Source organism: Brienomyrus brachyistius, chromosome 13 (genome assembly GCF_023856365.1).
Source record: "Brienomyrus brachyistius isolate T26 chromosome 13, BBRACH_0.4, whole genome shotgun sequence".
In the NCBI taxonomy this organism is placed as follows: Eukaryota; Metazoa; Chordata; class Actinopteri; order Osteoglossiformes; family Mormyridae; genus Brienomyrus; species Brienomyrus brachyistius.
Window position 1 is genome coordinate 18,921,329 of NC_064545.1, and position 144,179 is coordinate 19,065,507.

At 44.0% G+C, this 144,179-nt stretch overlaps 1 protein-coding gene across 2 annotated transcripts; it reads left to right on the forward strand.

Annotated features, from left to right (window-relative positions):
* The first annotated feature begins 1,765 nt into the window (after window positions 1-1,765).
* On the forward strand, window positions 1,766-108,416 carry LOC125706336 (leucine-rich repeat and immunoglobulin-like domain-containing nogo receptor-interacting protein 1). 2 transcript variants are annotated; one of them, XM_048972997.1, is made up of 3 exons: window positions 1,766-1,893; window positions 51,340-51,479; window positions 104,250-108,416. In XM_048972997.1, the coding sequence occupies exon 3, from the start codon at window positions 104,262-104,264 to the stop codon at window positions 106,107-106,109; it is 1,848 nt and encodes a 615-aa protein (XP_048828954.1). In that variant the 5' UTR covers window positions 1,766-1,893; window positions 51,340-51,479; window positions 104,250-104,261; the 3' UTR covers window positions 106,110-108,416. The 2 variants fall into 2 exon arrangements, with proteins under 2 accessions (XP_048828954.1, XP_048828955.1); XM_048972998.1 differs by lacking the exons at window positions 1,766-1,893; window positions 51,340-51,479 and adding an exon at window positions 78,714-79,086.
* Window positions 108,417-144,179: the final 35,763 nt, after the last annotated feature.

Below are 144,179 nucleotides of genomic sequence, written 5' to 3' on the forward strand. Positions count from 1 at the left end.
CTCTGAATGCTGCTGTTATTAAGACAAATAATAACTATCAGGAATCCAGGTATATAGCGCGCTTAGACGCTCAGACGCCACTCAGGCTTTCATACTGGATGGAACTATGTTTTCTTGCATTATCAGCTTGACTAATGAGACTGGGATGTGTTTATGGTTCCAGCCAGGGCCTAAAAACATCCACTGATCCTTGAGACACATTTTGTTTGTGTGATCCCAGTCCTCCCACCCATGTTCCATACTTGCTTCTCTTCTGTCCTGAAAAGCATCATTGTTTCTTTGTGTCTGCGTCTCATCAGTTACACGTTAGTATTAACCCCCTTTGAATTCTGCAAGACTACTTTGATCAAGCGATAAAAAAAGAATGAAACCGTAACCCTGAATAATGGCCTAACTTTTCCTGAGGGTTTCAGTTAGAAAATTTAAAAAATAGCCCGAGGTTAAAGAGTTCCACTGAGTGAGGTTGAACGTTAAGTATGAGAGTGATCAGGGCAGATTGTCACCCAACCCAACTCCAGCTTGGCCTTGCCATAAAGTAGGGCGTATGTCCATTCACGCTTCCTGTCACCATGGCAACCCATCTCTCCAGATGATGCATCTCTGGGGATGACAGCGGGGGTTGCCAGGTTTACCTGCTGAGCTGTGAGTCATCCCCATGTGATGTTACTACTCAGCCCCATGGAAAGTCCCTTTGCGGTCGGATCACCGATCACAACATGATATCGGGTCATCTTCTCCAGTCATACCTTACTCTGCCCACATCTGCGCTAAGTCATCCCACATCGGAGTCTGGCATGCTCTTGGCCCACCGAGCCATGCTGTCAGGGGTGTCTGTCATTTCCGAATTGCCTCCCCAGGGCTGCGGTGTCGCTCCCAGATCGCAGGCCTCCATCCCATGTCCACTTTAGAGCTTCTGACATTTGTTTACCCAGTAGGAACATCCCTGGATAGCTGCTGGTTTTTCTTTTTGTGACTCCTCTCCCTCCCTGAGGCGCTCGCTAAAGCGCTGATTCAGCAGGGGCCCGGCGAAGCCACAGGGAGGGGAAGCCAGCCAGCGTTGGCCCATCTGCCAACCTGGGTCCCTATAATGCCGCAAAATCTTTAGGCTCACGTGATCCTAAGCAGGTCGCCCTCCATCCTGAAAATGCCCCCCTGTCCCGTGAAAGGTGTCATGTTACGGGGAGGGGGGGCTTGGGGGGGGAGGGGGGACTGTGAAATGAGCAGACGAATACATTTAATTTCTTCCCTGGCTTTTCTTGGATGTAACCATTGGGTAATTTTCCTCCACAACACCACGCCCCCCCCCCAGCACTGACCAAACATGCTCACATGCACACACACGCATGCCACCAGTCTCTCTCCGGGGCTGTGATGAAACGTGGGAATTGAATTTCATTAGTTGCGCCCGTTCTATTTGTGCTGCTCCTCCAGCAGCTCTCTCTCCCTCTCCCACTCCTGCTCTCTCTCTCTCTCTCCCTCTCCCTCTTCCACTGCGGCTCCTCCCACCTCGCTGTGTCCTATCCCCCCTCCTCTCGCCTCTGCCAGTGCTCCTTTCCTTGCCTGCTCTCTTTTTCACTCTCTCTCCCTTCCTCTCTCTCTTTCCGCCTCTCAGCGTGGTGCAGCCTGTGCTTCTGCTCCCTCCAGCTCGCAGACTCATACCTGGAGAAAAACCCCTCAAAGTGAGCGAGACCCGGATATCTCCAAATCCGCTCGTCCGCCCACTGCGGCCCGCCCCTGTGCGGCTTTCGCGAACTCGTGCCCCCCCCCCCCCGCCCCATCCGTATCTCCTCAATGGCATCTTCAGTCTCTCAGCAGCAATCAGAGGCATTTGGGATTTAATGTCTAACCCGGCAGAATGAAATAGACCATTCTGGAATTCTCTCTACAATTCAGGTAAGGATTCGTTCTCTTTCTGGACTTTTCCTAAGTGTTTCTGGGTCTGTGGGGGGGGTGACACATATAAGTAGGGGCGGGATTGTGCATGTTCGCCGAGTGAGAGGCCGACGCTTTAGCCCCCGTTTCCGAGAGTCAGACCCAGATTGGCAGGACTTGGGGAAGAGGCGACCTGCCAGGCAGCCACCTGATACTACCGCTCACACCCAGCCCCCTGAATGCCATCATTGCCTTTTGTATCATGGGGAGGGGTGAGAGGGGAGCAGGAAGAATATGTGATGGAGACTTTTTAAAGATTTTCCTCTGATTGTATGGAGGTTTGTCAGGGGATAAGCATATGGCTTAGCTTGTCCGTGTGTGTATGTGTGTGTGTGTGTGTGTGTGTGTGTGTGTGTGTGTGTGTATGTGTACTGAAGACAGGCTGGGCGGGAACAGTATCAGAGAAGCACTGCTACTAATTTACCCTCATTGACAGTCATCTCATTAGAGCCTCTTAATCCTTATAAGGGTAACCTGCTAAGGCTGAGGCAGCACAAACCCCAGCTCTCCGTACGCACGTCTGGTCTAGCGAGAAGCCGAACTGGACCCCAGCTAACACTGGCTGGGGTCACTGGGTCACCCAAGGGCACCCAGGTCCCTTTGCTGGGCCATCACGAGGACTGTATGGTGACCCTGAAGCATCCACGGGGCTTGAGACGTTCCCATAAGACTTTGGGCATCCTTCCTATGCCGGCCAACCGTTTCCCTTGCACGCTATTCCTCCTCCGTCTGTCTTCTGCTCACTTTCCGAATTGACTCTGTGTACACCGGGGGGCAGCCAGGTGTGCCACTGCCCCCCCCCCCCCCCCCCCGCACTGCTACCTCCTATCGTCAGAGGCACGGGCTGTGAAAATGGGGTCTTGCGGGGGGGTTCACTTCTAACGGGAATGCGAGCATGCAGCATGCAGGACCTGCTCTGCTGAGCAGCCGGGAAGGGGCCCCGAGCGGAGCAATCCCGGCTCCGCGGCCCATAAAGGAACATCAATATTTATTACATTTCCCATTTCAGAAGAGCAGGCGCAATAACACAACTGTAGGCTGGCGAAATAATAAAGAATGAATCAAATTACGGTGCCGAAGGCAGCTCTCCCGTCTGTCTTTCATTCATCATCGCTTGGACTTTGCCAGACCGGGACCGGGACGCGCCGGGAATTCCGATCTCATGCCGACGACATGGCTGGTTTCTCCCGCGGTTGGGATGCATGAGCCAGAGACACAGAGAAGCTCCAGGTGGAACTGATTAGTGGTTCTTTTTTTCCCCAGAGCATCGATGTTCATAGTGCAGACCTCGGGTGAGACTGACGTGATTTAGGGCTGTGGATGTGATTGGTGGAGTGTCACAGTGTGTAAGAATGTGATCTCCTTCTCTTTGATGTTCCGTTTCCACCTGGGATGGGAGCAGATGTTGAAGTATTTTCTTTTTACTGACAGCGGTCTGATGATTGACGTCCTGAAGCTGTCCGGATGCGAGGGACAGGCACAAACTGTTTTTGAAGGGGGGGGGGGGGCACGGGCCACCTTTCTGTGTGGGGCTTATGTAACAGGATGCATGAATTTGGAGGATCGACGGCTCAAACAAACAAAGGGCTTTGTCATGGTTGAAATACAGTCTGCTTCAGCGTCAGTGATAGAAAAAACGGCAGCTTTGTTATCCCAGTCTAAAATTATTTTGCTCGTTTTATCCCAAGTGGAAAAATAAGTGCTTTTCTCGTCCCGTGTTTCCAACGTGTCACATGACAAAATCCTATTATGATTATTCACGAATCGACGCAGGTTTTTTCCTCACATGACCTCTCTAAGAGGCCTGCAGTTCTAGTACCTGTGGAGCAGCGTACTTGGCGTTGATGGAAGTCATTAGGCCTCCTGGGAAACCAGAAGAGCCACTGGCCCAGTGCACTCTGTCCTCCTAGCCGTCCTAAAAGACGTTGATTGAAAGTTCGTCACGGCACAGTAATTAGCTTAGCAGTCAGCTCCTGTTGGCCGCTTTCGTTTAGCGGACCTCGGTTTCCTCTGCTGACACCAGTCGCACTTCCACTTGCCTGATTTCCATGCGGGTCAAAGGTGTGCAGTCAATTTCCATCCCAGGGCTGGAAGGATGTGGGGAGAGAAGGCAGGAAAATCTAGAGCAGGGTGCTGATATCAGATTAACTAATCAGAGCTAATGAATCCAAATAAATCTACATTTGAAGGGGCCTCAGATTTAATTAACTGAGCTCAGCGAGAGAAATCTAAGGCCTTTCCTCGTCGCTTGTCATAAGCGAGTATTCTTTCCCTTGCTGAAATTAAACTTTACAGCCACTACGTGACCCTGTTGCGAATGGATGCGCGTGCTGTGCTCGCCATCATCCCAAGACAGGTAAACGGAGCTCCTGCAAAGCCCCTGCACCTCCCCAGAGAGTCCAGCGTTGTGGAACGCTCTGGACACGCTCTGCTTAGCCAGCAACCAGGCCGCTCAGCTTTCACGAATCCTCTGGGGGTTACAAGCCTAAGATGGGCATCAGTAATATGGCTATCAGTCTATCGTGGGGACTTACCATTTAAGGAGAGGGCTACCCCCACAGAGAGCTTTTACGGAAGCTTCTTCGTTCATTTGTTCTTTCAATGTTTCCAGGTAGAGCAATCAGATTTATGTTTATATTTAAGGGTTTCTGGCCCAAAAATGAATACTGATTTTCATCAGTACAGCTTTATACATGACATAATTAAGGCATTATTTAAAAGGAAAATCACAGGACAAATTGGAATAAGGACAGAAGCAGGAAGAAATAAAAATTCAGGGTACCCCTCCCACGATTATTTTGACAGCTGTCTGGGCAGAGTTGGGTGTCTGATTTCTCCAGGAACATTTTGGATTATCTTCCCACAAAGATAATTAGGAGACTCATACTTACTGAGCTGGCAAACTTAAAGATAAATACTCCCTACATGTCTTAATTACCTGATAACATGTTAGTGAAAACAATGCCTAAGGAACCGCAAAAATAAAGACAATAATATATATTATTAGACCTTTTCCTCTGGCTAGCGATTCGCTATCGTTATGAGCTGAAACAAAGGACACACACTGATATTTGCTATCAGATTGGTAAATCAGTGCTTAAATGCATTTATCGCAGCATCTCCAAAGCTTGTCCCTTGACTACATCCCTGATCTCGTAGGTGGAGATCTCTCTGAGCTGATCTGGCACCCTGAGGAATTAGGTGCACCTGTTATTTAATGCCCTGTTATTTAATGTGGCACAACTTGCTAACCCATGAAATGAATGTATGATTTTTTTTGTTTTTTTTTTTTCTGAGAAGCCCCACCCACTAGGATCTGGCTGTCTTGTTTCTTTGACCTGTTATTCTGGCAGTGAGCATTCACAGCTGGAGGACGGTGGGGACGTGCAGCCTTCCCTGATGGGGAGAGCCTAAAACAGCCTCCATTTGAGAGAAGATGAGAATGAGCATGTAGGTCCGTCAAATTCGGTTTGTAGACTCTGGCGGCCATTCTGGTTCGTACTGAATCGTTCCGCTTGTTCCTGTCGTTCCTGTTTGTTGACAGATTTTGCTTCTACACGAATCCCAAAGCAGGGTTTGTGCCATCAGCTGCAGTACTCAAGGCAGCTGAGCTTTTTTCTCTCTCTTTCCCTTTCCTGCCAAAACAACACTTTTTAAAAGATTGTCTTGTTCTCTCTCCCTTCCTGCCCTGTAGTTCTTCTCATTGAGCGGTAAGGTCCAGTACTATGTGAGAATACGGTCTTGTTCTACTGAAGGAGCTTGGACCTTTGTCCTTAGCTTTGACCAGCCATTGTGGTTCCTCGCCAAGCAAAGACGCAACAGGCAGAACCCACCCGCCTGGGGGCTCGCGGTGGACCGACATGGAAACATGATGCAGAACCCTGGCCCATGTAGGTCTGACTCACGCAGTAGAACAATGCTATCAGAACCACACCATCCCTGTTATGCTGCATTACTAAACCATTTTCCTAGACTTAAACAAAGCCAATCTTACTTATTTATACAGCCTGTAATATTCTCACCTTCCCTCCATGCAAATTTATCTGAAATTTTGCTGCTTCACCACTTTGAAGAAACTCAGCAGACTCTTGGTACCGTGTGGCTAATTATAGGGATGAATTAGAAATCAGAGTGATTTCTGGATTTCCAAAAAAACAGTAATCATTCTCTGAATATATGTCTAATCAATTTTGCTAAGCAATTATCATATTTTATTCTAGCACCAAAAAAAAGTAAATATCTAATTTGTTGACTGACATGGGTTAATTTGATTATAACGAAAAAATTGACTGTAAACTGCAAAATATTTTTATCTGTGTGGTACCAGTTTGGTACTAGAAGCGGATTTTGCCCTTTGTCCTATTAATAGTGATTAGATGTGGCGAGTGAACGAGTGAAATGGCAACCAGCACTTACTGGGCAGAAACGAAACCAGAGCTTGAAACAGAACCTTCCCTCAGATGTGCAGTGCTGAAGAGAGGTGCGCGAATCTGGGATCTCAGTGCCCAGCAGACAGGCTTAAATCCCATTTGCTGGATGGGAATTTGTTGCCCAGAGAAAATGTAGTCGGATATAAACTCAGTTTAAAGAAAAGGCAGCTGAATATTCGCAGCTGGCCAATAACTCAGAAAACGGTAATGAAATCTGCACTGAGCAATGATTTTACATTACCCATCAAACATGAGAAGATGCAGAGAAAGTTGGTTGAATGTCAGCTGGACTTTTAAAATTGGAATAAATACGTGTTTCTGACATAAATTGGCAGATACAGTGGCAACTGATTTGAATGTTCACAGGAACTATTCAATACAGTCTTGTGTGCGTCTGTGTCTATGTATGTGTGTGTTTTTAAACATGTCTATATGATATAGTTAATGCATTCTGCATTTGCACACATGCATATTTAATGCAGTACTGTTTAGTACTCTGTTGTTAGGTAACTATTTGCATGGTTAACTTATGAAATACGCATTATGTTTCCATGCAAGCTTAACTATGACTTGGAGGGGGGAGTGGATCCCTGTCTTCCTAGGGTTATGCAGAGGTGGTTATCTATTATAATGTGTTCTTGATATTATTATTAATAGCAGTAGTAGTAGTAGTATTGTTGTTGTTGTTTTGCTGTTATTCAAATTCAAAAAACTTTATTTGTCCCCGAGGGGCAATGAAAAAGGGACAGAGGAGCAGCGCACACACATAACAGTTGTAACATTTGACACAACAGATGACACACAATAGACACACAATGAACTATGAACAATAATAAATGACTTTAACTACAGAGGCAATAAGGTGCATGATCTTGAATGAGAAGTGACAGAGACTGAAGAGGTCTGGATTGGAGGGGGAGGTGTGAGAGGTGATAATGGTGGGTTTGGGGGCATGTCAGGAGTTCAAAAGAAGGACAGCTTTAGGAACAAAGGTGGCCGTCCTCCTCTGTGTCCTGCAACCGGGACATCGGAGCCGGCGTTTGGAGGCTCAGCCAATCAAAGGCAGAGTTTAGCGGGTTTAGGGATCTATAATGATTCCATCCATCCATTTTCCAAACCGCTTATCCGTCAGGGTCGCGGGGGGTCCGGAGCCTATCCCGGAAGCTACTGGCACAAGGCAGGGAACAACCCAGGATGGGGGGCCAGCCCGTTTCTTTAATGATTTATATTACTAATAACATACATACACACACACACACACATATACCACTCCGACTAAGCTGCTACCTCATTTAAAAATCCCTGTAAGAGTGAAAGGATCTCTGCGTACCGCAATCTGACAGTAGTGGTGAATTTGCAGATGAACACGCACACATCTCTAATTTTAGAACCATTTTGAAAAGAATGAAGACGGTAAGTCTACTGAAGGTACCGGTAACTTCCAGCTAATTTAATTTGTCACATTTGTCACAGGTTTGGAAGGTTTTACGCAGAATTCCTGGGCTACCATTTCAGGATAATCAGGCGAAGCTGTAATTACGAGAGGTGTTATGCAGATGTCACTTAACGGTTAAAGACTGTACTGGAAGAGAATTTCAATGTTTGGTGGGGGGGGGGGGGGGGGGGGGGGGTGTCAGACGGGACAGAGAAACAAAATGTTCCCATCATCTGCACGTCAGTGTGTTTCTGTGCCCGAGTGTGCAAAGGCATATCTGAAAAAGTGAGTGGGTATCTCAGGGGTATGAGGACCGCACATATATCAAAAGACCCACAGAAGACTGACAGAAGAATGAATCAAGGAAGAGCATGTATTAAATGTGTCACCCTTCCGCCACGTGGACTGCAGGAAGCAGTGCGCTCCCTGATTTCTATGCATCTCATCAATGATTGATCTCTTTAATCGGCTGCGTGACTCAGCCCAGTGGCATTATGAGGAACAGGCACGTCGCATTTACTCAGCGTGCGTAGTGGGCCAGAAAGAAACCCGCATGGCAATGAGAGGGAACATTTTCCTAACCTGGAAGTGGTGCAATAAAACCCAGACTGGGCAAAAAAGAAGACAGTGTGCGTAGCGGAAGGTTATGACAGGAAGTTCGGCTGCTGCGGCCTCGCAAGCGGTGTTGGCACAGCAAGCTGTCCTGGATCGAAGCCAAACTGGAATGCTACTCCATGAGGCCAAGCCAAGAGCATCTTTCAGTGGCTGCGGTCAGGCTTCTCCAGGGCATGAGAGAGAAATATTAGGAGGGCCACAGGACATTAGATTAGAGGGGACCGTGAATTGATACAGACAAACATATATATTTGGTATATATTACATTAGCTGCACCTTCATAATGCATAAGTAGAATATGCAGAAGCAGTATGTAAAAATACATTAACATCCTAAGACACATTCAGAGCTTTAATATACTTCATTAACAAACATTATAATCATATAATGTTCGTTATTAATTTATATGGAAGCTGTTGAAGTATGTGAGGATGATACTTACAAGCCGCTTATGAATGTTCTATGAAGGCATTATGAAGGCATTATGAATGCATTATGATGGTACACTGAATGTTCTATGAATGAATAATGAATAAATTTTGATGGCACAGTTAATGTTTTTTTAAGGCAAAGTGAAAATATCACAGTAAAGTGTGAGATTCCCGAGTAGGCAGAAGATCCATAGAACAGGGAACGATACCAAGGAGAGTCAGAGTTTTACTGAGAAGCTGCATCGCTCTGGCTGGCGGCTGCCTGCGGATGCATCTTCGCCTTGAGAGTGGCGCTCCCAGCTGCTATGTTATTGTGTCTCACACAACAACGCGCTGTGTCTTCATGTCGACCAGCTGAATATATCTCCGCTTACCTGAGGAATCCGTGCTTATCTTGTCTGCCTTGCTGTTGACGTTATCCGAACACCCGTGCGATTTCTGCCACGCGCTCACATTTTAACATGATGTAGAAATGCCAGGAAACGCAGGGCGGTGTCGGGAACGGTCCCGGGCGGCTACGCGGACCACGAGGTACGGAATGTGCATCTGTATGCCCCCGGACGGCCACCTGCTTAGCTTTCCGACGCAAGAGCTGATACTTCATTTGCAAATGAAATGAGGACACCTTTGTCTGAAGTAGGTCATCCTGCTAGGCGAGACCGCCGCGTTCTACCCACCATTTACACCTCCTCCTCAGCCTCCTCTGCTTTCCCTTCCCTTCCCTGAATCTAGCTAAGCAGCATCCTGTCAGTGAACAAGGTAGGAAATCACGGTACATGGTTTTTCTGGGAAGTTTCTTTCTGCCACACGCTCTAAACCACCAAATAGCAGCAGACATGATAAATCGCTTTTTGGCTTAATTATCTATTGTCCTTTAACGTTATGCTTTTAGGATAGCCCAGATGCTATTCATTACGAAGACGTCTCCCAGGTAATAGCTAACACTGCTTACAGAATGTTTCACGTTACATTTTTTCTGCTGCGTCATGGGTGGCTCAGTGGGTAGTACTGCTGTTTCACACCACAGTCTTGTGCCCTGTGATGGACTGACATTCCATCCATAGAGGATCCCTCCCTTGTGCTTCTAGGTTCACCGTGTCCCTGTAGATGCGTTGGGAAGATGGATGAATTTTGTGTCTTCTTCACAGCTGTAACCTTAATGCTATTAAAGTGGGAAATGAACAGATTCCACTCGTTTCAGATGCTCGCATAAAACTCTGGAAACAATCTGTAGCTAAAGAAAGCTAAAGATTCTCGTTACACAACAAAATCAAGGATTTATTGTTTTTCCCCTCTTAAGCTTACGAAACTGCTATTGTAGTACTGAACACGGCCAATTACATGCATGGTGAAATTTAGTTTTCTTGCGGTAACAAAAGTTTCAGATGAATGTTGGTAACGCAGAGGATTATTTTGTGAAAGAGTTGTCAAGCATTGTCTCAGCAAAATGGATGTACATCAACCACGCTTAATGGCAGGCATTGTTAGACTTATTCTACAGAGGAACCCAACCACGTAAGAGATGAGAACTCGCAGCACGGAATGAGCAAGGATATGTTTGCATTCACATTCAGCGCTGGAGGAATTTAAATAAGACACTTTGAATACCAAAGAAAAGTCCGTCTGCTCTGTAAAAAGCTATTGATCATTATGTCACGTACCGGCACATTCCGACGTGTCACGTCACGCTGTCATTGTAGTAAATATGTGAGAAGAAGTTACTGTCTGCCTGGGTGATGTACTTCCAACGGCTGGTGAGGAGCGAGGCAGATGCCACAGGCTGACACCTCTCAGCTGCCACTCCGCGGTCGCTTTGCTGTGACATGTCTACGCGTAGGACCTGGGGCTCCCAAAGCCCAGATTACTAATCAAGCCCAACGCTTCTCACTGTATGTACCATATGTGACTTTCCAAACTACTGATCCCTTCCTGTGAATGATCTGCGTTTGGTTAATCGTGACTCTAATTATGTGTACATTTTGGGGATAAGACTGAGCTATATCACGATATAAACGGATTATTCAATCCACCCATCTTCTGACAACCGCTCGTCTTGTAAAATCCACATGTCATAAAGTGGGGCGCTTGATATTTTGGGCCCTCGTCCATAAATCGGTTTCTGTGCAAGAACCGTGCAGAGACATTGGGTTTAAACATCGGCGATGGAGGCGTATCTGAACTTATACCTTTGAATAACCCAGCATATCGCTCATGCGGAGCAGAGCACATCAGCAGACCATGTCAATGCTGATGGAGTCCCTGCTAAGAGAGGCCACACAACAGAGCTGTAGGACTTCAGGGTAATAGGTCACTTTGTAAGGGGCAAGTCTCCTCCCTTCATGAATAGAGGCCCTCTACTAATGTTCACTCCGTTGTTCTCATCCTTTGTGTCCCAGAGCATAATACAGTGTAATTTGCAAACACGCTGTGTTGGTCATAGCCATCGTTCATTATTTGGCTTGCTATGGATAGAATTTAAATCAAGTAAAAGCCTTTCTATACAAATTTATGGGAGTAATTGAGAAATATGCCTTTAAATGTGCTAAATTATATGCAATATAAGATTACAAACCATCTCCAGTGAAGCAGGCGACATGCAGATACACTCTATCATCAGACATCTATCAGAGGTGTATGTGACAACACTGATGAATACTGTATGCGTGCAAGTTTATGATGCACAGGCATCGTCAATGGAAGAGCCTTTTACCGTGTCAAACATGGTACAGACTGCTGAATTTAAAATAATGGCTAAATGAGTTTCTTTTCAACGCATGCCTCCTTGACATAATTATCAGCGCAATTCCCCAAAGGTGTAATAAGTCATATCTTCATTTAAGCGGGAAATTAATAAGCATTTCGAATTTCGAAATCCCAACGGTAACTTGAGACTCGGCACCCTGGACAATCCCCTTGGGCATTGCCATTAGACCTTTGTATTCGACTTCCCCATTAAGTCTCCTCATTCCAAAGGTTGGAATATGAATACAGCTGTGATTTATCGCGTGGGCCGAGACGCGGCGCCCCCCTCTTCTGTCATTGTCTGATTCGACTGAGTGAAGCATCTGTTTTGACATGACATTTCGTGGTTATTGACCTGGAGTGTTAGCACCCGCTGGTAGGTACGCGTGATAGCAGTCGATGGGGACCACGCAAATGCACAGAATCAGCCACCACACTACCACCACCGATCTTTATCGCCTTCAGTGCCTCATCATGATGGGCATTTAGGTTCTGCATCTAAATCCTGACGATTGCTTGTCCTGGGATATTTTGTCTGAAGATCAAAGTACCGTGAGAACGATTCATGTCTGCTTTCTACAGCCCTGGTCTGCATCACACCGTTTTTTTTTGGTTAAAACAAAGACCGAAATAAGAAGATAAAAATAAGGAGATTTGTAATTGCGGAAGTGTAACTGGCAGGAGAGCTTACATAACATCAGGGATCAACTGCGGAAGTGTAACTGGCAGGAGAGCTTACATAACATCAGGGATCAACGTCTCTGTGATTCCCCTTCCTCCTTCAGTTAGTGCTGCTCGATCAGCTCACACTAGCTTTACCTTCAGACATAAAGAACGCAAGCGCCCACCCCCCGCATATTCTTATGTGTTGTTTGCAGGGCTTTGCTTTGCTGCAGTGGCTTTTGACTGGCAGTCTGAGTTATTTAAGGAAGCAGTCAGCCAGCGAACACAGGAGGATAGAGGCCCTCGTTTCGCTGCACACGCGTGTTTCCTACTCTGCCTCCGTAATCACTTACAATCTCACTGGCTGCTGCGTGATTTGTTTTGCACACGGCCCAGATATTTTTCGAGTTTATTGGTATTATTTACCTCGTATTACCTGGGTGCCTGTATTTTGTCTTCCCTGATAGGAGCTTACAGCAGATGGCAGAACGGTGCCCCTTTAATGCGATATCTTCTAGTTACCCGTCCTATGCTATTGTGTCACAAAAACCATCCCAGATAGTCCTCTGAAGTCCAGTCCATGTTCCTGCTGGCAGCCAGAGATACTGTATAATTACAGTTACTTTATGAATCAGCCTCCTCAAAAACACCCAGCTTTCTTTTCTGAGTGACATCAGCGGGATGCTAAAAGGGTGCCCACCCCTCTGCCCATGGCCACGCCCACCATGACCACACCTCCACTTGTGACCACGCCCCCCACTCATAGCCACACCCCCACACCACTCAAAAGGAGCATGCAGTGTATGTCTCTTATCGCGTTACGCATCCGTCCCTGTCCCCCCACCCATGTGGCGCTCTCACAGCAGATGACGCGTGGGCTGTAGCCCCCACTCCCATGTTACTGGCAGACATATCACAGGCAACTCCATCCCTGCCAGGGAAGCCCGCAATATGACAATGCCATTCTGCCATTTTGGGATGATGCACATCTCATTACCCCTTTGTCTATGATCCTGCATAATATGAAAGGATGATATTAGCAAAGTAAAATTCATATTTACACGGTTTTTATGGGTGGGAGGACTGCTTATACAAGGCCAAAAGTTAAGAAAAAAAATCTGGAAGATCATTTTAAAAGTGTTCTTCTGGTGAGATGGCCAGCTATGACTGTACCTCTGACTTTGGATCCAGGTCTCGGTCACACGGGGGGGGGTTCTGCTTAAGGCATCTGCCCCAGGGGAGCAAACCTCCGTTCTCGTCAGTGTGCCAGCGCTCATAAATTAAAGCAGTGGCTTTACTTTCTGACCCTAACATATTGATCCGCAGTGTTGTCTGGCATGGTGCACGTTTCCATGGAGCCGTGATCTGCTTGGAGGGACTTACACGGCTTTCATGTGACTTACCCTCTGAAGCTCTCTCTGCTACTGATACTGTACTTATCTGCACACCTCATCATGTGGTCATCGCTTGCAAGCTCTAAAGGGCTCCCACCATTCAGCAGAGGATACCCATCCATCCCTTTTCCTGTTTAATAATTTAACAGCTGGTCCCAGGATGAGTCTCTGAGCAAAATCTCAAGCCATCAGAGGACACAAATTTAAAGACAGCGGTCAAGTTAAACGGCATTTATTTTGGCTGAGGGAGGAAAGTACTCGCTGAGCCAGAGCATGGATCATACCTGGGAGGCTTGAGGGCACGGTGTTCCCCCCTGGGCCACCATGAAGCCGGTAGTGTCCTTGTATTCACTGCGTTTTTTTTGGGTCACACCGTGGTGTTTAATTTTGCACTGGGTCTCTCTGGTCAGTAGTGACAGGAAGTGTGGATCTCCATAGAAAATGCAGGGCAAATTAAACACAAAATAACCCTTAGGGTAGCTGCACAGAAGATTTCCTTGCACTGTATTCTTCATGAGTTCAAAAAAAAAGGATCCATCAACTACCTTTAGACCAGGGGCCCCAAATTCCAGTCTTGGAGGGTCAGACCCTGCACATTTTTGGGTTTCCCCTGATTTAACTCCCCTGATTAAACTCCTTGCACCTCCTTGTGCTAATTACCACACAGCTCTTGAGATGAATCATAGATGATGGAACAGGGACAGAACTAAGCTACACTGGGCTCCGGGCCCCCAGGACTGGTGCTGCTAGTTTGATAAAGTCATTGATGAGTTGACCATTTCACACAATGCAGGTTAATCCAATGAAGCACCAGTACTCTGCAGGCATAAATGTTTTGTTTTTATATATTTCATAATGACACGGCTGGTAAGGTGATGCGAGAAAACCAAGAATGTTGTTTTGGCTTCTGTGTAAAAGAAAATGTCTACAAATGTTGAAATCATACAATTATTGTAGCTCAAAGAAGTAGAACATTTTCTCAGCGCTCCACGTTGAGTCATGGAGTTGAGTGTGGTCTGCACGTGCTCACTCCGAACTGGAACCGGCTGGCTGTGACTCTCAATTAGACTCAGCAGTGAGCTTAGCTCAGGACTCAGTCTCCACCATGCTGCCCATTGAGCACTTGGTTAGGGCTGGAGTCTAGCGTCTGGGTTTAATCTGTTGTTGTTTCATTTACAGGTTTGTTATTTCTATACCTGGAGTGCCGAAAAACCGGAATCTCTTTGTTGTTGTATTTCGGACACATATCTTGGCCCTGCTTTCTGCTACTACCTGCAGCCACCCACCCACTCAGTAGCCCGAAGTCCCATTGGTTACCATGAGCCACCCACACAATCAGTAGCCCGAAGTCCCATTGGTTATCTGAAGCCACCCATCTAATAAATAACCCTAAGTCCCATTGGTTACCATGAGCCACCCACACAATCAGTAGCCCTAAGTCCCATTGGTTATCTGAAGCCACCCATCTAATCAATAACCTTAAGTCCCATTGGTTACCAGGAGTCTTCCACCCACTCAGTAGCCCGAAATCCCATTGGTTATCTGAAGCCACCCATCTAATCAATAACCCTAAGTCCCATTGGTTACCAGGAGCCACCCCCCACAATCAGTAGCTCTAAGTTACATTGATTACCGGGAGCCACCCACCCAATCAGAAGCCCGAAGTGTTTTCTAACGGGAGCCCTTATGTGTTTCCTGTGGATAGAAGGTTGCCCCATTTTGGACTCCTTTGAGCTCTGAGTCTTGGTTGTAACAGCTGTGTGGTGGGTTTGTCATCAATTTCACGTCTAATTGAGAACACAGAAAATGCACCATATCTCTGATGAGTAGAAGAAAGAACCAGCCTTCAAAAATCAGATGGGACTCAACTCATGAATGAACCAAGTTTTGCTTCCTACACTTCTCCTCCTTTAAGGAAATCTGTTTTTTTTTTTCCTGAGAGTGCAGTTACAGTGCCGTAAATAAGTTAATATGTTGTCAAATTTTAATTAAATTTTTCTATTAAATTAGTTTTCTCCTGTACTGGACAGTGCACCCAAGGGAGTGTTGAAAAAATGCATCTTTTGTTCTTTTTTTATGACTCTGCCTCACATGTGACGTTTGGCTGCCTTCGTTCTTAGACGCTTTGGTACTTAGTTACACGTCGGATCAGTAGAACCCAATAAGAACCCGCCTGGTGCTCTTCCCAGACGCTGGAGGGTTGATCTTCTCATCGCAATTGTGTCCCACCCCCATTATGCAGGGCAAGTCCATTTTACTTCACTGCTCCAGCTGCCCAAGCAGCGAGAAACAGGAAATATCCGAGGCCCTGTTTTGTGAGCCTCTTTGCCATAGTGGCATAGAGACGGGGCTACAGGGCCAGTCAGTCACACTTTGTTCTACATGCAAACTATAGTTCAGCTGACACAGTTACAGTGAGAAAGAACTTTTGGTAACACTTTACTTAAAGCACTCATCTATAATGCATTATAGATACCTTCATAGTGCATTATAATACATTGACAGAGTATTATAGAGACGGCTATAACTATTTATAAAACTTCATAACATTATAGCCAATGCGGTTCCCAATCTGTAGTCAATTTAAAACCAAGATGTTTTACAACAATCAGAGCATAAACCCTTTCAAATATCGAATCCTCTAATGGGACTGGCACGGTGGTGTAGTGATTAGCAATGCTTCTTCACCCTTCTGGGACCAGCGTTTGAGGCTCCACCATGGCATGTCCTTCCCATGTTGTCATGGGGTTTCCTCTGGGTACTTTGGTTTCCCCCCCACAGTCCAAAAACATGCTGAGACTAATTTGAGTTACCAAATTGCCCATAGGCATGAATGTTGTGTGAGTGAATGGTGTGTGAGTGAATGTTGTGTGAGTGAATGTTGTGTGAGTGTGCCCTGCGACAGGTTGGCACCCCATCCTGGGTTGTTCCCTGCCTTGCACCTGTAGCCTCTAGGATAGACTACAGACCTCCTGTGACCCTGAAAAATAGCTTCAGAAAATGGATGGATTTCTCCTGGGGACCTCCTGCTGACTTAATTCCCCTTGTCCGGAAATAGGAAGTAATTCTCTTCCACATGAAAATGGCAGCCGAGTCCATAAAGCGCTTAATGACAGCCAAAGATGTCAACTAAATTTCTACCTAGACAAAAATACTGTAGGCACCACATTACTGCATTTGGGATCTGTCCAAAAATTCTATCTTAAACTCTGTCTACTTTTCAGCCAAATGTACCCCATAACCTTCAGTGGAAATCAGCTTCAGTTTCTCCCCAATGGTCAGGGAGTTGACCCCCCCCCAAGCCACCTCCCTTCTCTCACTGTGTCAAAAAATTCCTCTCTGTGGTCCATCAGCAAGCCCGCCCTGAGACAGATGTCCAGTACATCCGAGGTACAGCTGTAATCTAAGGAGAAACGCAGCCCATCCTCATCATTCCACAGGATATAGAGCTCAGCATCATGGGGGGAGCGGGGGGGGGGGGGGGGCAGAAATGGCCAAATACAATCCACGGGCAAATAAAAAAATTTCACACTTGAGTGTAGAACTTCGAAAGGACACCTTCGGAAATGATTCCACCGTAGAAAAAGATAAAATACTAAATGAAGCTTCTCTGAGCACCACTCCATGTAGCTGATTGTTGACACTAAATTAATGTCACATTGGACTTGAACCAGACCAGCTGATCAGCAGCTACTGAGATTTAGGTCATTGAGTTGCTTTGCGTGCCCCTGCGAGGTGGGAAGCAAGTTGACCTTGGAGCTCCAGAGACTTTTCCATCCTTAAATTCCAACCTAAAGGGTTTTGTTCCTCTTCTCTGTGGTCGCCTGACTTTATCCAGCTGGTGCAATGCACTGCCTGTGTTTGTACATGTATATGGGAGGCTGTGTGAGGCTGCTCTGCTGGAAAGGGCATTTTGTAAAAGGAAACCGAAAGTTAAATTGAGATTTGTTGGGGATCACACTGTGTGGAGGCCGCACGGGAGGTATGACACAAGGCATGAGAGCGTCTCAGTGAAGAATTAGCAGCTGCTATTCCACAAGCAAAAAAAAAAAAAACAGAGCAATTCCAGTAGATTGAAGCCACGACATGAGAGCGGCAGGAGTATCACATAGCTTTCGGGGAGGGGTGTCTGTGACTCTTTGATTGGTAGATAAAAGTGGTTTATGGATGAAGAATTGGATCCTGAGTGTCATAAAACCAGCCTGTGTAATGCCTGAGCAAAATTCCTTTTTAGCAACATCTCCCTATTAAAAAAAAAAAAACCTAAAAATCTGCCTCCGCTTAAGTCTATTTAGTCAGACCCATGCATCATCTTTTAATGTTACTAAAGGATTCAGTAGTGGTTGAAGAAAAAGAGATATATTTTGGTGCTGAGGGATGTATATTTTTCCCTAAACAATACAATACGCACTGTACTGTTTCTTCATAGAACGTATCTACAGGGTGAGCAAGTACTAAAGTGCTACGATGGAATTGCATAAGTACCGTTCTACAATCTAGGCATGATTTATAGTATAAGAGAGGTTGGGAATGGGTGCTTTTATATACTCATCCTGCACGTCTGCGGTTCAGGAGTAGCACAGTGGGCTGTGGAAACAACTGAGCGTGTAGCATCCGGGAGCGCTGTATATTCATACTATTACATACAATTACACTAGCGTTTATAGCAGAAAAATAGATTTTAATTACTGTTTGGTAATGCTTTACATTAAGCTGTTACATATTAACAGCTTTCATGGCAAAATGTATATTTTATTTATATAACAAACATTATCATATAATTTTAATTTTTAATGTATATTAAAGCTGTTATGGTATGTTAGGATGCTAAGGTGTACTTACATGCTGCTTATGAATGTTCCATGAATGCATTATGAAGGCGTTATGAAGGTGCGGTTAATGTAAAGCATAACCTATTGTTTCCTTTATTTGTTTCTGTCTGGGGCACTTTTATGTTATTATCAACAGTGTGTAATTGGATTAGATCCCAAATTATTTTCACCTGCACTTCCTTGTTGATTTTTCTGATATTCCAAAGACCAAAGAGGATTATGGTATCTGGTGCCTGTTAATCAAAGACCAACGCGGTGTGAAACAGCACGCCTTCAATTATTGACCTATAAGGGTACAAGCAGCACCCTCCACTGCAGATGAATAGATGTCTGGTGATCCTGCTTTGGGTCCGGGTGAAGTGACCTCGTGCCCAAGCTGAGTGCGCCTATCACACATGAATGGATAAATCCTGCTTGTCACACCGCAGGAGGTAGCCGGGGAGACAGACACTGCCTTCAATATACGGCGATTTCAATAGACGGACAAAGGGGTTCATTGGCATTCAGCGTGAGTTTATGTGAGATACTACCGCAAACTCCTTTCATTGACTTAAAACAGCACTGTTGACTTTAAGTGTAATTGTGTGGGATGTAAATAACGTGCAGGCAATTTAATAGTATTGTGCAGGCTTAGCAATTGTCTTCAAAAGACAGGTCTAGTTTTATCAAACCATTAGTGCACATTTCCCTGCACCCTCACCAGGACTAGCAGCTTGACGAGCGGGATGGATGGATGAATTAGTCGTCAGTGGTCGTGGGGGGCAGACTTTTTCTTTTTGGTCTCCCAGCGTTTTTTGGTCTTGTTTCGTGAAATCCTGAGTGATCGGAATGACATATATGCTGAGTAATTACACTACACAGTTGCAATGTCCCAGCAGATATATAGTTTACCATATGGCTGGTACTAGGTAGGGACTGCAGTTGAGCTGTTAGAGGCTCATCCATCCATTGCCTGGCAGTGTGGCTCAAAGCTCCTCTGGGGGTGGCGATGCTTTTTATGGAAGGGAGAAGCTCCAGAGAAACTTATTTACTTGGCCGGCCCCCAAGCTGACGGTATTCTCGCCATCTCCACGACATGAGCTGCGAGAGCCCGTCGGAGACCAGCAGGATCCAGCAAACACCCCGGGTTCTCCTTGCAGCACCAGTCATTATGTCTGTAGATCTGAGGGCTCGCTCTCCATTTGAGAATGACGGGTCGGATCGCTCGATGAGGCTCAAATCCAGCCACAGAGAGAGAAAGCAGGTCCGACTCGGGTCAATATCAGAAATGTAAACGAGGTTACAAAGCAGGCGGCATGGCAGCTGCCTGTGAAGGCAGGCCTCCCCCAGCGGCAGAAGCACATGGGATCATGTGGATCATGCCATCCCTCCTTAAACATGTACTGTAGTCCTCGCAAAGCACTGTGGGCCTTTTCTGTTTGTCTTCGCCTCCAAGCTCTTGCCCCTGGTCACGGGCCACAATACGCTCAGATATTCTCCTTCGTCATGTGTTCTCGGCTGAGCCACTTTGGAATACTGAGCTGCGGGGTTGGGGAGTCAGGTGTGCCCCTGAGTCAGCATAGCCAGGCTGGCCCTCTACTGTTCTCCTCCAGAGGTGCTGTAACATCTCCAGGCCTCTCCTCCAGGCCCACCCGACACTGATGTATCCCTCGCGGCACTTTTCCCCATGACTCCCTCATTAAACTGAGCCCCAGAAGCTTCCGGAAGGCTTCGTCTGGTGGATCTACAGCGAGGGTTTTCCATTCTCCAACTTCTCATCCCTGACCTTGATTTGCACCCAGCTAGTGTGGGTCATTTATGTTGGTAAGAAGACAGAGGCTTTTCTCAGAAGTATTTACTGGGCTTTTACTGTCATTTACACTTTCACTTAAATAAGATGAATAGGTTGTTCATGGAGTTTATTGCCTTTTATCTTATTTCCTTTGTGCTGTCTTGGACTAGTGGTTGTGAGTTTAAACTACACACAAGGAGTAATTCCTGCATCTTTGAGCAAAATGGGTTATATGAAACAACACATCTGGGAGACCGAAGAATGTGTACAACCAATTTGGAGTCAGAAGAGCAGCCTGTGCCCATCGACACGGGGCACAGTTCTGGTGATTATATGCAGCCACACAATCGAGGCAATTTAGAGAAACAAATTTACCTAAAAACTCCCCTTTCAACCTTGGTAGTAAAGAAGAGGATCCAGAAAGAAAATCATGTAACGCTAAGAGAACATGCAAGCACCACACATATAGGAGGAGTGACCTTTGACCCCCGACCCCCAAAGGTGTGACGTAGCTACTACTCACTGTCCCAAGCTGCACAGGAGACAAGGCTGGGGTACATCCTGGGCAGGATGCTGGTCCATCACAGCTCATATACACACACACACTCATGCACTATGGGTAATTGTAGAAGCACCAAATATCCTAACCAACGTCTGTGTGAAAATGTCCACAGAACACGGATAGAACATGCAAACTATACACACGCAGAGCAGTGCTAGGACTCAAAGCCTCAAACCTGGGGGGTGGTAGGCAACAGCGCCAACTACTGAGCCACCATGACACCCTACTTACAAGATATTAATACATTTAAAAAAAATGTGTGAATACCATTTTATTTCTTCCACATTTGTTCCTTTTTTAATATGTTAGGTCTGAGTTATATATATAGATGTATAATACTTGGAATTCTTATTGGCCATTATTATTAAACTTGTTCTGAATGGTGCAGAATATCACCTGGCCATTAGTTCCGTCGTGACACTTTAGTGCTCACCCTGTTTTCATTTTCAGCTGCTGACTCGAGTGTCTGGCCTCCGTGTGCCACTGGAAAATTTAAATGCACTTCTCGCCTGTTCCTGCCTCCTCGTTGCCATGGCAACCGGCCGAGACAAGGGACAGGGCGGCAGACTCTGAAGGCCCCGCGCGGCACCGGCGAAAACCTCTAAGTAGCTAAAAAACCCCTCCCCCAGGTGCCGGCGGACCGACGGCAGGCTCGCAAAGCCGCTCGGTGGAAAACAAAAGGCCACCATGCTCACGTGTGAACGGGGTTCACGATGTCCTGGTTCTCCTCGTCCCCTCCTTGCTGCTATATTTATATCTGCCTGTTCAGAGGTGTTCCCACAGCATTCTGCTCATTGTAAGAAGATAAGGAATTTACAAACGAAAGGAGGCCATTTGGCCCTTCAAGCTTGTTTGGGGAGAATTCAAATAATAGCTTAAAGTTGTTAAAATCTTGTCTAGTTCTGATTTAAAGGAACCCATGGTTTTAGCTTGCATTACACTAACAGGAAGGCTATTCCATAGTCTAAGTGCAAGTCCAGTTTAAAATGTTCTCCTGCTAATTTGCACCTATGGCCACAAGTTCTTGTATGATGCCCCAGAGTATTTTACTTCTCTGTTATCTACAGTTTGCTCTGTTGCAGCCCAGTTTCCCAGCCAACGGGTTGACCCAAAATAAGAGACTTTGGCGTTTGGTCATTTGCAGTGAGTTTAGGTCTAAACAGACATGCTTCAGTTCGCACCCAAGTCTTCTCATTTCTACCGAATCCGCCCAAAGTTCCTCCCAAGACCACTGCAGCTTAACTCACAGACAGTGCGGCATTTGCACCTCAGCTTGTCCTGACTTGGCAACAATCGCAAGCTCAAAGAAACACAGCATCCCAGCACCGCCAGACGCTCCCAGAGGGGACATAGCAGAACCATGTGACATGAAGTCGGGGAGAAGGAATAGAGCTTCTATTTTTGGTACAAGCAGGAAGAGGATGCACTTTAACGGAAGCCTCAGCAGCAGCACTAGAGTAACACCAGGACAACAAAACCACCATCATGTAGAGGAGAAGCCTACAGTGGTGTGCAGGATCAAGCATGTGTTCTAGGGTCTGAGAGAGAAAGCCAGTACGCAGTCATTAGTGAGGTAAAAGGGCAGACGGAGAAATGGATGATTGTGTTCATCATCTGACTCCACCCAATACAACTGTCTCACGCAACTACGTATCAAAATAAACATGCCCTGGATTACCTTATATGGAAATAAAGCGAAACTCTCTGGAGACTGCTGGTAATGAACTGGCCAATGGGCTGTCAGGAGCGATCCATAGTAATTACATGTTAGTGCATGGGAGTGCATTTGTATGTTTAAAATACACTGACAAGGGCAAATGAAAATGAAGCGTGACACAATGCAGAATGGCATGCGTTCCCACTGGTCCCAGCTGATATCCTCGTAAATGGGTTTACCTTCTGTCGCGAACAGCACAATCCGAATCACAGCCCCTACCTTAACACAAGAGCAGGCGGTGCGCTGTGCCATACGGAGCCTGCTGTTCTAGGGTTAAGAAGGATTGCAGTACTGAACACTGTCATAATGCAGTCCCGAAAATGGACAAGCTCATCAGTCCCTTCATAGCAGGACACAGATATGGTGGGATCATGTAAACATGTGCGCACAGAGCCGGGGAGGGCATCGAACCTAAATCCCGAAATGTGACTAGAATTCCAAGAACTACCACCTTATGTAAACTAAGGGAGATGAAAATATACCTGCTGCATCTCTGAAGTTTATAGTGCTTGCAGCAAATGAATTCTTAAAAAGTTTCCAAGTTGACTTTTGAATTTTAAATGTTGTTTGCTGGCAGATCCTTCCATTAAAGAAGCTGATGTATCGATTTCTTATAGCAGGTAGAGAGGAGGGGAAAATATCTCAGACATCAAAGGAAGCCAATTATGTGTCCCTTACCCACAATGCAATTAGGGGCTACAAATCATGTATCAAATCAGCCATCTGTGTAGATCAAAATAAGGAAGGTCAATGAGGTCTGTGTGTCTGTGTGTGTGTGCGTGTGTGCATGTGTACTTCTCAGATGAAAAACTTTCTGCTAATAGCAACAAAAACCAAAAATGGACAGCCAATCAGAGATCATGTGCAGGTATACCAGTGGGCTATGTCAACTGCTTCATTATTAGAAGGCCGTTAGCCTTCTCCCAAGAGAGAACAGAGCGGTGACAAGGAGATGGGAGGAAGGAACAGGGATTTTATTTGGGTATGAGTTTCAATGGGGGCATTGCAACAAAAAAACACAATACAAAGGAAACAGGATGGAAAAAGTAAACGTTGGGTCTTGGAAAGGCTATGATGTAGTGCTGGTTTGGACAACAGGACCTGGGTGTGAGTTCTGGGAGAACAGGACCGAGTTTTATAAGACCAAAAATAAGTCACCTGACCGCAGCCCAAGATGTCCATATCTCCCACCTCCCATCTAAGAACAGGCACCTTTCACCTTTCAAATCTTTCATCTCTAAAAGTTTCCAAACACCTTCCTTAGACCGGTCTTCATTTTGCGGGATCATGTTGCTGGATGCTGTGCCAGCAGTGGCAGGATAATTTGCCTGAGCCTTTGAGAGTTTAGCCGTTGTTCCTCACACCTCAGAGCTCGATGGCACAGATGCTCGAAATATAGCAGGAGCGACGGTCTCTGGCCAAGACACAGTCTGCTAAACTGTCAAGAGGAAGCCGCTTCCCCCACACGCCCCCAGAAGCACTTCAAAAGCGACTTACTTCCCAGCAGCTTCAGTGTCATCGCAGGGCTTTTTAAAGATATTGCAATGATCACGTGGTTTTAAAAGTTCCATAGGAGAATACCGTAAACTATCTAATAGCACAACCTGTTTCCCCAACACGCACATATGAAAACATTAACTTTGATTTTATGTTTGGTACGTTCAACAATGTTTTTATGAAGCACCTACTTTGATTTTCAGCATTTATGCATGCTTTCCTAATTTAATTTCTACAAAGCCTCAAATCTGATACGTCTTCAATTTGTTTGACATGCAGGATTGTCAAACATGAAATCTTCCGGTTTGTAGTTATTTTGTGCATAATTACCTCAATACAAATACTGACAAATTATATTAAGTGTTTGAATACTTTGGTAAACAGTCAAACCTAATTTCAGACAGACCTGCCCAATGCAAATAAAAATTCAGTTCCTTAGAGTGATGTCGTCCACAAACAAGTTACAGAACTACATTATTTGTGGAACAAAAAGAAATTCATGACGATTTCTGGAAAACACTAGCTGTTTAACCAAGGAAGGGTAAAGAAGCAACCTGGGGGCCATGAGACAAACAGGTACTTAAATGCAAAGATTAACGAGGGACAACGAGCAACAGGTGGAATTTATTAAGGAGGAGACAGGAGGGTTAGGCGGACTAGGAGATAGAGTCAGTTATTTACTGACCTTATTCTTACTTTACCTCCAGCTCCTTGTAGCATATCTTGTTTGTATTTATATTAAGTTGCATTTTTCTTTGGGGGGGGGGCAGGTTGAGTTGTATGTTTTGAGTAATTGCTTCCATCTGAACAGTTTTTGTACTTGGAGATTAAATTATTCTGATTTCAGTTCACTATAAGGGGTCAGTTCTTTTGTCAATTGAGTGTTAAAAACAGGTAAACACAGGCATCAGATATTTTTCAATGTACTATCCAGAGTAGAATGGTAGTCCGAGTACTATATGTGTGAAGGGCTTATGGCAGAACCCGGGGACAGCAAAGCATCATGGCCTGTGCTGGGTGTATCCTACAGACAATCCCAAATGGCATTAATAATGACACTTTGGATGGAGCCCTGCTCTGCCTCACAGACGCAACCTCATAATCGTGCAAGAAACTCAAAATGAAGCTGATGAGAAAGTTAGTTTCCCTCATAACTTTGAGCTGGCAACAGTTCTTAAACTTCTTTGTGAGCAGGCATCTGTATGAAAGACTAAGAGCTTAACTAAGTAGCTAACATAGTTAAATGGTCATACATTAGGTATGTTACATAGACACACCCTCCCGGGAACTATTTTCCATTGACAGAAGCTTGGCTTTGAGACTTCCTGAGAATGGACATAGGGAATGACAGCAATCCTGACTTCAACAAATCCAGTGTCTACTGGTCACGACTTGAGGGACAAAGGACTCAAGGGCAGGTGTTGTGACAAAACAAAAGGGGTTTATTGAACTAAATGAGCAAAGTCTGGAAACAAACAGGATCATGAGGGATCCAAAATGGGAGGACTGGAAACAGGGAAGGACACAAGCAATAGGACGTTTTTACATTAATGACCGGACTGGGGAACACAGGACAGGGAAGCACGTATAGGTGGGACGAACAAGGGAACTAACGAGAGGCAGCTGGGATTGAGGCAGGGAGGGTTAGTAATGAGACAAGAGTGGTAAACGAGTAACAGGCGAGGCTTGTTAGGGCCATGACAGGGTGGAGAAGGGCAGCGATAAGACATTACTGCATGTAACCAAGAGGACACCTTCTTCTAAAAAGCCTATGTTCAGTTACAAAGCATTAAGCCGGCCAAGACAAGAGTCTCAATTAGAAGATACATTTCTTCCATTATGGCTGACAGATGATAAAATGTTCAGCTGTCAGCTAATGCCCATAAAATAGTGAAAGCGCCGCATGTGAAATCTGGCTTGTTTAACACCCAAAATGGGCCGGACCTTAAGGGTTTCTTTGCATTTTCCCGCTTCTTTGCTAATTTTCTGATCCAAGATGGGGCGAAAGGGACTCTCAATATGAATAGAAGAAAAATGTGTAATTATCAGCTTAGGCTGGCAGCTAGCAGTGAATTTCCAGTAAGAGAAAAAAAAGTTCTTTAATTAGGAAGCACTCTGCATGGAATTATGATCCGGCATTGTTGAGGCGTGCTGGGTATTTGGATCCACGCGTAAACGTGCCAATTAAGATGGGAGTCGGATTCATGCGGAAGCTTTGCCAATTAAGACGGAATTGCACTCAGCAGCGGGTCCTTATTCCACGGAATAACAAAGCTAGGGTTAGGAGGGTCTGTCTGAGGGCACTGTGAGGTTCTGAAGGGTGATTCTCCAGGGAAAGATATGTATGGCGGCACATTTATCAGGAGGATCCAGGACAGGGACACGAAACAAAACCATAGAACTAAAGTATTTAATTTCAGTGTAGAAACGTTTGTAGTCATGTGGCGCCTGGTTGAAGAATTTTCAGAATATCCACTTCTGAATTGTTTGGCTTCCTGAGAGAAAAATAGAAAAATAAAGGCTGGGACATAATAAGCCTTCGTATTTCGGGGGGCGAGTCCTGGCGGCTACAGTTGATTAACTGTTTTCCCTGATTTCTGACATAAGCTGTATCGCCTTGTATGAAACGATTATCAGTATCTAATAGGAATCTCTAATAGGAACCTCTTGTAAATGGCAGATGATGCTTCTGTATATGAAGAGATCCAGGCAGTTACTTTGGTCTGAAACCAGAGGGACCGGATGTTTAGTGGGTCTCTCATTCGTTTTCATTATCATATCACTGCCCTTAAGACATGCTGCTTTTCCACTTTTCTCAGCTCTCCTTGGGATTGTGGTTCCCTGAGTTACACCCTGTCATGTGACATGTGCTTTGTGTTGTACAGCCCTGCCTTCAGCGCACGCCTACCCTGCTCAACACAGGGGTCCTGTCACCAAACATGTTGTGATTGACATATTTACCATTCGCCATCTACAGTTTCAATTGGTCCAATTGTGTCATAGAAACAGGACTCTGCAAAGTTTTTCTCTATCAAAGCATCACCATCTGTTTATCTGCATCTGTCTGTTAACATCTGGTCATAATCTATTATTAAGTGTTTATTTTACACTTAAATACTGCAGCAATTTCTATCTCAGTAAAACCGTGTCTCTGCTAAGGGCTGCATCTCACTCTACACACTCAACTAGCATTTTTTTTTGCCTTTATTTTTGACATTCTTTGCTTAAGACAGTGGTTTTTTTTACACCATTTATCAAAGCAACTGAGCTTAACCAGTCCTGCCCAGGTTAATGCTCAGGTTCCTTAACTACTGCTCCCCCTTCAAGAATCTTAAAGAAGCAGCAGCAGTAGTTGAGATTGAGACGCTTCGCGTCATGAGATGAAGCCCTGGGGAACAGCACTGCGAAGTGACTTAGGCAGGCAGATCGGGGATTTTACAGGGCATGACAGATGGCTTCCTCTGTACTGGCAGCCATACTGTTACGGCCAGTTTGTAGCTCTTCAGTGCTTATTGGGTCACACCTATCCACCCTCCACATTCCTTCCTTCCTTCCCCGGGTCATGTGACTCTGTTTATCGTCCCGCTATTAAATTATACGCCGGTTCTTGGCAGAGACTATTTACCTCTGAATATCTGACCTAATAATACAGAAAAGAATAACTCCAGTCTAGCTATTTAAGTGGGAAAACACAACAGAAAATACCTTGCTAGGACTCGTTAGTTGCTTTGCTGTTCGCTGTGCTGTTTGTGCCTCCGCGGGTACTGTTCCCCTTCCACCTGTGAATCGCATCGCTGACAATGAAATGCCACGCAGATCAGGGGAAGGAACTATGTTTTTCCCAGTATTCCTTAAATGCAGGAAATGTAGTTTCTTTATATGTATATGGTGTATGAAGTACATGTGACAGCGAGGGCAGGATTGGGTTTGTGCGTAGAGCATACAGGCTGGATGTGATGATGAGGAGAATGGAGGAGGTGTGGAATGGGCGACGGATTCAGATTCTCCGTCGTTCCTCTCTCCCTCTCTCTCACGTACACACACCAACGCGCACACTCCTCCCTGCCTCACTGTCGCAGTGGCCTTCCGCTTACCGGGGCCTGGCAACACTGCTGGCACGGAATGCCCTGGGAAATGCGTTGCGCGGCACAGCGGAGTTAGCGGTTGAAAGCGCACTGCGACGTCGCGACTCTCGGGAGTGACGCCGCGCTGAAGCCACACGACGCGGGCATGACTAATGGCCAGACGGGGTGCCGCGAATGTGCAGGTGATGAGCTTCGTGACTAATGCAGACCTCCAATGCTGGCGATGGCGCTGAAGTGCGGCAGGGACTGTTAGCAGCACAGGGGGAAAGTCAGCCTGTAAACATGCGTCCGTCTCTCCATCGTCACACATCTATCCTCATTATTTACTTATGACATTGAACGGTTGCCGGCACAAGGGCGCACTGGGCAGTAGAGTAACCACTCACTCCTGTGGCTGTCGGTGTGTTCAGGTTTCTGCTGAGTACTGCAGTTTTGTCCCACAGTCCTGAAACGTGTAGTGAGGTGAGCTCATGTTTCTAAAGGCCCCATCGTGCGTCTGAATGCGCGCCCTACAATAGACTGGCATACCTTTCTGGAATGATTCCTGCTGAGATTCCAGGCACTGCCTCCAGCTTTGAGCTAAAACCCAGAATTTCCACACACCGGAGAGCAAAAGTCTCTCGAAAGTCTCCGCCACTTCGTCAGCCGCACATTTGCATAAAAGTTTTAACACATCTTTATTTGTTATTGGCTAAATATAGAGCAGCTATTTACAGGATTCCACGGAGCAATATGCAAATAAAATCTCTTTAAAAAGTCTTAATATTTTTTGAATTTTGCTGACACGACTTTCAACATGTCGCGTGTCAGGGGAAAAGAGAGGTTTGAGTCGACAGTTGATCCTGGAAGGTTCATAAATCAGAAAAAAATGTGGAATAAGGCTTCAAATTAAATGATACATGCAAAAATACTCTATTAAATAAATTCTCCGCTGTTTCCGTCTTTAGAAATGGATCAACACTGATAAATCATATTCCAGTCTCGTTCTGTCTCGATAAACACAATTTTCACAGATGTCGTGCTAAGCCTTTCCCATGTATTTAGAATGTCAAAATGAGATGTGAAAAAAAGAGAAAAACTGAGCATAAACGTGTCAATCACAATACAAATCCTCTGAAAGGTTATAAAGTGTTAGCCTGGCCTCTGTGGAGGTGATACAATGCTGTTCTGGGAGACACTCAGTAGGCTGACTTTGCTGAACGTCTTGTTTTGTTCAACAACAATGCCACTCTTTGCTGCCGGGCAGCCAGAGTTCTCTCTGAAATAGATTATTGTGATGTTCCAAAATGTGGTCAAAATACATATTGAGTTTCTCAATCTCCTGCATTTCTACTGGATGGGCTTTGGTATCAAGTAATGCAGTATATTATTGGGTTAATGAAATGAGAGAATGAAAATGTGAGAAGTCTTTAAAGCAGAGCTTTAGCTCAGAGAACCAAGTGTAACGTTCGGAAACTGATTATCCGGAGATAACATCACTGTTAGCACAAAGGCACACAGGCTCCTGTGAGGTATGATATACTGACCCGTACGTACTGTTACTGTTTTTTCACTTGAATCGCAGCTTTTAAACATATTGCTACTATTCAACTAGCTGAGGAAATAGCGGAGTTCAATGCCAAAATTATCATCATAAAATGGTAGATGTTCATTTCCCACTATTTTTAAATTTGCTTTTATCCATGAAATTTCCATACATAATGCACAGCATATCAATACTCCTGCTGAGGGGTGGGCTGGCGCCCCCTCTAGTGCATCCCCTGCGTTGCGCGCTCTGCTTCACGAGATGCTCCAGGCTCAGTGAGATTGTATGTATTGTATAACTCAGTGATTCCTCGGGGACCTGCCGAGACTCCGCATTTTTCCTCCCTTCCAGCTCCCAGAACTGTGTATGGCAGGGAGCTGGGAGGGAGCAAAAACATGAACCGCCTGGCAGGGAGTTGGGAGGGAGCAAAAACATGAACTGTCTGGCAGGGAGCTGGGAGGGAGCAAAAATATGAACTGCCTGGCAGGGAGCTGGGAGGGAGCAAAAATATGAACTGTCTGGCAGGGAGCTGTGAGGGAGCAAAAATGAGCCGCCTGGCAGGGAGCTCAGAGAGTGAAAATGTGGATTGTCTGGGGGTGCCTGAGGACTGGGTTGGGAAATATTGATATAAATGGTTATGGAAGATAGATGCAAACAAACATAACACTCCGTGGATTCCTTATTGGATACACCTGCTCATTAACACAGGCATCCTGCTCCTCTCCCTTAACTGTAAATACATATAGCATGCGGACAGGGTCAGAGGGTGGGTTACCGTGGTTACAATGCGTTACCCACATTGTCATAAAAGTGGACTGATAGTGGGTGTCAGTTCTGGTACATCCAGCCTCTCAGACACAGCTGCCCTCCTGGGATTTTCACATACCAAGAATGATGCGATTAACAAAAAACATCCAATCAGTTGCAGTTCTGGTGCCAAAAACACCTTGTTAATGAGAAGGGGTCGCAGGATAATGGCCAAACTCATTACAGCTAACAGGAAGGACACAAGCGAAAAAAAATAACAGTGGTGTGCAGGAAGGCATATCCAGATACACAACTTGTGAACTTGAAACGGTTGTGCAGACAAAAGGGTATCTAAGTACCACATAGGGGGACCTAAAAAAGTATCTACTGAATGTGTATGGTGTTACTGTAAAACAGTATCTCTGATGGAAAAGATCATTGCTGAATGCAAAAGGGCTGAATCTGTTATCTAACAGAATTGGCAAGAAAACCAGCAGCAACTGTTAGGAGATTTCAGCGCCTCTGGAATCGTAATACCATCGCAAACCTTTTCTGATGACTTTGGCTGTGTCCTTAACCCCCCCAGACAGAATGCTGAGACCCCCCCCCACTGTGTGCAGCATAGCAGGTGAGTGGGTAGCATTACATACCACATACCTTGAGTTTTGTGGGTTTGAATCCCCACCTCAAGGCTTCCATTGTGTGACATGTCCCTTCCTGCCGTGCAAAACCACGTGGTTAACAGAACGCTGCTAGAAAATGCCAGTGATGTGTGAGCATGCGCTCTGCCATGCATCCCCTCTGTATAAACATAAGCAACCAAATCAATTTTGCAAACAGACAAAACCTTTAGCAATGCTTATTTATTACTGATATTGTCAGTGACACTTTGATCCTACTAATAAATGAAAACTTTGCCCCTATCGCTTCTAATAAATAGCATTCCATGAGCTCTTCATGGATAAACAATGACAGTTTGAAATTTATTCAAAATTCACCTATAATACTAATAAAAATGATAATAATAATAAGTTTTCCAAACAAGGTGAATGATTTTGTGAATACCCAGGGAAAAGGTATTTACATTACCTTTGGTAACCCTAAGCATGTCGCTCGCTGATTACGAGTTCAAGACCAATCAATATACAACCCAGAGTCCTGGTTTACATGATTAGGGTTATAAATACGCTGCTGTTATGAAACGTATACTTGGGAAAAACTGAGACACTCAGCTGAATACACAGGAAAGATGGAGCACTCGCAGCTGGGGGTATTCTCCAGCTTACGGTGAAAAATCCGCGTTACGAACCTGGCGAATAAGTGGCTTTGAAGGAGCAGAAATCGCACTTCCTAGGTTTCCCTCACCTCTCCTGGATGATGTATACTGGGCAAACATGCTGCCCTCCCGGCGTGTCATAGGTTCATGTACCGCTAGTCAGTATTGAGTAGCTGCTATGTATTATTACTCAATCTTTATGGACTGGTCATAACTACACCTTGCAAGGTTCTCAACGGTCGAGCCCAAGGTTTGCACCTGCGTCCCACCTCAGACCTGACATCATCACCTCTCGGGTCCAACGCGGCTCTGCATCATATGTTGCCTTTCATGGGGCAGGAGGTCTCATCCTGGGCTCCCCTGCCATTCCTGGCTCTGTCGGCTGCCACACAAGTAACTGGCAGTTACAGGGGGTTAGTTAGGGGGAATTAAAAAAAAAAAAAAACAGGAAATTGGATTTGCCACCAGAAAGGTAGTGAGGCAGATATGACTCCTTTCCTCCACACTACTTATCCAGAAAGGGAAAGTGGAGGACGAGGAAATGGGTCATGCAGCCCTTCGTCACATTACTCATTTATATCAGAGTCTTTGAGGTTCAGACCACCGAACCGAAACTAGCAAGCTGGGAGTGGAGGAGAAGCTTTGGAACTGGACTGCCATTGGGACAAAGTGCCGGGAGGGGCAGACCCCCCTCCCAAGCTATAGACGTCTGCTTTCGTATCATCGGCTGGGCTGCCTCAGTCAGCTGGAGACGTGCTGGGTGGGAGGCGGGTGTTTGTCCTTTAAGGACCCAGCAAAATCAGGTGCAGTTTCAGTTGGCCGCCGGCTCGATCCGTTTTCAGCACAAATGTAAAGAACTCACTCACAGCTGGTTTCTGGGTTATTTTAGGGCCTTTGAGCCAAATTGGAAACATGTAACTAAAAAGCAGTAGGTAGGTGATGGGATTAGAGGATGGAGGAGTGGGGAAAGCTTTGCAGAACTGGAATGATCAAGACCCAGAGGAGGAATCGGAGTTTCCGCATTCGTGGGTGGAGTTTCTTCGTGGTTCTTGAACAATAATCAGTGACGATGGAACTTTATAAATATAGAATGTCACGGAAGACCTGCACTTCCCAGTGGGGGAAACGAGCGACGTCTGGGCCTGGAAGGAACTGGGTCGCTAGCTTGCTATTGCCACAGTGATGAAACATGACACTGGAGTCTGAGTGAGGTGGTCCTTGACATTTTTGTCACGCCATGATAAATACAGTAACATGCACAAAAAAATGTCTGCAGGCATCGAGCAAATAGACTCCTTGTCAAGAGCAAGCTGCAATTTAGACACGGCAATAATCACAAGTCCATAATTAGCACAATTCTATGTAATTTTGTTCTTTTTTTTTACTTCAGCTCAGTATCTATCAATATTTAAAAATTCTAATAGGCACGAATAAACAGAGAATCAACAGTGATTGAAGAAAATTCCTTCCCTATGAGGGAATTAATTTAGGCAATTTTGGAACGTCTAGCTAAATGTCTTCTTGAAAGTATTTTGTGCATTTAAATATCGATTTTAAGTTCCATGTTAATCTCCACTGTGCAAAACTTAATTAAGATAAAATTACTTTGAAATTATCTGGATATTAAAAGCTGGAAAATATAAAACAACAGTATCATTATGATTTCATTAGTGCCATTAGATCACATTTCATGTTCATACATTTCAGTGTCTTATTTCTCTGTAGCTGTTTAAATATGTCCATCGGATTTGCAAAACAAATATTTATTTTTTAAAAGTCCTGTCAATCATTCACCTCTACTCCATAGGCCTTCCTGTAACAAGCTAAGATAGAAATTCATCTTTACTATGTTAACTGCACATACACCACTGTTAATATGTTATATTTTCTTTGCACATTATTCTGTTTGTGTATTGTCTTTGAACTTTGTTTTTTGCCCTATATGCATCTCTGTTCAATTTATGTAACTCGCTCCTGTATGTAAATAAGATATATTTCATCTCTGGGGGGAATTTATCTGAATCTTTTTGGTTCATGTGTAAAACTATTAGTCCAGTTTAAGCATATTATAGTTACTGCCAGACTCTAGCCTCTTGTACTAGGGAGTGCAAGTTGAGGAATACCAGTCTGTCATTTATCCAGATATTATACACACACACACAAACACACACACACAGACACACACAACCAGTCGAACGTTTTTGTACGCCACAAGTTCTTGCCATTGTTCCATTTATTTCATGCATTTTTTTATTCCTATTATGCATTGGTAAGTGCAGTGAACAATGAAAATGTAAGTGAAATGAAACAAGTTTCCTTTATAACATGGAAAGGGTATGTAACAGTGCATGTCTGACATCCTATTAACTGGCTGTGTGGTGATGGGCAGAGTCAAATTCTAGGCTGTCCTTTAATTTTAAATGCACTAGTTACCTGTTTCATCCCATGTCTATGTGCACATTTAATATAATTTGTTTATATGTTTTCCTGGCACAGGAAACACTGTGAGGTGCTAGCAGTGAAGCTAGCGCCACCTTGAGGCTAATCCCGTAGCGGACCAGTCCCAATCCGACAATCAGTCATTCAAATTTAACTGAATATAGCATATTTTCATAGGCTAGTTGTTGAAATTCTCTTTACGTTACAACTTTCAGAAAAAAGCCCATTTGCCAGCGTACCCTCAGGTCTTTGTGTAATGACATGGCGTGTTCTTCAGCAATAAAACAAAAGCAAGCATCAGCACTCTGATTTTAGCTGTAGGTGCCCGTTTGTGCTTTCAGAGCAAACCTGTGCCAGAAAATAACTAGCATTTACTGAAAGTGCTGCAATGAGTATCTGTGCATTTTACCTAAAGCTTGACTGCCTGTGACAGGAAAACAATCTGGATATCTTAAGTACAAGAGTAGGGGTGTCGTTAAAGTGGGGGGGGGGGGCGAGTAAGATAGTTGTATGGGCCCCTGAGTGACAGGGGCCCTAAAGATTTTGGAACATAAGTGGATTGGTTTGGGCTGGAGCCCCAATTTGATATGATTTTATAGTGTCCAGAAGCTCTTGTGGCGAAAGGAAGGAACACCGAATAAGGATAGTGCACCTTCTTATGCATCTGTTGTGTGTGTGTGTGTGTCCGTCACGTGGACTTGCTGGTGAGCGAGGGGTGTAGGGTTAGGGAGAGGGCTAGGTGTGGGCTTAGCCTGAGGGGCTAACAGCACTTTAGCTATAAATTCCTCCCAACCTCTTGATTTGGACCGGTTCCTGGCCAGAGGCAGAAGCGCAGGATAGACGGCTGCTCCGTGGAGGTCTGCCCGCATGACTGCAAGTGTTCCAAGCACAGGGCTCCATGACGACCCCGGACCGCAAACATGGCTCGCTGCGTCAGTCTTTAACAGTCAGGGAAAGGGCTTTGCCCCTATGTCTTTACAGAATCTCCCCGCTGGACACATGCCAGATCAAATCACTCACTGGTACTCCAGTAACGTCAGGGCAAGTAAACTGGCTACTGAAGTTCACTGGAAGGTCTGAAATAGTATTAGAGCAGTGCTCCTGTCTCAGACAGTTTCCTCTTTATCTCCAGTGTGGGATCATTTTCTCCCAGCCGCTTCAAACGCTCCGTCTCTATAGATATTTAGTATTGCAATAAAGACAGACAATTTAATTAAATGTGTAGTCTAACTGTACAACAGTGCGGTTAAACTGTTATGATGGGAATGTCTGTGAACATGCCTGAAAATAACTATAAACCTGTATGTGTGTGTGTGTGTGTTGGGGGGGGGGGGGGTCATGCATATATTACATTATGGGGACCAAATGTTCCCACAATATGATAAAAACCTGTACTTCTTTACCTTGTGGGGACATTTCGTCGGTCCTCACAAGTATAACCCCAGTTTTATTAAAAAAATCTGTGAATGCAATCAAAAAACGAGAAATCCCAAATGTCTCAAAGTCTCGTGTTTTTGTTTGGTTACTTATGCTTAAGGTTAGGGCTGGGTGGGGGTTAAGGTTGGCATTCTTGGGACTAGGGCTATGATGCCCATAGAAATGAATGGGCAGTCCGCATAAAGTCATGAATACTAATTTGTGTGTGTGAGTGTGTGTGTGTGTCTGTGTTTGGTGACCTTAGAAAGCACTCACCGCACCAAATTCTGTTGTATTACCGCATGATTTCATATTGCATTGAAATTGATTTAATTTTCCATCAAATAACAGCAAATACCTGACATATATATTTGCCTTTGGAATATGTAAATGCCTAAAGTGGTTTGCAGAGCACGGCCCTGTCTGCTACACTACATCCACCTCGCTGCTGCTGTCTGAGGGGCTGAGGGAGACACGCCAAGTACCAGAGAGGCGTCTTAACGCCTCTTTCGTGATACAGCGCCCTGGCTTTCGAGCGTGGGGGTCGGCGGGGGGGTCTGCAGCTCAAGGCGCCGCCTTTACTTAAGTGGCAAAAAGAGATTAAATTAAAGCATCAGCCAAGCAGCAGAATAATAACAATTATCTAAATTGCACAGCAAAAACAATTAGGCAGAATGGTAATTTTCTCTGCTCTGGCGAAGGGGCTACCTTTCAGTCGTGCAACAATGCGCATCTTTCTCGGTCTCTTTACGCATTTCTGCAAAACATGCGATAAAACACCTACTTCAGACGTCTTTTATAGCAGGAAGCTGACATGATGTCAGTTTCTGCGGGCGATGCAAACCTCGTCTTGGCTGTCCCGTCGCAGGTGGCCAGCGGCTGCCTTGCAGGAGGGGGCGATAATTTGCAGGGGGAATTGCGAAACTGGCTAAAAATACAGTGTTTTTTCTTCATTCCCCGAAAGTCATCCCTCCCTGGGGGATAGAAAGCAAGACAGAGGGGGAGGCACAAAATGTAGATTTGGATTTAGTGGAGGTGTTGACGATGGTAACGATGGTAACGATGATGATGATGATGGGGAAGATGAAGATCATGATGCTCATCCTCTATGGCAGGGCCAGGCTGGACACATCAGTGAAATTAAAAGGGAGAAAATTAAGTAAATAAAGAGACAGACAGACAGACAGACAGACAGGGTATGGCAGTTGTTCGGGTAACGACAGTTAAAATTCTTAGGGCTTATTTTCATATTTACGCTTCTCTTTTAAAATAAGACAATTAAGACACTTGTGATAGTACAGATTTTTCTGTTTTTTCTGTTTTCAGTTATTAGTAAAAAATCTGATTTTTTTAATTACAAGTGTAGAATGGCTTGTTGGAAAATCTGACGAAGAACGCAGTTTAATTAGTAGCAAACTGGCACTATCACACCCCCCCCCCCCCTCCAAAAAAAAGGGAAAAAAACTACAGCTATTTTTAAACTGACTGTCTTCCTGTCATCAGCAGCCTGATTAACCCAAGGAGCACTTAAATGATTTTGTATTTTAACCAACCCCTGACCTTTCAGTTGAGAACATGACATCACACAGAATAATGAAAGGGTTCACAGCAGGTCGAGGGCAGCTTCTGCTCCTTTCTGCGTTTTGTCAGATGAAACCTGCTTCTCCTCAGAGCTAATTGAGGTGTGTCTAGCCCGCTGTCATATCAAATAGCCGCACAGTTTTCAATAACTCTGCCGTTTCACAGGAACGCCTGCATGGATGTGTGACACTGGGCAAACCTAGTGGTAGGGAGCAGGACTGCAGTCTTCCTTTCAAAGAACGTATTTCCAGAATCTTTTGTACCATCCTTCGGGTCAACAGGATCTTCCAGTGTTCGTGCTACCGAGCGGCGCTGCTGGTCGATGTGACAGCAAGGTGGAAACAGATGTGTGGGCTTTTCGAGAAACGTGGGGAAGCGTCAGGTCACTGGCATCAGCGAACGCGAGAAGAACGGGGGAACAATGGAACAAAAACATCTGATGAACGTCTGACCGAATGGTCCCACGGCTCCCAAGAAAAATCTCTCTGCACGGCCGAGTGATTCATCAGTCCCAACACGACCGTTTTGCTCAGCTTAAAAGTTAACAAAGGTAAAAGAAAACAAAAAAAAAACTTTTAAAAATATTGTTTTTTTCCCCTTGAACTCCCCCTTGTACAGATCATACTTATTCTTACTCACTATGTGCCTTTGCCATATCTCTTGTGTGGGGTAGGGATCACAAATAACACAAACCATGCCTCATGAAATGCTTTTATAATGTGTTGTGCTGGCCCCTCATTGCGCTGGGTCACGCGGTTAACATAAGGAAGCAAAACAACACCGTCAGCCTCTTCAGGTTTCCCAAGGACGGAATTTATTCCTCAGTGCTTCTGTGATTTTGACTTTCAAGAACAAGAGAATGGAAAATTCCCCCCCCCCCCAGTGAACTACCCGAACTTCAATTTATTTCTTATTTCACCTTCTGTTTTCTCTTGGGACTCTATGTCTTCTAAATGATTTTTAAATACTTTACTGTCTGGCCATCCGTACAGAATTAACTCCGACTTCACAAGCACTGGTGCAGTTATTACAACACTGGCCGGTATTTCCTCCCTTATTGAGTCATGCTTTGTTCCAGTTGTGGAATGGTATGCTTAATTAAAGCTGTAACACAGACCCATCAATAAATTTCATACTGCATCATTCACTGATCCTTTCAGGCGTCGGCGATGTTCCCTGCGTCTCTGCAGTAGAATCACACACATGTATTACACTTCTGGAATAGTGTAAAAACGATACACTGCAATTTCATGCACAAAGCACACAAAACAGCACAGGGAACACAAAGCTCTCCAATGTTCTAAACCTGCCTGAGTGACAACAGGTGACACCATAAAATGATTAATGCAATAATACTTCAGAAAGTTGCTCGTGAGCCTTAAGAGCCAAAGAAGTGTTTTTGACAAACTGGAGCACAATGAGGATGCCTGGTCTTGGTCAACTGTGTGCTCACTCTGATTAAATAGTTTTAGTTGATATGATTGGGTCGTCCATGGGTCACTTTTAACACCCTGCACAGCACCTTGGTGCTTACCACTGTGATGCTTCTAGTGCTGCAGGTTGGACTCCTGGCTGCATGGCATGTGGGGTTTGTGTTCTCAGCAGGTTTGTGCAGGTTTTCCCGCCTTGTGTGTTATCAGCATCTGTGAACCGCTTGTACTGTGCACTAGTGCCTGTCCTGTGCCTCATTGGGCTGAGTTCTCACTGTAACCCTACATTTAATAATGGCAGACTGAGAGATGGATGGAAATAGTCAGGGGAAATGTAAGGAAGTGAACAGCATGACCATGCCATTACCAGCAATCCCTTCTGTTAGAGTAAAAAGGTCTTGGATCCAACAATGGCACTGCTGGATAGCTGAATGGTCCTGATAGTTGAATGTTACTCTCATTTATAACAGATTCCTTCCACTTACTCTACTCTAATTCTTTAATGCTCACATATTATTGATTATTTTGCTGTTACTTTAAGTCAGAAACTAAATACAACACACGTGAGGTGTACAATGGTGGAACAGGCAGATTACTAAGGCGAGCAGCTCCCTAAACATGCCCAGGAACTGACAAATGTATCGCATGGTCCTTTTCTTTATTATTTTTAGTTACTTAAGTATATATTTTTTTAATTAATGGTGTTATTACTTTTAGTTATGAATTTTTAAATTTTAAATTGTTAATTTTGAAATGTGCTGGTTACTACTTAATAGTTCATAGTCTCCAACATCTGTTCCCACTAATGTGTCGTCCTTTGCCTTAGTGCACTATGACCTACTGTACACCTCCGCTGAAAATCAGCCCATGTCATCCTGTTAGATGGACCGTTCTGGCCAAAATTCTACAGCACTTCTCCCTGCAGTCAGCTAGTTTTGATGGCAATGACTATGTATCCAGCACCCCCAGTGTAGGTTTGGCCATTCAGGCAAAAAAAATGCAACATCAATTGGCATATAATACTGATACTTTACTAATACCTGTGGGGAAACTGGGTAATTCTCACATATCCAATCTTGCTCTCTGTAAGACACATAAACATGCAGTATAAACTGGGGAGAGAAAGTTTTGAGGTTAGTATGCATGATCAGCCAATATCTAACACTCCTAGAGGTAGGTCTAAGTAACTACAGGAGGCGAGACCAACGAATGAGATGTCTTGGTCCCGCCTCCTCTAGTTGCTTGGACCTCCTCTACAATCGGATTGGTTAACTCTGGAGTCCCAACCTAGAGACATACCCCACCCCCATAGGGCATTGAGAAAAGGACTCTTGCCCTACACCAACATTGAGTGAGACGCTGAAGACTTCTGGGCCCTAAAAGAGAGACCATGGAGCTTTTTTCAGAGGGAAGTCAGAATCAGTCTGCAGAGGAGGGGGCTTCCTCCGCTGTGGCTATTTACTACGAAATGAAGCGAAATCACCTCTGGTCTTGCATGTTCTTCTTCAGTGAACAGAGTAGCTAAGTTCAGGTGGCAGACTGAGCAGTTTCAGGGCAGCAGATGGAGAGTCTGGCCATTCGCGCCCATCGCTAAGTGCCTCCTATCTCTGCCATTTCATCTGCTTCCCCCATGTCCATAAACGTGCCTTCCAGTTGTCTTCTCGTGCTGAACACCCGCAGAGACGGATCAAGCCTGTCAGCCGTTATCTTGCTGAAGTTTTTTTTTTTCCCCCTTATCTAACCGAGACGAGGTGCTGCTTTTAATCTTGATGTATTTTGCAAACTTTGGGATTAGCCATGCTGCCTGCACACCCCTTCCGGGTTTACTGATCCCGAAGGCCACCTCGTTTTATAAGTGGGGAATTGGATGATGTTGCCGCATTGTGTTGGCATTCAGTTGGGGCAGCATGTTCATAGTCGAAGCAGTTCTTGAAAATGCTGACTGCACTCCAATTAAAATCAGAGCAGTACCCAGATGTGAATTGCTTCTCAGACGCAAGTTTCTGCTTAACTATATCCGTGCATTTTAAAGAAATTCACTGTGGGGGGAGGGGAGGTGCTTCTTCTCAGTGTAAAACTGGTGGTTTGAGACAAAGACATGGTCATTGAAGTATCTCTCAGATTACAGCACTCTGTTGGTAGACAGATATTCTCTTCTGGATAAACTGAGTGTTAGTGTGACAGTCATTCACCACTAGTACTCTGCTGTTAATTTGGTAACTTCAGTGTTAGTTTTATTTACATACTATTTACATATTTTGAGACACTGAATACAGTTCAGAATTACATTCAAAACCAGTCTGAACACATATTTACATAAATATTTGACTTTGCAACACTGATTGGCTGTCAAATCCAAATGTCAGTTTTATTCCCTCTCAGTGGCTGACCCTCATTGAAGTATACCTTGCTTCAGCATTAGCTCTACAAAGAATGATCTCATATTTTTGTTGACATAATCCAAACAGTGAATTGTCAGATAATCTAATAATGTCAGCTTTGTCTACATAGGGAATTTTGCTGGGTTTTCTTTTTAAATCTTTACATTGAAATCTTTATGTTTAAATCTGATTTTATGTGTTTTATAATAACACTTTGATTTGTGCCAATGGTGCTGGTAGGTGATCGACTGAGTTTAGAAGCCAGGGTTAGTTCAGTAAAAAACACAAATCAGGTTGTTGCCGCACGTTTTGATGATTTTGGGATGGAATGTGGTTCCAACTCTGTCTACATGGACTTTGTGTGTTGAGATCTTCCCCGGGTTTCTCCCACTCTGAGGTCTTCAGGTGAGCCAGTTGGCTTGTTTCTATCTGTTAAACAAGAGGTCCATCGCAGGACACAGATTCTTCGTAGCCATACTGTATTGAGAGGTGATTGAAATTGAATGGCTGTCCTTCAACTTTGGAAAGAGGCGCACTCTCTTCAGCGGGGAGCTCTGTGGTCTCACTTATGGTCGGCTTGATTCCAGCCCCTGGGTCAGAGTGTATAATTTTCACGCTCTTCTCTTGTTCAAGCGGGTTTCCTCTGGGTTCCCTGCATTCCTCCCATACTTCAAAAACATGCCGTTATTTGAATTTGGGATTCAAAATCATCCTTGGAGTGTAATTGTGCGCCCTGTGATGGACATGCACTGCTTCCAGGTTTCCACCTACCAGAATGAGCGGCGCATGCCGTCTCTGTGAGGCAATCGGGCTAAACGGCATTGGACCCATTTTTCCAGAAGCACACGGAATCGCACTTATGACACTTATAGCGGATCAAAGTGGCAAATGACATGAAGATTACCTTCCCTGGGCTTTGGGGACAGTCTTTCTGGCCATTACCAATAAAAATGAACTTATTATGTGAAATTTTCCAGAGAATTGTGGAACATCTGCTACACGTGAAACTGCCGCGATTTCCACCAGCTCAACATATTACTCGCGCACTAAGCGCAATAACTCACGTGGCGCCATGACTACATCCTTCATTAATCTTAGGGCCCGAAAAAATCCTTTGCGTCGCATATTCTCTCATTTATGCTTATGAATCAAGCTGGACTTCTTTTTTCCCCTCGGTTTTTTCCTCTTCTTCTTAGCAATGCAGCAAATCTCATTTCAGACCATCTGTCTCCTTTTGAGATCTTTTGGAAAGCTTTCTTGGACCGCAACCTACTAAGCATGTGTGCTGCGAATCGCCGGGAATAATTCTGACGAGCTGTAATGCCTCCGGTTCCTCACGTAGGACGCGGCGTCGGTAACCACTGCCCGCATCAATCATTCTCCGAGGTGGGGAAGCGGGGAAGTTAAAATAAGTGCACTGGGCCATTCCATCCCAGTGCAATTCCTTGCAATAACAGAGGGACATAAATTGTTTGCTGCGGTTGTGCTATCCGTCAGCTAGGCAAGTTTACCGCCATCTTGCCCTTTGAGAGGCTGGTCGCTACACTGCTCCAAAAAGCCCATGTAGCATTTGGCAAGAGGACGGGACTCTCCCGTGGCCCCTCGCAGCCCCACATTTCAGCGACCGTGTGACCTGGCATTTCATTACAAGATAAAATGGACGCCCTGGACCAGGAGGAGGGAATAAGGACGGAGAAACAGGAAAAAGGAAATGAGATGAAGGAGATGGTGTAGTTGGCATCTGGTGGGTCTTGCAGCTCAGAGGCGTGATGCTGGAACACATGCTGCCAGCCGCGGGAAGTAACTACAGAAACAAGCAGGCGGGCACTTCCAGGAAGGGTATCCTTGTAGTTCCTGGCATGATTTTTTTGTAGTTTATTTGTTTATTTATTTATTTATTTTTACACCAAGGATCAGATTAATGGTTTGTTAAATTTACTGATTCAGGAACCATTACAGAGAATAAGCTGATGTAGCAACATTACCTAGGATGGGACACGTCCCATACAGGGTGCTGTCTGGGGCTGGTGTCCGTGCTGAGCATGCTTGGCTATGCAGCCTCATCCTCGAGGAAGCGTGAGACATGCATCCCTGCATCGTTCGGGGATTAAACATCCCTCACCAATCAGCAGCTGGCATCTGGACACATTGCCTATCATTAGGAGATGTTTGAGTAGCGGAATGCCTGCCGGACTTCTCAGGGAGGAAATAAACAGAGGTAATCATGGCTCTAAATAGCCGAAACCTTTAAAGGAGTCGCTCTTAGTTAGCGTGCTATGCTCGCAATAAGCCTTATAGCACTGGTGCAGGATAAAGTACAGCTTAGATACTAAAATAAATTGATATAATTATAACGGCCAGGGAATGTAATGAGTAAGCTAACGCTTTCCTGGAATGAGGCTATATTGTCACTGAAGCAATTGTGTATCTGCTGTAGACTGTAATGTTTTATTAAAGTTTAATGTGATTTTACATGATACCACACATTACAGGCATGGCAATAGACATTTGTCACTTGCTGCTATTGAATGTGTATTTATCCAGCATTATAACATACAGGAATCTGACACATGCAGACGTTCCATCTTTCATGACTGCTTATCTAGTACATCCTCTTTCTGAAGAAAACACAATGTAAGAGGCGGGGGGAGGGGCACTCCGCGTAAAAAGGGAGCCCATCACAGGGCACACACAGCAGCTACTGTATGTTGGGACAGCATAAGGAAAGTGTAGTAGGCAGCAACAAAGCATTTTAGGGTGGAGACATTGTGGAAACCCCACCCAGAGCTGGGAGGGAGAGGGATTCAAACCCACAACCCTGGATGTGTGTCACTACAGTGTTGCTCTTTATCTGAAGCAAAAAAATTTACTTTGCTAATACCAAGTCTGTTCCATAATTCTACCATGCTATCAGAAGAAGAGTAAGCAAGCAATCACATAAACAAACAGGTTAATGAATGGATGGATGTATGGATGGATGGAGATTTAATTCTGCACACTTTGATTATCCCGGGAGCTACTATGGGGTAATTGATTAATTGTGGCTCTTTTAATTAAACGGGATCTATGTGGCTCTTATGTACCTGTTGCAAATGGCTGATACTAATTAGAAATGTAAGTAATTTAGTTCTTGGTCTCTAGAGGTAAGAAAATCAGGTGTGTAAATGCCCCTTGTCAAACAACTTGCCTCTGATTTGTTGAATTAATTTAGAAAGTACCCCAAGCTGACATATTATAAGAAATAAAAATATCCCCCCCCCCATGCAAATTAGATGGCATAACATTTGAAGTGAGGGTACCAAAAGAGTTCAGGCACCCACTTTGTAGGAAAGGAATTCCAGCTGACCTCCAAAGAATGGGGCCTCTTGTATTCAATCTGCTGGCTATTTCATATTCCATTTATTCAGCAAACACTGTTATCCATGAAAGAGAAAGCGGGCTTCGACAGTCCTTGGAGGATTTGAGGCTAAGGGTTCTTCCTCAAGGGCCCAAGGTTAAATCACACTGACGACCCGAGGATTTGGGGCAGTGACTTTCTGATCACAGGCATAGCAATATAGCGCAGAGAGCCACGCATATCACAGACCATGACCTCCCCCCCCCCCCCCCCTCTTCGGTAGGGGGCTTGGAGGATGCAAAAATGTGGGCGATCTGGGGGTTCCTGGAGACTGGCTTGAGAAACACTGGCTTAGGAGAATTGATTGCTGCACTCAGATAATGTGGACCGGACTCTAAAGAAAATAGTTATCTGATGGACGTTCAAGATGCAAAATTTATTTTACCCAACAGTAGCTTAAAGGGTAAACAAAATATGCCAAATAAGGCAACAACCCACAGACGTGATAAAAACCCATAGCTTCAGTCTTCTGAAGATTTGTACAGGTAGGTCATGGTGATTTGGAGAGAAGAAAGGAAGGACATTTAAAGAAATTGAAAACTCACAAACAATTTGCCATTAATTCCACAATCAGTGATTCATTTTACATTTAGCGAGACTCTTGACATTTGAACTCCTTCCGACGGATCTGAGCACTCAGCCCACCACTCAAGTGGAGAGGGTGAATCTTTCCAAAGGCAGGTGAATCCATGCAAGTGTAGCAATATCACTTAAGTCAGAAACTTCGTCATAAGAAGTCCAGAGATTAAACACAAAAAACCAAAACAAAAAATATGATTTTGGAACGTATCCTTTAAAGTCCCCAATTTAGCAAGTCTAAAGAATAATTGTTGGAGACAGATTTGGAGGAAGTGGTCGTGTAATATGTAATTTAATGATAAACTTCATTCTATCTCCCTGAACAATTACAAGCTAAAACTGATGCTTACAGTGCTGGAGTGTAAAATGGGCACTGCCATGATAAAGGGTGTTTCTGAGGGTACATTCAGTGGCTAACCCATCCAGGCAGAAGCTACTCTACTTAAACAACAGGAAATGGGCATTACTCTGAGAGACTGAGTGGAGGAACGGCCTTCCCTGGTGATGATAGCAAGCAGATTTTAACACTGTTACCCTACTCTACACAAATAGAAATCAGAACAGCGACACACAGATAAAAAACATGTATATGAATGATTCTGCAGAAAGCCTAGCTTGCATATTACACACGCATGGATAGGTGAGTGTGGGTGTGAGTTTAAAAGTAAAATAAGTGACATTTCGTTGATCCCCCCCTTTTTCCTGCCCCATCTTGCTCTCCGTAACATACATGTAGGTGAGAGAGAGCTTGGCAGTGAAGGGCAGCCACCTGCAGTGGCCCCCATGGAGCCGGGTTAAGGGCCATGCAAAAGAGCCCACGTTCTTGCAACTATTTCGCTGAAGCCCAGTTCAAACCGGCAACCTGACGTCACCCGCTAAGCCACATGCAGACTAAAGCGTGCTTTGTGGTGGCCCCAGGGCTGCGGGTGGCAGTGATATCACTGGAAGAGACTTTAAACAGCCAACATGGCACCCCGGGAAGCCCAAAGGGGCACATGGTGTGGGCACTCCCACTCGTACAGGTCACAGTGATGGGGGGGTGTTCAAGCTCAGAGAATGCGAGAATGTGGCAAAGCCACAGTAGCAGCCCAGTGGGACCAGTCAGCCAAGTGCACACACAGATAGTCTAATCTTGTTGCAAAAAACTGCAAACTCATAGCCTCGGGGAGCAAAGGCGATACTCAGGGACACAAATATATAAATGAGTAGAACTACTCGGGCAGCCGACATACAAGCACATATCATGCTCCTTAGCTGTTTAATCATTCATTAGTTCCTTATGGCGACCTTGAGACGGCCCTTGGAGCAAGACAGCGCAGTGCATGAGCTTCTCTGTTTTATGGCAAGACCATCTATCACTACAAAGCCATCTCAGCTTCTTTTTCTCAGACTTGAAGATGAATTGCCCCCCCGCCACTTGTCCCCGGTCCCCACAAAACCAGTATTTTTCACAACCTCCCCCACCCCGGCAATACGCAGTTTCTGCATGCTGTGCCTGCCTCACCTGGAAGCAGAAGTACCAGATTCTCGAAGTAGGAACTCCTCATGAACATGAAGCAGGATGAAGATCCATCCACTCTTCTAAAAACAAGCACCCACACAGTGCCTGAGCGCAGCTGCAATTAGCCACTCCACCTTTGTCCGACGTTGCTTCAATAATCCCCATCTTAGCGGTGTCTTCCAAAGTGTTGAGGATTAATCTCATTTACACAAGCCATCAGGACTGGTGGGGGAGTGGGGGGGAGGGGGGTGGGCACCAGCCTCAGCGAACACCAACGTGATGGAGTTGTCTCCGAAATAATTACCCCATGACTGATTGGTGGGTATGGCAATTCTAGGATCGCGTTGCTTCCCACATGCCATGTGCTAGCAGTCATTCGCAGGGATGATGGGAAATAATTTCGCTTCCAAGGCTTCACTGTGCCACTATTGCAGATGAAATGCTACATTTTGCTGTTGAATGTCAACATCACAGCCCCCATTGCAATCGTTACAATAACAGTTTTTTTGTGAGTTACTTTTACCTGACTTCATTGATTTCTTTTTTTTGATTTCTAGAAGACAATATTTTATTTCAAAGAGGTTTTAGATGTCTAGAATTATTGCTGCATTGTTCAAGATATGGTCAGTCAACATTTGGATGAGTGGTTTGATAACATGTCCCACGGAGGCAAAGATAAGTAGAGCCATTCATAGACAACTAAAGTCGTCATCAATCTTTCTGGTAACAAACATCTCAGACCCAAAGGCTCCCTGCTTTATCTATTGACATCGTCGGGGCAAAGAAGCCAGTCTGAAAGCCCAGTTCTTCAACATCATCTTTGATTATACGATCAGTGGCTGTCAAACAAGCAATTCCAACAAAGGAGGGTGAATTTTTTTTAGCAGGCTGAATGACGTTGAAGTCGGAAAACTTTTTCGCTGATCGGTTCTTGGACAGAAATGATCCCAGGATCAATCAATAATCAGTTTCAACTCTCCTTTTCCTTATTTAAAAGCAAAAAGAACTTTGAAAATGATGCAATCGTCTAGAAGTCATTGTATGCAGCCTGCCAGATATAGAATTAAATAAAACAACACAAAGTATCAAATGGATGCTGGATACTATTTATGTGACAGAAACGAGATATAGAAAGTGATGAGAAACAGAGGAAGGAGAGAGAATGTTGGTTTTCAACTCAATGTTCCATGAAACCTGTTCAGTCATTTTAGATTGTAATAGCTGGAAATAAACTGTGCAAAAGTACAGGAAGGGACAAATGACTCAACATTCGTCAGGCTCCACACTCTGCCTCAAGCCCATTTTCCTTTTTGTTCCATTTTTCTTGGGGATTGACAGCTACAAATGTCTCAGCCACGGCAGACAAGGTCTCTCACTCATTTGCCAGGGCTTTGGCGAGTCACTAAAACAACAGATGTTAGCACTTTAATCTGGAACCCAATGAAAGAACCAGAGTCTGAAAGCAGGTGTTAGACTTTTCATTAGCTTTGCAATTAATTGGAAAGTGATTCCATTATAGACTCTCATGACTGATATGGCTCATTTTGGATTTTTTTTTGGTCATTCTGCTTCAGCCTGAGGATGTTGTTTATAAGTTTCAAACCGCACACCAGGTGACTGCAGGCTGTAAGCCAGTGAGTACCCACACTGGGTTAAGATGTTTTTAAGCAAATACATTTTTCTCATTACTAATAATGTGTAGGTACATGATACAATATCTTTCATGGTAAAATGTATAACAGTAGCTTATGTTTTTGCAGGGTGTAAAAAGCATGATTTTCATTGCTCCGTCATCCATTGACATTTTTTTCATTGCTATATCATCTCTTGAGAATTAGGCTAAAACATCAGAATCCCTTGCATTTGAGAAAATACGGTACTGTGCAGTACTTTTTATTAATGTACAAAGTACTTTAGTACTGTATTACTGTATTTAATGTCAGTACTGTATTGTTGTGCATAATTTATCAATTAAATAACCATATGTATGTACATCAAAATCACATTATATATGTATGCTATTTGCAATAGGTCTTGGAACATACCACCTGCAGATACGGGGGGCACCCCTGCAGATTTTTGGGGCTTTGGTAGCACCATCTTCAGTCATGAGGTTTGCTCGCCCTTTTAGTGTGTCTTGAGGCATAGCAGTTTAAGAAGAGGTATTCAAACCTTTTTGACAAGGCCCCCCTAGAGCTGATATATTTGTCCTGACTCCACCCCCTACCCATCCTTCCTGACCCCAAATAGCCTTTACCTTGCAACCCAATGGGAAAAATGTGCCTGTTTTATTACACATAGCTTAGTCAAATCTAGAGAGACTTTGGACACTGCAAGTCTCTCTATTTTAAATATTTCTAAAAGTTGCAATTTCGAAATAGGTGTACCCCACCTGAAACCCCAACACAGTTCTCTGTTAAACAAACAAACACATAAATAAATACATTTAATTGTTTTCCTCACCTGTATCCCTCCCTGCAATTCCTTCATTATCCACCAGGGGGATGCAGTTTGAATGCACCCCACAGTTCGAATACCTTTGTGATTCTGTGACGCTCGCACTGATGACTGAGGGAATAACATCAAGTGGAAGTCAACTGTGAATATGAGCACATACTCCTCAGTCGTGCATTGATACAAACCTTGAGGCAAAACAAATAGGAAACAAACGTATGACTGCAAGCAATTCTACCAAGTGCAGAACATCGGGAACCAATCACAGTGGAGACGTCATGGTTGGGTTATACTACCCAAACCTCAGATTATGCTTAAAAATGCACTTTAGTGAGTGGGAGGGAGGGTGCAAAGAACACAAAGGGGGGGTCTACTGTGCGATGGAAAAAAAAGTCATATGGTCAGATGAGTCATCCTGTCCTTCGTTCTCCACGAGCAGACGTGCACACGCGTGACTCCTGCCAAATGGAGGGTGCGGGCTCAAGCACCCGTTCCGGAGGCTCAGTTACAGTGCGGGGGGGCTGCACACTGTGGGACAAAGCCCTGTGAAATATAGCATGCTGCAGTTTCTTCTGTCCTAGTGCACACATGCACCTGCAGCTCAGCTATTGTAAGACGTTTTTGCATTTATTTGTTTACTGAAAATGCCATTTTCTTTTTTATACTAATGTATTTACAGATCTCCAAATATAGGGTCCACACTTAACATTGTTGTTGTGTGTGTAGCAGCATATGTTTCTAGTATTTTTCGGGCCGTTGATTTATTTATTCTTTTCTTTTAAGGTATTTAGCCTATTTGTAAAATAGACCATTTTGATATATGTTTATGAGAAAGTTTTTCCTGCTAAAATACAAATGTATTTATTTTCCTCATCTAATTTGTGTTTGAATGTCAAGGTGAAACCTTCAGTGAGTATTAATTAGTTCTCCAGAATGTTAATAAGCTTAGATCTGGGATTTTTTTAAAACATGAAGAAAGAAAGTATAAATAACCAAGGGAGCGACAGAGACCACTGTCGGTCTACGTCATGGTCCCAGGCCACAGACCGCTGTTCGTCTCAGGCCCGATGAGGAAGCCCATTCTTCATTAAAGCATCCCTTCATAACTCATTCAACTCATTATTTCCATCCTTCTTGTGTGTGACCAATCAAAGAATACTGGAGGGGAGTTTGGGGAGCTGAAGTAACTTCTAGGGCATTTTGTTTTCGATCCAGCCAGTGGAACTTTCCAGCTGGTTTTAAAATGTTCCAGGGCCAATTGACCCAGGCGTGCCCCGATACTTCAACCAATTCAGCCTGAAAGCCCTGAATCCACCAGGCTATTTGCAGAGGCAAATAACTCCTCGGTCCTAACTGCCGGTAGGCTGAGGTTGGTGTTCCAGGCGGGGAAGAAATACAGCTGGGGCTGGGGGGAAGGCTGGGAGACATATATGGAGTCTGGAGGCAGCTATGGAGAACAAGAAGGAAGTGTAGTGCTTTAGAATATTCCCTCTCCAGATGCAGAAGCTGTGGGGTGGGGGGGGTTGAACATGATTCCATAAATAAAATTAACATTTCGGTATAAATTCTTCGGGGTGGGAGCGGTTCCTATGTCTGCTGAAGTGTCTTGTCATAGATATATACTCTACTCTGACCATTGCGGCGAGTCTCTGAATCGGAACGTATGAAGCGAGCTGATGTGTACAAAATTCCTATGCATATGTATGATTCGCATTGAGCGGGACTACAAAGACCCCATGCGGCAGAACCACGTTACGCCGGCACGGGATGAAAGAATCGGAACGTTATTCTGTTCTGGGGAAGGGACTGGTAAGGAGTCTGACAGGATGGTGGGGCGGGGGGGGGGAGGGGGGGGGGGGACAAAGGACAGATGTTACTGCATCAGCACCAGACTGCAGGATCTGGAATCGGACTTACCCACATGTCCCAGGCCTGAGGAAAAAAAATAGCCAAAGTTATGTGACTGGCTATGAGGCCAAGGTGAAGTGAATGAATGGGCCCAGTGTCTGACTTTGTCCTGCCCCCACACGCCAAATCCCTCCCCCTAGCTCCAATCTTGACCCCATTCTTACAGTTTCTTAGAAGAAAAAAAAACAAACAAAAAAAAACAATTTAATTGTAATAGATTTTGATTCCCATCTTATATCAATAGCTGTGTGGGACCTTCTTTAGTGTAAGAGAGTCTTTCTGTTTGCACAAATAGCCAGATTAATAGTGACATCTGCAATAGGCTGCCAGCCTTTATTTCAATGGATATTGACAAGTTGCTGTGAATATGGCAACCTCATTTGTATGGTAAGTGTGACCTCGGCGCGTTCGCGTCCAAACGACATCTCCTGGACATGTTGGCTGTCGCCCAGCAAAGGCCGGGGGAATGACCCACTTCAGATCTGAGGAGGCTTTCTTATTGCTACGGCATGGGGCATCTCCAGGATTTGTGAGACAGAACGTTTTGAGTCAGCTGGGGGGGTTCTTCTAAGGAGACTGTGTGTTGGGTTTCTTTGCAGGACAAAGGAAGTGTGGAGCAGACAAGGGATGTGGACGGGGTAATGTGGACTCCAGAGAGACTGAGCCCACCTAAATCCATCCTTCTCACCAGGCGGCTGTGAGGTCGTCTTTCCCTGTGACTAACAGCCCAGCTTTCGCTGTAAGTAGACCCGCTGCTCATGACAGCGTTTGTTCCTCTTCAGGTTTTTTCTTTCCCTACTAATTAGCCACCTTGGCATGATGGGTTTCCAGATGCTTTTTGTTCATTTAATCAAGAAAATATATATTCCTGTTCCACATATTCCTTCCCGCAGAGGGTCGCCCATTAGCACCTTTGTGGGTTGCATCCCACCTTCTCTCTGTAGGTGTGGAGTTCTCATGTTCTCCTCACGCCACGTAAGTTTTATCCCGCAGTATAAAGACCTGCGGTTGGGCTAATTAGCGTATGACTGTGTATGTCTGCCCAGCAACGGACTGCCTGGGAAAGGCCCCAAGTTTGTATTGAAAGTCACAAGTGATTTTGGTGTTTAGTCACATTTTTTAGAAAATGTGAACTCAAAACCAACAGCACCCCATAGAATTGTGCTTGAACTAACTAAGCTACAGCCATTGAGAGGCGACGGATTCCGGAACAGCTTGACGCCTTGTGTCTGTCTGCAATGGTGTGATTGATGACATTGCCAGACAAAGGTTCCCTGCTGTCACGGGAACAGCGATTACTGGTCAGGCTGATCCTACGCCAGTAGCAACCTATGAATAGATATGGCGAACTCTATAATTGACAAAAATAGATTTTGAATCCTTACCTTACTAATGTAATACCACTTCACGCTATAATCACTTTGCAGGTCTTCATTGTTTTGTCTAAATATATATTTAGTTAATACTCATTGCTAATTAAAATAGAGCAATTATACCCTTCTACAGTGAAAATATTATTCACTACCACCCCAGGGTTAGCAATAATGATACATGTACATTGAAATGGAACTTATTTCAATAATATCTTTATGAAGACTGAAATGAGAGAGAGGTGAAAAACTCCCATAGAATGGGCAGATATTATTGAAGAATGTCAAGCAAAGTTGCACAAACAATGATCTCCTTGCTGGTACGGGGATCCTTATGTGTTTTTTCCTTTATAAATATTGCCAACATGTGCCAGTACACGGTGCTTGTATGCACTTCTATCACAGTGTGGATCAAGCTGACTGATTCACCGGTAGTTACTGGCAGCTAAAACATGTCAAATTCAATTAAACTTTTACTTTTCCATCCATAAGTAAAACTCCCACAATTAAACACTAGTTGGGCTCATACAGATTCAAAAGGATGGTGCAGATTCCAGGGGATGTGATTATTGGATTTTCACCTTTCATTTGGCCAATAAAGAAATATGTTCTCGAAAATATGACCCTTGGAGATATAATAAAAAGTTAGAAAACTGCAGCATACTACCAAAGTTTGAATGATGGTACCTGTCACGAGTCGTGGGCAACGATCGCGAGCAGAGAGCGGCGATCGTGCGGAAGGAGCAGGCAGGCAACAGTATATGGGAAAACGGGGGTTTATTCTGGCTACGGGGAGCCGGGAACACTGGACGCAGACTGACATCAACTGACATTAATGACAGACAAAGCAAACTGGGGAGACCAGGACTTAAATACACGGAACCAGACAGCAGGAAACAAGACACGACTGGGCAGGATCAGGAAATCACACGTGGGTAATTAGGGGGCGTGGCACACAGGAGGAGCGGACGAGCCGGGCATGACAGAACCCCCCCCCAAAGGCGCGCTACACCGGGCGCGCCAAGGAAGGGGGCGACGGACGGGACGAGGCAGGACAGGACCTGGAAAACAAGAACAGAATTAACGCAGGACAGGGAACAGGACCGAGGTACAAAACAGAGCGAGGGACAAGACAAAAGACAAAACCTGACAGAGGGTCGGGAAGGCAGACAGGCAAACCAGGAAGGGAGACACAGAAGGAACGGGCGGAACAAAGGGGCCAGGAGTGCAAGGCGGGTACACCGGGGCACAAGGAACAGAGACGGGAGGAACAAAGGAACGAGGAACGGAGAAAGGAGGAAAGACAGGAGGAGGAGCAAACAAAGGAGGGACCAGGGCAGGAGAGAAGGGAGAGAAGGCGGGGGAACAAAGGGGAGCCCGTGGGAGCCCCAGCGGGCGACGGGAGGCAGCCGGAGGGACCGCAGGCGGCCGGGAGGCCGGAGCCGGAGGGGACCGAGAAGGGGCAGAGGAGACAGGGCGAGGGACCCGCGGAGGGGCCAGGGAGGGAGCAGGAGGGAGCACCAGGGAAGGGGACGAGGGAGCTGGAAGGGGCCAGGGCGAAGGCACGGAGGAGGGGGGAGCCGCAGCAGGCGGCGATGTCCGGGGGAGGGCCGGAGGTAGGGGCCCCGCAGGCGACCGAGGAGCCGCCGTCGGGGAACCCCCAGGCGACCGACCAGGACCCGGAGAGGGGAGCGAGGCAGGGCGACGAGGCACCGGAGGGGGACCCGCAGGCGACAGCCGACCCGGAGGGCCAGGACCCGCAGGCGCCAACCGAGCCCCAGCGCAGGCGAGGCAGGGCGAGCCAGGGGGCAGGGCGGGCGGGACCCCAGCCCTGCGTCTGTGTCCCCTCCCTTTACGGGACACAGACATGACCCCAGGTTGGGGTCGAGTTCGCCGGGGCGAGGGAGAAACTGTCACAGGGGGCGCCTCGGGAGCTGCTGCAGCGCGGTCAGGAACTGGAGCGCTGACAGGAGCTGCAGGTGACTGCAGTGGGGGCGCCTGCCCGGGAGCTGCAGCAGGTGGCTGCAGTGGGAGCGCCTCTGCAGGGACAGGAGCGCGGTCAGGAACAGGAGCGCGGTCAGGAACAGGAGCGCGGTCAGGAACAGGAGGTGGCTGCAGTGGGGGCGCCTGCCCGGGAGCTGCAGCAGGTGGCTGCAGAGGGGGTGCCTCTGCAGGAGCTGGAGCGCGGTCAGGAACTGGAACACGGTCAGGAACAGGAGCTGGCTGCAGAGGGGGCGCCTGCCCGGGAGCTGCAGCAGGCGGCTGCAGAGGGGGCGCCTGCCCGGGAGCTGCAGCAGGCGGCTGCAGAGGGGGCGCCTCTGCAGGAACTGGAGCGCGGTCAGGAACGGGAGCTGGCTGCAGAGGGGGCGCCTCTGCAGGAACTGGAGCGCGGTCAGGAACGGGAGCTGGCTGCAGTGGGGGCGCCTGCCCGGGAGCTGCAGCAGGCGGCTGCAGTGGGGGCGCCTGCCCGGGAGCTGCAGCAGGCGGCTGCAGTGGGGGCGCCTGCCCGGGAGCTGCAGCGCGGTCAGGAACAGGAGGTGGTTGCCGTGGGGGCGCCGGCCCGGGAGCTGCAGCGCGGTCAGGAACTGGAACGCGGTCAGGGACAGGAGCGCGGTCAGGGACAGGAGCTGCAGGTTGCTGCAGTGGGGGCGCCTGCCCGGGAGCTGCAGGTTGCTGCAGTGGGGGCGCCTGCCCGGGAGCTGCTGCAGCAGGGAGAGGGGGCGCCTCAGGAGCTGCTGCAGCTGGGGGCTGCGCTGGCTGCACGGGTGGCTGCGCATGCGGTGGCGGCTGCGCAGACAGCAGCGCAGAGGGCGGCCCGGGCTCAAGGGCCGTAGTTGCCAGCGGAGGCGGCTGCGCAGGCGTCGGTCGTTGCGCCTGCTCGGGAGCCGGGTCCGCGGATAGAGGAAGTGCCTGCTTCTCAGTAGCAGGCTGCAGAGAAGGGGGTTGTACGGATGGCGGAAGCGGCGGCGTCGGCAAGGGGTCAGGAGCTCGTCTAAGACGAAGTAGCTCCTGCAGGTCCTCCGCGAGGTGCTCGAGCTCGTCCGGTCCCGACCTGGGGGTGAACGACTCGAATCCTTTCTGGAGCCTTGCGGTGAGGAGCGTTGCTGCGGGACCCTCGGGAATGGCTGGGTCCCCGATCACCCTCCAAAATAAGCCCTGGAGGGCGAAGAACTTATGCGCCAACCGTTCCTGAGGCGAGGGTGGTACCTCGACAGGAGGGACTGGCCCGTCGGGCAGCGGAGGCACGGTCGCTGTCCTCCTTGGGAAGCGAGGTACTCGCGGGATCGCCTCTCCACCTGCGCGGATACCGCCCCGATTACTCAGTCCCTTGGGGCAGTACTGGTGCAGTGCGAGGGGTGGCAGCTCATCCTCCGTAGGCGGATTAACGCCCGGAATTAGGACGAGCTCCTCCTCTTCATCGTCGCTATTATCCCAGAGCCGGGACAGGAAACAAGCTCCGGACTGGAGCGGCTTGACCTCTGGGGCTAGGACCGGCTCTCGCTCTCTACCCTTGTTAGGGAGCCCAGGGCTTGAGAGCGAGCAGGCACCTAAAGCGATCGATTCCTCCGGTACTTTTCTTCGTCTCTGCTTCCTCTTCTTCGGTTGGTCTGTCATTCTGTCACGAGTCGTGGGCAACGATCGCGAGCAGAGAGCGGCGATCGTGCGGAAGGAGCAGGCAGGCAACAGTATATGGGAAAACGGGGGTTTATTCTGGCTACGGGGAGCCGGGAACACTGGACGCAGACTGACATCAACTGACATTAATGACAGACAAAGCAAACTGGGGAGACCAGGACTTAAATACACGGAACCAGACAGCAGGAAACAAGACACGACTGGGCAGGATCAGGAAATCACACGTGGGTAATTAGGGGGCGTGGCACACAGGAGGAGCGGACGAGCCGGGCATGACAGTACCAATACAGGTGCACAGTTGAATTACATTTTGGCTGTAACATTATAGCAAATAAAATTGCATGGATTTTGGAGTTAAACAAAATGCTTCCTATTATTTGAAGAACCACAGAATGTAGCATTTTCTCACAACAAAAGAACCTCAATTCATCAAATTCTGGTAACATTGTTGGGTAAAAATGGATTTTTTTAGGAATAAACTGAATTCATGCATAAATACAATGTGCAGAAAAGGTCACTGTAGTCAATACTCCTTATAGCAAGATAACAGATGTTGCTACTTCCCACCACAAATGGCTTCTGCATGGAGGAAACTTACTGTGAATGACCTTACAAGAAGAAGAATGAAATATTAAGTAGCTTCTCATTCTACCTTGCTGACCGTGTATAACATCAATCTCATCACTGTATATCTCTTAAATCATTGTTTATTATATAGTGGTATAAATTGCACATTAAGTGAATGCACTTTCATATAAGCCTGTGATGGGTTGCCGTGAGCAACCCCCTACTGGGTAAGCAGTTATGGAAGATGGATGGATGAGTGTATGAGTTGATGGATGGATGGATGGATGGATTCTGTGAGATAATATGAAAATTCATCATTGATCAGTGAAATACTATGAGAGTATTTCATAGGTAAAAGGTACCAGTTGAATAAAATGATGAGAAACAGAGACATTCTAATGAATTTCCAAATTTACAGATTTTTCTTTCCTTTCAGACTATTTGTACATTTACAAACAGCAGGCGAGGGAGGAGCAGGTCCTTGATCTGAAATGAGACAGATTTCCATAAGCTCAAATTAACCCTGTTCCTCATCGACACGGCACCCGGCAGAAAGTGGATTGAGGTTAGGGGAGCACACAGCCACTACAGTTTCTCATCTGCGTAGCGTTTTTGGATCACCTTTCCTGCACTGTACAAATTGACACACTTTAAACATAATATAAAGAGGTTTCCCGAATTGCCTAAATCCAGACCTATCTTCTTCAATGCCAAATCATTGCTCAAAAAATAAATTAATAAAGTACACATTCCGTGTTACTCATGGTGCATGATGTGTACATTTCTATAAGCCTGGACTACATTGAAACTACTTCTGCATCAAGACATAGGACCTCCAGTAATGGTGCACCTTTATGGAGAACTTCGTGGTGCCACATGGTGTCGTGTCACTGTCATTGCGATGTTGTGTAGGTCAGTAGGTTAGGAGCCTGAGTCAATGTCGGTAAGCTTGTGGGTTCAAATTTATAGACCAAAAGAGTAATCATTTCAACGTTTGGCCCCAGAAGACGACCCTTAACCCCAGCTGTCCCGGAGCTGTTGGCTGTACCCTTTCTCACTGTAGTCTTTCCTTACTTGTATGTTGCTTTGGACAAAATGTCTAACAAAAAAACAAAGAAATAAAGACATAGAGGATCTTCCATCACATCAGGGTGGACAAGGCTCTGAAAGGTAAAGCATCTTCCTACAGTCTCAGGAAAGATGTCTCCCATATCTAGGCTGTGAAATTTCGCAAATCGCACCATTAGCTGTGCCAGTGAAACCATATCTTTTGAATGAATTCAATCTCGTTGTTGCTTTCGCTTGCAGAAAACCAGCCCCCGATTATTTAGTCGCAGTCAGAGAGGACCCAAGTTTTAGCGTCATCAAAATCAAAGATGTCACAACAACAGGGCAGAGTTACAGAAAAATCAAACTTTATTACCCAGCTGCCGAACACTATATACAGTCCAAGATAGAATGGCACATCCCAGGCTATCATGTCAGGCCTTCTGCCTGTCAATCCTCTCCTCTTCAGCTGGCCTGCCTCTGGACTTTCAGTGCTGACAGCGACTCACCGAGAGGTACGTGTTTGAGATGGCTACGAAGGACTCAAGCCCCCAATTGATATCACTGACACAACTAATGGAATAAAGTAGGTCAGGTGATTAGTAACCAGTATCTAAGACACCAAGCTAAACCAGAAACCAGCAAACAAATCAAAATGCAAGACTAGGAACCACTCTCCAGAACAGGTCACAGATCCAAACCAGAGGATTAACTGATAATCAGAAAACCAGACCAGGAAACAGAGTGGTAAGGCTGAGCAGGCAGAACCCAACCTCAAGATATTAACCAAGCCTAGAAATCACTTGAGAATGGGTGGGGATGCGAGGAGTGACCAGGCCTGTATGTAGGTAACTAACAAACTGGATTCTATACCGGATATGACAAAAGGCTGCTGGGAGTCTGAGCCAAAGCAATTTACTGGAGTAAATGCATTCTGAAATAGGTAATTAAAGTGTCAAAATGGAGTCTTTTTTAATCTTTTAATTAAGGGCCAGGGCCGACGGAAATAATGGGCCTGCATTTGTAGGTGGACGTGTTTGGCAGCCTTTCCACTTCTTAGCACAAGTTAAAGTTTATCAGCATGGAAATTGCAGCAAACAAAAGGTCACAAGCAGGAAGCCCAACTTCCAGAAGTTTGAAGGTACTTTTGGTTGATGGAACCTCCCACGTTTAATCTTTTCATGTTCTTTAACAGCAAAGGTTTGACCTCTACCCATTGCTAGCCAAATCATTCACTCATCACATAAGATGTGTAGGTGATAATTATCCGAGTTGTGCCTTTCTATAGCACAGATCTACTTTCTCTTACCCTACATCTACAGATTTAGTGTAGCTCGCCTCTGAGGAGAAGTGTAGGTCACTTTCAGACCTACACCGTTCTTAATTTCTCCATCCATGGATTCAGCTGAGCTGCCAAGCACCATGTTGGGTGTCTAATGTACAAGCTATATTTCTGGGGATTAAAATGAAAGGAAGGAAGGATTGCTGTCAGCCTAACATCAAAGTGGATGCACTGAAAATGAAGAGAATAGCTGTGCTTTTGTTACCATGTAAAACACAAACTATCATTACACAGCAGAGAGAGTCAATGTTTTCATTTTACCCATCTTTTGTGTCTGTGGCAACTTGTTGTGTTGTGTTGTGTCGTATAAATAGCTGGGCTGTCTGATTTGTTGGCACTGATGATAATCGTTTATACTAGTCTTCCAATATCAAGCTGGATGAAAACTCCAGTGGGTTTCAGAGTCATGGCTGAAGCCACGTGAGATACATCTATGTGAAATACACCCACATGTATGAGGCACCATGAAACACCTATGGGTGGAGGTGGTACAACAATGTGAGGAAAAGGTAGGAATACATACAGAATTGCGCACTGTTTCACGACACAAATATGTTAAGAAAAAATATATATATATAAGGAGGAGATGTGTACACTCATTCACATTCCTGCTGTATGCTTTGAGGGCATATTCACTGGTTTTCACTGCACTAGGTGCCCAAGTCCTCAGCACGGCCACTGTAACTGTAGAGGAGGTCAGCAAGAATACCAGGACGCCGAGGGTGCCTGCATGCCTGTTCACCTTCAATAGTTACATAGGGATGGAAGTCCTCAGCACACCCAGGCAGGCTATAAATGATTACTGTTACGTTAAACACACGGGACAAAAAAGCTGAGCCCTCTTTCACTGCTGTGTTCTGTGGTAGCAAAATGGCCCTTTTCCCTGAGCTGACTCACTTTCCCAGAGCTTCTTTGTGTTTTCACAAAGCTGGCAGCTGTCATTCTCCGAGCAGCCCTCTTCCGAGTAAGACACGCCCACAAAGGCTCAATGATATGTTTTCCAGTTTCCTGACAACGGAACTAGGCTGCTTACTTCACGCCACCAAATCTTTAAAATGATTTTGTACAGTGAATATTTCTTATTCGAAATGTCACAAAGTTTAAAGGTGTGGGCAGTAACAATTGCTATGAACAGTGGTGAGGCTAATCGATAGATTCAAACACTGGAAGGTATGCAAAGCAGAACACAATAAAACTAGATGCGATAAACAAAGGTACCGAACAATACACCAATACATAACAGGAATTACAAAAAAAAACAATGAAAGAAAAAACACATATTGAGGCTGGCCAGTGAACCCACAACAAAAGGGAAGTCTAGATGATGACAGGCATTAATTTAACCCACTAAGCTGCACAACACACTAGTAGCTGAGGACTCAGGATGTCCAGCAACACCTGCTGGCCAATCAGGGAACAGACATTCCAAAGGGGTCAAAACAAGGACCAATCCTGACAGCTTCACAAGATCTATATTCGTGTAAAATGTGCATGGGTTTGAGTGCTCTGCTGTTTTCAACTGATTTTAGCTGTCAGCCAATTTGTCTTAAGTTAAAGCATTCATTATAGACTGCTAAACATATCACACAATTAAGATAAAAAATCTGATCTTTGTCGATGTAGTTTCCACATGTTAATATGCAACCTTCTGTATGTAAATTGGATTGAACATCAAAATTCCTACCGATCTGACGTCGAAACGTGAAGCTTGTGAATGTCATATTTGCAACCACTTCATAAACACTTAAACCATAATTTTAACTAATATTTACAAGGCATCAAGTTTCGCAGAAAATTGCTAAATTAATGTAGGTATTTTTACAGATGGGGCAGCATGGTGGTGCAGTGGTTAGCATTGTTGCCTCACACCTCTGGGACCCGGGTATGAGTCTCCGCCTGGGTCACATGTGTGTGGAGTTTGCATGTTCTCCCCATGTCATCGTGGGGTTTCCTCCAGGTACTCCGTTTTCCCCCCACAGTACAAAAATATGCTGAGGCTAATTGGAGTTACTAAATTGCCCACAGGAGTGCATGCATGAGTGAATGGTGTGTGAGTGTGCCCTGCGATGGGCTGGCCCCCCATCCTGGGTTGTTCCCTGCCTCGTGCCCATTGCTTCCAGGATAGGCTCCAGACCCCCCGCGACCCAGTAGGATAAGCGGTTTGGAAAATGGATGGATTTTTACAAACTTTTCATCGTTTGAAACAAGTGCTGTGTTACTATACTAAGGTGATAGTTTCTTTATCATACCTAGAAACTACGAAACTCATGATCTGAGTACAATTGCATCAAAACGTGGTCTGCAAGATTGACCTGAGAACATTTGTTGCTATGAACATCATGCTCTTCTATGAATATAATTTCATGTTTGCAATTTTTGGAATTTACTCAAATTCAAAACAGGTAAAATGTCTTTTTATAAAGAATTTTTGGCACTCTCTGGTAACAGAATGTGCAATTAGCTGGCAAACTTTACACTGATGAAAATGTACATTTTAAACTGTGTGTGGGAGAAAAATTGAAAAAAAGGAAATATCTAGTGTTTTATAAGACTCCTTACAGGAAGCGGGGACACGGTCACTAAAGGCCTCTTCTGATGCTGGAATCTGGTCCTCAGTGCCTAATCATATTTAGTACAGAAGACATTTTTCAGTCAAAACAAACATATACGCGATAACAATATACCTTGTTGTCGTGCTGTGCAAAGTCTATTAAGTGACTAAATATAAATAAAAGGAAAACATTAGTAATTGCATTTTTATACTGATATTTTTTCTCTGCAAAATAGACTAGATGGTTTCTTTTTTATTTTTCTGGTTTCAAATATTGTGACATTCCTCCAGAAATACCTTCGTCGTCCTGTAAGTAATTTAACCACTTTCCCCTCAGAGGACACAAGTACACTTCAGTTTTATGGCAGGAATTGACCTTTGACAGCAATACTAGTTAATGGTTCTTACATGCATCTTATTTGGTTCCTTTTCCAGGCTGAAAAACTGGGTGTTTTGGCAAAAAAAGATTGATTTTGTAAGGGGGTGACATGGATGTTGAATTTTGATGAGACATTTCCTTCTGCTTGGTATTCATCCCAAACCTTTGCCATATGTTTGGAAAGGGTGTCTGGGATATTTCCATCCTTTCGCACCCTCTCAGGTAGCAAGCTATTGTTCTTAACAATTGACATTTACACCAGGCCGAAGCCCTTTAAACGATGCACAGGAAAAGTGACATGACTGATTTTATTTTGATACACTTGCCATTTGAAGTCCTGAAATGATCCATCACTCTGAAAGCTCTCTCAATTAATTTTGCCTGCCATTTCATTTTGAGGGATTTAATCCTTGCTTTTCGTAATTATCACGGTGTGATATTGATTCCTTTGTGGTTTATGAGTACTATAGAGAGCTTTGCATTTTGGCATTTAATGTCGAACGTAATGGTATCACGAAAATGGTTTTTAAATCCATGTTATAAATCCAAAATCAGTTCATTCCTGTCTTGATTAATATACCAATGCTGGACCACCTCTGTAGAAATTAATCTTTAATCCAGGTGAACTCTACTCTTATAAATTGACTTAGATGATATATGCTATGATGGATGTGCAAGAGATTAGATATTTTTTTTAATACTCAAATAATTCATATTTTTCCCAGATTCATTTGAAGGAAAGCCAGCATACATAGATAATCCTAAAGAACGAAACATGACATGAATAAAGAAACAAAATACAGGAAACTAACTGGACCTGACCTCTGCGTTTTGACAAGTTCTGTACATGTTCTCCTGCGCCAACATTCATCTAAGGAAGCATAGCGGCAGCTTTTTTCTTAAAAAATGTTTCTGTGCTCTTTCTGTATGAAGGTCACATGTCGTTTTCCTTAGTTTCACACTTTGGTGCGACACAATAAAAGGTAGAGGCAAAGTCACAACAGATCCTTGTCTTTGTTCATATGCTTCCTTGAGCATATTTCATTCGTGGGATTCAAAGTTTTATCGTCACGTGTAGCAAGTACAGTTAAATGCGTGTCGGCCCACAGACTCATAGCAGATGTACAGAGAACGATAAATAACAATAAATAGCAACCATTGTCACTGAGTACAATCCTGTAATATGTGCAATATTACAGCATGAGGTGAGATAAAGCGGTGAATGACTGCAGCAGTATTCAGGTTATGTAACAATGGCGGTGTAGCTGAATTAGCATTAAAATTCAATGTAAATCAGTGTCTGTTGAATAGTCTTATGACATTTGGATAAAACCTGTCCCTGAATTTTGACGTCCCGGGTGTTTATGGCCCTGAACCGATTGCCAGAGGGGAGGAGGGAGAAGAGTATATGTCTGGAGTCCTTCGGGGTGTGATCTGCTTTTTTGAGGCAATGCGGGGTGTAGATGCCCTCAATGACTGATAGAGGAATGACAGTGATGTTCTTTGGTACATTCACTACCCTCTACGGTGCTTTGCTGTCCAGTTGCAGTTCCTGGATCGCCACTGCAGACCTGCACAGGTTTGTGAGGACCGTGGGTGACATCAGCAGCACTTCTCTCAGATGTCTTTGAGGCCCACGGGGGGAGATTTGCCATGTTAATGACTGGCTTTACGTTAACTAACTGAAGTTAATATTGTAGATCTATGGAGTCTACAGTTATTTTTAGAAATACTAGTTGCATTTTATTGGATGGTGGGATGATAATGGGTTTTAATCACTTTAGGATTATATAGTGTTGATCTTTTGATTTAATTATATTGCCTTTAGATTCTGTCATTAATGAAAAATTGTGCCTCCCATCTAAAAAATAAATGTAAGTACACTGGACTTATGAGAAATTCATTTTGTAAGTGAAATGCCCTTTACCCAGATTGTTTTGTGCAGTGAATCTGGGCAGTCTCCTGTCCTCTGTTGTTCAGTAAACACACAATTTATTCAAGGATTTATCTAGAGCATAAATCCCTATTGAAATACCCACACTTCATTTTGGAACTATACAATCAAATGTCTTCGCCATCTTGGGATCACAATAAAAAAAAACACACGAAAGATGACAATGCGGAGCCTGGTGGGTTGCTACGGTGATGCTGCCAACTAACTGCTCATTGGTTGTTCGGGTATAGGTGTGCACTATGCTGGATGTCCTTCACCATAGGAGGCATTGGCACCTGTCTGGATGGACTGTTTCATCTTCTCGTTTTACAAACTGTAAGAACCGTTAAAGACTAAAGCAACTTTTTTGTAACATGACACTGGTTCTTATAAGTATAGACAGCATGCATGTCCCCAGTCTTGTGCTGTTGATGCTGAATATCAGACTGTGGTACTTGGATGCCCTCATGTGGATCTCAACATTTGTCAAATACAACAAGGTTTGGTCCTATTGTTCCATCGGCCAGTTAGCTGGAGAGCCCTGCATATCTACCAGGATACTGTTTTAGGGAAAGAAAGTGTTAACGCATGTGACAGCCCATCGCATCACTGCGGCCGCGCCCAAGACGTAGGCTTAACGCCACCCGAGGGCTGAGGTTACGGGGAAGCCGGCCGGCTGTGGAGATGCAGTATGGTACGAGCGTTATCCAAGGTCATCGCTCTGGAGGAAGGTGAGAGGGAGCTCACAGGGAATACATGTCTAGGTGCGTGTAACTGAGAGAGATGTCGTGTAGGGGCACTCACGCTCAGATTCCGGCGGCTTCTTTTTTCCGCACATGTGGGTATTGGGAACCCGATCTAGAGAGGGAAGCTGTGCAATAGGATACGTTTGGGGGAGTTACCGGAAAATCCATCAAGCTACGCCCTCCCCCCCCCCCCCCCATACGCTCACTGAGGGAGGGTTAGCTTTTTTTTTCTTCTAAATATTCATAAGTATTTCTAAGTTCCATCTTAGTCAGCCTGTGAATTTAAATTAATGGTGTGATCCAGCCCAACCACATGGTCTGAGGTTCACTTCTAGTGCACACAGGGGCATGTGGAGAAATTCAGCCCCCCCCGACAAAACACCATCTTGGACCCCCTGCTACAGTGAGCTGACGGTAGGTTTGGGGGCCCCCGTGAACTGCTGGGCCCCCGGAAAATTCCAGCATATCCATGCACCTCTGGCCCATGAGTATACAGAAATGCAGCAAAAGTTTTTTTTATATATATAAATAATATAATAGGCAACTGCAACAGTTTTTAAATAATATAATAGGCAACTGCACGGACGCTTATGTGATGAATAAAGACAGAGTCCTGACTCCCCATCCACCTAGGATCAGACAGCAAAGTCATAATTCCTGATACCGAGTCATAAAGGACATTCCCTACGCGAGAAACCGGGCCTCCAGCGGGGCCTAGTGGTACAGATTCCTCACCTCGTTGGCCTGATAGGGGCCACATGGTCCATTAGGGGGTTGTATGCTGGGTGGGGGGGGGGGGGGGGCCTGGGGGTTGACCAGCTCTCGTGTTGTAACACAGAGGATCACTGCCAGGTCATTTGTAAATTACCATGAGGCTTAAATTCTCTTTCTGCACATGTTCTGTGTCGTAACATTTACTGAAAGGTGTAAATGACCCTCCCCCCACCCCACCCCAATGGGGAGATGTGAGATTCCACAAATAACCTTTGGATTTCATTAAAAACCACAGCTAATGTGGGGCATTTGAAATGTATGTGCACGACTGCAGATTTATCATCGGTCTGCGCAATTGTCTTTATTTTTTCCTGAATAATGAGTTTGCACGACACAAGACTTAACGATGAAGCATCACAATTCTTCCTAGGCAGTGTTTCCCAACCCAGTCCTCTGGGATCCACAGATGATCCATGTTTTTGCTCCCTCCCAGGTCTGGGTAGGAAACTAGAAGGAAGCAAAAGGTGGACTGGCTACAGGTTCCAGAGGACAGGATTTAGAAGCACTTCCCCAGGGACTGGGAGTCACTGGGGTTTGGAGAAAACAGTGCGATGGGTCGTAATAAACACAAATTGAAATGGTTTTTGTCTTCCCCCGGCTAACAGAGAGGACCCTGCAGAATGATGGCAATGACCTTTAGCGAAGGAGGTTAGTGTCTGTGGAGCAGGACCACTGAGCACTTCATTACTATTTTTTTAATGTAAACTTGAGAAAAAAAAAAAAAAATTAGGGTCTTAGTAAGACAGCTGAAGGGACGTTCAGCTCATAATTTGAGACATTTAGCTGTTAATTCTCAGCACTGGACGGTGATGCCAAGCAGGATAAGGCTCCTTCGGAGGGTGTTAGTTAGCAGGCAAATTACAGCATTTTACTGGGGATGTTAATGAGCATATTTCGCCATTGTCCAGTCATTCCATTCACAGAGTTTATTTTTGAAGCCTTCGATGAAATAATTATAGCAAAGTTGTGGCTTATCTGCTAATGCTGTGTGAGATACACTGGAAAGAGAGAACGAAGGAAATAAATGAAATAAATGAACTAAAGAAAGAAATATATGATAATAACATGAAATGAAGCCCAGTCAGAGAATTACATTCGTCTTACAAAGAGGAGCAGCTTCATCCTACAGACATAATTCATCCGAGACATGATATACAGTCTTTATTTCTGACCGGCACTAATGATGAGGAAATTATCCGAGTCAATTAGATGTGCCGGGAAACAGAGTTTGCAAGAAGCAGAAAAAATATCAGAGGAATACCGAATGCTGCAGATGGAGCCGAAGATCGGCCCAAAATCATACAAATAATGGAAAGCAGGCAGGCAGGCAGGCAGGCAGGCAGGCAGGCAGACAGACAGACAGACAGACAGACAGACAGACAGACAGACAGATAGACAGATAGATAGATAGATAGATTTTTTTTCACAGTCCAAAACATGCATTTATGCAAACTGGTGTCCAAAATTAGCCAAACTTGAAAGACTGTTTGTGAGTAAGTGTGTGCCCTGCACTGCACTGGCATCCTGTCCTGCCTGTTTCGTGTTGTCTTCTTCCTGGCATAGAGTCCAGGCTTGCTGTACCCTTGCACCCGATAAGCTGTTACGGACGACGGATGGTTGTATTAAAGTTCAGAATTATCTCTACCTTTTCAATGTTGACTAATTATTCCTAAATTATTCCTTCTTCAGAGTGGATATAAAAGCGTATAGTGCTAAGTATCAAAATTATGGATATTCACATCTAGATGGGAAATGGAGTTACAGAAATACTGAAAACTTGTGACGTTCTCCTTGATGTAACTTGCTCAAGGCCACACATCTGTACCCCAGGCAGCGAACGCAGACAGAATGATAAATATCTAAAGCAGGCCGTAGACATCAGGCCTAAGACAAATGCCAATGAAACATGCCCTAGTTAACACAGAAGAGTGCTAATTAATGTACAAACAAGTGTCGAGCAGATTCCCTGAATGGTGCTTTCCTCAGGGTGTATTCCCAAGGATGTGAGCATCACACTTACACCTGTAGATCATCTGCAGTGGTGTGGGTCTTGTTTCTCCTGGAATTATCATTCCAGCTTTTGTGGGGTGGAAAGGAGAGTGGTATGAGGATGGGGGAGGGCAACTCAAGGAAAAGGCAAGCAGGGATTGTGGGGGGGACAGAAACAGGTTGTGGTCCAGGACGCATTCACATGGAAACTTTGCCAAAAGGTGCCCGCAGGCGGGGGTGCCACTTAAGTGTTTGCCCAGAACTTCTTAAGTATCATAATTTATCTTCCCTGTGAGACTTACTACAGGACAAGTCCAGGTCAGTGGCCGGTACAATGGGGACGGCAGCGTGACCCCCTGCGCCTTCATATGCGTGTAGAAGGTTCTGCGTTGTTTATTTCATGAAAACCATTATGATGCCACTCATGTGTGACCGGGCTGGCTGAGAGCAGCGATATGTTTTTTTTTAGCAGCAATTGTAATTTTCAAGGACGAGGATGCAGAACTGAATTCAGGCCATGGCTGGGGGGGGGGGGGGGGGTGAGGGCGTGGTGCTAAGCGGAGAGGTGGGGCATGTGCCCGTGAGCACGTAGCTGGGAAGCAGAGGTCAACGGGAGAGTTTGAATCACAGTAACTGCTAGATGTCGTGTTCAAAAGTAAGTAAATTTGGGCCGGTCATGGTCATCTAGCAGGCAAATGACGTCAAGCGTGTCACACCCCAAAAAACTATGAGCCCTTCACTTGACACTCATTGGGTGAGAAATCCTTACAGGCCAATCTCTTAGCTTGTATGACTGAGCACCCTCGAAAATGTAACCCTTTGGAGATTTTGCCTTTCCTCACTTGTGCCTCATCCTACACCGAAATTGCCATTTCACGCTCCGGTGCCATCAAGAGACGCCAAGAACAATGACAATGACTCGCCAACTGCCAGTTTCCAAATATTAAAGTCATACTGGCTTTCATTACATAATACCCCAGACACATTACAGCATGTCGCGTAATGCTCACGCTAGAAGCAGAATTGTCAGCTCCTCCAAGTATGCAGTGAACTTAAGGTCTTGTGTGAGTGTTTACAGAACCTTAAAACATTTGGTCATTTGGGAGAAGCGGAAGGCAAATGCTTTGTCAATATCCGCCAAGCCCTGGTTCGTTACACCAGAATCCATCACCTCTTTCATGACATGTATTTACATATTTCTTCACTGGGAAAATGAAAAATTGCATGTTGATGTGATGGGTTTTTTTAGTCGAACATTGTAATTACATAATGACAGAGTCATCAGAGGGCCCAAAAGTCACATGACACAAGTCGTAAGGCCAAGCCTCTATCAAGTTCCCCCCTCATAAACTGCCCTTGCCTTGGATGCAAGCGTGTGATGGTGTCTCGTATCTCCGCTCATTTCACCGTCACGGATTCGGCCATGAGATTCTCAGCTTACATTTGGGGCCCCACGCATTTTAGTTTTAATATGTTTGCTGAGAATGGGAGACGGGGAAATGCTTAATTCAATAAAACATAATGCTCTGCTTGCCCAACAGCGAGGGAAAATAAATGAATTTTAAATCCATCGATCTTCATGCACAAACGCAGAAGTTCTCTTAGAAACATCCACTCTAATCCACCATCAACATGGGTTCACCTCCAGGAAAGCCAGCAGAAACCTGGGCAATTTAAAAAATGCAATGGGGAACCTCATCCACAGCGTGCCGGAGATTTGAATGAAAAATATGACCTATGGTTTATATGATGGGTCTGAAAATATGTATTTCCAACATAATGTGTAATTAATATAGTTTGTTGGATTCAGACTTGGGTTTCATCGCCATTCCAGAACAGTAAAGACGTCACCAACATGCCATCTATGCTGACGTTCACACGCTCTCCTCATGGTGGCGGAGGTCACCCCCAACAGCACCCTCTACCACACTCCCCCAACACCCCTCCAAGAGGCACTTTGGCCATATGCTGTCCAGCAGAATCCAAACGGACCACCATCCATCCAGAAATATTTATCTAGCTATTAAAAAGGGTTCAGTTGTCTTTGTTTCTATTTGACCTGGAATAGAGAATCACTGATGGTTTGGTCTTCATCGCAGTTTAAACGCAATTTGATCTGCATTACAGTTAAAACCAGATTTATCCTTGTTGCCTCAGTGGGGCGTCGCTTGGTTGAAGGGAAATCACCAAAATCTGCATATGTCATACCTGTATTCACTAGTACGGAGGGTTATGTTTAATTATAGATCTGCCTTCCTCCCAAAGACAACAAGATCAATAGCAACCCTTTGTTGCTGGACAGTCAATTAAAATTCTCATTTACCATGTAAGACCAACCAAGAATAGCAAACGTTTGTCTTGTAACCAATAATCAAGGTAATGGGGGAGGGGAGACAAACCGTTTCATCATAAAAAAAAGATTTTTTTTTCATTCAGGGGTGTTTATTTCACATGAGTCATTGTTAAGAGCAACTCTTATTGATTAAGGCTTTAAGTTTACTCTGTCCATTCTGCTCCTAAATGGTCCAGTAAATTGTGTTTTCAGCCACTTGCCAACCAGAGATAAGAAATGGAAAGATGTAAATAATGTAGAACCTGGACGTAGAATAGCCATAAAATTTCCTCCATCACCGCGTACCCAGTACAGCGGCACGGCAAGCCTGGGGAATATCACAGGCAGCATGCGCTACAAGGGGCGGGGCAGCCTGGATGGGGGTCTCGGGGCGACATTAGAGACACTAACTCAACTAAACTGCATGTTCTTGGGCTGAAGGAAGAAAGTGGAGAAGGCTACTTGAAGGACACCCACTCAGAGCTGAGAACTGATCTGGGGACAGGAGTCAAACGCCACAGAGCTGGAGGATGTGGGCACTCGCTGACACAATCAGGCACTATGGGCGATTCAGAGCCTCCAGTGTGCAAACTCCACGCACAGGGTGGGAATCCATCACACAGCCCTGGAAGTGTGAGATCACTTCCATTACGCAGTGGAAGAGTGGATAAGAAGCAAAAGTGGCAGCAAACGTGACCCAACCCACGTGTATCTCCCCGTGTCGTGAAAGTCACTTTAGATAAAAGCATCTTCAGAGGAATGAATGTGCGTTAATGACAGGAAATCGAACCCTTTTCATAACACCCCCCCCCCCCCCGCCCCCTCCAGCTTATGATGTTCATCAAAACAAAACCCTGACAAAAATTGTACTTTTCACAAAATCGCTTAGCAGCTGCATTTAACATTTGTGATGACGTGTCTCCCCACACCAGCAATTTCATAAAACTTTCCAGACGAGAAAACAACCTCGAACCAAAGTACTAACTAGATAATGACCTACAGACTGACACCGGAAAGATGTTTACTCAGCTAACACATGATATAAACTAATCAAAGCTGTTAATTAGTTAGCATCTGTTACAATACACATACACGCTATGAAGCTATTTCCTGCTAATTTTAAACAGCATTCCAAAACACATATTCGACATTTTGTCTTTGTTTAACTGTCTCCCAGAGCTTTTTTTTTCTTTGAGTTTTCTTTGTTGTTATTTTTCAGACAGTAACTGTCCGTTTGGTCGCATCTCTCCATATACACCACTGCGTCGTCCTAAGCCCAGTCACCTTGCGACAGTCCGCTTCAGGAGTTTGAATGACTAGGCTGACAGAGCTCTTGTGCAGTTTATAAAACCCCATCTCCTGAATCTTGCGTTCTGCTGGGGAAATTGCTGGTGACAATTCAATTCGCACTTATGGCTTCCATGGCCGTGTTGATCCACCCTCTGAAAAATGGACACTAAACTGGAACAAACAGGGTTTTTGTGGATTATCCCTGGTGTGCACCACAGAGAATGCAACATCGTGGATAATCCGTCTGACAATTGTGCAGAAATAATGTGATTGTGGCCAAAAAAAAAAAAGTGTTAATGACCAGCCAGATCGCTCTTTGTGACAACTCAGCAGAACAGGCATCTTAGTACCAACTGCCGGGGGGGGGGTCGTATTCTGCATGATTTGTTCATTTCATGCAAAAGAGAAGCAGGTCACAACCATGAGGCACGAAGGTCTGATGAAATGAAGCAGAGAAGGTGCAGGTAGAGGTTTTGGTTTGTGTCAGAACGCTATTGAAACACTTAACTGTGTTTCTTACTTCCAAGCTATTGCTTAGCACATTAACACATAACAGGTCACCCTCACTGCTACCAGTAACATTTTCTATGAATGCCATGTCTACAGGAATATATTAACACATTCATAACATGTTATAATGCATTATATTTATCAAAATGGTTACACTTTACTTAAATCACCCATGTATAAGCATCATAGATACCTCCATAATGCATTATAATGGCTTATACTGAACATTATAATGCATTATAAAGTGCATTATAGATGAGAGCTTCATAAAGCATTCATAATGCATAAAACATGGCTAAAATGTGTTGTGTTTTTATAAATAGTTAGTGTTTATAATATTTTATGACTGCATTATAATGCATTATGAAGGTATCTATAATACATGATGACGACTGCTTTAAGTCTTAACATACATATTTATAAAAAGGCATAACACATTAAGCTCTCCTCTAAAAATGCACTATAGATACCTTTATAATTCAGTTCAGTGCATCCGTAATACTTATACCAGCCCTTATAATGCATTATGAAGGTATCTATAATGCATTAAAGAAGGGAACTTTAAGCAAAGTGTTATCCTGCTACCCTCTAATTTTTTCCTTTCCTTTATCTTATTTGTCACCTTTTTTGGGGTGTGGGGTGAAGCAGGATTCCCTTTGTTTTTGCTTTGTTTCCAAAATGAATCCCTAATTGGGCGTGAAATGTGTTATTTTTTAATATGGAATTTTTGTTTGCCGTTGGGAGGGTGGGGGCAGGTCAGTGCAATGACATCCATCCATTCATCTTTGGGCCACTTATCCTGAGTGGGGGGATGGAGGCAAGAGTATGTCTCAGGCAGTACAGGTCACAAGGCAGGAGTACCATCACATGACAATCACATACACATAGGCACCGATTAGCCAGACTACAGAAGGAAACCTGGGTAGCACAGAAAGAACTTCCAACTTTACACATACATAAAGCAAAGGTGGGATTCATTCCGGGAGGTATGAGGCCACAGCTCTCCCCACTGAGCCACCATTGTGCCCAAAAGGAATGAGATTCATGGTTGATTTAAAGCAATTAAGTGTGCGGAGTTATGTGTGTGAAACGTTCCTATTGCTAGACGATAAGAGTCAGCTGGGCAACCTCTCCACATTCCTGTTGCCTACCGATAGAAAGGTCTAAACAGTCACTCCGCAGCAAGCCATAGTGTCACCAAACCTTCCATGACAGAACCTGAAAACATGACCCAGCCAGGTTCATAGCATGATCTCCAAAAATCACACCATCTTTATTTAAAAAGCCTAAGCACTTAACGCTTTGTTGGGCAAAGACGACGAAGCAAAATACTGGCGTATTCTTTCCGTGGAGCGAATTATTCTTCTCAGGCAATTCCTTTGGTTGTAAATGTAAAGCCTATCTTGGCAGAATTTCGTCTTCCTATTCACAGTGGCCGCATAGCTCATCTCTGCCTACAAGAATAACTCTCCGAAGAGTTAGATAACAGTCGATAAGGAACCCAAAGCGGCTCGAGCCTCCTGTGTATGCAATCACTGACGTCTGTTCGACATCAGCTGGGGAAGTGCAAAAGATTCATCGGCCTGGGTTTTTAGACAGCAATAATACTATGAATAAGCTAGACTCTGTAGAGAAGTTAAACCACTTTCCTGCTTATCTTTCTGACATGTATCTGCCTACAGAGTGTTATTAGAGTGCTTTGCAACAGATGGCCATGGATTCAGTCAAAGAAGTGCTTGGAAGTGCCTCTTTGTTTTGGCATGGCTACCTCTGCTAAGATGATCCAGACTCGCTTTGTGATGTCGTGAGGAGTCAGCTTAAGATATGGGGTCACTTTCCTGAACTTACTTTTCTGGACTAACACAGGGAGTGGGGGGGGGGGGAGTTGTCATGACAGACCAGCACTCACGCAGACAGCAGAATTCACAAGTTTATGTACGCGAACGGGTCTAAAATGGGTCAGTCTGTGCCGGCAATTAAATAAGAAACTTTTAACAAGAGGTAGTCAGCACACGTTCTGCAGAACCAAAATACAAGTCCCCCCCCCCCTCCCCCTTCGCCACTGGGCCTGAGCCTCAATTTAGAGACAAACCGAAGAAGAACTTGCCTGGAGAAGCAGGACAAACTGCAGTCATCTTGACCACCTGCAGAAGTTCTAAGTCCTCTTAGGGAATTTGAATTAATTACTCCTGAAACCTCCTCAGGTGCGTTGGCCTGGCGGTGTACTGGCCGCGGGGTGCTTCTTTGTTAATCGGTTGTTTTTGTATCATCAGGGTTTGGCCACAAACGCCATAATATACCATTAATTAGGGTCTGCCCTCACTGCCCGAGAGAGTAAGGATACAGAGCGATGACAGTCCTAACAAAGGAGTCATTAGTAGGCCGTAATTAGTTTCAACGGTTCGCACGCATGCAAAACAGGGCCTTTCCGTGTCATTTGGCAGAGACGGCCGGACAGCGAGCAACTCCACCCGTCACAAGGGTATCTGAGGGAGTCACACCAGCGTCCTCGCTACCCTTGGTATCCGTCCATCTTAACGGGAAGTGGGGGGAGGGGAGGCCGTCACCAGCCGAGGCAGAGGGGTAACGCGACGAGGCAGAGGCAGCTGGAGCGTGGGGTGCCGTGGATTGCCCTCGGAAGCTGTCAGGGAGCGGGGAAAGGTGGCGGAGATGATGCTGAGTGGTGGAGGCGATGACAGCAGGAATAGCGACAGAATGCTGCAATCAACAGGAAGAGGCACGCCCTCAGCAAACCCCCGAAAATGCAAGCCCAGGCCCAGATCCTCATTTCGGCACCTGAAGGTTGTTCTGGTGGGGAACAAATAAGACATCTGGGTGTTTGTCTCATCACGAAGCAGGCTGCACACTCCATAGCTAGGTACTCACTGAAAGCCAGAAATAAAAGCCTTTACAAGCGCTTCTGCAGAGTGCAGCTAAGGGAATTCGTTTCCTTGTTGTCAATGATGTTATATGATTTTCTGGATGTCTTCCTACCTCGCAACCACATCTGACTTATGTTCGCCTGGAAAGACAATCCACTATCATTTGGAGAAGTGGTATGCTGTCGCACCTATTGCTGATTGGTAATCAGGTAATTGGCCTGCTCTGTGATCTTCCTCTGAGCCACTGGCAAGTAGCTCTCAATATCATTTAAGACAGAGCAGTGAGCATTGGATCAAAGCTGTAGTCTGATGTTGGGGGTTGGTTTAGTTTGCTATTGTCCCTTCTTGGATTGTGCTAGTGTTGCCGGCAGAGTCACTGGCTTAGTGGATTTTGTTGCTGATGTCTTGTTCATAGGGTTCATAGTTCTGATTAGTTCCACAGCTGGTGTCCTGGGCAAATAATGTGCTGTTTTCAGGGGTGTTTCTCAATACCAAGAAAACAAAGATCGTACTTGTAGTCTTAGCAAGACTGGACCTGCTGACTTGCTTTCCAACTTGGGGTGCAATTGACCTCGTTTGGCAAGGATGCAACCGATTTATCCTTGATATTATGGCATAGGGCACTTATGACTTTGGGGTTATTCCTGGGTCCTGGTTTGCCAGCTCTCTGGGCCTGAGCCTGTCGTTTGCGCCCCTCATCTGGCTTCCTGGGTTCTTCCTGGGCCGCAACCCTGTCCTTGCCCTCCTTCCTGCTCTGGGCTCCAGGACCATCTTATTCCAGTATTGCAAAAGCGGTTATGAATATTAAGTGAACTAATGGATGGGTGTAACTTTACCATTGTAAAAGGAATGATCCTCTTACGCAATCATGGCTACAAGCAATTCAGGGAAAAGACGTGTGATCAAACTAGGCTGTGGTTTCACACACATAAAGAAAATACTTAATGCGTCACAGTGCCTTGGCTGTCTGAATGCTGGTGTGTGGATTAGGCCTGCCATTCGAAGGTTGTCAGTTCAAATACCGTCATAGGAAGAGTGGTCACATGACTGCATGAACAGTAGGGTCTTTCAGCACGGCCCTTGACCCAAAAACGTCCCAGGGCAGCCAGATAAATGCATAATTCTGACCCCAGGATTCAGTCTCACCTGTACATGTGTACATATGACTGTCTCAAAGCGCAAGATGGGATTTTGTGAAAACTAAAGTATTACTCTGTACCTGTGCTCATACAAATGGCAAAATGAAGCAGCATTTCATTACACTGCTAGCTTATGAAGACATTCTCATGCTTTGGATGCAAATGTTGCTCCTCTGTTTTCAGTATCCATATGGAAGCGGCCGCTACACGCTTTCAGAATGATAATTATAGCATGCTGCTGTTTGTGCTCTGTGTGCTATCACATTGTGTGAAGACCCAGTCATGCAGATAGCTGCAGACAATTCGGAGAATTTGCTATAGCCTTGAAAAGACCCCATTCCAGTGAATCCAAGGCTGCTGTTAGTCTCTTTGTGTTTTTACATGCATTATCTACAATGTTCCTCCAAACCAATCCAGATGGTTTGTATTTTCGCTGTCTTTGAGGCAGGGGCCAGAACAGCCCACCTACCCATCTGCTGGAAAATAAAGTGGCGAGATGCGATTCCAGCTCCATTAAGTGCATGGCACGGAAAGCGCAGGCCCTGTAAGATCTTTTATAGCAAGGCCACCGTGAGGCTGTTGTTTCTGCAGTAATTCCGGGGGCCGCCTGTGTGGGAATGAATTGCAGCACGACAGGGGGATATGAGTTGGATTAAATAAAACTACTGTTGGTTTGGGTGTGTGTGTGTGTGTGTGTGGGGGGGGGGGGGGGGGGTTGAGGGGGTAAATTCATGAGAGTTTCAGGATCCTTATGTAGCACCTCAGCTAAAACAAAGACATTTGACAGGTGGTGGAGAATGAGAAAGTCAGACTGAATGAAACAGTAGCTCGACTTTGCAGAGAAAATGCTTAACAGAGAGACGGAAGCTGTCAGATCGGGTCATTATGAAACAGTGGTTGGTGATTAATTCCTCCAGGGGGGTGGGGGCGGGGGGGGGGGTCCTTCTCTTCTCCCAGTTATTATTACCTCATGCTCCCCAATCCAAGGGTCTGAAGTTGCATGGTGGAGGAAAGTCAGTCACCATATCAGAGACATTAAGGTTTATAGCCTCAGAAAGGTTATGCCGCTCTGAAAGCGGTTACTACCAGTTACTCTAGTCCTCTCTCGAGTCCCTAAGCTGGATAAATTCCGTCCACAATTACTGAGATGTGCAAGATTCCTTGGTGGCATCGACAGTAAAGAGCCATTGCATAATTAGCCATAATTCAGCAGTGCTGGAGGTATTAAATCTGAGATTTCTGAGGGCAGGATGTGTGCCAACTGCAGAAATGAAAATCGCATTACTTCTTCATGCCACGTGGCCATTCCAGGGGGCGACGCCCACAGAGGAGGCGGGCTGGGATGTCAGCCGCACGCATCCATGGCAGAAATAAATAAAATAGTATTTTCTGCAGATCCGGCTGACCGTGATAGACCGGGCCTCCTATTATTACCAGTGCTGTGATTCTGCAGTGTCGCTCATCCTCATTCCATTAGCTCCTGGCCCCCGCCTCATCTCGTCCAATCAAAGGCCATTTGATTACCACCAGCAGCTTGCCTGTTACGCTGTAGGTGGCAAAGGAAATGAACTCGACTGATGGCAGCACCGAAAAAAGAAAGGACAGAAATAAACTTAAACTTCAGGGAGAGGCAGATGGCGAGGAAGAGAGAGGGGCAGAACCAAGAACATGGAGTGAGAAAGAGTGAGCACACGTGTATGTTTAGTCACTCCAGAAGGTCTCTTGTGGACCTCAGAGTCACCATGGAGTTCACAGTGTCTGGGCAGGTATCTGAACAGCAGCAAAGTCCAGTCAGCCGCCTGTCACAGGAATACAGTCGCCTTTCAGCACCTGATGACTTTTCTCGTGTGGTCTCTTATTTAAAGTTTTTTTTATTAGTGGCCGAGATCTTCCCCGAGAATCTGTGTGAATTTCAGAGGGGATCCGGAGAGGGGGCAAAAAAATTTAAACGTCTGGAAGAAAATATGCAGAAACATTGCAGTAATCGCCATGCTGTCTAAACATGCAGTTAGATGGGACCTGTGCGGAGAGAGAATTCACATCTGTCTCAGAGCCTTTATCCAGGGAGCTGAGATCTTACACTGCCTGCGCTGCCTACTTTTCTTACATTGCTGTTAAAAAATACAGGCATAGCTGTCTCCATGGAAGCCTGTCACTCAAACTCACACACTTCACAGGGACAAAGACTGGTGGCGTAGCCTGGGTGGATCTAAGAGCCTCTTTTCTCAGTTTTTAACAGGTACAAAAAAAAAGGAAAAAGAAAAACAAAATTCATGAAAATAGAGGTCTGCTTGTCTCGCGTTCATGGTAAAATGGAAATTGCCGTCATGTAGCCCATAGTGCCGCCAGGTCTTCTAAACAGGGTACTACCGCCGTTATTCTCCAAGTAAGTTCTTTAGACGGGCTACTTGTGAAAACAAACAAGTGAGACGCAGCTGACAGCAGCTAGGAGCTGCCGATGTCTGTTATCCTGTGATTTAGTCCGACTAATTACCAAACGGTCGTTCCGATTCTAATGATTCACGTCGCATATGTTTCTTAATATGCGCTTTTGTACTCTTAAAAGGTGTCGCATGTCAGATCATGCCGGATGACGCCTGTGAGCCCTGCACCTCCTCAGCGGGAACGCAGTGCGGTCGTTTTTCCCACGTTTTCATTTCGTTTCTGACATCTCCACTCTGTTACTCTCTCTCTCTCTGCATATTTACGTGGTTACGGAGATAGGAACCATAGGAACCGGGCACCTCTTCTGTAGCCCGGTCGCGACCCCTCGAGTGTGTAGGACTCCGATCACTTTTCCTTCTACACCACTCACTTCTATATGCTTTTCCTTAAAAAAAAGACATCCCGATGTGTTTTATGTAACGTGAATGACACGCGTCGGTGCCAATAAAGCAAATACTAATGATACTTATGCAAACAATATCGGCATTAGTCAAGGACATCGAAGCTGCCTAGTTCAATATATAAATATACAGAAATGTGGAGGAAACAATTGGCAGAAAATTCTCAATATATTAATGCGTTTTATTCCAAATACTGCCAAATATAGCAGATAACCTTAATAATATTTTATCAGATAGAGATCTTCATCAGCTATCTCGGGAACAGCCACTGCGGCGTTTATGAACGGCACGACTTTGATTTCCCGTGGTATATTAAACAGTTCATATAAATGAGGGGATATAATCGACAATATATTTTGTGCATCGTTGTCTTGTCCGTAATCTGAGTGTTTCCAGGGCGATGGATTTGATGGTAAGATGTAGTAGTAATAACCCATATATATATACATAATAATATATATATATGTGAATATGTACCGTTTCGATAGTGGCCGTTAAGCAATGCACAGCGCCGAGAAGCACCGCGGACCCCCCCTGCACTCGGGAGCGCTGTGAGGTGCGTCCTCTGCTCCATCCCTCCCTCCCTCTATCCACTCATCCAGGGAGGAAGGGAGAAAAAAAAAACTGCAGTCACACGATAACCTTGAGAGCAGCCGCTCGCTGTGCTGGACCACGTTAAGCTGAGCGAGCCGTGCAGTCCGGGCGTGGGTGCGAACGTTTCCGGCGAGCGCGGCTCCCGTCACCCCTCCGTGCCGGCGGAGCCTATCCCCGATTCTCAAAGGAAACCTGGGTGTCGGGATCTTGTGAAGAGATGCTGGGCTACGCGGATTCGGGTATCCGTTGGCGCTGAAGCACCCGGACGTGTCGGCATCTGAAACGGGGGAAAAGCTGCTTACTTTCGAGGGCGATCTGTCCAAGCGATGGACTTGAGATAGTGGATCTCCGCTTTTGTGTCTCTTCGCTGGGAGCTGCAGTCGGGCGAGTTACGAGAGGATGTTTGGGAGCAGCTGGAGGTGAGTAAAACGCTCCGGGCTCGCCTGCGGCTTATATTTCGGAAGGAAAAGAACTATTATAGCGATGAGAATTAGGATGGGTCACGTTAACAAACATATTGGCATAGGATCAGACGGATACCAAACTGATATAACTCCGTTGCCTGATCAAGACTTCCGACGGACAGTTTACTAAACACAGACAAATCCGACGGAAATACAAAGATCAACAATAATTAATTCGAATTAAGGTGTATGATCCCGATTACAGACTTCATATCTGTCATGATACCGATCTTGTAATGCAAAAGTCTTTCGGGAGGGATAGACCAGTGTCTCTATCGCAGTTTAGATATGGAGGACGGAGGTGTTAAAAATGATCGGATCTGCAATGGATTTGAATTCCGAAAGCAGAAGGTAAATCAGCTGAAAGAGAAAGGGACAGTGCATGGACAGGACTGGGAGCGTGTACGGTGCGCGGGACCGTGCGTCTTCTAAAGGGAAATTTCCGTAAGGCAAATGCCATGGCTCATCACGCAATCAAATATAATAATAATAATAATAATAATAATAATAATAATAATAATAATAATAACAACAATAAGTCATGTGTATTGCGTACAAAATTCTTATTGGTTTGTGAAGCTTTGCACCTATCCGTTTAATATCAGATCTAGTGAAATGCCGCTACGAACGGCCTCAGTTTAAGTGGAGCTGAGCGCATTTCAGAGCAGGGGGATCGGACGTGGTCTTTGGGGGCTTCTCCTCGCTGAGACTTTGCGATGCCTGTGCTCGGTGGTGCGGGAGGCGCCGGCCGGCGGTCGCTCCCAGCCTTCGGAGTCCGTCGCGGGCAGCGCTGCGCTGCGCACGATCAACACGCCCAGTGTTATTTACTTAGTTAAGTGAGACACTGTGGGGTCCGTCGGTAAACGTGTGATGCGTGATCCGTAACTTGTCTCATTGCAAACACGCAAACATAGTCTTATTTGTCATCTTAATAGTCTTTGCATTCACAACATAACTTGTGTGATTCTTTCCATTGTCCTCGCCCATGTGCTTTCTGTCAGTCTACCAGTATCATCTGATAATTTTAAGTGAATGAGCGGAACAAAATCCTGTTATTTTTCTATTATATGTGTTTTGAAGTGTTCTTGTAACATTGATAAGCAGTCATATGTATACATCTAAGGATTATTTCAGAGTAATTAGGTGGGGCATTCTCAGCATCGATCTCGCACTGTATTTGATCTGGTTTATAGCACAGAGTAAACAGCTGTGAATTATGTACTTTATTCAGCGCTACAACATACTGGGGGGAAATGTCTCTTTGCAGGCATTTCGGATACGTGAAAAGGGAAAATCTGCAAGGTGTGGCTTGTTTGTGCTCGCAAACACAGGTCTCCTTCCTGGAGAATTTCCCAATGGGTTTTCCAATGATTGAACTGCTAAGGACTTGAACGCAACACCAATAAACCCTGTAGCTTATTTATTTCGTTCTCTCTCTCTCTCTCTCTCTCTCTCTCTCTCTCTCTCTCTCTCTCTCTCTCAAAAGGATTTGTTTCTTAGCCTTTGCTGACGGAATGAAATGGCTTATTTATCTTTTTCCGTATATATAGAGGGAAAGTTTTCAGACAATCATGCATTATTTTGAATATAATTACATTTATTATTTATTACAGGACTTCTTGTCTGTCTCATTTGTGTGGCCGAAAAACGAGACAGTTTAGTTGATTTAACTATAGCAGTTGCATCCATAGTGGTTGAACTTAATGATTTTGTTGTCAGTTATTAGGCGATGTTATTGCTTTGTTGTGCATATGCAACAATGACGTACGAAGTCATTGTTTGGCGTTACGTTTTCCGACTGGCTATGTCGATTATTCGCGAATTTGTTGGGGGGTGCCGACGCGGTAATTGCGTGCGGTCGCTCCTGGGGAGTCCTGGCCGCTCCCCTGCGCAGTTGCAGCTTCCCAGCCACTTACCCTCCGTGTACGTCTGACACCTGTAGTGCTGCAAAGACAATTACTTTATAAATCCCGGCTGTAAAGACATCGGTTCTGATTGAACAATGGCGTGGAGATGTCGGGATTTATCTTTTTAAAGGAAATATGATTTTGTTTGTTTGTTTGGTTTGTTTAATATTAATTAAATATCCGTTTTAATTATCATTTCATTTAATTATCCTTAATACAATTTATACACCAAATAAGTAACTGACTCGGGGGAAACTGCTGTGATTATCCCACGGTTTGATGCGAGGTCCGATACTCGGCTACTGCCACAATAAATCTAAATTCCTAGTAATTCTGCAGGGCCTCGGAGAGATATCATTTTGAAGATTCTCCTGTACGACCTGTAAATATCGTGGTGACATGGATTTTTCTGTCAGATAGCAAAATGGCCGTGTAACAAACTCCACGGATTATCCAGGTAAACATGCGCTCTGGGGCTTCTGAGTAAACGTCTGTAAATAGGCGCATGCATGAATTTTACATAGGGAGAGAGGATCTGCGTGTGGGCCGCCGTTTGTGGTTTGCTGCTGGACGGCTTAACCCCGTGTTAGATACAGAGAGAATGCACAACCCTTTGTTCTTTACTGGCAAAGAAAAAAAATCAATACGCCATGCAATTAAATATATTTAACTAGCTGGGTGTGGGGTGGGGTGGGGAGGGGAGCGCGAATATGGTAGCGGACCGGAGCCCTGGAGGTTGACCTGTTTAACCAGGTCTTTGCTGTGCGGGATTTCTATCATGATTCACCTTTAGAGGCTTTGATTAGATTATAAATCCGTGCTCCTTTACTCAGATTTGGGTTAATGGACAGCGTTTCTTCCCGGATGTTGCAGCAGGAGCATTTTGAATGTAAAAATTAATGTTTTGTGTTAAATGTTGGGGGGGGGGGGCAAACGAATAATTATGAAATGTGAAGGGGAGCCCTCAGATTTAATGGCGGCGACGCCCATGATGGAGCCCATAGTTTGCATTTATTTACGTCTGTGCATGGTGCCAACTCTTTATAGAGGCGCCAAAATTTAAAGTGGGGACCCCTGCTGGTCAGCAAAATAAACTGAGCCCCCCTCCCCCCCCACTTACGGTTGAGAAAAGGGGGACCCCCGTGCTCAAGGTGACGGTTTGCCGGGGGATATAATTTCTAGCTGTTCTCCTGCCTAGATGTGCACGGCTTACAGTTCATCCTGGGTCTGACTGTTGCACAGTACATGCAAATCATATATGACAGACAACATATAACACAATCACCTATACCTGTTTGTAAAGTGAGCATGGGACCTTCGCAAGGAAGCACAGGGACACCCCGTCCATCACAGCGCCCAATCAAACCCACATGTTATAGGGAACTTAAGGTCGCGCCACTTAACTCCGTGGGTTTGGACTGCAGGAGTAAAGCAGAGTATCTATAGGAAGCCGACACAACAACGTGAGACTGGGGAAGGTCCAGGTGCAGAGCTGCGGGTGAGAATCGAAGCTGCATTCTCAAACGGGGAAAGTGTGAGTCGCATGCAGTCCCCTCTGCCTTTTCCATGGGTAAATGTGTGTGTGTGTGTGTGTGTGTAGGTAGGTCTACGATGGAGAACAGCACACCCGCTAATCTCTAAATGAAATTGCTGCACTCTGGAAAGTGAGAGCTCTGCTGGCCAGCCATTATTTTACCCATTAGTTTGTGCTCAGGTGTTTTGAAATTGAATGGTGACTTAATGAGAAATAAAACAGTCCCTGTGCCTGAATTAATGCACATAAACATGAGCCCTGGCACTGATCGGGGCACCCTGCGCGTGACCTGTGCACGATGCTTTCAGCTGGGGGCCGTGGGAGGAATCGTCGCGGCGACTGCAGGATGCCAGCATCTTCCAAGAACCACCCAAACTTCCTATCTATCTGACGTTCCTCGCGCTCATTCTATTCCTCTCTCTTCTTCCCTTGCTTGAGATGTGCTTCATGGGCCTTTATCTGTATTTTTTTTTTAACTAGTATTTACTGATCCATTGTTGCTGTTATTCCTGTTATAATCCAGAACATACACATATAGCACACATAGGCTTTAAGGTTGCACACTGGCTGTTATAAAGATCTTAATGGACTTTACATTATCTGTGGGCAAAACCAACCAATCAGAGAAAGGTGGTCAGTGTCAAATAATTTCATAAGTCTATGTAAGATATTGTTGATCCAGCACAGGATGACGGTGAGCTTAGAGCCTGCTTATGGAGGGCAGGGGCACGAGGCAGAGAACAGCCTGGATCGGAGGGCACTCAGAAACACTAGGCCAATTCAGAGACATTAACTCAACCCTGCCTTGTATATATCAGTGATCCACATTCACTCCACACATCTGGCCCCAGATGTGACCAGAATACAGACATGGTCAGCACACAAGCCAGCGATGGTTTTATGACATGCACACAGCACCCAGTTCTCAATGCACGGAGGGAAACTCGCCAATCATCACATTGTCATGCATTATGTGTGATGTATGTGTAACGTTTCTCCATTTAGAATGAGGTAGACGAGCTTTTGGTCTTTGTTCCGTTTTTTTTTTGTGGGATGCTTTAGAGAAACAGTTTTTTTTTGGCATGTGCTTCATCTGCCGGAAACGGTGCCTGGATCTCCCTGCCCACAAAGAGCGCCCGGCTCGCTCGGATTAGCTCACGCTTGGCGGAGTAGCAGAGCCGCAGTAATGAATGTGATTCCACACCTGCCACAGAAACGCAGGCAGGGGTCACCTGGCACTGGCGCCGGTCACTGCGGCCTGTCCCGGGAAACAGAACCGGGCCACCGCAGGGTCGCGGCCTTCAGTGTGGGTCGCCGCCTGACGACATCTCTGTTCGGCACGAGCGCGGGTTTGAAGGCTGAGATGATCTGCTGCCGGCAGCACACACATGGGGAGCTTATATGTTTGGCTTAGTTTATTCATGCATTAATTTCCATGGATTATTGTGAAGGAACAAGAAGAATATTCTGATCATACCAGAGAGTGTGAGGACTTGTGACTTTCTAGGCAGACCGGTGATTGAAAGACAGGGTGACAAAAGATGTGTTTTAAAGACCCTCAGTGGGACAAGGGTCTCCCTTTATATATGTATTACATATGTGTATGTGATTATATATACAGCATATTTGTATAATATATAAAGAGACTCAGCAGGTAGTACTGTAATTAAGGACACATTCTTGTAACGCAAAGGCTTGTGGTTCAAGACCCTCTCATTGCAGGCTTGGGCTGTTATACCCTTCAGCAAGGTATTTAACCTAAATTAAAAATATCCAGATGGATAGAATGTAAGTTTTGCTTTAGATAGAAAGCAGCTGCTATGCAACAACCTTTCATTCCCAAGCCAGTCTCACCACGTCCATCTGCTGAGCAGAGACCGCGGCCCACCGAGGAACATGTAGGACATTATAAACGACGTCTACCAAAGTAGGGCAGGAGTATGGAGCTGCCTGTCAGAGGGTAGATGTGAAATTGGATCACCAATCCATTGTGGATGCTTATGAGATACAGGGTCTCATAAGTCACGAAATGGGCTGGTCTTGGGTGGGATGGGGAAAAGAATTGGGTTTATTGGGGTACTGAAGTGGAACGGAACAAAAACGAGAGTCTCGAAAATAGTGACACTATCTGTCCCAGTGGAGAGATTGTATTGTATTTTTTTGTTGCCTGTCCCATCTTGGTCTTCGTGGGACACAGTGACATGTTTACAGAGTCCATGCATGGGGGCTGCAGTCCAGGGTCTTCATCTAGCATCCTTGAGGCAATTGGAGATTTGGTCAAGAGCCCAATGGTGGTATTTACCTGTCGACCCTGGGATTCAAACCAGCAACCTTCCGACCATAGATACAGAGTGCTCTCCCACTGAGCCATACCCTGCCCCACAAGGGAGACACACAGCTTAGTACGGACATCTGTTGGGTGTTCATAGGTGAGTGTCACATCAGGGTCTGTGTTCCATGGAGCTGGAGTAAAAGCAGTAATATTTGGTGAAAGCTTATAGCCTACTGACACCACAGTGTCTAAGTGAGCTATAGGTTCGCAGCACACAACATTGTTTAAGGTATCATTTAAGATGTCACCAAAGACAAGGCTGGGGGCGGGGAGGAGGTGGTCAGTCTTTGCACAAAACTCTTGAGAAGTCCACCATTATCCTAAAACCAAACGGTTGAGTGTAGCCTTTGACAACAATCCAGCGATACACAGCACAATTTTTCAATGTTGCGTTTTCTTTGCAAACGCAGTACATGAATGGCGAAGCGGAGTATTTTAAACTCATCCCACCCCCATCCTTCCACCCCATCGAACTACACCAAAGAATATATGGTAGGAGTTAGTGAGGAACACCACACAGAATACTACAGAATTCTGTAGTATTGCTGCACAGAACACAGAACGCTACACGTGTAACGGCAAACACACCACCGTGGAAATGAAAGGGGGGGGGGGGGGGCTGTGTTTTTAATGAAAAGTAATGTAGGGACAGCATCCATTAAGGAAGGATGTAGGGTATTTATGGACTGACAGATTCTGATTGTAATAATGGATCAGACTCTATTGATGTGCTCTTTTTATAAAAATGATTTAAATCTAATTTAGTAAAATCTATTCTGCTTTCCAAAAATGTTGGACTGTTAAGGCCGAAAGTCGCTGTGGTTGTGAGGACTCGATATGCAGCGGTACGCCATTGATGGTCCTGGGGTCAGTTCATGTTTGTAGTGTACAGTGCCCTTGTAAATATTCGTACAGGCTTAATGGCACGGCAGTTATTACTGCGTACCACGCCACAGATCAAGGCAACCACACGGAGTGTATAAATAGAGGCTTTGACCAGAAATACTCAGAAATGATCAATAAGTTTAGCGGCTTGAGCTGAAGTTCACTGATCACTCCCTGGCTGGGCATTTAGATGAGGTCAGGCTAATGTTTTATTATGTATTTATTTATTTCTTTATTTCTAAGTGACTATCTGCCCCCCCATTTGCTGTTCAGATTCAGCACCAGCAACTGTGAGTCAAACCCTGGTCCCCACATTGTACTGTAAAGGACTATCATTGCTCCAGTGTGCTCTAATGAGAACAGGACACGGTGTGTGAGTGTGTGTGTGTGCATGCAGGACGAGGCTGGTGGGGTAGCCGTACGCTGCACGTTAGATAAATGCGTCTGAGATGAGCGGTGTCCGTGATTGACTGAAATTGGGCTTTTTATGCCGGGGGGGAGAGACTGACCCTAGCATCTCCTTAATAGGGCCCCCACCTCATTAATGTTTATCACCTTGTGGTTGCCAAAATGGCGGAGCTTACTGAAGGGTAACTGAAAAAGAAGCAGCAGTCAGATAATTAAAGAATAATCAAAACGAAACGTTTGTAGTGCAAGCCAGTAGGTTATGCGAGCTTTATCAGGTTTGTAATGAATAAAACCCAATGTTAAAGCAGACTAATCACTTTAGAGTACATTAAGGACATTCAGGCTGATTCATCTGCGGCCTGGATCCCATAATGGTCCCATGGTTCTTAAAGTGCTTCTCTGACTATTCCTGAATTTCTCATGCACTTATAATCCCCCAGCAGACCTGCCCAACCGTCCCTGGACCAACCCTACCCATAAAATCAAGGTGCATGGTCCTACTTTGCAGTTCAGTTTGGAAACGGGGCTGTTGTGAGATGATTGTCGTCCATTATCTTCTAGCAGTTCCTGGTCAGGAATACACTTTTGGTGAGGTAATCAGGGGGTGTAGTGGAGAGGGGGTGGTGTGTGGATGGGCCTCCATATGGACCTTATAATTACGAGGTATTTACAGACCCGCATGCTCATAGGATGAGGTCCAGAATAATATCGTCCTCCCCCAGCCCCCCCATACCAAGCATGTGTGTGTATTACGGTTTCAGTTCAGGGATCTCCAGCCTTATGTACAGTGAGAGCTACTTCTTGTGTTTTTATTTCAGGGTGATGGTAAAAGTTGTCACCCCGGGGGGGTTGGTAACTGTCTGATCAGTCCGATTTTTAATAAGTGTTATGCAAGCATGCTAGCACCTCACAGTTGACGTGCTGGTGGCCACTGCTTTAGAAAATTCCCAGAGCGATGGCTGTAGCCACAATTAATCCCCGCAAAAAGCTATTTACACAGCTGCAGTTCTGCTGTCCAGGGAACGAGGTGGGAAGCGGGATGCGGCGAGAGCTGCTGGAGATAGCGGCTCGTTTTCAGCGCTTACAGAAGTAGCGTGATTTGAGCCGGTCTTTTAGGCGCCGTACGGAGGGGATTCTGTGGGGGGGGGGGGGGGGGGGGCGCTGTCGGTGTTCTGGTCACCTGATCCCACAGGAATGCATACGAGTTGGGGTGGGGTTCAGTGGGGGTGGGAAGAGAACAAAGCAGCCATTAGGACCACGGGAAGGAAGAGGACCCCCCTGACTGCACAGAACCCTAGAGCGGCGGAGCAGAGGAGGTCGGAAGGAGAACCCTGCGACCTTCAAGATTAAAGGCAGCGGGGAGATGGAGGAGCAGGCTGAAAGGAAGAAAAAGCAAAGGAAACGAAAGAGGAACCTGGAGCGGGAGGGGTCGTGCGGGAAGGGCAGGGCGGACGCCTGCCACGGCTCGCTTGGAGGTCTCCTTGGAGAAAGGCGAGAATAAGAGCGAGAAGTGCAGGAGGTGCAGGAGGTGCTGCGATGGATGCGTGTGCAGAGTCCATTTGCAAAGATAGAACATAAAGGCATTAATATTGACTAAGGGAGTAATGCATTTGAGAGGAAGACTGCAAGGAAGCTGCCTTTAGCTGGATAAACAATTATTAACCATTGATGTCATGTGTACAAGGGCGTATGTCTGGTTTCAGCATTGGTACAGAGCAAATCAGCCCTGAACCCCGCCCCCACCTCCCTAAACACACACACACGATACGCCTGTAATACTGATAAGGACATGACTCTAGCTTCCTGTGCACAGTTTGCAGGCAATCAAAATGTCACCATTTTGTTTGAGGGCCGCGAATAGAGACCAACCTAGGACTGTGAACTCCGTAATGCAAACAGCCTGCGACGGGACGGTTCGTTTACTGGACGGCGAACAAGCCAGAATTAGAAGCTAACGTGACAGTCGTGGCCCAGTACTTTTCAGATGTGAATTTGTGATTTTATTTAAAAACAGCTCCACCCTGGACTGCAGGATCTCTTATCACCAACGTCCGGGTTCGAGTTGCACATGGATCGCTCCGAAATGAATCATTAATTTAGCTGAGGTCACTTGGCTCACCGAAATTTGAACCTGTAGCTCGTCTCTAACCACCTAGTCAGCTGCTGTCCTCTTTACTATCCTGTTCACTGATGTTTACGTGTCATTTTAAAATAATAATAATAGTAGTGATGAAAGGACACTTTTGAGAAATCTAAGCTTGGTGGCTGTGTGGGCCTTGCATAGCATTGGTGACTGAAAAGTACGGCTACATTGTCTGGTGGGTTTGCTCTGTCAAGGGCTTCCTCGAAACCTGCGTGTAGTCTAATTATAAATGTGAGCAGGGCCTTCTGTCAGCTATCTGTTTAATAGGGGTCTCATTACCGTTACTTCGCTGTATTGCGTTTGAGGAAGAGGGCATGGTCTCTCTTCTGCATTCCGTCCCGCATTCTGCCCTAGAAGCACTCCATTGTGATGTCATAGGTGCCCGCCCGTCCCCTAGTCACCGGTGCTACTTAAGGGCCCATGCTGTCAGGCGAAGCGGAGAGCACGTCAACTCATCCATCTCGCGGCTGGTCTTCTGGGGTGTGTCAGGCGCCGACATGGAAAGTGATTGATTCTAATGGGGCCCTGGGAAGGGAACGAGTTTTCTTTGCCCCCCCTCCCTCCCCCATGTTTAGAGGCTTGGGTGTTCATAGCAGCGAAGAGGTAGAGGGGGGCGCATGGGAGGGGCACCTTAGCAGTCCATTTTAGGTGAGGAAACGGCTGTCCCCCGAGGTTACCTACGTAACTCTGTAAAACTCCTCTTTTATGCTTTGCGGTTTTACTTAAGATGACAAGTACGGGGCTTTGTAAATTGCCGAAGCCCGTGTTATGAGTGAAAGAAGCCTTGGTATTAATCTTCCCTAATACAATTTCCCCCAGCCTGAGCCCTTGGCAGATATGCAAATGTCACATAAATAATTCTGCTTTTTTTCTGGCCGCTTTTTAAGCTGCTTCCAGAACGGCCACACTAAGGGGGCAGGGAGGACGAGCCCCTCGCTCGCTGCCCCCACAGGCGCTTCTCACGGTGAATGGGTGCTCAGGAAATCAGCTGGTCTGCCCCCCCCCTGGATCTCGTGGGCCAGGCCACATAAAATAATCAAAACTGGCTAATACAAGCCCCCCCCAATAATCATGTCTCCTCAGCAGGGCCGCCTGTCTTCCCTTCGAATGCGTCTTGTCCGCTTGGAGCAGGTGAGCCGATGGATGGAAAAGGACGAAGCAAAGGAAGGCGTTTTGTATCTGCTGTGTCCGATTGCTCCTCTCCCATGGCTGCTGTTTCATGTTCAGTTGATAGTCTGTATCAATACCCTCTTTCAGTAGAATGATCTCAATAATTAAGGCCCCTTTCAGACAGAACTTGGATTTCCAAGTATGTGAGAGATATTCACTCAAACCTCAGGGCACGAAACTCATAGCTGCTGTCTTTTTCAGTGTCAGTTATTCTTATTTGACACATTTTGTCCTTATGAAATATATCTTGTTGATGCACTAATCACTGTGTGAAGTGTTTCTTGATAACGACATTTGGTAAATTGGCAGCCATAAAACAAACCAGGCGAGTTGTCAAGCTTTCTGTCTGATTGTCACTGTCGCATGGTACCCAGAATCTAGCAGAAAGATGGTCACACTAAATAATAGATTGGTGCCAGGTTTGTCAGCATTAAACTTCAAATGATCAAATGAATCAAGAATTTCTCAGGCCTGTAGCTGTGGATTTGACGCATTTTTTTGAGTCAATCCCCATGCACCCCAGTTTGGTCATGTCCCCGCCCACCCATCTGCCTGGCCAATAGCGCCACGGATCTCAAGTCAGTCCCTCCCCCTCAGTCCCTGGCTGGTCTTATCGACACCCTCACATTGACAGGAGAATCGTTTTAACCCCTCTCACAGACACAGTGCCCACGATAAACCTGAAGTGCTCTGAGAGTATCATCTCCTGGGCCGTGGTCCTCATGCTTCGTCACTGAACAGCTGAAGCACACTTCTGAAATCGCCTTGTTTTTATAGCCTTTTGCTGCCATTGTTTCGTTCCTCTGGTGGACTCAGGTTAGAGAACAGAACGAGAGTGTCAATTACCTAACAGTATGTTTTTTTTTTTAATAAAGTGTTTCCACTAGCTGATTGCCAGTGCAGGCTCCCAGATGCTACCTATGCTACCCGACTGAGTTACAATTAAAGGGCCCCCGGTGATTAGCAGAGTGCCCCCCCCGCAAGTAATTTTCTTAAACATTCCCCATTGTGATGTGCAAACAACGCATTACAGTTACAAGAAAAATATTAATGGTAGTCACTTGCCACAAAACAAAGTAACCACAAAAAGAAGCATGTGGGTAACCCTTTTCCTTAGTCGGAGTCCTTTACTCTATAAATACACATTCTTTGTAAAATATTTAAAGTATGTATGTTGGAACACAGAGGAAGTCTCATGCTTAGAAGTCATTCTTGCTTCAACTTAAGCAGGGTGAAGCATCAGCACTGTGGTTTATTAAAACCAGCCTGCGACTGTGCCGCATGAATGAGAAACCAGGACTCACATTAATGTTTGCGTGTGTGAGCCCACAGAATGGAAGAGGATAGAATGTCTTTATTGTCCTCCTGTGAGACACACAGACACATAAAGCTCAGAATGAGGCCTGGGCTCAGAGGCATTTATTTGGTGCCTGCGGAGCGACTGAGGTTAAGGGCGCTGCTCAAAGTCCCAACTGTGACACGATTAGTCTGTCGGCCACGGGATTTGAATTGCTGACCTTCTGGACGCTGATGCAGAGTCCCAACCCACAGAGCCACACAAACTGTGGCAGCAAACAGCGTTTCCGTGGTATCACCGTGGTTTCACCCTCCCCATCAACGATTCTGTCAGCGGTAATGAATGCAGCTGGGCACTTTTGGGAGGAGGGGTGAGGACAGTACCCCCCCCCCCCCCCAACGTTGAGGCATCTTGCATCGTTCGTATTAGTAGTCCATCCCAGCCATGGTATACTTAGATCAAGTAATGTTTTATTGATTTTATAATTGTGCAGTTGTCATCGGATGGGTGGGGTTATATGTAAGATCCATAAATAAGACCATAAAAATGCACGTGTGTTTTTGTCTGTGTGTATGTGTGTGTCTGTTTGGTATCTCTGTTGTGTTTCGTAAGAAGAGCTGAAGCCTAGTTTCTCGTTCATACCTGTTGAAATTGAACTATGGAAAACAAATATGGACATACCATTTACGGAAATGGGGCCACTGCGGGGGGTAGTGGTTCGCACTAATGTCCCACACCTCTGTGACTGGGGTTTGAGTCCCTGCCATGGCTCTATGTGTGTGAAGTGTTGCATGACCCCCCCCCCCCCCCCATGCTGTCATGGGGTTTCCTCTGGATACTCTGGTTTCACGTGAGTCCCACCTCAGCCCTGAATTGGACCAGTGGGGACAGACAATGGATGGATGGATGGATGGATGGGGTCCCGGTGAGGGAGGATGGGCTCGAGGGCTTCTGGCTACCTCCCAGCACACACCCCTGACCCCCAACCCCACCCCACCTGCAGCAAGGTTCATTTCCCCCATCATTGGGCGCTAATTGCAGCTCGAGGCCACCTGCATGCCGACGGCAGTGGTGCCACAGTGTGGACGTGCTGTTCTGTGCCGCTTGCGTGGGTGGGGACATGAATGCCAGCTGCTATTAAATCGATGCTGCGCCGATGCTACCTGTGCTGTGAGCCCCGTCAGGTTGGCGCTGCGCCTCAAAGAGGAGCTGGGCATCTCCTTCCTGTTTCCTGTTTCCTGTGATCTCCCGAAATGGAGATGTCATTGTATGGCATTATTTAGCTAATTTTGTGACTGATATATTGCTTTTGTACACAGTTTTAATGTAGTGTTTTGCTGTTACGTCAAAAAAAAAAAAACATACAACACAGCCGATTTTATAAACATACATTTCTTTAGTTAAATTTGTATTTATTCCGCAGTTTAACTCAAATGAATTTGAAGTTTAATTACACTGGGGGTAAGCACAGGATGGACTTGGGCAAATTTTTCTATAGTAAAAAATAAAGGTAAAGGAAAATCCTGCTATGATTGGTGGCAGCAGATTATCCACTGACATGGAATCCATGGATTATCCAGCGACACGGACCCCAGCTGCCGCTTCCTGGGGTCTCAAGAGGCATCATGCCAAGGTAACTTTGAGCTTAAATCAGAAGACACAGCGGTAAAACCCTGTAAGGTTCCCTGAACGAAGACTCGGCTCATGCAGCTGACAGAGGGGCTGATGTGCGATTCCTGAATGAGACAGATGTGTACGGCCGCTGTAGGTTATGAAAGGGGCAGAGCGACGGAAAGCTTAGACCAGCTTAACTCTTCCTAACTTGTTAAGCAGCATTTACAGTGAGTGGAAAGAGTCTCAGCATCAGACATTGTTTCAGCCTTGTTCAGCAAAAACTTGTCTGCCGCTGTCAGAAAAGTGCTCGCTCGAGTGGTACGGTGAAGTGAATGTTTGACAGCTAGTACCTTCCCATTTAACATCAGTTCTTTCCACTCTGTCAAGTCATGTCACCACAGCAGAAGAAATAAATGATTACAGATAAGCATCCATTTTCAAATGGAGTATTTAAAAATAACAACTGGTGATACCTATTGCAGTTATACATTATAATCAGCTGCTTATGTAGCGGGTCAAATAATTCATAAACATTTTCTGTGGCTTAATGGCGTGTTTGCTGTCGTCCTCAGACAGCTGGTGAATGTTTACTAAAAATGAAAACCTCCATCCTAATCATGCCTGGAGAAGATCAGCACAGGGTGCAAGTTAAGAGCTTAAACCGGCTTCCTTAAAGCTTAGGTCAACAGCACAGGATAGGAAGCACGTTAATCATACTTACATCAAAGCCAAAGAAGAAAACTGATGTCTGCATATTTTATGAGAATACAACTTCAACAGGCCATTGTTATGAAACATGTCTCTCCGTTCTACTTAAATGTGACTTATAATGCTCATTTTGAACTGAAATCTTGCCTGGCTAAATATTGAGGATATACCTCTGTTTGTGCCCAAGTGGAAGACAGTACAGTCTAGAGATGAATGTTATCTCCCGCTTTCCTTGACGACGAGTTAAGAACGTTATGCATCATTAGGAATAATGACAGCTGTAGATTCCGGGCACCAGAAAATCAATCTCTTTCCTCGCTGGGTTTAGCTGTCATCTGAAAGACTTTCCTGTTCAGGTACAGTAACCTGTGACAACAGACTGCATGAGTCCAACCCCACATACATACAATAAGATAATAGCCACACTTGGTTTTATATTGGCTGTGTAGTCATGTGAATATTTAAAACCACTGCGAGTGGTTGAGTTATACAACAATATAAACCACCTTCTGCTAAGTAGTAAGTCTCATTCATTAATTAAAAAAAAAATTCTGTTATCCAGGGAGACCTAAATGCCAACGACAACAGGTAATAATCAAGCTGGGTAACGCTGTGCATAATTAAGTAGCGTTAGCATTGTTAGAGCACAGGTAAATGCTGATTGTAGTTCCTGGGGTTCCATATATTGCTTTCATTAGATAAAGAGTTTTAGCCAACAGCAAAGAGCGAAGGGGGGGCAGGGAGACACTTGAGGATAGTGATTATTGAAATGTAAATTGTTTCCAGACTGTTTTGCATGCAGTCCTGGGATGATTTCATTGCTTTTCATTTGCAATATGTGCATTTGCTGCTATTCCATCCCATAATCACTTTAGGAATGTGCTCAGGAAACCACGGTTGTCCTGGCAATATACAAAATCACCCAACACACTTGTAGCCTGACTGAAATATAAAGCACAGTGACCTTTAAATCAATTATTGCTGCCCCACCCCAGCTGGTGTGCAGCTCTGATTTTGTTTGCCTCTGGGGAGTAGAAGCTTTGGGGGCTCCTGAGCCGTGTGTCCCGGCCCGTTCCCATCAGCCAGCAGACTGGAAGAGCGGCCCAGGCCCAGTTACCCAGTGTTACCTCTTGCGGGGTTTATCTGACTGCACCATAAGAGGAATTCAGGTCCACTGTCCCTCTCCAACTCAAACATATTTGTGTTGGGGGAGCAGGGAGCCAGTGTTGGATGGGGTTATATGTACTGGATCACTCCACCTGTCTCCCTTTCCCACGGAGAGAAAGCCAGGCAAGTATGTACGTGTGGTGTGTGTGTGTGTGTGTGTGTCTGTTGTGGGGACTAGATTTTCCCACAATACCAAACTGTGATAAAAACGTGTGTGTGGTGTTTTTCCCAGTAGGCGGATCTGAGGCTAGGCAACCAAGTCGGAAATTGAAAGGTTGCCGGTTTGAATCCTACGAATGGCAGGAATGACCTTGAGCAAAGTCCTTAAGCTGCTGTCCCAGCCTCTCACAGAATGTCCACCCAGCTCCAGTAAAATATTTGCAAAGAACAGCATTTTATGCACGTATTGTTATATACTAACATAACCCTTTCATTACATATTACTTCTGTAACTGTGGGGTCTATAGATGTCTGTTATCATTTAGAGAGATAACAATTCAACAGACATCGGGGGGAGTGATGCAGAAATATCTTTCCTCAGTGCTAATCAGCATGTTGCTAAAAATGCTGAGCTGTGAAAGTTCTGCCCTAGTTTCCTTGTCAAAAACTTTGAATTAAGTAGCAAAGAAAGATCAATTATACTCACTTGAGTATATTCCTTTGCATGTCGCACAGTTCCTGCCGGAATGCTACTTTTCTGTTTTGTTTAGAAATAATGTTCAGATAATATTAGGTAAGCCTCGCTACCAGGTAGGTCGCAGTCTTTCTGCACACCACTGCTGTACTGAACCGTTATCTTTGCACTTGTGTTGTTAGCATTAGCTTCAAGGAATCTGGCCATGAAACTCTCACCTCCGTCATTAACAATAATAACTGCCTCTGTCTTGTTTATAACACTATTCTCTGTAAATTGTAGACCACGGATACTCAGGCAGAGTATGCATTTAGACCGAAACATCATAAATCAATCCTGACCAAACACGGACTTCACGCTTGGCAAATTTTAATCGCCAGCCCCCCCCCCCCCCACCCCCGAATCTCAGAAAACACTTCCATCTCACATCGTAGCCTTTCTATAATGTCTGTGCCCTGTATATATTCAGTGGCAGCTACATGATTGGCTGCTGGTAGGAGCAGGCTGTTTGTGTTAATGGACTGGTTGTGGCTAAAAGTGAGGATATAATCGAAATTTCACGACCGTAAACAGGTCAGATGTCTTTCGTTTCATTTCAAAAACATCAAGTGAAGACGTGGTGGGATGACAAGACCCAGGTAGGAGGTACAGGGGAGCAAGGACCCCTAATGGGTTGTGTTTGTTGAGGGAAAAAAAAAAAAGAGTACAAAGCTAGATAAAAGAGAAGGAAACCAGTGAGTGATAGGGGTGATGGTCGTAATAGGTTAGTCATTCTCCAGCGGGCTGCCAGGAGAGATGGGTAACGACACTTTTACAGGACCGTGCTCAGTCGCCATGGTCTGTGCTGCCCATATATGTGCATTTGCCGGCATCTGGGCCATTTCGGCGGCTTCTGCCTTCCTCCCGCAGTAGCGTAGTTTTTTGATTGCCGACTGGGTTCTTCAAGCACGGTGTGACCATTCCTCCCATGCTACAGATCTCTGGTCGCTGTTAGTGTGTGTTGCTCTTCAGCCGGGTTGTTTATCACTCCTGCGAGGGCCACTAAAGTCAGCGTCTTCTTTTTTTAAAGTGATCTCTTCACAATGAGGAGAAGGTAATACTGGTACTCTGTTCATGATGTCCGAGCTAGACGAGTCTACAACTCTGCCTGGCGTCCAGACTTCCCAGTCAGATGTTCCTCATTATGGCCTTTGACCATAAACCTAACACAGTTGTACGTTTGCATCTTTAAAACCGTGACGTTCAATCAGTGCACCTGTGAGATTCGTGAAACTAGTAGTTCAACGTTGAAACTTTATCATCTATTTATGAATGGATAAAAACGAGAGTGTCGCTTTCTCCTTTTATATTGTACAGTCACTGATGCATTAGCGAAGAAAAATTATGGATAAATAACAAAGAATAGCGAAGAAAGAGAAGGGAAGACAAAGATGGCGAAAGTGAAAAAGCAAATAGTAGAGAGAGGGGAGATGCCTGCAGAGGGAACAGAGATGCTCCTTAGAAAGCTATGAAAACAGAAGAAATTACTAAAGCCAGCACACACCATTCCAGACAGGCCATTCAATCACAGCGGTAATGAGGCAGGCAGTTGCAGACAGCACCCCCGAAGGGCTGGAGGACAGGGAACGGGGCGAAGCGTGTCAGTCACCTGCTGCCCACCAAATACAAGGCACGTCCCACTTGATAATTACTGCCATCATTTTTTGTGCTTGGTACAAATCAATGGGGAACAGAAATAAGCAGACAGAAAGTCCCCCAATCTCCCCAGGAAATCTTTTTTCACTACCATCCTGTTCCTAGATTAAGTTTGGTGTAGTCAGATAGCATGTCAATTTTCCACTCTTAATGCTGTAAAAATATTTGGAATTCTACTTTTAGTTTAGTACGTCAAACGTAAGCACTGTTCATTAGGAATGTCATACACAGTGTTATTAATTGTCACTCAGATGCATAAGAGAAAAATAGCTTGTATGCTAGTTGAAAAATAGTAAGTTAGCATAAATGCTTAAAACCGATTTCTCAAGGATGTACTTGTTTGGCTTCATCACTGAATAGAAGATACCTGCATCATCTGCTATTTCTTGGTAAATTGTGAATAATTATAGCCATGCTGTAGTTAAATCTGTAACAGAGGGATTAAAATATCCATCCATCCATTTTCTGAACCGCTTATCCTACTGGGTCGCGGGGGGTCTGGAGCCTATCCCAGAAGCAATGGGCACGAGGCAGGGAACAACCCAGGATGGGGGGCCAGCCCATCGCAGGGCACACTCACACACCATTCACTCACACATGCACACCAATGGGCAATTTAGCAACTCCAATTATCTTCAGCATGTTTTTGTACTGTGGGGGGAAACCGGAGTACCCGGAGGAAACCCCACGACGACATGGGGAGAACATGCAAACTCCGCACACATGTGACCCAGGCGGAGACTCGAACCCGGGTCCCAGAGGTGTGAGGCAACAGTACTAACCACTGCACCAGGATTAAAATATATATATTACAAATGTGTCTATATTCGTCTTCTCAAAATCTGACGCTGGAACCGAACATCGAAAAGGATATTTCATGCAAAAAATAAACCTTGTTCATTCTGACAGCGTGAATGAAACAGATTTACACAACACACATTACGATCTTTATATCCTTAGTGGTTACGTGGGCACTGTGTCCAGCCTCAAGTGCAGGAAGTAAACAGGATGGGGATTAAGCTTATTCCAAGGGTTCTTTACATAAGAAAAGAATCTACAAGCTAGACGTTTGCAAAAATAAAGACCGCTGAACCTCAGCATGAGCTTAATGGCTTATTCTGCTCCAGGGGACCGGAGACGCAGGGTTTAAATAGACCACCTCCAGGTGGGGATAATCGTTACTTAATTAACTGATGGTTCCATCCTTGATGTCGTTCATGACATTAATATAGTAAGCTAGAAATAAACTGTACTTTTTTACCCTGTCTGATGGAGTTAGAATAAAATCATCAATTGAATCATCAGTTTAAAAAACAGTTATTACTGTGCGTGTCCTCACAGATAAAGCTTTGGTTTTTCAACACCAAAAACCCACGCAAACACAGGGAATCATACACAAACTCTACACACGTTGAGCCGTCATTCTATTAAACTTTAATTCGTGAAGAGCGGGAGACAAAATCGACGTTGTCCAGTGATGCGGGCATCTGGTGCCTACGATCGACCGGAGTGTCAGCAGTGCAGCAGGCCTCAAACAAAACCGTCTGTGTCCTTCATTAAGACACATGGCCTTTGAGAATCTGCGGTGTAGCAACGTGCCGCTAATCCCAATCGTGTCGGGTGAGCTGACCTGTGAAGATGACGTGCAGTAGGGCATAATGAGCGAAACGTAGAGCGAGAAGAACATTCACCACGCTGAGGCACGTCTCCCTGGGAAATTATGAGATAGAGGGTGGAGAAGATTCTGTAGGAACTACAAAGGTTCCAGGATCAGGCTTCAGCCCCGGGACAGAGGCTCCATTAAGCAACCGTCTCTCAAGCTCGGTGAGGCTCTCAGGAGGAATGGCAGGCTTCTCCGCACTCAACGCATGGATGGATGTTCTCTACACGGATCACATGGACTGTCAAGGCTGCTGGTGAGATCCAAACGAATAGAAATGAAGCAATCCCTCGAAGCGCCATGAAGACCATGTTAGGCGTGGACAGTCAGGACCTACAGACCTAGGAGACTAAAACTCCAAAGCCCTTCTCCAGTCTTGAGTATTCATCTGTTTTGCTGGTAGCATATATGAAGTTACTATTCCACGTGCATAAAGATCTAAGCGAATCACAGAATTGAGTTTTTTGCAGCCAAATGGAATAAATAAAAATTGTTGTTCGGAATGAATATGGGGGCATTTTTGGATTCCTGGATGTCAGCTGATGGTCACTGGACAACTTCCAGTGGCACAAACGCGGCTTTCAAATTCCATCCAAGCAGTTCTTCTGTCCCTGTGGTTCGGAAAAGAAAGGCAATGGGGAAAGTGCTTCATTTGTTTTGTCTTTGAAGTTTTTGTAAAATTTTTCATAATTCTAAATATTTTTAATGCTACATATATTTCTATTTTTGAATACTAAACCATAATGCATAATGATGCGTAGATATACTCTACTGAATATCTTAAATAAAATGTTTAAAGGCCTTTGAGTAATTATTTGCTCCAAAAAAACGCGATTTAACACTGGAATGCATGCAAATTAACAGTAAGAATAAAAGAAGAGTTTATCCTACTTTTCAAAAGATTATTGATATCTTAGACAGTTAGATGAACACTGCTTCAGTTCCCAAACCCCCCCAACTTGGGGGCACCTCAGCCGTTCAATTTCATTAAATTTCACCGCCAGCTCACTTAATCAATTAATTAGTTAAAAAATTTAGAGGTATTAATTAGCCAAATATGATGTACTACTCTGAGTCAAAAATACTTGTGTATATTGGTTGATTACTACAAACACTGGAATGACATAAGGAAAGGTTTCGAAATTAAGTTAAAAAGTTAACACACTTTGATGGCCATAGCATCCTAGCCTTAGATTTTTTATTAACTTTAAAGATGTCATCATTTAAAATAAGACTAACACTGTTTAGGGTATGGTTTTGGAAAACACACAACGAAAAATATATGATGAAATGAGCCCATCAGGGCTATAATCTTCATTAGGTATGTGTGGTCAGTACCACGCAGATCCACAATGAAAGAAAAACATGCTACTATTTATTTATTTATTGTGGAATAGGGGTCCCCCCTATTTCTGAGGCCACTACCAACACCCCCGCCCCCCTTCCATTGACCGGATGAGTGCACATGAATCGCCTTTCAGCAGCGGTCGAGTCTGGAAAGTGGTGCAGAGTGTCTTGTTGGGAGGATGCTGACACCAGCCTGGTAGCTGGTGTCGGGGGGGGGGCATGGCATAGGATGTATCGGAGGTTTGTGGCACATCAGGGAGAATAATTACCTCTTTGCCACTTGTTTACCATTCATCTCATTTGAATACTGTCCTCTTTCTGAATTCCCCAGCTGGGGCCGCTCTGTACGGCAAGAACTTTATCAGTATCGTTGATAAACTTTTTACCGAAAACAACTTGCACTTCTTTCCCATTTGTGCTGACGGATGTTTTTTTTTTTTTTTTGTTTCTCTGAAAAATCCGTTCCCGAGATGTAACGGCGACGGAGCTTCTCTCCGAGCTGCGAAAACCTGAAGCGCCGCTCCTAGTGAGACCAGATGCGGTTGCTTACAAAGGAGACTTTCATGCAGGCGAGGTAGCAGGAAGATAGAGCGGCCCCTGTCGGGGGATTAGCCGCAGATAGCTAATCTGGTGCTGGCTCAGAGTGTCAACGGAGAGCAGCAGAGCAGCTGGGAGAATAATAGAGGGGATTTGCCTGGAGATCACCGGGACTGTAATTAACAGGCTTGGCTTTGATCAATTACAACACAGGTGAAGAACAAATAATGTCCTTAGGTAATTCAGTGCATTTCATTTTCAACTCTCTGATTGCATTAGTAGTTGCCTATTTACATAATTGCTATTCAATACAGGACATTGTAACAGTTCTGCGTTTAAGTATATTTATGTACTAAAAAATCCAGAATTTATTTATTTTTTTCCTGTCATGTTCAAACACTGTTTAGAGTTGGTAGCCATGTTAGCAGAGCTGCCTGTGTAGATCACTCTAAAAGCGTCACACCCTAACCTGGAACTTGGGTGAAGTCAGGTAGATACCAACTCTGATGTGTCCCACACCCATGGAGCCAAACCATAATCACAGATTTTCACTGGTGCTTGGGCAGGATAACGAGGAGATGTCCCAACATCCAGGAGCAGGACAGCAGGCAACCGGAAACGGGCAATCGCTCATCGGCAAGCGGAGGTGGAGAGGAGAGTGTGTAGTTATGTACAATCCTGGGGCTGCGGCCTACAGTGGTACAGACACCAGCAGATGCAAATGCAGCCAGAGTCGTGTAGCGTGGAGGGGCTGGCAAGCACAGAAGGTTAAACAGGCCTTACATTCTGCCTGGTGCCGGTTCAAGGTTTTATGATGTATTTCTTGCCCTGCTTAAAATGTACAGCAATTTAGGCGTGTTAATGAAAGTCAACGGCCTGCGCATTATGCATGCGCTGTTAATTCCCGATCCAGCAGGCGAGAATAAAATGAGTGTTCCACGTGAGAATTAACCCATTCTTAACACTTTGGGTGCTAACTGATTTGCACAATGGAAACTCTGATACAGTTACTCCATGTGTTAACATAAAGAGTTCAAACTCATTTGGCCAGTATTTATGATCGGTTAGTAATACCTTGTACCTATTCTGGCTCAAAACTAATGCCAGCTTCACACCCACATAGATGACTGGAATCAAGCTAATGCCTTTAGCCTCTGCTCTAACTTATTTTCTGCAGTGCCAAAATCTGTCCATACAGTTGCCAAAGGGCAGAGGAGCATATACTTGTCATATTGTACTTTGTGATTGTACCAAGTCTTAGAAACATCATGACTGTTGAGGTCCAACATATATTTTTTGAAGGGTTGAGCCGAGAAGTAGTTTCGTCTCTGAGTTGCCAGGGCGTGTTATCAGTCATCTGAAGTGTTTGGAGTCATTTTAAAGCTTTAGAAAAATATTTCAACCATTAAATTCAAATGGAGAACGTCAACAATACATCTCTTGCATTGCACTGAAATAGTTTATATTCTGAGTTCCTCCTGAACACTGTTGGCCTTGATAACCTGCTAAAAAAATGAGCTCCCACACAGTCCGTGTGGGTGCTGGTGGGCTGCCAGTCATTTGAAACCCCTACAGGTGTCTCTCCGGGCCTCGGAGAGTGAGATGGTACCCCCTGTAATGGCACTTTGGGCCACAGGTGGGTTCAAGTGCGGTGAAGAGAGCAGCTACTGTCTGGCCTTGTCTTCAACTGCTGCCGATCCCGTTACAGCCGACTCTGGGCCAGAGATGGAACTGTTCTTAGCTTTGCTCCGATCCCCTTAGACACCACTCCGTCTCAGGCATGTCTAGGTGCAGACTTGCTGTCCTTTCATGCAAGACGATTTCAAATGATACACAGAGTAAGGAGCTGTGTAGCAACTGCAGTGGACACAGTGCTAGACTTGCTAATTAACTAGGGATTCAAATGAAAGCAGAATAAAACTTCACTGCAGTAACTCAAAGCAAACTTAACCGGCAACTGCCGTAACTTACCTACCTCTGGAGGTAATAAACAGACTGACTCCTCATAATATAATCCCATATTGGATTCATAATCAGCCCTTCTTTTATGGAAAATATACATTTACAGATGCAGTCACTTTTTATTTTATGACATTATCAGCTGCTTTGGTGATGCCATTCATATTGAAATAATAGGAAAGGACATAAATTTGATGTTATATGCTGTATCGAACAGTTGCTGGTCTAATAAATATACAAATAAATCCTTAGCAGGATGTGCCTGTGCATGAAAACTACAAAGTGTAATGGAAAATCAATTGTTCATTACCCTGTTAATGGACAGGAAAGAGGATAAGATCACTGATGGGGAAAAACCTGTTTGTTTTCCCTCTTTTGTCCCTCATCTCAGACTATGAATAGTGTGTTTGTTTTTGACATATACGTAGCACAATTTACACCACACCCTGCTTTGACAAGCTCATGGGAAAGAGTGAAAATTAAAAGAATTTACACAAAACCATACATTCCCCAGATGTTCCCGCTCCTGGCAGCCCAGAAGCCGCATGGCTCTGAACAATGCATGTAATTATCCTGCGACCAACATTAAACAGCTTGAATCAGCTGATTGACCATGATTAGTGGGCAGCAAGTGCAGGCATAATTGCATTTGTGCATGTGACACTGGTGTAATCCGGGCATCGTCATGCTTCCGTAATTATTTTCTGCACAGTAACACTCTAGAATGTCATCTTCAGGTCTGACTTGTAAAATGCTTTTGTTTCCCCTGGAATGCATAATCATCTTGTCGTCTGTTAAACCTCTCTAATCGCTCCCATCGGGGCATCGCTTCTCCCATCTTTGGGCCTTTTCAGATTTCACATCGGAGTCGCCCATCGGGCCATCCCCCTGCAGCTCTTTGTCACATTTCCACATTGGAGAAAGTGGGAATTTCATCCAGCGTAGAGTTTTTCCTGGAAATATTTAGTGAAGGTCAGATACAGATGATGAGATGGATGAGAGATCCTTAAGTGGTATTTGTTCTTACACCTCAGTGTGGGTTTGTGCTGAAAGCACCAAAATAGAATTAGCATAGAGGAAGGTAACCCTGCCTGGGCCTCCTTCAGTCATCCTCCTTACTCCAGAACTCCATTTTCTGAAATCTCTCCCCAGTACGATGTCATCAGCTACACTAGGATTCATGTGCCGTTCGGTACATCACTTACAGTTCAGTATGTGTCAATATGAAAACATTATGCTAATTTTGGCTGTGAGTTGGTTACCGCTAAACGCTTATTAAACCTGTCCCAATAAATTACACCAACACTGGAGAGTAGTTGGTACGACTAAGACTGTCTGTCGGCTGTTATACTGAACTCAGATATGTTGCTGGAAACACGTACGAAGTGCTATTATATTTGATACTTAATGCGTCTACAACCAGAGCAAAGCAGAAACAGCCTCGGAAAGTTAATCTCCCTGTGGCATTAATGGTTTTCACCAGGAAATTTACGCTAGGCTAAAAAATAATTATGGTTATAGGGGTGTTTATCTCTACAGATTTGTGACTCAGTATTAGAGAACAAAGGATTTAGTTTGAATCTAGTTCATTATAATTCTTATTATGTGATATTTTTGATTGAGCATGACATTTGACACAGTTCCATGCATGGAATGTGTGCCCGTAACACATAAGTGTCACCAAGGTTGTGACCAGCGCGGTAATCTATAGGAGAGCGTTGGATGTGGTGTCATACAATGCCTGTTTGCCTGCTGCAGCGCCGATTTCTATGTCGTTAATTTGATCAAGTTTATTAGAATATTCCCGATTCATAAAGGGAACATTGAGGGTTTGATTGCCACGAACTTAACTGGAAAAGTAGCTGGATTTTGTGATGCTGATTTTCAAGTAGCAAGACCAAAAAATTCCAGAGATGTAGGTGAACTAAGTTGTCATATTCCTACAAATGCAACCTAATTTTTCCCCACAGCCAAGTGAGGGGATTTACATTGACTTACTGCTCCTTGTTTAAAAGTTGGTAAATGGTGACAAAACGTTTCAACAAAATTGTAATGAAGAAAAGAACGTTTAGTCGATTTTTACTAAATGCGCTCCTTTTGCTGTCAATTGTGTTCCCACAGGTAACAGGTAGGATGGTGGCCGGGGAGGCGAGTGGACACAGCTACCTGGTAGCCTGCTGGCAGCCCATCCTGATTCTTATGCTGGGCACGGTTCTATCAGGCTCTGCCACGGGCTGCCCATCACGCTGCGAATGCAGTGCCCAGGAGCGCTCAGTGGTGTGCCACCGCAAGAAGCTGATGTCCGTCCCCGAGGGCATCCCATCTGAAACTCGACTGTTGGACCTCAGCAAGAATCGCATCAAGACCATCAACCCTGAGGAATTTGCCAGCTTCCCGCTGCTGGAGGAGCTGGAGCTGAACGAGAACACCATCTCGGCAATAGAGCCCGGCGCCTTTAATAATCTGTACAGCTTGCGGACGTTGGGCTTGCGCAGCAACAAGCTGAAGCTCATCCCGCTTGGGGTCTTCACGGGGCTCAGCAATCTCACCCATCTGGATATCAGCGAGAATAAGATCGTCATTCTGCTGGACTACATGTTCCAGGATCTGTACAACCTGAGGTCCCTGGAGGTGGGTGATAACGACCTGGTCTTCATCTCTCATCGAGCTTTCCATGGCCTCAACAGCCTGGAGCATCTGACGCTGGAGAAGTGCAACTTGACCTCCGTGCCCACTGAGGCATTTACCCACCTCCACAGCCTGATTTCCCTCAAGATGAGGCACCTCAACATCAACATCATCAGGGATTACTCCTTCAAACGACTCTACCGGCTGAAGCTTCTGGAGATAGCCAATTGGCCCTTTCTGGACACCATGACATCCAACTGCCTGTATGGACTCAACCTCACCTCCTTGACCATTACTCACGGAAACCTGACTACCATTCCCTATGTGGCTCTCCGGCATCTTGTGTATCTGCGCTTTCTGAATCTGTCCTACAACCCTATTCAAACTATAGAGGGGAACAAACTCCATGAGTTGCTGAGGCTCCAGGAGTTTCACCTAGTGGGTGGTAGGTTAGCTACCATCGAGCCCTACTCATTCCGGGGTCTCAACTACCTTAGAATCCTCAATGTGTCCAGCAACTACCTGACTACCTTAGAGGAGTCAGTCTTTCACTCCGTAGGCAACCTGGAAACCTTAGCCTTGTACGACAACCCCCTCGCCTGTGACTGTCGCCTCCTGTGGGTTTTTCGTCGCCGCTGGAGACTCAACTTTAACCGGCAGCAGCCAACGTGCGCCTCGCCGGAATTTGTCCAAGGCAAAGAGTTCAAGGACTTCCCTGACGTCCTCCAGCCCAACTACTTCACCTGCCGTAAATCAAGGATCCGGGACCGCAAAGCCCAGCAGAAATTTGTGGACGAAGGGACTACTGTTCATTTTGCCTGTCAGGCGGACGGTGACCCAGCACCTGTCATTATGTGGCTGTCTCCGAGGAAGCAGTTCATAACCACTAAAACCATTGGCCGGCTGACCGTGTTCCCCGATGGGACCCTTGAGGTTCGGTACGCCCAGATCCAAGATAACGGCACGTACGTGTGCATCGCCAGCAATGCCGGGGGCAATGACACCGTGCTGGCTCACTTGCATGTTCACAGCTACTCCCCCGACTGGCCCCACCAGCCCAACAAGACGTTTGCTTTCATCTCCAACCAGCCAAACGACAGTAGTGCCAATGGGACAAGGCCCACGGTCCCCTTTCCCTTCGACATCAAAACCCTGATCATTGCAACCACCATGGGTTTCATTTCTTTCCTGGGTGTCGTGCTCTTCTGTCTGGTGCTCCTCTTCCTTTGGAGCCGTGGTAAGGGTAACACCAAGCACAACATTGAGATAGAGTACGTGCCCCGCAAGTCGGACGCCGGTATGAGCAACACTGTCACAGACGCCCCGCGGAAGTTCAACATGAAGATGATCTGATGGACCATCAAGAGTGGGTCATCAGTATCACCAAAAATGATACACAAAGCAAAGAATAAAGGAACCCACAACACAAAAGAAAAGGAAAATTGTGAATTCCCCCGATCTTGCCGGGTTCTGGAACGCTGTCACCGAATGTCACAATCGTTACTGAGCTGGGGGTGGGTCCTCAAAAGCTTTCATTACAATGTGTGTTGTATCCAAGGGGGAAAAAATGACAACACAGCAGATACTTCAGCTCGATGGAACCTTCTGCTGGGCCTGCAGGGGCCACATCGTTGAAAGCAGACTCTTCAAGGGACTGTCCCTCCTGTGGATTTTTACCGGGGAAAAAAAGAAGAAGAAAAAAAAACTAAATTAACCATTCTAAATGTGCGTATCAGTAGCCGGAATGTGGAAGGCAGATCATCTTCCATCCTGTCTTTTGATTTTCTTTTTATAATATCTGAAAGCCTATACATGCTGTATGGTTTAATGAAACACTGTACATATCCAATTCATGGGTTGATGAGCACATTATTATGGGTTCTGATGTTACATGCTAATGTTACTAGCATGTTTTTTACTGCTCCAGCTACAGTGGATAGTCCAGAATTTCACACTCTGCAGTAACAAAAAAATATGGTATGAAAACAGTTCAGTGCATTAATTCATTATAAGATTTGACAATCACAGCACCAACATGGGTTGTTTTGTGACATGAATCGTTTAAAAAAAATGGCCATCTATACATTTTGACTTGATCTGTTTCCCACCAAAGTGATTGTTCTGATTGTCTTAAAAACCTTGCCAGTTAAACACTCGGTCGGTAGTCTGAGTGAATTGGCATTCAGTTGTGATGTTGTTATCTGAGTGCAGATCTTCTATCATATTGTGTAACTCGAACCACTTAATTAACTGCTTGTTGTATAGAGTCTGTCCTAGTGGACAGCAGCTGTGTCATGCGGGAGATATGCCTGACCCTTCCTCGCTTCTCTTCATTACACCACCTTGATATTATGCAGCAGGGACAGTGGGACTTACATCCTGGATGCTGAGGTCATGCAATAATAAGCTGAGTACGACATACAGTCAAGTCTGCAGTCTTTGGTCAACGTCAGCAGCCGTGCATCTCTCTAAAAAGAACCCCTATAGAAGCAGGTTTATACGATCGAGCAAGTTCTCAAAAACAAATACAAGGTCCATCAGCGATATCCATCAGCAGCCCAAGAACAAGCGAGATGCAAAAATGGGAAGAATTGCCAGGAGATTAGTCAGAGTAAAATGTAACGCACATTGGTACATTTACACCATTGCCAAAAAATTGAATGCATATGATGAAAACCACAAAGTTCACTTCTTATGTTGCTTGGCAACGTCAAAGAATACCTCAGATATCCGGTAATTCCCAACAGACTTATTTTTTTCTCTTTTTCTAATAGTCCCTGTAACTAATCTTGTTAGGCACCATATCAAAACATTTGCTGATTTTCTGATGTTTACAAAACTAGAATATGTCTATCTCGCCTTCTGTTCCTTTACAATTTAACTTTTACACTAAACGTAATGTGTTCATCAACCCTTAACACTCCCCATACCGTTACTAGCAAAAATGCAGGTTTGAAAGAAACTAGTAGAATGAACTTTAAAAAAAAAAAATATATATATAAATTATTCCCTACATCAAAAAAGCCCTGAAGATTAGTAGGCTTGCGTTTCGGTACCACTGCAACAGGCTCGGAGGCGGTCTGCACTCTCGCAAACATTCGCAGCCACGTGAAACAAAGCCGGTGCCTTTTCCGGCATGCTCCGTGGACGGCTGGGGTCCTCGGGGTGAAGGAATTGGGCTGGGTTATTCACAACGGGTGACATTAAACCCCTTTGGGGAGCAAATGGGTTGGAAGCAGGGCTCAAAATGGAAGCGGGGAGCGTCACAGCTGGTCTCACCCTCAGCAGGCGTTTTATTTTATCCCAGAACCATTGGATATGACTTATTCTGCTCTGTACTGATTAAAATATTCCTGTTACATGTGTGGTTACTGTCTCCCTGTCCCCCAATCCTGCTGATTCTGAGACTGATTGAAGTGTTTTTTTTTTTTCTTTTTGTAAATGTTAACCCAGGACTTTGCTAAATGTGCAGTCCGAACCAAATTTTTATTAAAACATATTTCAAAAGCAACAGCAAAAATACATCTGGATCGTTCTGTGCAATTAAGATAATATGCAGATTCTTTTTTTTTTCCTTTGCGCAACATGATTTTATGGATGTTAAAATGTTCAGAATATGATACATTGTATTAAACAGTTGATAGAGTTTCTTTTTCTTAACGGCAGACTCCATAGTCACATTCTGTTTATGAGTGGGAAGGTGTGTAATTAGTACCGATTTTCGTTTACGTGGGTCAGAGTTTAGTTATTTCCAGTCATCACTACTGCCTCAGACAAAATAATTTTGCTCTCTTCAAACCTCATAAAAAGCAGAGACACAAAAAGAATCTCCTCCTGCTTCGTTATGAAGATGCTATGAGTATCAGCTCTGGATGATACATTGGGCTGCCGATAAAAAGGCTGCACGCTAAACGCTGCCACGTTCACCCATGTGGCACGTCTGTCATATTCCATTCACCGGCCGGGGATCTGGGAGTTGAAGCACGGCTGATGTTCCTACTCCAGAAATGGAAAAAGACACTTGGGATCGCAGGATGTGCTCAGGGCAGTATCTTCTGAGAGGGTAGCGACTAAACATCCCCCTTCAAATACCGGTAATGAACATTCACCTATATAAGCAGATGAAAAATGGATAGATGGATGGATGTTGACTATTTTGTGTGACATTTACCAAAGCCCCCCCCCCCCCAAACAGAATTCATATATTGTTAACAAATCAAAATTTAAACCCACTGAAGTTGACACGTCAATATTTTACCAAAAAACGTTTCCAGCGCCCAATCACAGTCACTCCTCCAGCCAGCAGAATGACGTCACAATCAGAGTGGAAACGCACACGCACAAGTTCACAGCTCAATGAGTAAAGAGACACCCGAGCGGCGTATGACTCCACCTTCGTTTGAATTAATAATGATGCAGGTTATTACTATTTTCCTGTTCAGGCACTCAGCTTGTGTTCCTGTTTTCAGCTTAATGTGTGTGATGAGTGAGAAGCAGTTTAGGAATAATCAGTCTCCTAACCATCAACATAAATTAAGGAGGATTTCTCTAAAGATTTCCCTCAACACACCAAACTGGCAGCACTAAGAATAGGAAAGTGTTTTATTTTTGTAAATGGATCATTCTTAAATAGTTAATGTATTATTCTTAAATATAAAATGCAAGGCGTTATGTAACTTGACTAAAATCAACTTATTTCACTAGTTTGAATGACATTGATGCCCTCGTTTAATAGTTTCTATACCATCCTCTGCTATGATATCTTGGCACATTACATGTGGTGAGGGATGACAGCAGGTCCCAGAATCAAAAACAGCCACATTTTATCTGCACACTTGAAAGTGGACCAGCTGAGATGAAGGGGAAGGGGACTCCGTGGGATCTCTGCTGCTTCCTTCGCATGTCAGAGAAGCCGTGCTTTTCGAGGTTGGAATGACGAGGTGGAATCTGAAACTCCAGCCCACTCCAGCACCAGAGAGCCAAATACATCCCACATCCACGCTACCACGCTTTATTTTTAGGCAGAGGGTTCGCTGTACGGCCTTAGTCTTGAAATGGGAGGGATGGAGCATGACGACGCGAGAGACACTAGAGAAAAACGGAAGGCATTTTATTACAAAACCCCATTAGTATATGAAAGCTGTTTCTGAGAACCTTACTAATGATACATCTCCCTAGATCTGTAGGATCCAATCTTAGAGATCCATCACTGTTCCGCTTCAGTTCCAACATTCAGTCTTAGCTATGGTTCTGCCACATGTCTACGCTCCCTGAGTAACTACAGTACTATTCGAGTAAGATGGTCCTCACCAGAATACTGGTGTTTTTGTCCAAGTAGTAAATTCTGTGACCTACTATTAGTATTCTCCAAAGGCACTTGATCTATGGTTCTGTCTTGTCTTGTAGGTGAGGTTCACATGATGTGTGTGTGACACATCACTGTCACAGTAAAGCATATTTAAACCATTTTCTCACATCACTGGAAACATGGAGATCATTTATAACATATGCGCTGTGAATATTCTGGGCTATATTTGTGATTTTCTTAACCGGTAGGTAAAATTAATGATTTTCATCTGGGTCTCTGAGTTTCCTCATACTGTGAAAAAACAGGTGAATTGTGTGTTCTGCATTGCCCAATGCGTATGAGTGCGTGCCCTGCAGTAGATGGGCATCCCGTCCAATGTCTTCCCTTGCCACATACCCTATGCTGTCTGGGAAAGACTCCAGGCACCCTCATTGACCTTTAATGGATAAGCACGCATGGATGGATTAACGATGGGTGTTTTCTATTTTTGTGACATTTTGGTGGGTAGCATTAAAGATTTTACTGGGCCAGATTTTCCTACCACATAAAGAAGTTGACAGAGGTCAGGGCTGTTGGAGTGTTTATGAAACTCTTTCCCATTAAATCACATTAATGAGTCTCCAAACTCTTCAGCATATGTTCGGTTCAGTTTCGTGATCCATTGCCGGGACTGGCCATCCCCAAGCCACTGCTGAACAGCTGGTGATAGCCCACGCTTGATTTGCATGTTTACATTGTATGGCCCTTGTCGAGCTCCGTGGAGGAGATGCGGATGAACGGTAAACAAAAGACCCTCAGAACTAAAGCAGGTCCTCATGGAAATCAGGTGCAAGATGATCATTAAAAAAATAATACAGTATGCATTTAAATTATGAAACTATTAAAAATGATTCTCCATTTCTCTCCAAGATGGATAGGAGAATCCATCATACAGAGAGAGCATTCACACGAGTAGCTGGACCCTGTCTTTTGGCTAATCTGGGGTTAGCTGCATTTGACAGCCCAGATAAAATTTACAGGTAGGATTCAAGCAGATGCTTCAGCATAAGTATGTACCTTTTGACATTTACTGGTGCCCTTCATTCTAGCAAGTTTCTAAGGAATAAGACCGGGGTCCAGTTTGGGCTATCAGCTTGGTGATTCAGCTTATCATCATTATCATCATCATCATCATTATTATTGTTCATTTGTTGCTGAGAAAATAACCAACATACAATGACAAATTGTTCTCCAATTGAAGAAGCGGTGAAGAATCCTGCAGGTCCTCTCAGCTGGACCCGTCAGGCTCCCAGCAAGGTGGAAAACATCTGGCGAGCGCTTTGAACACACACAAGCATATTTTTACTGGACAAAAGCAGAAAAGAACTCAAGAGATTCATACAGCTTAAGTCATTATATACCCATCGTTTATAAACAGGAGTTCAAATACATTTACTACATCGCTTATACATTCATAACCAGATGACAGCAGTTATAACATACTAAAATGCATACTGCATACACAAGTCCATTAATGTAAATCTTTAATGTGTAAAATATCCTCAGCCTTGCCACGTCTGCAAGCCCAGCTCGTGTTTTTGGTTCATTTCCTGGCACCTGAGACGCCAAACAAACATTTAATGCTATTGAGTTTGGCTTTATTCTGCGGTTCCCACAGTGCCCATTAAGATGACGAAGGTACAGTGGGGAGGATCTTATATCTTCATACGTCCCGAGCAAACAGCAGAGTAATATAGAATAATATAGAGTATGCACACTAAGGAAGAGAGTGAGTAAAAATAGGATTTATTAGCATCTGCCTTAGTCTATACTGGCCCCCTAAATTATTGACAGCGCTGAAATATGTTCCTCTGTATCAGGCCACGCTTCCTGTCCTTGATAATCCGGCAGTATTCTAGGTATTTCCACACATTCCTGCACTTTCTATAGTTATACCTCATAAATCTCCCTCGTGGGAAACATAAATCTTAATTTAAGAAAAGAAAATAATTAAATTTTACAATAAGATTTAATTAAAGGCATAATTTCTACATAAAATTTCCATCCTTGTGACCGTATCTCAGCCAAGAGGATTATTTTCTAATTAACAATAGCGGGCCATAGAAAATGACAACATACACTGCTAATGATAATTATTCTCCCTGATTGCCATTACAATAATTTCTTTCGGATGCTGCAAAGAATGCAAGTTAAAACTGGCAGAGCAGCATAGCAGCTGAGAGTTGTTTTTAGAAGTCATGATATTTTTAAGGTTAGTGGTCACGTTGCGGTTAACTCTTAACCATAATGGTCACCTTAACTCTACCTCTATCCATATTTGTAAATATGCTAACACTTTCTATGAATGTCTAGAAGAATCTATGAACACAGTACTTTATAATGCACTCACAAAGCCGTTTAAAATGGCTATATGTATAAAAAGACATAATACATTGTAGCCATTTTATTATGCATTATGAATGCTTTATGAAGCTCTCATCTATAATGTACTATAGATACCTTCATAATGCAGTACACAGCATCCTCAGTTCTTATACCACTATAATGCATTATGAAGGTCACTATAATGTATCTATAATGCATTATAGATGAGCTTCATTGGAGCTTATGAAGTATTATAATTTCTTATGACTGAGTAGAAGATGCTGCAATGCTTTATTAATTCTTATATTGACCATTACAAAGCATCATAGGTGTCTATGATGCATTATAGATGAGAGCTTTATGTGACGTATTACCATAAATATACATCTTACCTTGATTGAAACACTAAACCTGACTCTAATGGCTACCCTGACCCTAATTCTAGCCCACATCCCTCTACTAATTATTACTTAATTATTACTCTAACCATAATCCTATCCCTAACCCCAACCTTAATTCTAACCCTAACTGTAACCTGAATCCCAAGCCTAAACAAAAGAAGAGATGCACTCCGCAGAGGATAACAAACCACAACAGTGGGGGGGCGCAAAAACTGTGCATCTTCTCCCAGGGAACTTTGGAGAGCTACAGGAGGAAAAGTCTTCCCCTAACCTAATGGCAACCCTAACCCTAACTCTACCCAATACCAACCCAAAGTCTAACCCTCCCCGTAATTTAACATCAACTGTAATAGGAATCTGTCCACAACTGATGTGCACCAATGCAGAAAAACTCTGCCAGACCCAAAATCGGGGCTGCATGTGTATAGCCTACGAGGACGCCCAATGATGACATTTACGTCACTCAGTGCGCTGCACACAGAAAAGTGAAATAAAAGTTCCAATGTAATTTCTGAAACTCCACTGAGCTGAGAACCTGCCCAGGCAACTCAAAGTTTAGTTTTGACTCTCAGAAATGCTCTCTCATTATCCTCCTCTGTAGTTATTCCCCACCCTCCAGAGCGTATTGACTATAATATTATATCCTGCTAATTGTCTACGTAGATTTATTCATCTTCTCTGCTGTAGACAGCACGGTGGGCTCCAGGCTGTGTTTCGTGGTCTTCGTCTTTCAGAGACCGGCAATCGATGCCCAGAAGGATCAGCTGGAAGCTGAAATTGGTTGCCAGCGTGTTTGAACACGCCACACAAACAGGCCAAAGCGGCATGCCTGCAAGCCTGTGACCGCTGGCTTTTGCAGGGTTACCGTGAGAATGGTTGCCGGGGCAACCGCAGGCACAGAGGGCTGTTGTATTTTCCGGCGTAACCCTGGGCGCACGGCACCACACTGGCTTGGTAGCCACTCATCACTCAGGTGACTGAAGGTCGAGTTCCCCCCCCTACCCGCCATCTCACCTGGCTAGCCACACGAGTCTGAGAAAGGAGCTCTCATCGCCTAGCACCGGTTTCCTTCCCTGCAACCTCCAGAACTCGCACGCATTCTCCTCGCTTTCCACATTAACTAGCAGAAGAGCGATCATTATTTCAAGGCAAGCGTAAGGTTACCCTGTTGGTAAAATACAAACCCCCCCCTCCCCCTTACACATATCACCCTGCTCAATTTCCTGTTGTTTTATGTGAAACCTGAATACATCAGGCTGAAATAATAGAGTACTCAGTTGTTTCAGCTTGAGGTAGATTGCTGTTCTCAAAATTATTTGGCTTGGATCTCTCTTGTCTCAAGGACAACTGGCTGATGATAGAGTAAATTAGTCGCAGCAGCTGCTAAAAGCAGATATGAGATGGCTGGTATGGTCCACTGGAAACAGCAAGAATGCACGCGAACCCGTTCATCAACAATGTTCCTTTTTTAAACATTTCTCCAGGTGTTTTTTGTCTTCTTTCTCCTTTTATGCATTCAGTTTGGACTGCATAACTGCAAACTTTTCCCAGTCTTGAGGTCCCATATCTTCTCACCCCAGCTTCACCAAGCAACATGAAGAATATCTAATGGTTTTGTTTTCTGGTTTTTATACCCCAATCTATTGTTATTTTTGGGTCTGTTACTCAGCAGCACACTGGTTAAGATAAAGCGGTGATTTTAAAGTAAAATATTTGAATGCATCCATTCGTCTTCCGAAAGTGATACAGGGTCACTTTGCACGTGAGGCAGGGGACCCTCCTGGCTGCATGCCAGGCTATTGCAGGGCAAAACACTGGGGGCAGTTTATAGCCATCAAAATAACATGTTTTTGGATTGTGTGTGGGGGGGGGGGGGGAGGAACCCACTCAACCACAGGAAGGAAATAAAACAAAACAAACTCATTTAATACATAAATTGTGAATCAGTATCAAATGGACATTGTGTATGTTTTCTGTAAATAGAATGTTTCCTTTCATTGCAATGGAGGTGAATTTAAAAAGGAGAGATGAATTAGTAATAATTCTTATGCACTTGTTTGAGATGAGAAGTTTTGTGTGTTTCTCTTGTTATACCAGTAACACTTTAGCGAATAAACCACTTAAAATATTGTTATTTTTTTCCAGATCTAATTACTCAAGGCCTGAAAAATTAGTCTAGCTGCAGAATTTATTACATTTATACATAATGGTCTTTGGAGGGACTGAATAAAACCCCAAAACAAAGAAATTGCATCACAGATGGCAAAAAAAAACCTCTGTGGTTGTTTTGATGTGTGACTGAACACTTTTGTAAATCCTCACAGAGAGAGAAAACACTGTTAAAGCTTTACTTAGTTAATTACAGAGAGTGGTTTTATTTTCATTTAAACTTATTGACAAATAAGGATGTAAAACACCCCCCTTAATTACTTATGTAAATTCACAGGAATTTTAAAATATGGTTTAATGTAATTTTGGTTGTTCAATGCAACCTTAATTGGAGAGTGATTTTGAAAAAGGATATTATGGAAATGTGTTCATTTTTCACAAAAATTAATTTGATACACAAAAACAAAGCGAAAATTTAAAAGAGAATAAGAAATGGAATGAATGGAACACAATAAATAAATGCACTTTTTTGAAATTTACAATATCAGTATGCCATCGTAATTAGTGTGGGATCGTAAGTACATCTTATATCTGTGCTTAATTTTAACTTGGGCCATAGTGACCAGACTGGTAGGAATATGGAACACTGAGACCAAACCAAGGTCTAGGTTGATGAGGAGATTTGGTGTGAGCTGTCAGGTTTAAGAGGACAAATGTAAGGAGTCGTGACAGCAGATGGTAGCAACTTGTGTGGAACTAATAAAGCACTTAAAGTGTAAGTGTTATGCCTCATCATTTCCACCTCCAAAGAACCAGGACTCTTCAAGAAAACATCTGCGGAATCAGACAGTCCAGGACGAGGGATTATAAGTGTAGGCGGATCTGGTTTCCCGCAGATGTGCCAGTGGAATTCCGATCTCCTCACGGTTCATTTCCATCATTCCGCTTGGAAAAAAATGATTTTTCATCAGTGTAAAAAATGGCATCTAAAAGGGGGTGTGGAAAAATGTATTCTCTCCAAATTATTCTGTAAATACAGGAGTCCCAGACTTCTCTCAATCACCTGATGGAGCACAACTAAGCTGCACTATTGTAATCCTTACTGGGGTCTTGAATAACTAATTTGAAATATGAATGAGACATTATTTTGAGGCAAAATCACAAAGGCATGATTAAGACTCTTGCTCCTGCAAGCTGGGACCTTACGCTGCGACTTTGATGCAACTCAACTTGGCTAAATGTGCCAAAACGAGTCCGTTTCAATTGAACTGAATGATGTGAATTAATCATGCGAATCGTTCAGAAAGAATGAGGACATCCTGTTGAAAATTACCCTTACATAACAGGATCTAGTGATTCTTTTCACACTACAAAACGCGGCAATTAACATACAGCTTATTGTCTGTTAGCAAGTCATTTTTCCCTTTCCAGAGATAAAATAGAAATCAAAACATAGCAGAAAAATGAGTGAAATATAGAAGAATATTTAGCCTTAATCTCTTTGGTAATTTCAATGTGCTTTGGGATGCTCTGAAAAGAATTCCAAGCCAGCTAGGAATCAGAAATACATTGCAAAGAGCAATCAATCCTTATCAGTACTTAAAGTTACACATGTGATAGAACACAGCCATTCCCCAGGTTATGAAGGGTAAGGCAAACACATTTTAATACAGTACATTTAACCTAGCAAACATCATAGCCTACCTTAGACATGCTTAGAACACTTACATTTGCCTACAGATGGGCAAAATCATTAACACAAAGGCTAATTTAGAAAAAAAAGTGTTGAATATCTCATTTATTTATTGAATAATTTACTGAAAATAAAAAACATTTACCCATCATAAAGTGTAAATGTCATAACATGGACCATCATACCCCGGGAAGCATCTGAATAGGGAAAAACGCCAAGGGATGTAGATCACAGTTTTTAACCTACTAGAAGTTTTAAGGCCACCTTTGACTGGCATTTATCTCCTAAGGGATTTCCTCTCCTCTTCTGCGCTGCCCCTATTTTCTATTACACTTCATATGAAAATAACCACAATTAGGCCTACTAATTTTATCCTTCAGAGGCTGATGGCTTTTTCGATGGATCTGCAAACACGACAGATGTAGCCACCTTCTGATCTGTCTGACTTTGGGTCCTGAGGTACAGAGGAATTCCTCCCTGACATGGCCACTCTCCGTCACAATCCACATGTAGCAGCATGGTCTCCCTGCCCTTCTGCATATGATGTTGTATCCCCGAAACTGGGTTCCTGGACAAATCGCTGTGATTTGGTTCTGCTGCAAGGTCATTGAAGACAAATAAGCAATTATGCAACTGAATTTGTGCATTATGTATGATTATCTGCCATTGTTATTCATCTTAATAAGTCATGCCCTTGTATATTCTGCTAATTGTCTACGTAGTTTATTATGCAACATTTCCACCGCTACTGTTTTTGGCCCCTAATATGCAGAATTGTACACACATGCGAACTTGTGGCCAAAACTGTGGAAATACTTACCATTTTGGGCATTACACTTTAAAAATTACTACACAAATATCGTCAGTAATGTTTATAAACGATGAAAGAATGTTGTATCCTACAATGGAAGATTTAAAAAGTAACTGGAAAAAAAGTTCAGCAGTTTCTAAAAACGAAGTGTTTCCACAATTTCGGACACTAGTGTAGATAACAGCCTTCTGAAATTTTAACACTGCAGCAGGGATAGGCAATAGCGTAGAATTTCTATTTGATCTAATTTCATCCAATAGCAAAGTTTGTACCATTGATACTGACCCCAAAACCAACATTCCCAAACCTACTAATCTTCTCATCCCTCCTCAATGGTACATGACAAAGATACAGAATCGTTTATCTAATACAGGATCATGGTGAGTCTGGATGCTATGCCAATCAGCACAGGGCACACATTCACATACAGCTATACACAAAGGGAACATTTGGGATACAAGATAATTAATTTGATGCTTTTGGACCTATAGAAGCACAGAAAGAACATTGGCCATGCATTCACAGCCAGGGGCAGGATTGGAACCGACAGCAGGTGTGAAGTCATGGTGCATTGTGCCTGTAAACATACCATTGTTCACAAATTATTACCCACAATGCACTTCTGTGCTGTGGCTTTCTGGTGTTTTTCTAGCAAAATTACCACATATTACCCTCAGTAAGCAGCCTTACAAAGCTGCCAGCTGCCAACTTTAAGTCAAAATATTTACCAGAAACATGTTTTTTTATTGCTCCTTTGTTTTTTAAATTTATAATCCACTGACAATATCCGCCTGAAAAGCACATTTCATCTTATTTATATAATGCATCAGTGTCTACAGACAAATTTTGGTAAAATAAGTCATATTGTGTTTTTTTTTTGTCACACAAGCAAATCACTCAGCTTTCAGCTGTTGTTCATTTCTGCAGCTAACAGACCCTTCAATGAAAAAACTTAAAAAAGCAAAAACTCCTGTATATTCGTTTAGTCACTTATGGTTAGGGCAGGGTACGGTAGTTGTTAGGGTTGCCATGTTAGCGTTAGAATGTTCCCCACAGAAATGAATGAGTGGTCCCCATAAAGATATATCTACCCAACGTGTGTGTGGGTGTGTGTATAAATATATATGTTTTTATTGAACAACAGTATGAGAAAATTCTTGAGTTTCAGTTACAGGTATTAATACTTTCTTCTGTGGCATTATCCGGATGAGACTGGATTATAAGCGTCCCGAAATTGCTGTGAAATTAAATGAATAATTTCATTCATGTGGAGAATTACTGCAGAAGTGTTAAAATAGGTGTCAGTCACACGGTGCCCTTAGCATTTGAAGACCGGGATCAAAAGGAAGTTTATAAAAAAAGCAAAAGAAAAGGTAATAGATTTAACGAAGATGCTTTAGTCATGTCACCTCAGTCAGGTATTAGAGGAAGTTGACATTCAGTTGAACAAAGTAGCACCACTGTTCTACAACGTACCGTTTTGCCCTGCCCTTGGTAGATTATCCTGATGATCCCAAGTGAGAAAGCTTACAGCACTAAAACAAGCATCCCTGCAAGAACTGTGCACCATATTAAATAGACCATTAGGTTAGAAAATCATTTACATGTATGCACTGTGCCATGTAATTATGATGCACTGTGCACATGAGAGATCACAGACTGCTGATATGGGGCTGTGTTCCTGTCATAACGATTAACGGGGGCACAGAAATCTCCAGGAAAGCGACCGCTGACCTGATGGGACCGGAGTATAATTTTAGGCTGTCAGCGGGGTGACAGACCAACGGCACATTTTCAAATCCACCTGGATCTCCTTATGCAGCCCATCACAAAAGGAGGTCTCCAAAGCGCAGGTTCGTGCTATGGGACGGAGAGCACTTTATGGAGGCAGACGGAGAAGACGTGGCAAACATCTCAGATGAACTATCGGGAGAATAACAGATAAAGATTCACGAAATAAAGAAAAGAAAAGCCCTATAATATGCTGATATCATGGAGTCGGCCTAATGGAACACAATGAATTTGGCCTTTACCAAATAGTTTAGAAGGAAAACTGTAAGAAAGGCAGTGGGAAAGGTCTTCTTTCTCAAGAGAGATGCTTTTCAAAACCACAAAAGTAATTCTTTATATGCAAATACACAGAATTTTTCCCCTCTTTTCTGAATGTTGACGGTTTCACTAGGGGGCATGCATCCCCCTCCCCGGGCAAGGCATGCATAGTCTGACTTCTCAATTAAATACAATTAAACCAGTTAAAGTAAATTACTTCCTGCATGCTGCAGAAAAAGTGTGACTGCCCAGGTTTGACCTTGAATAAATGTAATATAAAATTAATATTTGAAAGGTAAATGTATGTGCCCAGGACTATGTGATCAAATTAGCAAGCCTACTTTTCTCTGTGTCATTTTTTCTGTAAGGTTAATGAGAATCAACACTCCTGCAATTATAAATTGGAATGAATATAAATGTGCAGTGATTCTGAAAGTCGGGTCTAACAGAACTCATTTTGCCGACATAGATGTGTAATATTTGCATAAACATCTAAATTTCTTATTGAAAATGACATCATGTTTGATACCAGGTAGACAAATATAACATTAAGTAAAATCAAAGATATGTTGCCTAGAAATCTACACTTATACACTTATAATTAAACCCCCTCAGCATTCCTGTATATTTGTTACACATATGTCTAAGTACGTTGCTGACACTTTGCTTGAAGCTTTCATCCATAATGCTTCCATAATTATAGATACCTTCATAATGCATTATAATGCTCAGTATAAGAACTAAGGATGCTTTGTACTGAAAGTATCGATAGTGCGTTATAGAGGGGAGCTTCAAAAAGCATTCATAATGCATAATAAACATGGCTATAATGTGTTGTGCCTTTTTATAAATATTCATGGCCTTGTTTTTAATGCTTTATGAATGCATTATAATGTGTCACGAATGTGTTCATAGATTCTTGTGGAAATGGCATTCACAGAAAGTGTTACCAATGCAGTTAATTGTAACTAGACTGGGTATCTTTCACCATCACCAGCAGCCACCTACTAACCCAAGACATACAACCCGCCATAGAGATGTTATCTCCTTTAAACAACAGCGATAAGCAGAGCCTAATAACAGACTTGGCTCAATCTGGGAAAAAATTGTGACGCTTCACTCCAATAAACGTTGAATCACTTTAAAGCATAAAACACTGTGCAAATTGCAACTGCGGGCGACTAATTACAAATTTCAAACACATCCATCAAGCACAACAGCAACCCACTACATCCTGTGAAAGGAAAGGAAAACAGTCAGTGCCAAGTTGCAGCAAATCGCTGGAGGTAAAAGCCATCCGGTAATTACCATATTTAGATTAACCTAAGCCAACTGCAAAATGTCACCCACATACCTATGGCAGACCTACAGAAAACCCATTATAATTGCTAAAAAACAGAATCCAAGAAAGCAGGACCACCTTAGGTACTTCCTTCGAGAATTCACAAGAGAAACTAGGAAAACATCCATCCATCCATCCATCCATTTTCTATATCCATCCATCCATCCATTTTCTATATCTGATTATCCTATTCAGGGTCGCATGGGTCCAGAGCTGATCCTGGAGGCTATGGGCACAATGCAGGGATTAACCCAGGATGGGGGGCCAGCCCATCGCAGGGCACACTCACATACCATTCACTCACACATGCACACCTACGGGCAATTTGGCAACACTAGGAATACAGACCAGCTTAATGCATATAGACATACATCTGTTTTATATAGAATCAATCTGTAAATTCATTAATAACATGTGGTCTTCAATAATTCCATTCCCCTCATAGCATAGGGTCCTAAGTACCAACCATCTGTCTGTTTTACTGAAAACATAATACCGCGCTCACTCCCATTCCTCTTCAATTCACAGCAGTTCATCAAAACAGTGATATTGATTATACACTAAGAAATGTCCATACCTAATTTTATCATTAGTGCGTGTGCCTTCTAGCTATTGAAGCACATGATCTGTTCACTGCCTTCATACACTTTACTGCTTGTCCTGGCACTGCTTCTGGAAAAAGGTGCAGTGATGTTTCTGACCACAGCATAGATATTTTGTAGCAGGTGTAGCTGCAGGTTCTGACCCATACTACGAACTGCTGGCCGGCTACTGCAGAGTGTTCTACAGATTTTCCAATAAATTATTTTTATCTCCCGGTCGGCAGTGGGTGGAGTGGTGGCTCTGAGCCTAGGGATCTGTGCCAGTAATCAGAAGGTTGCTGGTTCAAATCCTGTGAACACCTGGAGTGATTCTACTCTACTGGGCCCTTGAGCAAGGCCCTTAACCAGAAATTTCTTCATCCTGGGTATGATGTTAATCTGCATCCAGCCCTATAAGGAAGTTCTCCAACTTACAAGGAAAAAAATTAGCACTCCAGCCGCCAGAAAAAAACTCACATTGGTAAATTTGGACTAGTGTGGAGCTGAGGTATCTCCTGCCACATGGCTGCACCTCAGGTGCTCATCCCTGGGGTGGTTTGGTGTGTGGTGGGTGCAGCAACGCACTGTACTCAGTGCATGTTCCTTACCTCTCAGGTCTGCAGATCATCTGTCAATAATTGAAGTGTATGTGCCTGGTGGCCCCATGCCTGACTAACGCCTTGAAGAGCCACATTTGTGTTCTGGCTTTTCAAATTAAACTCTCGTTACTCTCCTTATCATCTGGAACCCTTCCTGTGACAGAGGTACATGCTAATTAGCTGACAATTAATAAACATTGCTGCCCTGCCAGATAGGCTTCCATATTAATTGGTTCTTCTTTCTCTAAGATCCCCATCATATGAGTTAGTAAAACATTAAAGAGAGGACTATATATAATCATATATATATATATATACACACACACACACACACACACACACACACATACATACACACTTGTTAAGTGATTTTTTGGCTGAAAATGGGAATAGTTGGGAATGGTGCAAAACTTCAGTCAAATGATGTTACGGGTGTGTTTTAACTTGTTAGGATTTCATACTGAAATGCATCCGGGTGCATTTCAGCAGCGTGTGTGATATGGGTGTCGCATTTCCTTTGTCTCACACTAGCCATGACACGTTACCACAATTATAGCACGGCTGGTTCTAAATATGTTAATTGTTTGTCCTTATCGATGCTTTACGTTGTACTTTCCATAATTATTTCTGATCCAATCTCATTTATTTTTTTTGTCGTGCTGGGAAAATTTTTGTGGTGGACCTTTTAAGTCGAGGTACGTACAGGTTAATCTTCAGCGCCAAGACACCAAATGAGAAAATATAGAACATGCTCACAGGCAAGCATAGGAAAAGCAATGAATTCGGGGCCTTATCAATTTTTCAGTTTGCAGTCATTTCAGCATGGACACTTCAGGTAGACTTAGTAAGTGTGTCCTCAAGGTGAGAATCCCTCAAAAAAGTGGTAGTTTCTCTGTGCCACTGTCACAATATAGCTACAGGTATCTCCTATTCCCTCTTAGAGAAATGAGGAGTTGCTAATGTTCAGTAGCAAAGGGTGACCGGCCACAATTGTGCATCATATCACATTTTAATTACTCTCTGCGTGAAAAGCAGCCAGTGAGACCATGTTGTGTGTGTTAATAATTCAGAGGTGGTAACGTGCAAGCGCACGCTGGAGTTAATCTTTAATTCATGGTGAGACAACACCAGATTAACCTTGATGTGTCCCAAGAATTCAGGCCCAGATTCGTACAGAAATCGATTTAGAGTCACCGCTGTCTAAAATCTCCAACCTGATTGCTTTTAGTGAGGTTACACACTAATAAATGCTATCAAATTTATGTGTCAAATAATGTGCAACTAAATCTTGGACAATAAGGGGCTATACACACACAATGAGGCTTCTAACCATTATGTGTAATATTTGGCAGCCCAAAAACTGCATTTAACCAGATGACATGCAGAAAACCATACAACTGATCAGCAGATTTTTTGGGGTAACCTGTAGGTCAGCTGTTCAAACCCAGGTGTGAGGACTCTTCAGCCAATCAGTCCTCTAATTAGTAATCTAATTAGAGAGTTGCAGTGAAACCCGCACACACAGCAACCCTTTCTGGATAACACTGGCCATCCCAATCCCAGATTCTCTACTGGCTTGATTTCTCTTACTGTGCATCTGGATTGCAGTCATTCAGTCTGGCACCCAGCTCTGATCTTGGAATAGTGATTTGGTATTTCTGAAAAAAACTTTCTAAATCGTTTCTCGTGACAGTGACAGTAGAATTATAGGACCCATGACATAATTCATCACCGACAACCCAGCTAGCTCCATGCTTGATAAAAACTTCTTTTCTATCATGTTTTTTTCTGTTATGAGTCTCGCTTAAATTTATTCCTTCTGTTTAATAACACTGGCTTCCTGAGCCTGTTTCCCTGGCTGGGGTATTTGCATGCTAATATAAGGTGTATATTTCATGATTGTTCACACTGCCCTGCCTTTTTGATTTAAGTATGTATTAGAATTGTAGATGGTTAGGGAAAGAGCATTTTATAATGTAAATATCACAGGACTGTGGTTTTAACACACTGAGCATGTTTACAGGCAGCAGACAACTACAGACACCTTCTCTGGAAGTCAATGGTGGGACTGGAAAATCACTGGATTTTTCAGTCTCTCTCTCCACTACCAAAATCATCGATGTGGGGATATAAAAAATCTGAACTCTATACTTGGTTGGTTCTATCTTCAAGGTATACGCAATCAAGTTGGATGATTGAGATGAATCTTCGGGTGGTATGAATCGTCTGATGGGGCTGGTGTGTGATTCTGTGTCCCTTAAAGCCCCGAGTGAGGCAACATCAGGCAACTGTCACGCATCTGGCATGACCCTCACGCTTTCTGACTTTTACTTTCACGCAAGAAATATTAAACACTGAACATTTTTCTCAGTTCATAATCTAAATCTAAAACCCATTAAACATGTGGGTGTCTGAATTTGTGGACACTAATCAGCTACCATAGATATCGGTGTCAGAGGCACAGCATCGAGAACTGAATACTGCCCCCTCTGGTACGGAGCCCTTCAGTTTTGAAAACCGCAACACATTAAGAAAACACAAGACACTTAAAAATTTCATTTCATGTTACTTTCTGGATTTTCTGTAATAATGCTGAGAATTCAATGAATGGCATATCTGCTCACTGCCAATGGATGTGTACATACTGTATAGTGATGTATATTTGCGTCATTGTTCGATATGTTGGCTATGAGCAAAAAAACCGTGAACTAGTTTGCGACGTGTCTCCATTGAATGCAATATCATGTGACAGTCTCCCGTGGTCAGTTTCTCATGGTCAGTCAATTAATTTGTAATTCACTGGGAATTTAAAAAAAATGCACTCTGGTATTTTATTGTTTGCAAAACCCTACTGCAAATATGAAAAGGCTTAAGCCTAAGAGCTTAATCGCAAGCAGAAAGCGAACTTAATGAGTCTGTTTGTACATTGTCATATTAATGGATTTAGGCCAATTTAACAGCTTAAACTTTACTCCTCGTGTTACACCGACGATAACAATTATGCCACAATAGATGACACATTACAACCAAATTGGCAAAAAAAAAAATGCAAGACAACACTGTTTCCAATAATTAATTCATCCCAGACACAGATCAAATTGGCCCTCGAGGAATAAACATGTTTTTTATTCGTTTAATTCACTTAATATATTTTGAAAGTTTATGAATGCACTGTGGTCTTTTAATAATATCCTTGGTATTATTTTCCCAAGATGCTGTCATCTACTTCCTGAGCTCACTGAGTGTAGCTTTAAATGTGTCACGTTTTCCAAGGCCTGGATTGACAGGAGGATTCATTCAAAGAGATGAAGGAGGTTAAACCCCCCCCCCTCGCCCCCCGCCCCCGGTGCAGATCATTTGCAGGGATGTACATGAACGGGCGTGGGCAGCAGCCTATCACCAGCTTTGGGGGCAGACGGTGACCACCTGCTGTCTTTATATGCGCCGAATCTGTCATACCAACACGTGATGTCATGCTTCTTCTATGGGGATTTTTTTTATTTTTAGTTTATTTTGCTATAGAGCGTAATATAGCTGCAAATACAGACGCTGCGAACTCTTGGCTGGCCACTACATAGTTCTACAGATTTTCCAATAATGTATTTCTACCTCCAGGCCTGCAGAGAAGAGTAAGTGACTGAGGCTTTTATCCGCTGATATAATTTCACACTCCGTGAGCATTAGTGGCTCCTAAACTATCTAAACGTCGGTCATTTTATTATCAGAATGAGTTTTTATTGGTCAGGTAAGGTGACACCTACTGAAAGTTTAGCTAGGCATTTGCGCAAGAACCACACAAATAAAATAATACATATTAAATGAAGGAAAACATAGGGCTTCAAAAGTGGGATTCCTGAATGATTGTGCAGTGAACACTGTGTAACACAAGGGTGTCCAATCTTATCCGCAAATGGCCGGTGTGTGTGTGCGGGTTTTCGTTGCAACTCCGTAATTACATTACTAATTAGAGGACTGATTGGCTGAAGAGTCCTCACACCTGGGTTTAAACAGCTGACCTACAGGTTATCCCAAAAACCTGCATGCACACACACACACACACCAGCCCTTTGCGGATAAGATTGCACACCCCTGGTGTACCAAGATCGGCAACATGCACAGTACAGATACCTCCTGGGTCATGATGGTCCACATCATGATATTTCGGCTTCCATGGGTAAATATTTCTTACTTTCAATATATTACTCAAATTACATGAGATATTCAACACTATTATAAAATAGGCTTTGCTAATGATTTTTCCCAACTGTAGGCTAATATAAGTGTTCTAAGTGTGTTTAAGGTAGGCTAGGCTATGATGTTTGTTAGGTTAGGTGTAATATTTAAAATGCATTTGCCCTTTACAATAGGTTTTATCGGAACGTGACACCATTGTAACCTCCGGAGAGAGTGTACTAAGTGCATGACATTATGAGCAATGAATTGCAATTTCACATTGTGATTGAAGCAGAGAGTCACTGGCGTGTCTTGAGGTATAACATGTTACTGTTCAGTCGCTCAGCTGCAGCATGTATGTTACTGCGGGGGAGATCCGTGCATGCTGTCAGTGAGCAGGGCGATGTGGGAGGAAACTCTCTGTGCCTTGAAGCTCTTCTTTTAACAGCCTGATATCTCACCCCTGAAGGTAGGGGCTGAAAGACGGGCCAGGCAGGATTTGTGTCTTGTCCGCTCTCTTCATGCATCTGTTGTAGCCGGGCTGCTGCAATGGAGGCAGGCTGCAGCTGGTGATGCGCTGGAATTTCATCTTCCTTTGCGATGCACAAGTATTTCTGGCAACTTGAATTTTCTCACTTGTCGGAGGAAGAACATCTTTCATTGGGTTTTTCATGATGGTGAAGCCAGTGTTGGCCCTTCATTTACTGTTTTGGGGGATAGTGGTCCCAAGGAATTTCAATGTTCCCACTTAGGTTACTGCTGTTCCACTTATGATGCAGGGAGGTGGCTAAGAATGACTACATAGCTTCCCATAGGAAAAGTTAACAGTACAGAATTTCTGTTCCTGTATTTCAATAACGTATTTTCTTGTCATAAATATGTCTCTAACAATGTATCTGGGTGAAATTGACCAATATTTCAGTTGTATGAGATTTCAGATTCATTTATATATATATAAAATATAGGTCAAGGGAAAACATTGCTGAGGTCTTGCAGTAATTTCATCTCAACATGACTGGAGATTCTTCATGCAGATATGAAAGAGACTTCAATACTCTGTGGAGATCTATTTTTATTTTTAAATTTTTTTTTTTGGATTCAGCTCAGCCTTTTGTGATATTTTCAGATCTGAACAATGTGAATCAAAGCAGTTTCATCTTTGTGTTGTAGTGGTCTCATTTTTATCTTGGAGAAATGGCACAGGAAAAGCAAAATTCTCAGCTAAGAGCTTTTCTTTGGGATGACAGAAAGGAATTCTTGTTGCATCAGAGCAATGTTGCAAAGCACACCATAATTTAAAATGCTATTCACACTAAATGGAAATGCCTTTATTACTTATATATTATAAAAACATGCAGAAAACCATTACTGAGATTCCAGCATAGAGACTTTCTTATTGTAAAAGGGATCTGATGCAATGATGTTTTAAATAAGGGGTGGCCAATCTTAACCATAAAGGGCCGTTGGGTATGTGGGTTTTCGCCGATAGATTACTAATTAGAGGACTGATTGGCTGAAGAATATTCACTCCTGGGTTTGAACAGCTGACCTACAGGTTATCCTAAAAGCCCAAATATACAATATCCCTTTGCAGATAAGATTGGACACCTCTGCCTTAAACGCATTAAATCTTCAACAAAAAGTGACTGAGGAGATTACAGTATAAAAAAAAATATATATATATTTGTGGTTTGGAACACATTTCCAAATGTCCAAAGTGACATATTAGTGAGGATCTGAGCCCCATGTCAGCGAGTCCCGGGAGCAAGGGTCCTGCAGAGATATGATTACTCTGCGGGCCATGGGATTGGAACCAGTGACCTTCTGATTGGACAATGATTCCTAACTCTAGCCACACACCACCACAAAAATATAAGGAGAGTTCACAAACACTACATACCGAAAGCAGAAGTGGGATTGAAGCTCCTGACATTGAAAATGTGATACCGACTAAGGCAGTCATACAATAATACTACCGGCTGATAATTTGAGGGTATCTATCCAATCACTTCACATGAAATCTAATGGCACCATATGTATAGTTTATGACCCCTGTCAATAGAGGCCCTGCAATGCAAACCCCAAGCAAATTTACCTTATATATACAGTGCACAGTATCGATGGAAACCCAACATTCACCTTAATCATGTCCTTTTCAGCTAAGCAGCATTCCTGGCGAGCCCAGCTGGTCACTGGGATGTCATTTATATATAAGGAAGGTTGCCAGGCTGTATTTAACAGATTGATTTTCAAAGTACATGTCTGTGTTTTTCTTACCACCACAATTTGAGACATCAAAGGGATTAAATGAAACACCAAGCTGGTCCACCGCCAGCAAATGCATTCAAAACTATCTAGCGCTGTACCAGAGGCGAACTTCTCTTCAGCTTCACTTGAATATTTATTTATTCTTATTTATTTAGTTTTTTCTGAAGAACTCAATGCAATATTAATTACCCGTTTGGATATTTTAGGGGGTCAAGCAGAATTCAGTGAGAATTGACCTGGGGCAGGGTGGGGGGGGGGGGGGGGGGGGGGGGCGGCAGAACCATCCAGATCAAACAAGAGAGAGTAAATGGCCTGTAATCACTGGCAGCTTTTCAAATGTTCCTGATGCCCCAATGATGCATTTCCTGCTTTACATTTTACTTTGTTTAATCATGAGCCTCTGAAGTAAAAGATGACCTTCGAATGTTAGGACTGAGAGCTAATCTGCATTTGGCTTTTATAGTCACAAACTACTTTTGGCGAGTTCTCCCAATAGCACCACAACATTCACCACATCCACTTACAGTGGGTCCAGCAACCCGAATAAAAACTTGGGGAGAAAATGTGCAAGATGCTTTTAGGAAATTCTCCATTGGTTTCATAGGGATTTTCGGTTTACTGCGATTGTGTTCACTGTGTTCACTGTACACTGTGTTCACTGTGTTCACTGTACACTGTGTTCACTGTGTTCACTGTACACTGTGTTCACTGTCACCTAGTTTGTTTTTTGAAGAAGCTGCTTATGTCAGGTTTTATTTCTGTGTATGAAACATCTTATGACAAAATCACATCAGAATGCAAAATAGTTGCCATTAGCTAATTGTTCCACGATAATGTGCAAGACAATTAAGAAAGAATTATGGAGGGGGGGGGGGGGGGACAACAAATATGAAAAATTTGTAACAAAGGAAAAGAACCAAAATCAAAAACACCACAAGTCAATTGACTAATTAATTAATAGCTTGAACAGCTAATGAACCCAATCAGGCAGTTACTTACTCGACATTAACTTAAAGGCCTTGTCTGTGCTCATCCACGAGTAATTATATAAAAAAACACAAATCCCTACAGATTTAACTGTAATGTATTTTTTGTCCATAAAAAATTTTGCCCACTTTCAGAAGCTTCTATATTTCATTTGAATACGGTGCTGCATGTAATGTAATTAACTTTCACAGCAAATGGCCATTGCCTTTGCTATTTTGTGTTTAGTGTCTCAACATCGCCTCCTACAGGTCTCCCACCGTCATAGAGCAGCATTCTGTGCAAATCCATAAGTTCATACACTCAGTAGGCACTTTTATTAGGTAGCTGTGCTTAGAACTAGGAAGAATCCAGGTTTCTTTCAAGAACCATTTCATGGATTGACAGCTTGTGTCTTTCCATATGACGTACTACACACACAGCTGTACCAAGCTTTTATCTTTGCACTTCCTGTTAGCTTTAACGAATCTGGCCATTTTCTCCTGGATTTCTTTTTTTATTTAATTCATCATCCACTTTCCCAACGATGGAATCAAATTGATCAAATTAGACAACGGAGTGTGTGGAGGGGTTTTTGTTATGTTCCATGTCTTTAATGTTTGTTTGTTTTTTCAATAAAAATTTGATCAAAAAAGAAAGAAAATTACAAAATCCAGGAGCCAAAAGCTCTGAATGCATGCAAGTCTTTCCAATAGCTTGTGAAAAGTTTAACCTTTAAATGAAATCCAGTTCTAGTTTATATCGTTTGGGAATAGTTTTAGAATATTTTAGCTATGATTATCTAGGTTGTTCATATTACTACCACTCCTTTCCTACTTTTAACTAAACTCATTTGCATAGACAATTTTCAGCACCCCCTACTGGTCAGATGAAAATGCTATTTGAGCATAATTATGCTGGATTAAATTATATTGTACGGTTCTGTTTGAATATGTGGCTTGTGTTAGTAATATCCGTGTATAATAATAATTTATTGTAACTGTATTACATGTGTAGTTTGGCGTAGCCTGTTATGGATGACTGGTTTTGCTCTCACCTTGCACCCCCCCGGGAGAAAAGCCTCTTTTCCAAGGTCATTCACCTCTGCTCATTTGTTTCAGATTGAAGTGCTGCACAGGATTAATTTCTGGCTGATAAACTGATATCCATGGACACAGTGTGTAGTCAATGTGGGGTCAGGAACTGCGGGGTCGCTACAGACTAGCACAACGTTAGCATGCTTGATCAATTCAGTGCATGGACTCAGTGTAACTGAACGATTCAGCCCAGAGCTTAACATGTCCTCGGGGTGTCAGGTTAGCTCAGCCACTCAGCTTTTCTGACCTCTCAAGTTAGGAACCCAAGTTTACCCGATTGACTGAATTCGAAGGCTGCACAGTAGTTCATCAATGTATGAGGTAGCCACTAAACTCCAACTTAAGAGCAGTGTGTATTACAAGCTAACAACTCGAGCTTTCTGACTAAGCACTTGGTTACCTCATGCTCTAGTGTGTACTTAATACTGGCCAGAAATTGTGGGCACCACTCCCCTGCATTATGCTCAAAATCAAGAAACAAAAACCAACATAAATCTAATCTTAATGGTCACTTAGTTACATTAACTACCTTATACACATAAAATAGAACATATATCTGACTAGAGATGTTAATAGCGCAGGTCCATAAGGGAGCCTTGGCTACAGAGTCCCTCCGAAAAACACCACACCGAGTGATAAACACCTCCTTTAAAAATAAGAAGCTGCTCACCAACTAGATGTTGTTTTTCTTGGGGATTTTCGAAATATTGATTTTATTGCAGGGTTGTGATCTCCTTGTGATCTCCTTGAAAGTCATTGGACAGCCAGGTCCCCAAATAACAGCCAGTTGGAATTTTAATGTTGGTGTTGTGCAGAGCCTGCCAGCATGATAAGATTTTCCTACATTTCTATATATTTCTTATAACATTGCAATATATTGTTTTACGATTGAGACCATTGTACCCAAATGAGACTGAACATGAATATGCATATCAATGGCATTAACGTTTAGATGATGTTTCTCCCGTTTAGGCGTTCTGCGTAAACTGTTTGTGACCTGGGACAGGTGTAGATAGAGGGAGAGATGGAAGGATGGGTTTACGATCAGAGAACCGGTGAGAACCGGCCTGTGAGCCCCTTCATGTTCAGTGGGGGTTGATCTGAAATATCCAGGTGTGGCATGTGATGATTGGAGCTCAGTCTCATCCCAGCTAGCTTGTCCTCCCCAGGATGAAAAGCAGCGTAGTCCCAGTTAAACTCCCAGAGTGCTGTGCGGCCAGCTGCCTTACAACACCCTTCTCTGTAAACACTGGGCACTGCCTAAAGCGGCCAGCTGCCTTACAACACCCTTCTCTGTAAACACTGGGCACTGCCTGTGCGGCGAGCTGCCTTACAACACCCTTCTCTATCAACACTGGGCACTGCCTGTGCGGCCAGCTGCCTTACAACACCCTTCTCTGTAAACACTGGGCACTGCCTGTGCGGCCAGCTGCCTTACAACACCCTTCTCTATCAACACTGGGCACTGCCTGAAGCAGCCAGCTGCCTTACAACACCCTTCTCTGTAAACACTGGGCACTGCCTGAAGCGGCCAGCTGCCTTACAACACCCTTCTCTGTAAACACTGGGCACTGCCTGTGCGGCGAGCTGCCTTACAACACCCTTCTCTGTAAACACTGGGCACTGCCTGAAGCAGCCAGCTGCCTTACAACACCCTTCTCTGTAAACACTGGGCACTGCAGTGTGAGAAAGTCCAAGAAGGGTGACTGTTTCAGATGCCGCGACCAACCATCATACCACGTTTAAAATCTTAGCGCAAGCTACTTGATGTCATAATGTTTGGCCGCACAGTAAGTGAACCTCGTCGCCCTGTCTGCATGTAAATATTCCATTGCTGCCACGTGATTGGCCGACTGAAGGAGCAGACTTTTAGTGTTAACGAGCTGCAGTACCTAACAAAGTGGCCGCTGAGTGTATGTCACAGACTGCAGCAGCAGCAACCATAATCTGGAGTTTGCAAGCATATGGTAATGCTGGTCAGACACATTAATCATGTCTGCGAAGGGAAATTAAGCCAAAGAATGCATAATAAGCAAGCCATTGTCAGGAAGCCATTCTGCTGGAGAAATGCGTTTAGCTTTGTTTAGGCTCATTTACTATTTTCTGCCCTCTTCCTCAACCAGAAAATAACTGCACACTGTTGATGTTCGTTGATTTATATATTTACTTAATGAATGTAAATATTAATTGTCATTAGCTTTACTTTGATGAGGTCTGTCCGTTGTCTTGTTTTTTTTTCTGAAAGATTCTGTAATCTGTTTTTTTTCCCCTCTATGTTTAGCTAAAATATATTTGTAGAATCTCGTTCTGACCAAAAGGTTCCAGCAAATTCTACTGACAATGAACTGCCCTTCCGTGAGTATTCTGTCAAGAGTGTACCCTGATATGCAGAGACGTGGTGAATCAATCCATCCATCCATCACCTCTAATGTTTTCCCAGAATCATAGTGAGCCTGGAGCTCATCCCAGGAAGTACAGCGGAGGAGCCAATCGGAAGAGCCATGGCAGGATGCCAAATACACCAAATCCAGTTTGACCCTTTTTCTGAACCAGAGGCCTGACGTGCGTAAGATGTGTTGGTTAATTGTATTGTGTTTTCTAGGGATGATTATAAAAATCAGAAATGTCTGGGCACTTAGTCAGGTCTCACTAAAAGCCAGCATAAGGCACATGTTAGCCACAAGAATCCTTTACTACTTTTTAGTAAGGACTTTGGTGATATTTATTTAAACATGCGATTGTTACTGTGGTCAATTAGCGCCCTGTCCTGGGATATTTCCTGCCTCATGCCTGTAGCTTCCAGGGTGGGCTCCAAACCCCCACCACCCTGTATGGGATAAGCAGGTATAGATCATCGATGGATGGATGGATGGATGGATGGATGGATGTGATACATATTTGTAATGTCATTTTTGGACCTTCTGGCTAAAAACATTTAGAAAAGGTTTTAGGGAAAGTTTTCCTTAATGCCGGTTTATTGTACAATGCATACATATGCTTGTTGTTTTATATAATTATACTTCATGCAGGTAATGTTGAAAAAAAGTGACCTAATTTGCTTGCAATGTTACAGTGACATTTTTAACTCTTCCAAAGCGATGACAGTTCATAATTAGTTAGACACAATAAGGTCATATTATAAAACATGCAGTTAGCATATGATTTTCTGGACATTTTCAATGAGAAATGTCAGTAATAGACTGACAAAACACTAAATCTAAAATGAATTATTCAATCGAAGGTGAAGGACAGTGGTTAAATAGTGACCTACTAAAAGTTAATAGGTAGTATTTATTATATATATTTTTTTAAAATGTCAACTGTTTAGCAAAATATTTCTCACATTTCTATTTAAAATGAGGGATATAGATGCCAAAAGGAATTTGTTGTCCTAGAGAAAGCAATTAGCTGTTGATTTCATGAATGATTTGATAATGAAAAATGACAAATAAGTTGGTTGTTTTCAGATAAAAGGTGGCCAACCAGAAGCATACATGGGGTGGTATGTGTCTCTGCAGGTTAGGATTCTGCGCCTGAAGGTCACTAGTTCAAATCCTATAGTCAGCGGTGTGATTTTGCCATTGGGCCCTTGAACAAGGCCCTTAACCCCCAATGCCTCCAGAGGTTGTATAATCCTGCTCTCAATTGTATATGCCTGTGGATACAAGTGTTTGATGAATAGATAACTGAGTGTATGGGGTGTGTCGTGGCCAATGAGGCGGACCTGTAAGAATGCTGACAAATCTCGTGAATCACATGAAAAAGGAGCGATCAATGTCACACAGTTGGAAGCATATCAGCCTGCCGCAGTCATACTTAAAAGAAAAACGCATCTAGTAAGCAAGTGTGGTAGTTTACCTAGATTATCCATTTTTGAAAAAACAGGCTTAGCCATTCTCAGGAGCAATTGGGGATTAAAGTTCTTGCTCAGGGGCCCAATAGTGAAATCACTGACAGCCACATGATTTGAACAAGTGTCCTTCTGATCATAGGCACAGTTTTCCAGCATGAACTACACACCACCCCAAAAGGCCAAGGCAGTGCAAGTAAAATAACAGCAGAACTGAGCAGCCAAGACTCAAAACAGGAAAATGATGCATACTAGAGATATGATGCATACTACAGACACGATGCATACTACAGACACGATGCATACTACAGATGTAATACTTATTACAGATACAGACTACAGACAGTGGAATGATACTGCATTACACATATGTGGTGGTGTGTGGCTCAGTAGGCCAGAATGTTGTGCCCGTGGCTGAAAGGTCACTGGGTCAATGTTCAGGGACAGAAGAGTGATTTCACTGTTGAGCTGTTGAGCAGTGTCCCTAACCTCTAATTATTGCCTCAAGGACTGTCTGACCCTACTTAAAAAAATGTTGCTTTAGATAAAAGCATCTGCAAAATAAGGTCAAATGTAAAAATGGAAATATAAACCAACCAACAAATGAATCCATGAAACAATCAAACGAATACAAGTGCATTTTTTTTCCGCCCTCAGTGGTAGCATAGTGATTGCATAATGGACAGTACATAGTGATTTAATTTGGAGTCAACAAAAAAAGTAGTATGGAACAACTAATGGTGTCATCACGAGTGGAGACTGCACTGGTACAAGTTATTGTTCAGATAACGGTTAAGCATTTCACTACATGTACAGCGTATGTATGTGTATGTCGCAAAACCTGTCTGATTCACATACAGCACTCTTCTGGCCTTGGAAATATTTTACAGATGAATAAAAGACTTAGATACATTTTTAATCAAAGGGTCAACTTACATTGGTCTTCAACAATTCTGACATTAAGGTCCCAGATGCTCCTGAGATTCTGTTTGATGTCTGGAAGTGTATCTCTCAGTTTCTTAGAAAATGGGGTTATTTAGTCCTATCGGTGTTCAGTGGGAAGGTGGTACTTGTACTTAATTTACTTTGTGTGAATTTCAAGGCTAAAAATCTGAAATATTTAATTAAATTTTACAGATCCATGACATATATTAATCTTCATAAAAGGGGACAGCATACTTAGAAAAATGATTAGTGGACCTAAAACAGAGCCTTGTGGAACTCCACACCTGACGAGTCAGTATGCCAATGATTCACTTGGACAGGCAGGTGACACTGTGACAGGCAAGATCTAAACTAAGACAACACAGGGATATGACAAAAAAATTCTTTTCTGTCCAGGAGAATATGGTGATCTGTGGTGCCGAAAGCAAAATTTATGTGCAGAAGTACAAGAACTAAGATGTCACCACTGTCAGAAGAAATGCAAGCCTCTCCTTACTCTGACAGCTCTGTTGTTGTCCGTACAGAGACTCAAATATGTTTTACATATTGATGGACTGTCTGCTGAGCTGCATATCTCACTGAGATATCCAGTAAAATGGGAAAAATGAGTTAGGTCTGACGCAATAAATACTACAGCTTCAAATTAGGCTTCTTGAATAAAGATTTGATTATAGCTCTCTTAGAATACTTGAAGATATGTGCATAATGATATGTTTTCACTGTATAACATGGGTTTTCCAATTACGGGCAGGAATTCCTTCTTTGCTGGTACGGAAATCAATAAAGAAGTGGATTGTTTCAAACTTCTAACATTTACATTTATTTATTTAGTAGGACAGGGAATGGCTCTCCAGGTTAGGAGTCGGTACCCATGATCAGAAGGCTGCCAGTGATCCCACCATTGAGCCTTTGTGTTGGACCCTTGACCACAGTTGCTCCAGGGTGGCTGAAAGCTTAGATGAAAAAACAGGATCGGTATTTGTCTTCTTTCAATTCCATATGACAAAACAATGTTTTTTAGATGTTCACTGCAAGTTGGTGTCTTCAAGAATGATTATGGCCACATTCATACCAAAAATACACACGACATGTAAGGCGCTTCAGGAAAAAACAAAAAAACAAAAAGAGATATAAAACTTTTCCAGGATCTTTTTATTTTGCAATATAGTCAGAGCACCATATATTAAGAAATACGTGTTTATTTTATGTTTTTTTTTGTTTGTTTTTTGTATATTATTCTAATGAAAGACATGGATGATCCTTGCACATTCAGTTGGTTTAATTAGGTATGATGACCGATTGAGATTCACTCAACTATGTCATGTTCTCAGAACAGAAGGTGAATGCATCAAATGAAAAAGAAAAGCTTCCTTTTAAAAATACTCATTCTTGTTGTGCGGACGCACTGTCCGTACGGTAATTCAATTGAGTGCACAAGACCAATACTGACATACAGTTCATTTAATATGAATCGTACATCAATGTAGAAGTTACATGCATCAGAAAACATTAATTTTATATGCATTTTCCATGAAGGACATTTATATCTGACGTGACATTAAGATAATATGCATTGTATATTTATTTTGTGTCTCATATAAAGAGTTTATATGGTTTGGGTAAAAGAGTCATGTTATTTTTAAGAAAAACTTTTCCATATGGGAGATGGTCGACACTGGACTGTGCAAAGGTTTCATCTGTGTGTGTGTCATGGAGGGTTAGATGACATTAACAAAAAAACTATTTCCCCTTGAGGATAAATAAAGTATCACTATTCTGTTCTACAAGTCAGCAAAGCTTGGGATCACGGAGGTGGGTCAGCCATCATTCAGTGCTCCTTGCTCTAATGCCCAATGGATATGATTACACCAGATTCAATACCACGACCTTCTACACACCCAGCTATGCACTGCTAAAGCTCGGTCACAAACGAACAAAATAACAGGCCCACCAGTTGCCCTCAGAGATCTCTGCTATGGAGAAAAGTCAAATCATCATACAAACATACCTTGATTATTTGCTCATACCGCTCTAGGTGTAGCTTTGCTCACCCCAGGCATGTTGAAATATCTATAATTTAAGGGAGAACCATTCCTGTCATAATTTTAGTCATAATACCAGGTACAAGCCTTTTATTTTTAACAGCTTCATGTGCTCTGATATTCATTACACAGCTTAACATGACAGTAAAATTAATTACTTAGCACTTCCGTGTTACTTACTGAACTTGATCAGATATTATTCAGAATAAGGGTTTTGATGTTAAAGCAAAATGTGTCAGGTATTACCATTTAGCACGTGGCACTAAAACACCTTTAAACATAATATTTTAAAAGTAATTTTGATATCAACGTAATTTTTTCCCCACTTTTTTCACCAAATGAGTCAGGGGAGCTTCCTGTCTATTAAGCTTTTCAAATGGGGTTATGCGAGAAACAGAAACACAATTCAAAAAGAAAAGACAATATCTACAGTACGATTATGATAATCAGTTGGGCCAATTGCAGCGGAGCAAAGCTGAAGGATTTAAGAAATTCGGCAAACAGGAAACCCAAGATTATCGCTTGCGTCTTCAACATAAATGTTAAAATCTCCTGTATTTAAAATCACTGCAGTTATGAAAAGCTGTAAAGAACAGTATGCAGAGAGCACCTAGAAGCAGAAGGTCTGATACCATTAGGTATCACAGTGAATGGGAACAGCATCTGCGCAAGCAGTAAGACAACAGATTTGATATCACATTTAATAATTGTGCTTTTCACTGCAAATTTGCTTGAATACCAACTGAGGTTTTTGTAGCAAATATCAATGATTTCTCAGTGAATCATCACAATTTATATGGTATGGTGTGGCGTGGCAAGGGTCTGATACATGATTGGCTTCGGTGAAACAAGATATGCACCCAGTAACTGCTTTATTAGGTTACACCTATCTATTAATGCAAACCGCCTGTTCTTCTAAAGAGCTAATCAGGTGATTGCGATTGAATATTTATAGCAGGCAGACAGGGGCATGAAGGTGATTTGCTGGGTGGGTAAGTGGCAGTTCTAATGTCATGAATGAAAGGGGGTTTAACTCCCTTAGACTCTGATTTCCACAAAGGCCTGGCATCCTGTCCAGGGTAGCACCTGCCTCATCCTGAGAGCTTCCTGAGACTGACGGCAGGCCCTCTGTGGCCTTGCAGGGATAGATGGTTGGAGGGTTGGATGGATGGATGGATGGATGAATGGATTCTGTTGTTCAAAAAAATTGATATGAGGTCTAACCCCCCAAAGGCGGCTTAGAGACTGAGACAGAAGCAGAAAAATTGGAGGATTGCTTCACCGCCATCAGCAGCTCATTTCGAAGGATGCAGTCACTGGCCTGAATTTGTAGCCGACATGCTGTTGTGAAGTGGAGAAGGTAAGGTGTTATTTTCCATTTTGAGGCAGTGAGCTTCTTTTTTTAAAAAAAAATAATAAGGCCATTTTCAAGAAATCAAGGGGCGCGTGGCGTCGTGATGCTGTTTTTAACAATGCCAGGCGGTGGTTAATCTTAGCCCTTTCGTGATTATCTGCCAAGTGCTGAAAGGCGTCTCCCACTGTGAGGAACTCCTTGTCCATTTAGCCATCATTTGTCTCTCAGCAGATGAATTGTACCACTTTGAAGGGAACCTGGAGAGAGACACCACTCTGCACAGAGAGCGCCTAAAGCAATGAGTTAAAATGCAAGACTGGGGGGGGGGGGGGCGAAAATTATGATACAATGTTGCCGAGTGCAGAATAATCACATCAGCACCACCACGGTCTCCCACCGAGGTGAGATTGCGAAGGTGCCACCAATGGCATGGAGACCAGTTCAGGGGGAGCATGCGATGGGTCGGGCCTGGGCTTCTCCTCTCCTCCATAACATAGTCATTAAACTGACTGATGAGGCAGAGGTACTTTCTTTTCTTGGCCTTTTATGATGCTTGTTTTCTGTCAAATCTCCATCCAGTTTCAAAGTAAGGTCTGCTTTATATTGGAAACGTCCAGATATGGGAATATTTCAAATAATGATTTAAAAAAAAAAAAAAAAAACTCACTTTGTCTTACTCTCTTTCCATCTCTAGTGCTAAGACACCCATCTCAGGCGACAGGTGCAGGATGGGCAGACAATCTGAGCCACAGAGCAGGCAGGAAGCCCCTCCTTTCCCCACAGAATGAACAGCACTCTCTACTTCATCAAGAGGCTCATTTTAAGCCCAGAGGATTCATTCTAGTCTTTTTTTTTATATTCTGCCATCAAGCTTTGATCTAATAGATTTCTGTCCGATGATGAAAAATAGAGAGATTTCCAACCTTTGCCAGATTTCAAAAAGCAGCCTTTAATATCAGGCTGAAAATCGTTGTGTTTCACCCATATAACAGCCTACATTTGCTCAGCTCAGCGCAGCGCCCAGTGGGAACAGAGACATCTCAGCAGAGCAGGTCACAGGGGTTACAGGAAATGGAACAGTGGGTCACTGTGACCATGTGTGGTTCCCTCACTCCTATTATAATGGAAGCATTTTGTTTTTCAGAACACTGATCTTCGGTTTGCGGCTCAAGAAAGACAAATCGGCAACCAGTAAATCATTAGCTGTGACTGAAACAAGTACCCATCGTAAAGGAAGAAGGAGACAATGTGACAGATTATCAATCTACCTCTCATGTTCACTGCAGCATGTATGCCAAAATGTTAGGACTTCATTTTTAGACTGAAACAGTCATTTGCCATTTAAAGAACAGAGATTCACGCACTGGCCATTTTATTAGGCACCCCCATGTCGTAACAGGGGTTTGATCCTCCTTTGTCTACAGAACCACTGTCAAGAGTTGATTAGTTGTACATATGGAAATACCTTTCTGCACGCCGATATTGTACTGAGCTGTTATTTTTGCATTTGTGTCCTTCAGTTAGCTTTAATGAGTCTGGCCATTCTCCTCTGACCTCTCATTAGCAGGTGTTTTCAGCAACAGACCTGCCAGTGACTATATATTTCTTTATTTTATCATTCATTGTAAATTCTAGACTCTATTAGATGAAAATCCCAGGAGGGGGGTGCTGTTTGAGGTGCTGGAGCCAGCATGTCTAGCAGCAATAATAATAATAATAATAATAATAACAACATGTTTGAAATTAATTAGGTTAGGTGGTGTAGATTTTCCCAGTGCTTAACCAAACAGTAGGAGAACCTCTTGACTCTGTCGGCATGCTGCATGTATTCAGTCACAGTCACATGATTTCCTGTTTGGAGTAGCGGGCTGTTGGTGGCGATGAGTTGGCGTTCCTAAAATAGTGGCCGCAGAGTGTGCATTCCCAAGGCTAAATTACCTGCCTTGCAGAAGAGTTATCAATGTTCTTTGTAAGGGGGGATCTCCCACAAAAGGCTTTGCCTAGGGCCCAGAAAAGGTAGAGCCAGCTTTGTTAATTTAGAACAATGCAATACAGTTAAATACAACAATATATGGATGGCCTAACTACATATCGTACAATACCTTTTACTGAACTTCTGAATGTTTAATATTTCAGAAGAAATTACTTACAAGTTTTGTTGTATAACTGGTCTGTCTTTCATTGTATTTCCCAATGTATTTGTAATACATTTTATGCCACACACAAAAATCATTAATTAAGCTTTTTTTTCATTTTATTTTTAATAAGGTAACACTTGACTTGAGGGGACACAAATTATGTAGTATTATGCTATTACTTATGTATTAATTAACCTCAAACTAAGTGTTCGCTACAAACTAATGTCATGTTTATTTATCATTAATGAATTGTCACTCGTCTTATCTTAAGCAAATAGTATATTTGTTACTATATCTGGTAATTATGTACTGAACTACTAAAGAACTATTGAAGGAGCAAGTACTGAATAACAAGTGAAATACTGATCTCACGTTTGTTCATTATTAAAGAATCTTTCATCTTTAGTGACTATTTGTTCATGATTTGTACCCGAGTCGTGACTAATTATTGGTGCCTCCTAAAGAAAAGACTTAGCTTTAATACAGTAGTTATCACAGTCATCGTGGTGGAGAAGGAGAGGCCCGAATTGGGCATGGATCCCATCAGAAAATGTCACCCATGACTATGCAGTTGGGTCCATAGTCATTTACAGCACCAGGGATGGCAAAGATCATACTGGAGGCAGCCATCGTCCACACCGTCTGCAAAAGGAGGCTGACGGCCTCAACATGCGACAGATTACTGCTCTATGTGCCACTAGCTGACCTCTACTGTCTCATTATACAATCATACAATGCAGGTCATCTGATGCCCAGTCATTACTGCCAGTTCACCTTCTGCCCCTTTCGCTCTGTCTCTCACACCATATTCGTTTGTTACCTGTTCAATACCTTACCCAACTCCACGGATAATTAGGTGCCTGAGTATAAGGACTGTATCAAATAATCTCGCCTTACTAGTGTTTGATCAATATGATTAATATTGACTAATGTTATTATTCTGTATTCAGAATCTCTTCTGCTAAGGTAGTTTCTTTTATCACTTGCTTTTTTCTTCATTTTTCCCTTATTGAATCTAATTTAATCCCTTGAACACTTAGCTGATTCTATTTTCTGATATCAACATTAACAAAGCTATGCTATTTGGTCTCACTTACCTAATGCACTTTTACTAATTATGTTCTCTTGGCCTATTTATTTTTAAATTGAAAAATCCACACGTAAATTCCCATTCAGGACATTTTATCAATGGAGGATGTGCTGACAGTTCATTTTCTGCCTGCATTCAGTCAATTACATACCATTTTGTTTCAGAAAAGGATTTAATAAGGTTACAGTAATACTTTGCATTTAACTTCTGACTCAGTGTTGTAACCCATTTGCAGAAATGGTTAAGCAGGACACATTTATCATTGCTTAAAATTAATAACTCTGCTTTGAAGCATAGAGCTTGATCATGATGATCACACAGAAGTACAGCAGGTAAATGATTCTCTGAAAACCCTTTGTAGTGGTGACAGGTGACGGACTGGCCACTCGACTGACGCGGAACGGCTCCATTTGGCCCCAAATTCTTAGCCATTCCTCCTGTGTCCAGCCATTTTTCCTGCCCCACTGAGACACTTCACAGCTCTCATTGTATCTCCCATCAGTCACACAGCAGTCATTTAGAAAAATCCAGTCTCTGTAATCAGACCTCGAGCCCCTCGCTTAAGACGTTTAATCTGAAAATAACACAGGTCCCATGGTAGTTTACCAAGTGAGGCGAGGATGTGGGTGATCCCTTTCGGTAGACTTTACTTATTTGGGGATTCGGGGGGGGGAAGCAGTAGATTTTATATCCCCTATTAACTGCTGCCCCCCTAATTCTGCCAGCAGAGACACGGTCTGTAAAGCAGAGTGACCGTCACCTTACAGCACAGACACCGTCCACTATAGCAGAGATTCTCAGTGATTTGAATCACAGCTATTTCTGAAATTGTAGCAAGGCTGGAGTTGGAAATGTTAACATTTTAAAACCAGCAAGCTCCTATGCTGATCCACGATCAGATTCCCTAGCCCCCATCCTAGAATTAACCCATATAATCTGGTCTTGGGTCTGCAAATACTTAGCGCCAAACTAGCGAAAACTCAATCCAAGAAGCCAAACCACAGATGCTTAATTTAAAATTCCCTGGCACATCCAATCAGGTTTGTGCAATAGGCATTGATTGGTGTAAACTGCAGACTGCACTGTGTGCTTGATCATAGCATTAATTTAAACTTATACTTGATAGAGGGTCGCAACTGAGTTGGTATGGTAACAACTGGAGAACCACTGCACTATAGAGTGCTGGGTGATCATCATTCTCGGGGTTGAATGGATACATTAGCATTCTGAATCTCTCTCGTTTCTACATTTTACATGAGGCATTTCACAATGATTTTGGTTCAGTTCGCTAATTAATCTCAGCCATCTTGTCGTAGGTGGACTCAGTTGTCTGTCCATATAGACATCCAGTCAATGCAGCTGGGGAATTTAAGTACTGAATATTTCTTAAGGACAGCTGCTAGCATTTTTCAGTTTGCTGTGTTGTGAGAGTTCACAAGTCATTTAAATGAACATGCATGTATGATGTCTTACTTTTGAAACGTATTCTACACACTTTTCTTCAATTTCTGTTTTTGTTAATGTGTTCCAGTGTTGTGGGATTCAGGAAATGTGTTGTGTCGGCTTAACTAAAATTTGAAAGCATATGAAATGATAATAGTTAGACTAGTTAACTACACAGATGTCCCTCCATATTCTGCAGCTGTTTGCAGAGTTATTAATGATTTACATTTTGACATTGGCGTCACCTGACAAACCTTCTGGAGCTTTTCAAAAAGATGCTAAACTCAGCCTGTAGTGTAAATGAAATGTCCATTGCATAATAAATTTCCGAATAGCTATACTGGAAAAATAAACTGAATTAATCAGTGGTTGCGCGTGCATTTATACAGCTTGTCATGTTAAAGACAATTTGGTTGACAACTAGTTTTTAAAATTATGATTGATAATATGTGGAATTCTGCATAAATAGCCAAATGTCAAGGGCACATGGTGCTGTTTCATATTAGTAGGGATTAAAATTAGCCACAACCCAAAATACACACTCCTGCAAAAATATTGGCAGGGACACGTCCCTAGCATCCATACCCAAATCTAGCCAAATGTCATTAAATGTTACCATAATGGCTGTAATCAAAGACTGGTGTCATGCCCTGCTTTCCTGCCCCCTCATTCTCTCCTTAGTGTAGCTCTATCGGGCCACGCCTGTTGATCATTTGTTTTGCCTCTCATTTCTGCCCTTGTGTAAATCATTCCAGCTGCCCCTCGTCTGCTCCTTCATTAGTCCGGTATAAGAGTGCCTCCCA

Coding starts and splice junctions, on each gene's coding strand:
- LOC125706336 (XM_048972997.1), top strand. CDS start 104,262: ATGGTGGCCGGGGAGGCGAGTGGACACAGCTACCTGGTAGCCTGCTGG.